The 128,161-nt window shown below is 46.7% G+C and overlaps 4 protein-coding genes and 1 long non-coding RNA gene across 12 annotated transcripts; 2 read left to right on the top strand and 3 right to left on the bottom strand.

Moving 5' to 3' along the window:
- Positions 1-8,373: 8,373 nt before the first annotated feature.
- On the bottom strand, positions 8,374-18,439 carry MPST (mercaptopyruvate sulfurtransferase). Of its 5 annotated transcripts, XM_086404002.1 has the most exons (4): positions 17,654-17,759; positions 15,403-15,565; positions 11,922-12,543; positions 8,374-8,947 (listed from the first exon to the last, which is right to left on the bottom strand). In XM_086404002.1, exons 2-4 carry the CDS (start codon positions 15,457-15,459, stop codon positions 8,649-8,651), a joined length of 978 nt encoding a protein of 325 aa, XP_086260128.1. In that variant the 5' UTR covers positions 15,460-15,565; positions 17,654-17,759; the 3' UTR covers positions 8,374-8,648. The 5 variants fall into 5 exon arrangements, with proteins under 5 accessions (XP_086260128.1, XP_086260125.1, XP_086260129.1 ...); XM_086403999.1 differs by lacking the exons at positions 15,403-15,565; positions 17,654-17,759 and adding an exon at positions 17,905-18,439; XM_086404003.1 differs by lacking the exon at positions 15,403-15,565 and having other exon boundaries at positions 17,748-17,780.
- Positions 18,094-25,222, top strand: TST (thiosulfate sulfurtransferase). The gene is made up of 3 exons (XM_086404006.1): positions 18,094-18,122; positions 18,751-19,406; positions 24,758-25,222. Exons 2-3 carry the CDS (start codon positions 18,812-18,814, stop codon positions 25,054-25,056), a joined length of 894 nt encoding a protein of 297 aa, XP_086260132.1. The 5' UTR covers positions 18,094-18,122; positions 18,751-18,811; the 3' UTR covers positions 25,057-25,222.
- Positions 25,223-29,231: 4,009 nt separating this feature from the next.
- CIMIP4 (ciliary microtubule inner protein 4) lies at positions 29,232-44,851 on the top strand. Its single transcript, XM_086404005.1, has 5 exons — positions 29,232-29,391; positions 32,447-32,898; positions 34,921-35,065; positions 44,393-44,503; positions 44,698-44,851. Exons 1-5 carry the CDS (start codon positions 29,304-29,306, stop codon positions 44,784-44,786), a joined length of 885 nt encoding a protein of 294 aa, XP_086260131.1. The 5' UTR covers positions 29,232-29,303; the 3' UTR covers positions 44,787-44,851.
- LOC147372457 (uncharacterized) lies at positions 43,599-45,210 on the bottom strand. Its single transcript, XR_015164870.1, has 3 exons — positions 44,853-45,210; positions 44,639-44,744; positions 43,599-43,791 (listed from the first exon to the last, which is right to left on the bottom strand). It is a non-coding gene; the product is annotated as an uncharacterized LOC147372457 (long non-coding RNA).
- A 41,463-nt stretch (positions 45,211-86,673) lies between these two features.
- CSF2RB (colony stimulating factor 2 receptor subunit beta) lies at positions 86,674-110,373 on the bottom strand. Of its 4 annotated transcripts, XM_086403996.1 has the most exons (15): positions 110,239-110,262; positions 104,432-104,561; positions 101,891-102,142; positions 100,814-100,937; positions 98,092-98,282; positions 97,300-97,451; positions 97,049-97,217; positions 96,376-96,511; positions 96,061-96,215; positions 94,330-94,469; positions 93,229-93,391; positions 91,888-91,978; positions 91,624-91,681; positions 90,692-90,798; positions 86,674-90,075 (listed from the first exon to the last, which is right to left on the bottom strand). In XM_086403996.1, exons 3-15 carry the CDS (start codon positions 101,964-101,966, stop codon positions 88,968-88,970), a joined length of 2,670 nt encoding a protein of 889 aa, XP_086260122.1. In that variant the 5' UTR covers positions 101,967-102,142; positions 104,432-104,561; positions 110,239-110,262; the 3' UTR covers positions 86,674-88,967. The 4 variants fall into 4 exon arrangements, with proteins under 4 accessions (XP_086260122.1, XP_086260121.1, XP_086260123.1 ...); XM_086403995.1 differs by lacking the exon at positions 104,432-104,561 and having other exon boundaries at positions 110,239-110,373; XM_086403997.1 differs by lacking the exons at positions 98,092-98,282; positions 104,432-104,561 and having other exon boundaries at positions 110,239-110,373.
- Positions 110,374-128,161: the final 17,788 nt, after the last annotated feature.

Genomic DNA, 128,161 nt, shown 5'->3' with positions numbered 1-128,161 from the left:
TGTCTGTGAACCATGTTTATACTACTGAGACTTTAGGGAAAGAGTTAGGGAAAAAACAAACACCATGCAAAGGATTTACTTATAAGAACTTTACATATGCTCCTGTTCGTTGGGACAAATGTCAAGCCAAATCAGGAAAATTAATGTTTGTGGCTAATCATACAATTGTTGATTGCAGACCCCATGGTATGTGGTTATCTAACTGCTCAGGTGATATTAACAGCACTGTGTGTGACTATGCTACTCAAGTGACATGGAAGGTCACTGACACTTCGATGGAGCATTACCATGACAAAGGACTTCTTTGGTGGATTAGCCCCACCTCGTCCTAGAATCGTCCTCGATAAACAGAGTGGGCCTGAACAATGGGACATCTGGAAACTTGCTGTGAGCACAGAAGAACTTGGTACTTGGACAGGACATTTCACAGGGACCAGTTGTGGTCATAGTAACTATTTCTTTCGCTATAATCAGTCATATTTTATACAGGCGTGTGTCCCACTTCCTTTTGTTATAGCCATAGGAAATTTACAATTTAATAAGACTTTACGTTCTGTTACTTGTATTAATTGCAAACTATATACTTGTCTTAACTCCTCTATTTCTTTAAGAAATGATTCCTTTTTGATTCTTCGATCTCAACGTAATTTGTGGTTACCAATAAATCTCCAGTGACCCTTGGAAGAAGGTCCTATGGCTGGACTTGCTTCCAGATTACTTACTAAACTGCTCCAATGATCTAAACAATTCATTGGATGGCTGATTCTTGGCATTTTGGGGTTAATAGCTATTTGCACCACTGCTGCTGTTGCAAGCGCTGCTTTACATACCTCAATTCAAACACATAATTTTATCCAAAATTGGACTGAAGATGCTCATAATATGTGGGCTACTCAGGCTCAGGTAGATGAGGATATTCAAGAGGAAATACAGGAACTAAAAGCAGCCATCAAATGGGTCAGAGATCAATTAATAGATTTGCAAAAACAAGTGATACTAAAATGTGATTGGAATTCTACTCAATTTTGTATTACTCCTGTTCAATTCAATCATAGTGCCTACAACTGGGAACAAATCAAATTTCATTTACAAAACATACATGATAATGCCTCTCTAGATGTACAATTACTGCAAAAGGAAATCTTTGAAACCTTTTCTAAATGTCTGCCCTCTTCCACTAATTTGGAAACTTTAGCTGAACAACTAGCTGATCAATTATCTGGGCTAGACCCACGAGGATGGTTTCAGTGTATTACCCACAGTATCAGTTCTGGAACTGTAACTTTGGTGATTGTCTTGGTAATTATATTTGTTGTTTATTGTTACCTCTCTATAAAGTTGGTTAATACTGCTGCTGCTGCTGCTGCTAAGTCACTTCAGTCGTGTCCGACTCTGTGCAACCCCATAGACGGCAGCCCACCAGGCTCCGCTGTCCCTGGGATTCTCCAGGCAAGAACACTGGAGTGGGGTGCCATTTCCTTCTCCAATGCGTGAAACTGAAGTTGCTCAGTCGTGTCCGACTCTTAGCGACCCCATGGACTGCAGCCTACCAGGCTCCTCCATCCATGGTTAATACTAAACAAACTCAAATTGGTCAAGATCTTTTTTACAAATATAATAAAATAGGGGGAATTGTCAAGAAGCATTTAACAGGAGGCTTCCTGTGTGCTATTTTGGATCTGTCATGAATCCTCTGTTCCTTATTAATTTCTGAATATTCAGGAATTAAGAGAAGTGGCAAATCTCTCCCAGGGCTGAGAAATGCATGCATTTCCTTCGTTAGTTTTTCCACACAGTGATAAGTAACTATTTACGGCCCTCTTCCTTTTTGTGAACCATAAGGTAAAAGTGATTATTTACAACCCTCTCTCTTTGATATGGATTGCCTTATGTTTCCTTGATAATTTCTAAGTCTGAACTTTTTATCTTTATCTCTGCTCAACAAAGCTACCTTGTAAGACAGTATATATACCCACACTATGTTGAATAAAACACCCTTGTTCCATCAGAGCTTGGGTCCCCGTGTCTTTCTTTCTTTTTCTCTCTCTTTCTTTCTCTGTCTCTCAGGTTAATTCTTTGGAGCACAGAAGCCTGCTGAGCTCACTTTCTTGCCCGGGCTTGCAACACCCTCCCGAGAGGGTGCCCTGTGCCTACGTGAAGCAGTGCAAGCCCCGTGTCAAGGGCTTTATTGTTTTCTGCATAAACCAAGGAATATCAGACTGTTTCTCACTCTTTTTTACTTTTTTATCGTTGACTCTGGACCACCAGGTTCTGGTCCATTAAAGGACCTCAACACTGGACCACACAATTCTGCAGTTTATCACATGCTTGCACCTAAATACTGGGTGTGGTTGTTAGCATTAAATAATTGCCTCTTTCCTCCTGTTTTTCTCTGCCGATTGCTACTATGTTCTTTAAAGAGAGGAAGTACAACTTTTATAAAGAGTCCTGGAGATATGCATTAAAGTGCACACATAACTTGGCAAACTGTCTAGCCTGGTTCCATTATTCCTCACCTGTGAGCAAAGGTGTGAGCATGTGTAAGTGCATTCCTATGGGGCTTACAAACCCCCAACCCAGACAGAAACCCCAACCCCTCTTCTATGACCCCCTCTCCAGTTCTGTCTCACCATGATGAAACCATTCCATCCAGAATTCCAATCCCAGCCCTATCCTTCCTGAGATCTCAGACGAGTCACCTGACCTAAGCCACCATCTTCCTTATCTGTAAAATGAGAGGAAGGGGTAATAACACCTATTTCTCAGGGTTGTTGGATTGCTACTGCTACTGCTAAGTCGCTTCAGTCGTGTCCGACTCTGTGCGACCCCATAGACGGCAGCCCACCAGGCTCCCCTGTCCCTGGGATTCTCCAGGCAAGAACACTGGCGTGGGTTGCCATTTCCTTCTCCAATGCATGAAAGTGAAAAGTGAAAGTGAAGCCGCTCAGTCGTGTCCAACTCTTCGCGACCCCATGGACTGCAGCCTACCAGGCTCCTCCATCCATGGGATTTTCCAGGCAAGAGTATGGGAGTGGGGTGCCATTGCCTTCTCCGGTTGTTGGATTAAGTGGGTACAAAACACTTAGCATTCTCCCTGGATATGGAAAGTGCTCAGTAAAGAGGAGGGGTTTTTAAAAATATCTATTTTATTTAGTATTTACTTTGTTGCAATGGGTTTTAGTTGCAGCACACAGGCTCTTCCATCTTCACTGAAGCCTGCAGGATCTTTAGCCATGGCATGTGAACTCTTAGCTGTGCATGCTGGATCTAGTTCCCCAACCAGAGATTGAACCCAAGCCCTCTGAATTGGGAGCTTGGAGTCTTAGCCACTGGACCACCAGGAAAGTGCCAAGGAAGGTTTTTTAGGGTCTTTCTTAGCCCTGCCAGGATATTTATATACACATCAGATACTCATTAAGTCCTGACTACGTCACTGTGCTGGGGTCAGGAAGAGAACCATGAATAAGATATGCTACCCTCAAGGGCATCCAGGCAGGTAAAAGGAGGCAGGAGTGACCTGCGTAGGACAGAATATTAGTAATTTATAATGCATGGATGTCAGGCTCACTGTGCAGGCTTTGTTCTCAATTCTTGTATCAATATGATCCTGTGAGGTGGGTACTGGATTATTCCATGACAGATGAGGAAATCAAAGCACACTCATAGCCAGTGAGCTGGAGGTCCAAATGCCTCCCAAGGCTGGGCTTTGAACCCCATCCCCTGTTGTTGTTCCACGTGGAGTGAGGAGGTACGGGCCAGGGGATTCAGAAAGAGGCTACTAGCCTGTGCAGACCAGCTTCTCAGACCCAGAGCCATCTGTTCCACCCTCTCCTGTTCTGTTTCGTCTCTTAGATCCTCCTTGCCACACCTATCATGGCCTATCTGTCTGCCCCTCTCCACTAGGCAAGTTCCCCTTACATCTTTATCCTCCATGCCCCAGATCCCAGTACAAGGCTTGTTCCTGAAGGTTTGTGCTGGAATTAATGACTGGACAGGTTGTATCTGTGTGTCTTTGGCATGGGGGTGGGGGTGGTGACCTGTACCAAGGCAATGAGAACAGAGGTGAAAATCATGGGCCTGGGTGTTTATTGGCTATGGGGAAGAGAGGCCAACTCTGGAGAACGGGCTGTCAGGCAGGTCTGGGCACAGGTGACCCCTGTGTGGTGGCCATACACACTGAGACAGGGGACATGGACAGAAGAGCAGGGTGATGGCACTGCAGGCTGTGGACCCCAGTGGGTTGCCAGAGGCCCTGGTTTACCAGTGGTTTAAGCCCTAGAATAGTTGGCATCATCTGGAGAGTGGGCCCACCTAGAAGCAGATGGAGACTCTGGAGAGCATGATATTAACCAGGATGGACAGTGGTCAAGGACGATCTGGAGATGCAAGGACTTGAGGACTGGAAAGTCACAGCAATGGGGTCCATTTAGTTTAGGGGCAAACAGTGCTCACAGTAAAGTGATGAAACAAAGCCACAGAGAGTTCTTGTACCCTCAGTATACTGTGTCCCACCCACTGTTAAATTTGGGGGTGCTTAAAATGTGAAGAAAGCTGAGCACCGAAGAATTGATGCTTTTGAACTGTGGTGTTGGAGAAGACTCTTGAGAGTCCCTTGGACTGCAAGGAGATCTACCAGTCCATTCTAAAGGAGATCAACCCTGGGTGTTCTTTGGAAGGAATGATGCTAAAGCTGAAACTCCAGTACTTTGGCCACCTCATGTGAAAAGTTGACTCATTGGAAAAGACCCTGATGCTGGGAGGGATTGGGGGCAGGAGGAGAAAGGGACGACAGAGGATGAGATGGCTGGATGGCATCACTGACTTGATGGACGTGAGTTTGAGTGAACTCCGGGAGATGGTGATGGACAGGGAGGCCTGGCGTGCTGTGATTCATAGGGTTGCAAAGAGTCGGACACGACTGAGTGACTGAACTGAACTGAAAATGATAAAGCTTGAGGTGTAGAGAACAAACATGTGGACACCAAGGGGGAAAGAGTGGGATGAATTGGGATTGACATATATACACTATTGATACTATGTGTAAAATTGATAACTAGTGAGAACCTACTGTATAATACAGGGGAATCTACTCAGTACTCCGTGGTGACCTAAATGGGAAGGAAATCCAAAAAAGAGGGGATGCATATTGGAGAAGGAAATGACAACCCACTCCAGTATTCTTGCCTGGGAAATCCCATGGACAGAGCAGCCTGGCAGGGTACAGTCCATGGGGTCGCAAAGAGTCAAGACTTAGTGACTAAACCGCCACCATGTATACACATAGCTGATTCACTTGCTGTACAGCAGACACACAACATTGTAAAGCAACTATACTCCCATAAAAGTTAATTTAAAAAACTATAAAGCTTCAGTTAATCTGAAAATTTCACCTCCCAAGTGACTCATTCTCCATATGTTAAGGATAATAAAGCTCCATCCTTTAGGATTTTCTTTAGGACTGACTAGTTTGATCTCCTTGCTGTCCAAGAGACCCTCAAGAGTCTTCTCCAGCATCACAGGTTGAAAACATCAAATCTTTAGCACTCAGCTTTCTTTATGGTCTAACTCTTACATCCATACATGACTACTGGAAAAACCAGAGCTTTGACTAGATGGACCTTTGTTGGCAAAGAGGTGTCTTTGCTTTTTAACACCTTGTCTAGGTTTATCATAGCTTTTCTTCCAAAGAGCAAGCGTCTTTTAATTTCATGGCTGTGGTCACTGTTTGCAGTGATTTTGGAGCCCAAGAAAACAAAGTCTGTCACTGTTTCCATTGTTTTCCCATCTACTTGCCATGAAGTGATGGGCCCAAATGCTATGATCTTAGTTTTCTGAATGCTGAGTTTTAAGCTAGCATTTTCACTCTCCTCTTTCACCTTCATCAAAAGGCTCTTGTGAAATAAGTCTGTTGTAAAATAGATCATTTCACCATTTCTCTCTAAAAATATACCCTGGGCCAGTTTCTCCTTCCTAGCTGGGAGGCTTTTCCAGGGCTGGAACATAATTCTCATACTCACATTCCCTTCCCCCAATGCTGGAAGTACGAGAGACACTCAACATGCTGATAAAGTAAAAGTCCTTTACAAAATAACAGTAACACTCGATATTGACTCTGTGCCTGCCACCAACCTAAACAGTTGCTATGGATTTTCTCATTGAATCCCCATGTTGCTCAATGAAGGTATGATTACACTCATTTTGAAAGTGAAGAAACTGGGACTTCCCTGGCGGTCCAGTGGTGAAGACTCCACAATTCCAACGCAGGGGGCATGGGTTCAATCCCTGGTGGGAGAAGGGATCCCACGTGTGGTTCACAACAAAAATAAGCAGACAATTAAAAAGAAAAAGATGGGGGCTTCCCTGATGGTTTGGTGGCAAAGAATCTGCCTGCCAGTGCAGGAGACACCAGTTCGATCCCTAGTCAGGGAAGTGTGCAACAACTACTGAGCCTGCACTCTGGAACCCAGGAGCTGCAACTACTGAAGCCTTCAAGCCCTAAAGCCTGTGCTCCGTAAGAAGAGAAGCCACCGTGATGAGAAGCCCGTGCACCGCAACTAGAGAAAACATGTGCAGCAATAAAGACCCAGCATAGCCAAAAATAAACAAATAAAATTTTAACAGCAACGACAAAAGATGAAGAAACTGAGGCTCAAAGGGGCTCAGCCTTGTGTCCAAGGTCAGGCAGCCTTGCATGGGGCAAGGGAACTGGAAGCCAGATCAGACCTCACGTGTGTTTGCCAACAAACCCAACTCCTTGAAGAGGCAGGGACATTTTTAAGGGAGAAAACGAGGTTTGTCTGAAATCAGCTGGAAAGGAAAATTCCTAAACTGTTAAATTCAGCCCCCAGGGGAAAGGGTTCATGATGGGGAGATGGGGGTTCCCTCCGTGTGAAGATCCCTGTTTGTATTGGTCCTGACTGCTGTCATCAAGTATGGCCATTGCTCCCACAGCACTGGTGCTCAACTAGGGGGTTATTTTTGCCTCTTTGGGGACATTTGGCTTTATCTGGAGACATTTCTTTTTCTCACAACTGGTTGGTGCTGCTGGCATCTCATGGATAGAGGCCACAAATACCATTAAACATTCTCTGATGCCCAGGATGCTCTTACAAAGAAAGATTATCCAGCCCAAATGTCAGTTGCCCCAAGGTGAAGAAGCCCTGAGCTATGAAGATAGGGCTCAGGGCTGCTGGGCTCTTGGTCAGGTCCTTGTCTGAAATCCCTTCTTCAAAAGTATGTATTATTCCCATTTTATAGGTAAGAAAGCTGAGGCTCAGAGAGGTGGGACTTATTTTAGACCTTTTATTCGGAAAACCAGGATTCTGTCCCATTGGTTCCCCACCATCCCTGTGGACTTGGGAGAGACGACTCAGAGTCTTGGGTGAAAAAAAAAAAGTAAATTCAGAGTCAGAAAATCTGGATCTGGTTTCAGCTATGTTGTGAGTCCATCATGTGAGCTTGGGTAAGTCTGCCCCTTCTGGTCTTTTTTTCCTTCTGGAGGTCCCCTCAGTACTGGCTGACACCTGGGCCTTTGCTACCAAGAGATGCCTAGGGGGCTGGAAGATGCCTGGGGGAGGGGTGACCCAGGTTCCAACAGAGGGCACCTGGTGCCTTCTGACACCCATGTCCATCCTTGCACAAAGAACAAACATGGAAGGAGGAGAATAGACTCCTTACCCTTGAGAAACCTGGGGAATAAGGGTTCTTTCTCCTTAAGCAGAAAGGATCAAAGCTCCTCATATTGCCCACCCCCAGGTAGCCCCAAAGGCAAGGCTCCAAGGGTGGCTCTCAGAGTCTAGAACTGGATTCCCCTCTAATTTGACTAAACTCTGCTCTTCTCCAAAATATCCTGGGCTAGAATGGGCCTCCTCGGTGTGGTACAACCTCCTATTAAGTTCTGGAACCATCTGTCTTGAAATGAGATGTATTACTTACCCATGGGGAGGGGCCAGCTTTGGGTGGGGCTCCAGACATACCACAAAAGATTCACCTTAAATAACCCAGAAGCCAGAAGGAAGACCCCAGCAAAGATTCCCTGGAGAGGTGAATGGCTACCCACTCCAGTATTCTTGCCTGGGGAATTCCATGGATAGAGGAGCCTGGCAGGCTACAGTCCATGAGGTTGCAGAGAGTCAGACACTGCTGAGTGCCTAACATATTCATTCTTTCATGCAGCAAAAGAAGTAGAAGACAGCTGTCAGGGAGACATTCGGTCTCGGGACTGGAAGGCCTCTGGGGCCCCAGCACCGCTCAGAAAGCAGAAGGGACACGGTTCTCAAGACACTCTGGCTCCATGGAGCTCCCGAGCTGGGCATGCTGGAGCCGTCAGCCCAGGAGTGGAGGAGAGCTGAGGCAGCCCCGCAGTCAGAAGGGTTTAGCACTTGACTGTTTTATTTCTTCAACAGAAGGGAAGTGGGGCTCCAGTTCAGCACCACAAGGGCAACTCCCCTCCCCCTGTGCCCGCTGCCTCCTTCTCTGCTGCCTCCACTGGGAGCCCATAAGTCCAGAGTTCCTGGCCTCTGGGGTGTCGCCCCATGTACCACCTGAGTTGGAGGAAGAAACACTATCCTGGTCAGAGCAGAGTTGGAACCACTGGGCTGGGTACTGCTGGCTGGGTGTCACCCAAGTTTCCTGTGTCCCGCCATGCCTCAGTGGATCTTCCCCCGGCCCTCAGAGATGATGTCCTCGGGTTGGGCACGCATGTACCACTCCACCCAGGAGCCATCATAGATAGGTACATCCGGCTTGCCGCAGAGGTAGGCGCCCAGGGCCACGTGGCAGGCTGTGACGCCGGAGCCGCAGGTGGCCACCAGGGGCAGGGAGAGGTCCACCTTCTTGTCCTGGAAGAGGCGGCGGATCTCCTCGGGGCTCTTCTCCAGTCCGTCCTCGGTCAGGAAGTCCGTGAACGGGATGTTGATGGTGCCGGGGATGTGGCCGGGCTCGATGCCTGCAACAGGAGAGCAGGAGGCAGGGAACAAACGTTTGCACAAGGGCGGTAGGAATGGCCCCTGCGGGACTGAGAACTTTCCATGCAGCCACGGCGCTACCCTCTAAGCATCATCTCAGGTAGTCCGCACAAGCAGGAAACCCAGGCAGCCACTGTACAGGAATCTGTTTTACAGGAGATGCTGAGGTTCGCTACTGTCCAGTGTCATGCATCTAGTGAATTGCTGCCTGGGCTCTGAACCCAGGACTCAGACTCCACAGAAGCCACACTCTGCCCCAGGTTTCCTGAAGACTGACTGTGCTGACAGTTAGAGGAAGTTCTAGGTAAATGCAAGCTGGCATACTCATTATTTTGCGTGTGTGCATGCTCAGTAGCTTCAGTCACGTCCAACTCTCTGCAACCTCATGGACTGTAGCCCACCAGGCTCCTCTGTCCATAGGATTCTCCAGGCAAGAATACTGGAGTGGGTTGCCATTTCCTTCTCCAGGGATGATGGGTGTTACTAAAAGGCCCTCTTGGGTAGCATGGGGATATAATGCATATCGTAAATAACAGTAATACACAGTAACAGGAATCACTGTAGCTGACCTTACTGAGGGTTTACTTTGTGCTAGGAGCCCCTCAGTTGTATTTCTCCCTTTAATCCTTGCTCTAATACTATGGGAAAGCAATTACTATTCTCCTTTTTGTACAGACGAGGAGATAGAGGCACATGGAACAGATTGGCCCAAGCTAGTAGGAGTAGAGAGGCCCAGAGCCTGTGCTGCCAAGCAGGACCCACTGCCTGGGAGGGGGAGGGGCAGGAAAGCTTCTCTGATTAAGCCCTGAAGGCTGAATAAGATTTAACCAGGTTGAAGGGACTGGGTGGTAGAAGTTGAGAGCATCTCAGGCAGAGGGCATCAAGCAGGCCAGGTCTCAGGCTGTGGAGGGGGGACAATGGGGACGCTGATATTCTCCGCTGATTTAGCTGGAGCCTGTATACTCATCAGCTCGTTCACCTTGACGACAGGCCGGCTGGGCATTTACCCTTATCTTCCATTTTACGAATGAGCAAGCACAATGGAGGTAAGCATTAAGCACCCCTGTAAAGACCCGCAGCCAGGGAAGCACACGTTAATTATCCCACTTCCCGTTTCTCAAGTGCACCCTGTATGTGCAAACACAGAGCTAAGTGCTTAACACACTTGCTCTCATTTAACCCTCAAGCATCCTTTAAGCTCCATGTTCTGCTCTGACTTGACCCACGCAGAAGCTGCAGTTCAGAGACTAGGTGACCTGCCAGGTGTCACACAGCTAGTGCAACCTGGGGAGAGCTTTGAACCCAGGTCTGGCTCTGGCTCGCTGCCCTACATTACTTCATCACCCCCACCCCCACCCAGGGGCTAAGCTGAAGGGTCCCACAGGTTCAAGGTGGCATCCCTATTAGGCTGGACCATCTCAAACTGCCACTAACTTAGGTTCAAAAAAGCTTGGCCATCAGCAGTTTCCCACAGTCATGTCTACACAGCTCTGCAGGGTTCCCTGTGTCGGGACCTTGTGAATTCACAAAACCTCTCTGGACACCATCCAGCTGCTGGGTTAGTCTTCAGGATGCACTGGGAGCATGGATGGTCCTTGCCCTCAGATCACCCTAACAGTGCTAGGACAGGGTGAGCCCAAGCTGCTCTAGAAAAAGAAGCTCCAGCCAGCCCTGATTCAGGGGTAGAGGGATCCATTCAGGGAGAACTTCCCAGAGGAAGAGGCAAGTTCCCTGCGCCCTCCTCAAAGCACACAGGAGAGAAATGACTGGGGGATTACTGGTTGTTCAGTGCAGTTAAAGGTAGTGCACTGGAGTTCAATGCCTGGCTGCCTCCTGAGATCTGGGAAAAGGTGGCCCTTCTAAGGCTCCATGTCCCCTTCTGTATGAGAAGAGCACCCGTCTTGTGGGATCTTTTTCTTTTTTTGGCTGTGCTGGGTGTTCGATGCAGCACACAGGCTTCTCTTGTTGCAAGAGAACAGGCTCTCTAGTTGTGGCTCAGGCTTAGTTGCACTGCAGCATGTGGGATCTTAGTTCCCCGATCAGAGATCGAACCCATGTGCCCTGCACTGGAAGGCAGATTTTTAACCACTGGACCACCAGGGAAAGAAGGAAACGGCAAACCCCCTTCAATATTCTTGCCTCAAGGATCCCAGGGACAGAGGAGCCTGGTGGGCTACAGTCCATGGGGTCACAAGAGAATCAGACATGACTCCCCAGCTAAAAAACAACCACCAGGGAAGTCCTCTTGTGAGATCATTAAAAAGCTCACACCAAAGTGGTTACTGATCCACCTGCTTTGTGGGGACCCCTTCCCAACCCTGCTCCTTACACAACGGAGTGTGAAGCCTTAGAATGGCCACCTCTCCCCAGATCTCAGGAAGCAGCCAGATGTTGAACTCCATGGGGATCCCAGACCATGTGGGAGAGGCCCTACCCCAGCCGAGGCCAGCAACCACCCTCTATTCAGTTTCTGCTCCAATCTGGAGCAGCACGTACTTGAGGCTCCTCTGTCCTGCTCTCTGCTAGCCTTTGGCCCCTCTGACGACTTTCATTCTCCACTTTCTCTCTCCTCTTTCCTGGCTCCATCACCCTCAGAGATGGTGGTAGACCTGATCAAGCACCATCTATGTGGGGCTTTCCCCCAACTGGGCCTGTCCCCTCCTCCCATTTGGCAGTGACCCCCATCCATAGTACTGGGAGGGGGCTGTTTGGATTCTCACACTTATACAGGGCATTCTGGGTTTCCAACTAGTTTGGGGGTGGAGGCAGGGCAAATATTATCGCCTTCACTTAGAATAAAGCCCAGTGAGACGACTAGAAACTAGATCTCAGCCGGCACCCCCATGCTGTGGGGTGAATCTCTGCTGACACCCCACCACCCCACCCTTTAAGGCAAGAGTGAGGCGAGGGCAGTGCTCAGGCAGGGACTTCCTGGGCACTTCACTCATTGGTTACCGTCTCGGGGCTCGGGTTCTGTGCCCTGGAAGCGGCCGGCGGCACGGGCGTCCACCACTTGGAAGCGCCGGGATTCAAGGTTCTCCTTGATGTCCTCGTACGTCTTGATGTAGGCGGGGTCCAGCACCGCGTGGAATTCGGCGGGCTGGGGACGGCTCTTGCCTGAGCTCAGCGGGAGGCCCTGGCGCAGCCAGTTGCGGAGGCCACCGTCGAGCAGAGATACCGTGCGGTGGCCGAAGACGCGGAACATCCACCAGACGCGCGGCGCCGCGTAGAGGCCCTGATCACTGGCGTCGTAGACCACCACGTGGGTGGCAGCGCCCACGCCCAGGCGGCCTGCGTACTCTGAGAAGTGTGCCGCGCTGGGCAGCATGTGGTCATAGGGCGACGTGCGGTCGCTGCACTGGTCGATGTCAAAGAAGGCGGCGCCCGGGATGTGGCGCTCCTCGAACTCACGGCGCGCGTCGCGGCCCAGCTTGGCCAGGTACCATGAGGCATCGAGCAGCCGCAGGGGCTGCCCAGCCTGTGGGGCCCGGAGCGCCTCAGCCACCCACTGCGCTGACACAAGCGCGCGGAAGAGCTGCTTCGAAGCCATGGCGGCGGTGACACTGGGGCTGCAGGCCTGCGCGACAAGGAGGAGGTCAGGAGGGTATTAAGGAAGAGGCCAGTGGCCCAGGGGCAGGAAACGCCTGTGCCCCTGGGGCGAGGGCCGGGTCCAGGGCCCGAGGGAGCAGTGGAGCCTAGGGAGGGCAGAGTCCAGGGAACACGGAAAACCAGTGGTGGTAAACCCAAGATACAGACTTAGATCACCAGGAGCCTCCCCTCCCTTGCCCTGCTAAGCCTGAGATATATATACAGAGCAATCACCAGAATGACCATGACCCCTTAGAGGGGGCAAGGTGATGGCTCTCACCACTGTTTGAGGTGGGGTGGATAAGGAGAGAGCCCAATTAGGAGAAGGCCCTGCTGGCTTCCCAGGTGGCCCTAGTGGTAAAGAACCCACCTGCCAATGCAGGAGACATAACAGACTTGAGTTCTATCCCTGGTTTGGCAAGATCCCCTGGAGAAGAGCATGGCAACCCATTCCAGGACTCTTGCCTGCAGAATCCCATGGACAGAGAAGCCTGGTGGACTACAGTCCATACATAGGGTCGCAGAGTCGGACAGGACTGAAGTGACTTAGAACGCAAGCTCCTGGCACTTTAAGGCAAGTAGGGGCAAATTCTTAGCCCCTCCCTAAGGTGCAGCTCAGCTTTGCTTACAATCAACCAAGATCCCTGGTGAAATTCACCCATTCATCAAATATTTATTTAAACAGCCTCAGAGGACTAGCAACTGGAATTAGTCAATTAATCCTCCTTCAGTTCAGCTCACTCAGTCTTGTCTGACTCTTTGCGACCCCATGGACTGCAGCACACCAGGCTTCCCTGTCCATCACCAACTCTCAGAGCTTGCTCAAACTCATGTCCATTGAGTTGGTGATGCCATCCAACCATCTCATCCCTATGTGTGCTTTAATCTTCACAACACCTTAGAACACTACAGGACACAGAGTAGGCTCTCAATTATTTGTTATATGAGTAACCACAAGAAGGTTTGTATTCTCCTTGTTTCCTGGAGGGGACACTGAAGTTCACAGAAGTGCACTAAAGACCAAGGGTCACTCCAGTATTCTTGCCTGGAGAACCCCATGGACGGAGCCTGGTAGGCTACAGTCCATGGGGTCGAAAAGAGTCGGACACGACTGAGCGACTTCACTTAAAAAAAAAAAAAAAGACCAAGGGTCAACAGCTAAGAAGTGGTGGTGGTGCCAGGCTTCACAGCAACTGCCAGGCAGTTCAGTAAAGTCTGATTTCACTCTTTGAGACTCCTCTCTTGGGGCTTTCCTGGCCTGCAATGCAGGAGACTGGGGTTCAATCTCCTGGGGAAGATCCTCTGGAGAAGGAAATGTCAACCCACTCCAATATGTTTGTCTGGAGAATTCCACAGACAGAGGAGTCTGGTGGGCTACAGTCCATGGGATCACAAAGAATTGGACACAACTGAGCGGCTAACTTTCTTCCTCTCTGGAAACAGCGATTAGGGCCTCACTCCTCACCCTCTTCTCTCCCTTGCAGGCCAGCAGTTCTGAGTATAGCAGTTTACCAGCCCTCCATGACTGTCAGCACAGCTGACAGTCAGCTCACAGCCTTCCAGGGCCAGGCTCCAAACGTGTGGATACCCTAGGTGCCTTTGGGCAGGTTAGAGAAAGGTGCCCCTTCTGCCAGGCAGAGGCACAGTCTCCACCAGAGCACGTGGCTGCGTGAGTGGAGTTCGAGCTACAGGTCAGCTCCACCCACCACCTTGGCTGTGTACCCTCCAGTGCAGGGTGCAACCCTGCATCCATGCCAAGCAGCCCTGCCACCAAGGGGAAGGAGGTGGGTAGAGAATAGAGCATTTTGTGGAGTGCCCCTGCAGGCCACGTACTAAGCAACACAGCCTTCAGCAGTCACTAGGTGGGGCTGCCTGTTTCTGAATGAGACCACTGGTGGTTAGCGATAAAAATGCCTTGCCCTAGTCACAGAGCTCAGAGAAGGCAATAGCACCCCACTCCAGTACTCTTGCCTGGAAAATCCCAGGGACGGGGGAGCCTGGTGGGCTGCCGTCTATGAGGTCACACAGAGTCGGACACGACTGAAGTGACTTAGCATAGCATAGTCACAGAGCTGGTCAGGGGCAGCCTCAAGATGTACAATCGGGTTGTAACTTCTGAGGCCAAAGTTTCCCAGCCTGAAGGTCAATGATGACCAGGGCCTCTTGTGTCCACAGTGTGATATCTGGTACCCAGTCCCTCCCTCAGTCTCGGTGCAGCCGGGCTTTTAGGAACCATGCTACCCATGTGACCAGGCCCTGGGAGTTAGCAGCCACAGGCCTGCTCAAGAGAATGTAATTGCAGGACTTCCCTGGTAGTCCTGTGGTTAAGACTCTGCCTGCTGATGCAGGGGACACGGGTTCAATCCCATGTCTAGAGAAATCCCACATGCTCATGCTGCAGGGCAACTAAGCCAGTACACCGCAACTACTGAGCCTGTGCTCTAGAGCCCATGAGCCACAGTCCTGAGCCTGAGTGCTGCATCCGCTGAGGCCTGCATGCCCCAGAGATGGTACTCGCCACAGAAGTCAACACAGTGAGAAGCCTGAGTACAACAAAGAACAGCCCCCGCTTGCTGCAACTGGAGAAAACCTGGGTGCAGCAACGAAGACCCAGTGCTGCCAAAAAGAAAGAAAAGAGACACAACATAATTGCAGAAAGTCTGGAGTTCAGTGGGAGCGGAGGGGGCACACTAGCTCAGCCTGAGGTGTGAAGGTGGGGGGAAGGGAAAATCCAAGCTGATTTGACATGTTTGGGGTGAGGCTGCCAGAGGCTTTGGCTAAGGAGTGATCACAGTGCCTGTGGGTTACATGGCACTAGGTTATGTTGAGGGATTCAGCAGGCCTCTACCTGGTGTTGAAGACTCTTGAGAGTTCCTTGGACTGCAAGGAGATCCAACCAGTCCATCCTAAAGGAAATCAGTCCTGGGTATTCAGTGGAAGGACTGATGTTGAAGCTGAAACTCCAATATTTTGGCCACCTGATGTGAAGGGCTGACTCATTTGAAAAGACCCTGATGTTCGGAAAGATTGAAGGCAGGAGGAGAAGGGGAAAAGAGAGGATGAGATGGTTAGATGGCATCACCGACTCAATGGACATGAGTTTGGGTAAACTCCGGGAGTTGGTGATGGACAGGGAGGCCTGGCATGCTGGGGTTCATGGGGTTGCAAAGAGTCGGATACGACTGAGCAACTGAAATGAACTGAACTGAACTACCTGAAGACCCCATTGTGAACCACAGCAGCCCCTCCCCACTCCTCATTCTTGAGGCTCCTTGGTTTTTTCCACAGGGATCTATTTAGAGTGGAAAGAATGCTGACTTGGGAGCCAGAGTCCCTCCAAAGTCAGTGCCAGTCCCATGCCCCTCTTAACCAGGTATGTGCTGAGCGGGCATGTGAGGGGCCCAGAACCATTTCCATTTCTTATAATTGAGCTTCCAATCTTCACCTCTTAATGGTGAAAATTAAATAATGAACATCAAGTGTTAGTCATGTCCGACTCTTTGTGGACCGAAGGACTTTAGCCATCAGGCTCCTCTGTCCATGGAATTCTCCATGCAAGAATAATGGAGTGGGTTGCCATTTCCTTCTCCAGGGGATCTTCCTGATCCAGGGATCAAACCTGGTCTCCCGCATTGCAGGCAGATTCTTTACTGACTGAGCCAGCAGGGAAGCCCCAGTGAACATCAAAGCGCCACCATAATGCCCTGCATATGGCTGGTTTTAATAATCATTAAAGACAGCTCATAAAAATCCCATTATTTCTTCAAAGTTACTCCCATGGGTGGCCTCTGATCCATTGTCAGCAAGTCTAGAATCGGGACTTCAGAGGTCTGAGGTCATCCTGCCACACACACACACACACACACACACTCCCTATGCTGGATTGGCAGTTCCCATTAAGGACTATAGGAGGTAGAGGAGGTTTTGGGAGAGCAGGCCATGTGTGCACTGAAGGGTGTGGACCAGGTTCCAATGTGCTTGGGCAGGCCTGGATGGCTGTAGGTGGGGCTGCTCCGGGAGTCAAGGACCCCAGACAAACAGGACAGCCCCAGGCCCGTCTCCCAGGTGCACTCTGTGCTAGGGGAGGTGTAAGCACCAGGCTGCCGTCTGGGATGGGCCCTGGAATAGCAGGGTCCAGTCAGACTCAACCTTCTACAAGGGCTTCCCTGGTCTTGTACTTCCTGGCCCCCTCTCTCCCTTGACTGCAAAGCACAAAGCTCAGAGAATTCCCTGGGTAAATGCTTATCAAAGTACGAATTTTTACAACTTTCTGTGATACTATCATTGTTTCAGCATAAAAAGAATTTTTTTCCAAGGGGGATGAAAAAAGCACTCCAAGCATACATAATAGAATATACAAAAACTGAGTAGGGGTAGGTAGGGATGTCCCAATAGCTTGCAAAAAGCAGTTGTTAGATTTTCAGGAATTAAGCCAACTGGTTGTTAAACACAGCCATTATTAAAAATTAAATTATATACACTTATAATGAAATAGGTTAAGGACAAAGGCAGTTTTTTAAAAAAAATATGTGACTTCAGGGATGAGCAAGTAAACAAAAGCAGCCTCTGCCATGTGGGCTTCAGACCCAGGATTAACAAATGGCCTGGCCTCAATGTCACCGCGAGCCCCTGGGCAACTCTTTTCCAAGTCTTTAAAGAAGTTTCTGGCCTACTCCCAGGGTTGTTATGGGAAGTTAAGTGACAGCCATAGGAGTCCCCAGTAAAGTGCCTCCCCAAGCAGGCCTTGACAAATGTTAGTTTCGTTTCACTCCAGCAAGTCCTTTGCCAGTTCGTCCTCCTGGAGTCTGTGGGTCAGTTGGCCTCCTCTTCCTGGCCTCTTGGTCAGGATTTATTAGTCCTCCTCCCTGTCACCAGGTGACAACCCCCTCCCCCTGCCCTTACCCCGCCCCCGCCCAGGGGGCCGCCCCCCAGCAGCCGCGGACAGCCGTCCTTCCCTCCTAGACTACGGAAGGGGTGCTTCTTCCCTCCCAGACTACGGCCCCTTGCTCTGCTCAGGCCTCTCGGGGGAGCCCCACTCTGCGCACCCCGACGATCGGCCTCCCCCTAAAGAAAGGCAAGAACCACACAGCAGCAGTTACCGGAGTCTCGGGGCTTCCGGGTTCGGCCATGACCTCGCGCAGAGAGCCCCCTCCCCGAGCCCTCAGCAGTACCCTCCCTCCTCCCATCGCCAACCTGCTTCGGGCCAAAGGGAGGAGACTCCGGCACAGCCCACCGCCTGGGCCACTGGGAGCCTCGGCTGCCGGCACCTTCCACTGGCCGGGCCTTGGGGGGAAGCCCGCGCCACCGAGCCCCGCCCCGCGCAGCCCCGCCTGCCGTCCGGTTTCCTCACCGGGTCCCCGCGGGTTCGAGAGGCGCCGAAAGCTCGGGGACTGGCCCGGGGCGGGCGCGGTGCAGGGCCGGAGCGCATGGAGTGGCCGGCGGCGCGTGATCCCCCCCGCGGGAGGCCGCGCGATGGTGTGGGCCGGCCGGGAAGTTGCGGGCTCCGGGTTTGAACCTGCCAACTCCTCCAGCTGGCAGTGGCAAGCGCCAGGGCGGCGGCGAGGGCGAGTGAGTGCGGCGGGGTGGGGCTGCGGTATGCGCCCGGGCCGCTCGGGATTGGGCCGCCGGCCAAACCACCTGCGACCCTGGGGAGGGTCCCGGTGGCGAGAGCGGGGCGGGGGTGCCCCGGGAACCCTGGACCCAACTCGGGCAGAGGACACCAGGCTGGGCCGGACGCGGGCATTTAGGAGGCGGGCGACCCCAGGTTGCTGAGAGACTGCAGGAAGGTTTGCAAGGCGAGAGACGCGGGTGAGGGCGGCTGCGGGCCTCCAGCGGACAGTTTTCCATGTGCCCACTCCCCTACGCTCCCAGGAAGGGGTCTCTAAGCCCAAGATGCATTCTCCTCCCATCTTGGACATCTTTTCGCTACTCCAGGAGGATCCTGAGGGAGAGTATAGTAGCTTCTAGGGCCGGACACGCTCTCAGCCAGCTCCGCTATCCCCAGCCCTCTCGCTCCACCCACTTCTGCGCGGGCGGGGGCCGCAGGGAGCGGCGGAAGCAGGCTTTCCCTAGGGAATCTGCAAACCAAACCCACTGCACACCTCAACCCTGCCGGGTTGCCATAAACACGACACCCCTGGGGAAGTGCAGTGGGGAAAAGCTCCTCCTTCCAGGCCGCAGCCCACTGCACGAACAGTCCTCACGCCGATCTCTTTCCTGGTTCCCACCCGCGCCAGGTGACACGGAGAGCTGACACCATGGTTCATCAGGTGCTCTACCGGGCGCTGGTCTCCACCAAGTGGCTGGCGGAGTCCGTCCGGGCTGGTAAGGTGGGCCCTGGCCTTCGGGTGCTGGATGCGTCCTGGTACTCGCCGGGCACCCGCGAGGCCCGCAAGGAATACCTGGAGCGCCATGTGCCCGGCGCCTCCTTTTTTGACATAGAGGAGTGTCGGGACAAGGCCTCGCCTTACGAGGTGATGCTGCCCAGCGAGGCGGGCTTCGCCGACTACGTGGGCAGCCTGGGCATCAGCAACGACACGCATGTGGTGGTGTACGATGGTGACGACCTGGGCAGCTTCTATGCGCCGCGGGTCTGGTGGATGTTCCGTGTGTTTGGCCACCGCACCGTGTCCGTGCTCAATGGTGGCTTCCGGAACTGGCTGAAGGAGGGCCACCCGGTGACATCTGAGCCCTCACGCCCAGAGCCAGCCATCTTCAAAGCCACGCTGAACCGCTCCCTGCTCAAGACCTACGAGCAGGTGCTGGAGAACCTCGAATCAAAGAGGTTTCAGCTGGTGGATTCACGGGCCCAGGGGCGGTACCTGGGCACACAGCCGGAGCCAGATGCAGTAGGTAGGTGTCCCCGTGGGGGGATGGTCCCTGGGGAGCAATGCTTATGGAGAGATGGGGAGTAGGATGTCTGGGACCCTCTCCAGGTTTTGCCCTCAGCAGCCCCCAGGAGGGCCTCAGTCTTTCCATCTGTAAAATGAAAGGGGAGAGCCCAACCTAAAGGTTTTTCCAGCTATGATGCAGGGGAACATACACATGCTTTCCCGTAGCCACATACTTAAGGTACAACCGAGCATCTGTGTGGAGTGGCATCAGTAGGTAACTGACAACATATCCACGCACATCCATGCCCACTCACTAGCTCCCCAACATGCTCAATAGCGTCCATGAGCCACACAAGCATCACTGTACAGAAGTCTCCTCAGGACCCCTCAAGTTCTTCAGAAGTTCTTAGCAACATGAACAGTGCTATTCCCCAGCACCCCCTCCCTCCTGCAGCTCTCCTAGACCCCCTGACTTTCCTTAGGTTGCTTGCTCAGCTCAGTGGCAGAGTCCAGATTTGAACCCAGTGCTGCCTAGTTTCAAACCAGGGTGCACCACCATCCTGCTCCACCCTCACCTCCTGGGGCCAGCAGGGAGCCCCTTTGCTAGGCATCTCCAAGTATATGGCTCATGAGTCCCCTTCTGCAGACAAAGAGGGAGGGTTCTACACTGGTGGAAGTTGGGCTGGGGAGAATCTCAGAACTGCATTCTAGAACCTCCTAACAGGACCACAGAGGTCTTGCCATCACCTCTCCTGGACACCTCTGGTGGCTCGGACCTCACTGCTCTCAGGATACGGGATGGCCCCGGGGGGGCTGCAGCACTGTCCTCAGGAAACCTCTGTGGAATCCACCTCCTGTGCAACATTTGGACTAACTTGTTGAAAAGTCTCTTCCTTTCTGTGCCTCTGTGGAGAGCATTGTGAAAGCCATTCCAACACTCTTAGAACTGGAGGGTATGAAAGGTCACCTCTCCAGTCAGAGGGGAGGCTGTGGTACACAGAGGAAGGGGTGGGTCAAGGCCACTTGGGTAGTTGGAAGCAGAACTAGGAAGGCACAGGACTCTGCCCTCCCCGCCATGGCTTTCTCCAGGACTGTGTTTTTCCTGACTGGCTTGCTCTATGAAGGTCTGAAGTTGAAGATTCAAGTTTGTTTAGCTCCTGGCACCAGCTCCTGCAGCTCCCTCCTGGCCTTGGTTCAAGTCACCTTCCACTCCTTGGCACTTGAGATGCCACTGCAGGGAGGAGAGGTGAAATTGTTTCTCTAGCTATCCCCCAGCTTGCCCTGAAGCAAACAGAATAAATGAGCAGAGGTCGTAGAGATGCCAGATTCGGCCTCTGTTCTCCCATTTTAGAAATGAGGAAATTAAGTCTCAGAGAGGGGGGAAAAGCCAGCTGCTGCAGGTAGGACCTCCTGCAAGCCCCTGATTCTAAAGTCCCTGGCTCCTCTCTTGTAGCCAGCTTCTCCCCTCCAGTTCCCATCTGGAGACCAGGGAGCACAGGCCCCAGTTTGAATCCTGATCCTCCTTTATACTGGGACCTCAATCAGTTCATTGCTCAGCCTCTCTAAGTTCCCTTATAAAATGAAAAGAGTAATGCCAGCCCTACCCCCCTGGCTATGTATTTATTAAACACAGCAATGGCTAGAAAGCTACTTTGAGAAGGATGAAGAACAGTACAAAGCCTGGAGCTGTCTGTAAAGCCTAAGAGGGTTTGCTGGCCTCCTATACAAGATATTAGGCACAGGAGGCTCCGCTGAGCTCATGGGATCAGGAAGGCACCCCGTGGGCTCAGCCACCCAGATATAATACCCAGGGGAGTATGGGTGGCAGGCCCTGGGTGTCCCTGGAAGGAATGATCCCCAAGAGGAGCTGGAAGCAGGGCCTTAGAAACCCCATAGCCACTTTCTGCCCATTTCAGGCAAGCAACCTCCCACCTGGCCTCAGTTATGTGCTCCCAGTGCCTTTGGTCCTGTTTGTAAGAGGAGAAAAGTGAGTCAGACAGACCTGAGTTTACATCCTTGTGTGGGACCTAGGTGTGGCCTCAGGCCTCTCCCTTCACCTCTGAACCCTCATATTGAACACCATCGCTCACCTTATAGGAGGAGCCTTAGGGAAAGGTGGGAGGTGGGAGTTGATCCAGCTCAGTATCTTTATAAACCTTATTCTCTTTTCCTCCCGTCTGCTTGGAAGTGGGGTCCATGAGGGTCAAGAGGGAGAATATTGACCCCTTAATGCTTACTGTTATTTCCAGGACCCTTTATATACATTCTCCCCTGGGCAACTACAGCAGCCAAGCAGGGGAGGCAGATGGGGGTTCCAAGTGGTCCCACTTTGCAGGTAGGGAGAGGAAGCAGAAACTTCTGCAGCGAGACACTGAGGCCAGAACTCGATCCCAGTCACAGGATCAAAGTGGGGTTATTTCCCAAGGCCACTGCTGTGTCAACAAGCATGGGGTGGTCACAGCTCCCAAGCATTGCTTCATATTGCTTCATGGGGTCATGTGATTTCTGCCTGTGTGTCTTCCCAGGGCTGCAGACTGGGGTAGGAAGGGGTAGGAGGTGCCAAGTTGACTCCCAGCAGGCAGGGCTGGGGGCTGCCTGCACTGGGTTCCTTGGTATCTTTAGGAGGAAAGCAAGAAAGAGCTACTCAGGTTTTCTTGGCCTTGAAAGCCCACACCTATCAGTGACCTGTGGGATGCTAACTTGCCAACTCGACCACCATCTTCTTGGCCAAAGTTGGAAAACCAAATCCCAGACCTCTGAACTGGTCATCACGAGAGGTCATCTCAGCCTGCCTCGGCCGCTCTTTTAGGAAGGCTCAGGGTAGTCAGAGTACACAGGCTTTGAGGTCGGACACACCTGAGTGCACATCACACCTGTGCTGTGTGTCATGGGGCAAGTTACCTCACCTCTCTGAGCCTGGGCCCCCCATTAGTGCCAGGAGACCCATCTGTATGGTAATGTGTGGACAGAGGAAAAGTTCTTCAGGTAAGCCATCGGGGTGCCTAATGCCAGAGGTTTGGCATGGTGGCTGGGGAGAGGACAGCCACAAGCCTGCAGCTGATGCTGGGCCTGGAGGAACAGCAGGAGTCCTTGCCCCTGGGTGCAAGGTGCCTTTTCCCTAGTTGGCTGGTCTCCCAGGTTCTCCGGCCAAGTTCATCCCAGCCCTCCCCCTACGCAGGCGGCCAGTTTCTGCTCATTTAAATTCCTCGGACAGGCCCTGAGCACTGGCTGGCCGAAAGGGAGGGCCTCCAACTCCTGAGGCTTGCCCAGGGTGGGGGGTCAGAGTCTACAGAACACCCCCTCCACCCCTACTACCACCACTTTTTCACTCAGAAGAGGTGCCTTTTCTGTAATTAGAAAAAAACAATAAAGCTGTTTCATCAGGGATGGGTGGAAAGAAACAAAACAGCGTTCAGGACTCAATAAATGCTGGTGTTTTTTAATGCACTTCATCCAGCCCACTGCCTGGGTACTGAACCTTTTTTCTTTTGTGTCTGCATGGGATTTCAGTTCCCTGACCAGGGCCCCAGCAATTAAAGCCCAGAATCCTAACCACTAGGCTACCAGGGAGCTCTCTGAGACATTTTAAGTTGGTTTCTCGGAAAAGAACACCCTTGAAGCCAACAGACCAATTGTTCCTCATCGGTAGGGTCAGTTCACATCAGATCTCAGATCAAAATTTCCAGACAAAAGGATGAAATCACAACAGGAATAAAGTGTTAGTCGCTCAGTCGTGACTCTTTGCAACCCCATTTACTGTAGCCCTCCAGGCTCCTCTGTCCTTGGAATTTCCCAGGCAAGAATACTCAACCCATAAATCACTATAATAAGTCAGGACCTCTATAGTCAATCAAAGGAACTCTTGACTGGGCCAACGAATTTCAAATTCTCTTTGGCCTTGAGGTGAGGAGAATGGGACACTGTTGGCATGATTGCCCACCTCCTGGGTGCCCAGGTTGTTAAGGGCTTTTATCTGCTGAAGCTGACTTCCCCACAAGCCTGTGAGATAGGTGTGGTTATCTCCCCATTTCCCAGGTGGAAAACTGAGGCTCAGACATACAGGGCACAGCTGCCTTCACACTGCCCCAGGATGTGCCCTGGTTACCCTGATCAGATCTCTCTCTCACACTGCTGCCCACCTGGTCCTGCCCCACAGTCTGGGTTAAGCAGGGACTGTGGGACACAAGGAGGCCCCACTCCCAGTGGGCACTCCAGTCTGCCACGGTGTGGGGCACTTGAGGAAGAGGAGTGACCAGGGCCATGCTGGAGGCTGGACCTTGGCCTTGGCCTTGCACATGGCACCAGCTCAGCCATGGCCCGGTTCCATTTGCCCCACATGATGGCTATTCTGAAGCCCAGACTTGGCCGAGGGGCCTAACTAGGTGTAGAGAAGTTTCTGGAATAGACCCTGGAGCTAGCCTAAAACCCCATTCTGCTTCTGTCAAAGCCTCTCAGGGTTGCTAGGAAGGTCCTCCAGGAACCACAGGGCCCTCACTCTCACGTGCCCCCCAGGGTAGGTGGGGAAGTGATGGAGAAGCCGCAGCACCTGAGGGTGGTGGGCCGATTGAGGTAGTCGGTGCTTTACCCTTTACAGCAGTCCTTCCCACATTACCCATGGGGACACTGAGGCTCACAGAGGTGGGGCCTCTCCTCTGCTTAAGGTCACCCCTGGGTAAGTGGCAGAGCTGGGATTTGAACTTCCGTCTAATAACGGATCACAGGCTCTTTACACATTGTGGGCTTAACAAGAAAACCAGGGGACTCGGCACAATCCTGGCTCTGCCTTTACCTTGCTGTGTTGCCTCAGGCTAGTCTTTTCACTTTGTCAAGCCTCAGTGTACTCATCTGTAAAATAGAGCGACGTTATATTTAGTGAATCCTGGTTATGTATTTAACCTTTATTTTCCTTGCTAGACTGTAATCTCCCTGAGAGCATTGTCTGTGTCTCCCCTTCACCCAATGTTCTGAGCAATTAGTACTCCCCATAGCATTTGCATTCCTCGTCCCATTTACTCTTCTCCACAGCCCTATAATATAGGAATGTAACACTGAGCCCATTTGACATATGAGAAAACTGAGGCTCAGAGAGGTGAAGCAATTTGCCTAAGGTAAAGGTTAGTAGATGGTAGAGCCTGTCCTCTCAAGCAGGTAGAACATATCAGGTAGATTTGATGGGGGGTGGGGGTGGTGGTCGTGAGCATTGGATGTAGCCAGGGCTGGAATAAACTGAGCTCTGAGAAAGGCAAGGACGTTATTGTTTGTTTGCAAAGCTCTCTGTCCTCATAACCATGGTTGATTCTGACCTCCAGGTCCACTCGCCCCACCCCCTGTGCTGCTCCTAACCCTGTCCTGTCCTCTGCCTTTGCCCAGGACTGGACTCGGGCCACATCCGAGGCTCGGTCAACATGCCTTTCATGAACTTCCTAACGGAGGACGGCTTTGAAAAGAGCCCAGAAGAGCTCCGTGCCATGTTCGAGGCCAAGAAGGTGGACCTCACAAAGCCCCTCATCGCCACATGCCGGAAGGGTGTCACCGCCTGCCACATTGCCCTGGCTGCTTACCTCTGTGGCAAGCCTGATGTGGCCATCTACGATGGCTCCTGGTTTGAGTGGTTCCACCGGGCCCCCCCGGAGACCCGGGTGTCCCAGGGGAAGGGTGGGAAGGCCTGAGTGGTGGCCTCTTCTCCCCTTGCGCACTACTCCTGCTGGTAGAGTGATCCAGCGTGGCCTGCAGCTAATCTTTGCCTCCTCAGCCAAGGAAATGGACAAGTTTTTAGAATTAATGTGTAGAGTGCTCCTTTCCCCAACAACACTGGAATAAACTTGGCCTTTTCAAGTATCTGTGTCTGCCTCTTTCTCCTTGGTTCCGTCCTTGCCCTGTACTTCCTTCTCTTTCAAATTCCTTAGAACCTACCAAGGAAGGAAACTTCACAGCAGCCCCCACATTGGGGATACCACTTTATTATTTAGTTTTGGCAAAAGAAGTTGCCTGTTGATGCCTGTCAGATGGAGCACACCAGGCCCTTACCTGGAAAGGGCATCAGTAAGCCAGAAAGAGGGTGAGACCCAGGCTTTCTGGGGCCACCCCTTCGTGCTGTGGGTCCAGCCCTCTGGGAGGAGAGGGTAGAAGAGAAGACAACTGGTCCTCCACTTGAAATGAGTGTTCAGAGAGGGTAGAAGAGAAGACAACTGGTCTTCCACTTGAAATGAGTGTTCAGAGAGGTGTCCCACAGGTCCTGGGGCCTTTCAGAAATGGTGATGATCAGATGATGCTCAATGAACCCAATGTTCACTGCAGCATGCTTTACAATAAGCAAGACATTGAAGTAACCTAAATGTCCATCAATAGATGAATGGATACAAAAGATGTGGTACATATTATATATCCAATGGAATATTACTCAGCCATAAAAAAGAATGAAATAATGCCATTTGTAGCAACATGGAGGGCCTAGAGATTATCATACTAAGTGAGGTAAGTCAGAGAAAGATAAACATCGCATGATATCACTTACATGTGGAATCTGAAAAGATAATACAAGTGAACTTGCTTATAAAACAAAAACAGACTCACAGTCTTTGAAAACAAATTTATGGTTACCAAAGGGGAAAGGTTGGGGGTGAGGGAGGGAGGAACAAATTAGGAGTTTGGAATTAACATATACTGACTTCTTAATATAAAATAGGTAATTAACAAGGACTTGTAAGCACAGGGAACTCTACTCAATATTCTTTAATAACCTATATGGGAAAGGAATCGGAAAAAAGAATAAATATATGTATAACTGAATCACTTTGCAGTACACCTGAAACTAACACCACATGATAAATTATATCGTATTATAAAGAAAAATTTTAAAAAAGTAGGTGGGCCAAAGGAAGGTGGTCTCTACCTTGGGTGTCTTTCCTGGCTCAGAATAAGACCTTTAGAGGCGTGATTGAGGGGAGGGACCAGAGAAACAGATTCAGTCCCTGGGAGAAGGTCTCAGAACTCTGGCAGCGGGAAATAAGAAAGGTGCAAGAGAAGGAAGTAACCTTGGGGTTTAAGGGGAAGAGAGTAGATCCTTGCAGTTCCACCCCTGCTCTCATTTTGCTCTGATCCCTCATCCCTTTGAAACCAGCTCAGACAGCTCCAGGTACATCTTTCCTTTCCCTCCCCACTCCCCTTAACCTAATTTATGCTCAAAATCACACCTGGGCCTTTAATAGTCTAGTCTCTTCTGTTAAACTCCTACGCATACGTCAAGACCCAGCTCAAATGGCCCTTCTGTGAGCCCCACCTCTTTTTCCCTAGATAAAACTAATTACCCTCTCTTCTTAACAAATTTGTAATCCCAAGAATGTCTTTCATACTCTATGGCATCTGAGCCCTCTGTGCCTAGCATGCAACCAAACCCAGGGTGAATACTTGGGACATTTTGAGTGAATGAGAGAGTGAGCAATGTCTGAAAGCCCCTGCTGCCCTCTCTGTACTGGCTCTCCTTGGCCTCTGTTCCCCAGGGTGGGCTTATCAGCCCTCTGAGGTAACAGAGCCCTGTGTATAGTGATCACCATGGCAACTCCAATGGACGGGGGTGGGCTGCTCCCCAGCAACTATCCACTGGTCTCCAGCAGCAGTTGTGCAGCACAGATCTGCACTCCTGGGCCTCGGCACACACCAGGGCAGTTCACATGTTTTCTGACGTTATGAGAGAGAGTGGACAGGTGAGGCAGGGACCCTGAAGTGGGCCAGGAGTCTGCCAGGACACGGGGCTTCATCTTCTTTCTCTCTATGCAGAGCTGCTTGTGAGTGGAGCTCCCAGACTGCAAGGGATCTACTTTCCCTCCCTCCTTGACCAACGTCTCTTGGGATCTTTCTCTCCAGGTCAGAAACTGGCAGTGAGCCTATACTTCTGTTAAAACCAGTCCAGGCCACTCTGGACTGGGGGTGTCACTGGAGCTGATGGGGAGTTCCAGTGGGCATATCAGGGGCGGGGGGTAGCTGGAGATGGGAAACAGGGACAGGAGCAGAAAGAGAACTCAGAGGAGACAGAAGTGGGGCTTGGTTTCAGCACCACCTGCGAGAGGTCCTATTTCTTTTCTGAGCCTCAGTTTCTCCAATTGTGAAAGAGGGTGAGTTAACACTTTCTTCAAACACCTCACTGAGTCCTCGTGAAAAGAGGCTAGTCACCTAGATGGAGGAATACTTAACACATGAGATGCATTTGTCATCTCCTGCTGTATGACAAATCACCCCCAAACTGAGTGACTTAAGACAACATTTATTACCTCATAGTTTCTGTGGGTCAGGAATACAGATTAGCTTCAGTGGGCCATCTGTCTCAGGATCTCTCACAGACGGTGATCAAAGTATCGGCCAGGGCTTCTGTCTCATCTCAAAGGACAGTTAGTGAAGGACCTCTTTCTGTGACCATGCCCAAGGTAAGACTCATCATGTCAGATTGTTGAACTGAGAGTCACAGGTCTTCTTGAGCTGGTGGCCACAGGCCCTCAGTTCTTTGCCATGGGGGCCTCTCCAGAAGGCAGCTCATAACACAGAAGCTGCTTCCATCAGCACAAGAAGAGCCAGGAAGAGTCAGAGAGATTGTGAACAAGACAGAAGTCACAGTCCACCTCAGCCCACCATCTAGCTTCTGATGACAAGCATCCTTTCCAGGACTTCTCTGGTGGTTCAGTGGTTAAGAATCTGCCTTGCAGCACAGGGGACATAACCTCAATCCCTGGTTGGGGAACTAAGATACCACATGCCTTAGAGCAACTAAGCCTGCGAGCCACAACTAGAGTCCATTTGCTACAACGCAAGATTTCGCATGATGCCATGAGACCCGACACAGCCAAAAAAGAAATAATTTTTTTTTTTAAAGGAAGCAAGTCACTAGGTCCAGCCCAGACTCAAGAGTTGAGGGGAAACACAGTGTATGAATACCAGGGGGCTAAGGATTGTTAAAGAGTCATACCAGAAGCTGCACAATCACCAAACAATTAAGTCAAAATTAATAGGGTGTTTTGTTTGGGGTGATTTTTCAAGAGAATACAATTCATCTGGTTCTTAACCTCTCTGAGTTTATTGGCAGAGACCAATTCGCTGGGTGACCTGACAAATCACACCCTCTGAGTCTCAGTTTATCAGTAAAATAAAGGGATTGGATTAACTAATCTCAAAGACCCTTTCCAGCTCTGACTTAATGCTTCTATGTTTTCCTTATTAAAAGATACTTACCACTTAGATACCATTTATCCTAAATCATTTTATCCTATTCATATTACAAATTTCACAAAAGTCCTTTAAAAACACATGCAAAAGAATAAGAGAATATGAATAAAGAAAAAAATTCACTTAGAAGAAAGGAATATAAACCTGAAAGCTGCAGAGGCTTTTAAGATGCCAGTGCTGGCCCTCAAATTTGACCCAAAGGCCTGTTCTTTGGAAGAAAGACAGAGATTATCCCAGAGTCGATTCCTGCTCTTGGCTCTCCTCCATGTTGGCCAAGCTGGTTCCTCTCTTTGAATGACCAGTTAGTGAAAATAGACAAAATCCTATTTGCAGAAGGCAAGTAGTATCCAGGATGGAGGGCTTGGAGCAATGCACCTCCCAGCTAGGGGCCTGCTGGGGGCCCCTAGAGAGGGTTAGGTGGTACAGATGGGGGAGGAAATAGAAGAAAAAGATTGCAAAGGAGGAAGAGGAACCCCAGGTTCCTTGAGAAAGAGGCACTGGAGATGGGGTGATCCAGCCTGCCAGGGTCCAGGAAGCAGGTCCAGTGCCAGGGGTGATGGATGGATGGAGCAGGGGGCTCCTTGGTGCCAGAGAGCCATGGAGGCAGCACAGAGAGCCCTCCGGTCAGGGGCTGGGCAGACGGCCACAGGCCTCCCTGTTCAGCCCTCCATTCATCTTTGTTTACAGAGTCTTGTCATTTGAGATGACCCTGTGTGTTTCTTTGTCTGCAGGACTAAGCTTGGAATTACCTGTTCCACAGCAAGAGCCGATGGAGCTGGGCCACCGACCAGGTAGGATGGGCAAGCAGGGACATGCTGAATGCACATGCAGGGCCTCTGGAGGGACCCCCTGAGGACAGCAAGGACCAACCTCTCCCCCTCTTAGTCTTGCTTTGGCCTCTAGACCTGCTGTGTGGCCCCGACTTCCTTGAGGCTTCTATCTGAAGACAGAAGGAAGAGGAAGGGCACAGAGGATTGCTGATCCCCTCCCATCTGCCTGGTCCTGGGGATTATGACCCCACCTTAGTGTCCCCTCTTGTAACCAAACACAAGTTCATGTGCCCATGGCACAGTGAGGCCATATAAACTAAAACATCAGAGTTTGGAGCAGAAAAAAGTTCCTTACAGGGCCAAGCAAGGAAAATGGGTGGCTCACGCTCAAAACCCCTGAACTCCTCAATGGTTTTCAGGCAGAAGATTTTATAGGCTTTGGGGTGAAGGCTGTAAGGTGTGTGACTTCTTTCTGATTGGGTAGTAGTGAGGTAACAGAGTGGTGCTCTAGGAATCTTGTGCTCCATTCTGAAGTTTTCATCCTCCACCAGGGTGGAGACCTTATTTCCTGCAGAAAAACTCAAAGATATCCCTTGAGGAGGAACTAGGATCCTGCTTTAATCACTACATTATTGTTCCTTTTTTTTTTTTTTCCTGGCTCCACCACACAACTTGTGGGGGTCTTAGTTCCCCGACCAGAAATCGAACCTGCACCCTCGGCAATGAGAGTGTGGAGTCCTAACCACTGGAGTGCCAGGGAATTATTTGCAGTATATATTTTTTTTATTCATTTATTTGGCTGGGCTTCCCAGGTGACTCTGTGCATAAAGAATCCATCTGCAATGCAGGAGACGCAAGAGATGTGAGTTCAATCCCTGGCTCTGGAAGGTCCCCTGGAGGAGGGCATGGCAATCCACTCCAGTATTCTTGCCTGGAGAATCCCATGGACAAAGGAGCCTGGTGGGCTACTGTCCATAGGGTCAGACATGACTGAAGTGACTGAGCACACACACACACATTGGCTTTCTGAGCCAGGGGCAGGAGATATGTTCCCAGCCATTGCAGCTCTCCTAACCCTAAAGGGCACGTGGAGGGTGAGCAGGCAGTTAAGATAAACTGTGTTAGAGGAGGCAGGCAGTAGCACAGCCTGGGAGAAACAGGAGTATGGATCCTGGAGATGTGCCCTCTTCCTTCTCACTATTCTCCTCCCTACCATCATTACCCCCATGGAGCTGAAGTCAGAGTATCCTGTTCTTGCCCTTTTGTTGTCTTCACAAAAGAGGAGAAACCTGTTCCCCCAGACCAAACTGCCTTCCCTCCCTCCTGTCTTGTGGTTTTGGCCAACAAACAGGCAGCCAAGAAAAGGGCGCCTCTGGGGACAAGGCTTCCAGGATGGGGACAGTGAACCTTCTCAAGAAAATGCAGGCAGACAGCAGTAAGAGCACTCAGCACCGGCCTGATCAACCATGGCCCTGCCTTGTGCTTGTGGGGAGATGGAAGCCCAGCTCAGGGCAGGGCTCCTCCTGAGCCCACAGGGCTGTGTTTCTTTCAGGAGTACTAGAGGATTCATCCAAAACATTGTGGAGGGACAGCTACCACCTGAGACTGAAGATTATGGGGGGGCTGTATGTGGGGAGGGGGCAGAGACAGACCTGCCTTCTGTATTTTGCCCAGGATGAAGGTGTTTATTATATACCACGTGTAAAATGCTATATAAAATGTGTTGTAAGTCACTGTTCAGGGGCTTGTAAGGTGAACTGTTACTTAGTTACTGGTCATTAAGAAAGAAAATATTGCTGGTTAGACCAGAGCGCATTGATCGTCAGATGCAGCCGGATGTCAAGGATGCTAACGTGAGAAGAAAGGACATTTCAGAATTGATGAGCTGCAGGGTGACCTGGGTCTGACTCCCCTGCAGCCATCTACTCATTCACTCCCTCACCGATGGGAGCCACCAGCAATCTCTGATGCACAGGGTTCTGGTGGGTGCTGAGGGGAGGCCCAGGACCGACTCACCTGTGGACCCACTACCATGACTCCCCTCCCCGATCAGGGAGAGAAAATAACAGGGTTTGAATCTTACAAGGATGGTCAGAGGGGAAAACCCAGAGAGATGCATGGAGCGTGCTGGGAACAGAGTTGTGGAGTTAAAAAGGAGGCACTGGCTCCACCAGCTTGGGGTGGGTGTCAGTGTCCTGGTGGGGCTGAGTTGGGAAGAACCTGGAGGATTTTGACTCAGGAGAAAGGAGGAGCTGGACTTCCAGGTAGCAGAACCAGTCTGAGCAAAGGCTGGGAGGCTGGACATCATGAGGTGTGGTGGGGAAGGAGTGGCAGTTTGGCTGGAGCCAGGGATCAGGGAAGAGAATGAGCAGACCTGCGGGCTTGGGGCAGGAAATTCCCGGGAACTGGAAGTCAGGGCAGGAGTGGGGATGGGGACAGGGAAGGGGAGAGATGGAGTGTGAGAGCCCGGAAGTGGCTGGGATGACACTATTCCATGAGCTGGAGAACAGGGGAGAGAAGTGGGGTTGGGAAGCAGCTCTAACTGGGGACAAAAGCTGGCCAACCCAGCTCTAGTACTTTCTAGCTGTGTGATTTGGCCAAGCCGAAAGACACCCTCTGCCAGCTTTCACAGTTGCTCACTGGATTGTTGGGGGTCGGGGGTAGTGGATGGAAGAGGTTCAAGGTGCAGTAAGGAACTAACCAAATGGAGTCAGTTCACTAAGCACAGAGAGGTCACCTCCTTTTCTGAAGGTCACACAGCTAGCCTCAAGGCTGGTCAGGCTGGGGCTGCAACCCCTGTGGTCAAAAACAGTGAGGGCTGCCTTGTCCAGTGGGACACTTTTCAGGCTACTACCCACTCTCTTGGTCTCTCTCCTGATTTCTCACCCATACTTCTGTCTCCCGGGACTTCTTTCCGTCCTACCCGCGCCCCCCCACAACACCCCATACCATCTTTTTTTTCTACTCTGGGTTGTCTGTCTATTCCCCCTCCCCATTCCCATTATCGTTTTCCTACCCTCCACTTTCTGCATCTGTCTGTCTCCTCTCCTTCCTTTCCTGTCTCTTCCCTTTTCAGGTACAACCACTCTGACCAGGGCCCATCCGAACAACAACAAGGAAGGCCAGCAGGACACGGACCCCTGGAGAGCTGCCCATAGCCCTTTGGATACCTCCAAGCTCAAGTACCAGGCCCCGGTCTCCCTGAAGCCATCCCTGTACCGAGGAGACAGCCCCCGAAGCAGCTCCCTGGGGCGGGCCTCCCTGGAGGAGATCCCACCTCCACCCCCTTCAGCTGTCAGCCGGGGATCCCTCTGGAGGGACTCAGACCCGGAATCCCTGAAGAAAGGGAGCTTCAGACCCTCCTCGAGGGAGAGCAGGGCTTCCTTACGAGAAGGGGCTCAGCCGTGCCAGGCGCCGAAGGAAGACCCCAACGCTGGGGCCCAGGGCCAGAGCGGCAGCAGCATTCCCAACAACATTCGTCACAAGTTTGGGAGCAACGTGGTGGACCAGCTGGTCTCCGAAGAGCAGGTGTCAGAACGGGGCACAGGAAGCTAAGGGTGGCAGGAGGGTCAAGCATGGAGATGGGCAATGAGGACCCCTAAGGAAGTTGCTCTTGAGTACAGAGTCCCTGTAATAATATCATCAGAGAGTAGTGTTTACTGCACACTTGCTATGGGCCAGGCACTGTGCACTGTTTAGTATTCACATCTAACCGTTCAATTTTCCCAGTGAGGGAGGTACTATAATAATCCTCATTTTACAGATTAGAAGCCCAAGCTTTAGCAGGCTTAAGTAAATTAACCCAAGTTAAACGGGATCCAAACTGTCTGGCAGATTCTGGAGCCCTGGTCTGTAATGATTTTGCACTTACAAGATTTATGTTAGAATTAGATGCTTTTAACTTAAGTCTCCTCAAGGGGACAGGATTGACTGGGAATCAGAAGATTTAAGTTTGAATCCTGGTTCTGCCCCTGAATCCTGGGAGACTTTGTATAGCTACTTTTCCTCTCTGAACCCAGTCTCTACATCTGTCAAGTGAGGCTGACTAGATCAGGCTGGCAAATAACAGAGCCCGAATTCACCGCAGACATCACCAATCGATGCTGGCCCTTTTCCCCTACTTGATATATCATTGCAGGAACTCAGTGCTGATCAATTGAAAGTTGAGAGAAAGCTCACCTGCCTACCTGCCACTTCTAGTCAAACAGATATTTTGAGGCATTTTGAGACATATTTTCAAAGTCACTGTCTCAACCCTCATAACAGATACATTGTACAGCAGGCCAGGCACTAGTCATTGTTTCTTTTTTTGCTATTGTTCAGTGGCTAAGTCATGTCCAACTCTTTTCGACCCCATGGACTGCAGCACACCAGGCTCCACTGTCCTTCACCATCTTTTTTAACAGATGATAAATCTGGAGCTCAGAGAGGTGAAGTGATCTGCCTGGGGTCACATACAACAAGTAGAAGAGCCAGGGTCAGAAAGGCTATGGGTGGGTCCCTTTCTACTTTATCATCTTAAGGTGGGGGACCCTTGCTCCTGTTAGTCTGGAAGGTCAAAATCCTAAACCCCCCACTCCACTTGGAGGATCTTGCCCCCATCGTGAGGTTGGCAGTATGGTCTCTATCTCTCTCTGCCCTTCTTAGCCTAGGGAATGTGCCATTTCTCTCTTTGGCCATCGTTGTCTTGGGCTTAAACCAAGAGATCTGTGTTTTGTTTTGTTTTGAATCCAGCTGTGACCCAGATCACAAGTGTCATCAGGCCAGCAAATATTAGAACTGGAAGTTACTTCAAAGACCACCCAGTTCTGCCCTCACCCTCATTTTAAGAGTAGGGGAACTGAGGCCCAGAGGGGAGCAAAAACTTGCCCAAATTAGCAGCTGGTATATGGCAGAGTTGGGACTCAAACCCAGTTCCTGGCTCTTAGGCCTGGGCTCAACCACTCCTACCATTGTAGGAGGCTTCCTTCTCTAGCTGTATGCTGGATTGAGTCCCTGCCCTGAGGTCCAGTTTCCTTCTTTATAAATTGTGGAAATAATACCACCTTATAAAGATGTCCCCTGCTGCTGTTCCATAGGGCTTCCCTGGTAGCTCACACGGTAAAGAATCCTCCTTCAATGCAGGAGACCTGGGTTCGATTCCTGGGTCAGAAAGATCCCTTGGAGAAGGGAATGGCAACCCATTCCAGTATTCTTGCCTGGAAAATCCCATGAACAGAGGAGCCTGGTGGGCTATAGTCCATGGGATCGCAAAGAGTTGGACAAGACTGAGCAACTGACACATTCACCCGTTCAGTGTAGGGAGAAGTTTTCATGATCATTTTCTTCCTTGATGCCTGAGGCCCATGTGAAAGCTGAGGTGGTATGGGAGGGTGAGGGCGTTCAGCTATGCCAGCTCCCAGGACTGTGGTTGGTTGAAGGCTGCAGGCTTAGGGTGGGGAGGAGTGGTGAGGGCAGGCTCCAAGGGAGGAGAAATTAGAGGGGAGATGTGGGATTCACTTTGCCTCCCTACCTTTTGTCTTCTCTCTCCCTCCTTCCCTTCCTACTTAGGCTCGAAAGGCCATCGGGGAAGCCTTGGAGGGCCAGAAGAGGACAAGCTCATGGCCCAGCAGGATCCAGAGCCCCACGGAAATTACCTCCATCTTTTCAGACTACTATGATCTGGGCTACAACATGCGGTCAAACTTGTTTCAAGGTCAGGCCGAAAGACAAGGGTATGGGCTAGGAAAACCCACAGCCTTCAAGTTATTGGGCCAGGAAGGACCTGGATCCCCAGAGGAATCTAAGACCCGAGGATACATCCCCAGGGACTCTCATTTCACAGCCACCAAGGGCCCTCTGTATGCCAGGCTTTGTGCCAAGTGCTGGGAATGTCCAGTCCCCTGGCAAGTCTGTCCTCACAGAGCAGATGGTCCCTCCCAGTTGGCAGTCAGCCCTACCTCCCCCCTGTACCTCTGGTGTCCTAATCTGCCAAGAGGAGGCCAGTGCATCTCTGGTCTGGCCTACTTTGATTACAGGGACAGTATCAGCCTTCCTGGGTTCAAAGTTCAGCTTAGCCAATGGGTATGGCCTCAGGCAGGATCCTTAACTCTCTGAGCCTCAGCCAACTTTCTTGGTTGTTGTTGTTCAGTTGCTAAGTCATGTTCAACTCTTTGCGACCCCATGGACTGCAGCATGCCAAACTCCTCTGTCCTCCACTGTCTTTCAGAGTTTGCTCAAATTCATATCCATTGCATCAGTGATGCTATCTACTCATCTCATCCTCTGCCTCCCCCTTCTCCTTTTGCCTTCAATCTTTCCCAGAATCACAGTCTTTTCCAATGAATCAGTTCTTTCCGTTAGGTGGCCAAAGGATTGGAGATTCAGCTTCACCAATAATCTTGCCAATGACTATCCAGGGTTGATTTCCTTTAGGACTGACTGATTTGATCATCTTGCAGTTCAAGAGACTCTTTAAGAGTCTTCTCCAGCACCACAATTTGAAAGCATCAATTCTTCATCACTCAGCCTTTTTTACGGTCCTTCTTTACGTACTTTCTTGGTACAATGGGGCTTATAACATAACAGGATTTTATGAGGAACCAGCTTACTATCTGACAGGCCAGTATTTTTCTTTCCCAGATCCCAGCAGGGGCACCTCTGGGGCAAAGTGTGGGTCGGAGGCCAAGACATCTGCAGCAAGTCCTGTGGGCCTCTGAGGTCCTATTTGTCAGAGGAGTACCCCTAGATCCATCTCACAGGCTCATGGGAAACAATTTCCCCAGGGCTTCTTGGTCATACAAGGTGGATCTGAAACTCAAATCCAGGTTTTTCTTCCACCTGCAAAGCCCCAGAGTCTTTTCCCAGTACTTGGTCACCTCCCAAAATATGACCCTGTTCCCAGGGGTCTAACTGATTGCTCGGATGGGGGTCGTCAGTGAGCAAGGAGCAGCGTCTCTCTGTCCCCACATTCCAGTTTGGCCTCATTGCAAAATACCAAGTCTTTCTGGCCCCCTTCTTTCCTCCCTCCTTACTCTATGCCTTCTCAGTGTCCTCAGGGCCTGGCAACCCCCTACCTGGCTCAGATCCTCATCACCCAAGGAACCAGACAACCACTGGAAAACGTTCTGAGTTTTCCTTTGAGCCTGAAGAAAGGGTAGTGCTTGGGGAGAGAAGAGAGAATACAGCCTCAGATTGTCCCTTTCTGAGTCTTGGGAGTCGGCCTTCCATTACAATTATCGCTCAATAATTTTATGTATGGTGATGTCTGAAGTGAAGTGAAGTCACGCAGTCGTATCTGACTCTGTGACCCCATGGACTGTAGCCTACCAGGCTCCTCTGTCCATGGGATTTTCCAAGCAAGAATACTGGAGTGGGTTGCTATTTCCTTCTCCAGATCTTCCCGACCCAGGGATCAAACCCAGGTCTCCCACATTGCAGGCAGACGCTTTACAGTCTGAGCCACCAGGGAAGTCTCTCTACATACCTTTAAAAGAATGATATAAAAAGCATCTGTGTATACTTTACCCAGGGCTTCCCTGGTGGTCACATGGAAAGGAATCTGCCTGCAATGCAGGAGACCTTGGGTTGGGAAGAGCCCTTGGAGAAGGGAATGAATGACAACCTACTACAGTATTTTTGTCTGGAAAGTTCCATGAACAGAGGAGCCTGGCCAACTTCAGTCCATGGGACCACAAAGAGTCGGACATGACTGAGCAACTAACATGCACATGCACACTTCAGCCAGTCTGAGAAACACAATTGCGCCGAGGGAGCAAACAAACCCATGGAGCCAGTGCAAACTAGCTTGCATCAGCTTCTAAAAGGTGATGATTAAATTTTACCAAATTGTTGATTTCATAAGCTATCTTACAATTGGCCATAGTCCTACAATTGACCTTTGAACACAGAAGAGTCAGGGTGTCAACCACTGCTCTACCAGTACCCCCAGCACACAGTCAACAATCCAAGTACTACTATCTCTGCCCCCAAAACAAAGGAACTGATAAATGACTCACCCAAGGGAGGATGCTGAGATAGTTGAAACAGAATCAGGACTCAAATCCTAGTTCTTTTGTTTCCATGTATGGTGACCCATAACCAAACACAAACTTCCCCTACACCTAGTTAATTTTCAAAGATCTATAGAAGGAAAATGCAGGTACTATATTTATTGAAAAAAAAAAAACACATATAGGTGGACCTGTGTATTTCAAACCCATACTGTTCAAGGGTCAACTCCAGAAACTGGCAAGGGCTTACAAATTAGGGCGTTGCTTTCTGCACCCAGCAGAAAGCAGACGGACAGCGTGCCTCACCCATCCATCCCCCTCCATCCGTCCAGGTTGGTCTTGGCATTTGCTGCTCCAGGCTGAGGAGGCGCCTGTGGCTGGACAGGAGTGGGAGGGAAGAAGCAGGCTAGGTGGGGAAGGCCGCAGGAGGGTCTTTTCTCTTAGTGAGATGAGGAGCCAAGGGAGGGTCTTAAGCAGAGAATGGCATTGACTTAGATTAAAGGATCATTCCAGTTGCTGTGTTGAGAACACAGGGAGCTGGGATAGAAACAGGGAGACCAGCAAGGAGGTGCCTGCAAAAATCCAGGTGGGGTAAATGATGGGGGCTTGGTCTAGAGAGCAGGGCTGCTGCATTTTATGACTCTGATAGGTACCACTGTGCAAGAATGGGTTTCCCAGGTGGCTCAAGTGGTAAAGAACCTGCCTACCAACACAGGAGATTTAGGAGATGCCGGTTTGATATCTGGGGTGGGAAGATCCCCTGGAGGAGGAAATGGCAACCCACTCCAGTATTCTTGCCTGGGAAATCCCATAGACAGAGCAGCCTGATGGGCTTCAGTCCATGGGATCACAAAGAGTCGGACACGACTGAGCACGCACACACATCGTGCAATATGGCGGCACAGGGAGGTAGTGGTGAAGGTGATCTGATGCAGGAGGAGCCTGGCGATTTGTGTAAGGCAGGGCAAACACAATATACTAACCAATGGATTTGGGTGCATGAGAGGGAATAAAGGTTGATGTCATGGTTTTTGACCTGAACAACTTAAAGGATGAGATTGTTATTTACTGAGATAGAGAAGGGTCCAGGAGGAGTGGCTTGAAGAAATCCTATGCCATGCTGAGTCATAAAGATAATCTTTTATATAGTTTTGGTTTTCACACCTAAGTCTTTAATCCATGTGGAGTTGATTTCTGTTTTCAGTGTGAAGCAAGGATTCATTGTTAATTTCTCCTTGGTGTGAAAATCCAATTTTCTCAGTACCTTTTACTGAATTATCTCATCTTTGGCCCCCAGTGACCTGCAGTGGTACAACTGGTCTCCATCAAGTTTCTTTATGTGCATGGATCAGTTTCCAGGCTCTCTATTCTGTCCACTGGTCAAATATTACACTTTTAATTATCAGGGTATTATAAGTGGCCTGATAACTGGTTGGGCTGTCTTCACTCCCCACTCCTTCACCACCACCAGCAGGAATAGCTAATGTCATAGCTTATTCTAGGCTCTTTGCTCTTCATATAAATTCTAAATCAGCTTGTCAATATCCATGAAAAATCCTGTTGGCATTTTGATTGAAAGTATTGATACATTGAATCTACAGCTCAATTTAGGGGCAGTTGTCAGTTTTCTGACAATGAATTTTCCAATCCATGAGTATGGTCTACAATCCCATTAATTTAAATCTACCTTCAAAATGTGTCAGTAACACTTAAAAAATTTTTTTTCTACAAAGATTACACAACTTTTTGTTAGACTTGCTTTGAAAAATCTTTTATTTATCTACTTTTTGCTGCTTATTGCAAATAGTATCTTTTTAAAAATGTGATTTTTTTTCTAACTTTGCTGCTTATATACACAGAAGCAATTTTAATTTTTGTACATTAATCTTATATCCAGAGGGCTTACTCAATTCACCTATTCCAATAATTTGTTTGTAGATTCTTTGGGGCTTCTTATTTTTAATAATAACAATGGCTCTATTTATGTGTAGCATGTAACATGAGCCAGGCACTGCTCTAAGTACTTTATATACATTTTAATTTTCATAAGAACCTTAGGCAGTATTGCTATAATCTGCCCCTGCCACCTTTTTAAGACAGAAAAAATGACTTGCTTAAGGCCACTTGCTTAAATAACTTGCTTAAGGCCACACATCTAGGAACAGTCAGCGTTGGGGTTAAACTCTGGCAGCCTGGGACCAGAGTTCACATTATTACCCATGAGGCTCTATTCCATCTTTGTACCATCTGTCCCAGCTGGTTTATCTGGGACAATGGTGCAAATAAGCAGGTATCCCTCTCTGCTTCTTGAGTCTACCATTTTACTATTAAATCCAATATTTTAAAAGGAATTTGAAGGTACCTTTTATCAGATTGAGGGCTCCATTTATTCCTAGTTAGCTAGCACTTTAATTTTTTAAAAAGTCGTGCATGAGTGCTGAGTTGTATTAACTATTTCTACAGCTGTTTTTGTTTAGTTTTTTTGACTGTACTGCTCAGCTTGCATGGATGAGTTCCCCACCCAGACCCTCGGCAGGGTGGAGTCCTAACCACTGAACCACCAGGGAAGCCCCATAAAGTTTTTCTATTTTTGGCTGCATCTCACAACATCTTAGTTCCCCGACCAGGGTTGGAACCCATGACCCCCACAGTGGGAGCACAGAGTCTTCATCTCTGGACCACCAGGGAAGTCATACAGCTGTTACTTAGATGATCATATGATTTTTTCCTTTGATCTGTTGATGTGGTAAATTATAGTAACTGATTTTTAAATATTAAACCAAACTTGTATACCTACATTTAAATTAGTATAGATGCATTATCAGGCTTCCTGGGTGGCTCAGGGGTAAAGAATCCACCTGCCAACACAGGAGTCGAGGGTTCAATCCCTGGGTTAGGAAGATCCCTTGGAGAAGGGCATGGCTACCCACTCCTTGCCTGGGAAATCCCAAGGACAGAGGAGGCTGGCGGGCTATAGTCCACGTGGATCACAAAAGAGTTAGACATAGCGATAAAACAACAGATGCATTATTTTTTTTTTAATTGTAAAGGCTGTCATGGAGAAGAGTGTATAAAGTCTTTGTGTAGAATATAAAGAATAATAATAACTAGTTGTGTGCCGCCTCCTGGGTCAGTGGGTGGCTTTACAGGGCCCTTGGAAGCCTCTCCTGTATTTCTCCCAGCTGCCTCATCTCACTTTTGTTTGACCCATTTTTTTGATGTTTTTGGCTCATGGCTGTGAAAGTGCTGAGTCCTAATCACTTGACCGGCAGGAAGTCCCTGTTTGACTCTTGTTAACAATCCCTTTGCTTTTCTCTATAGTGTCAGACCTCTTGGGCAGGAGACATTTGAGTACAGACCAGAAGGAGTGGGGCTCAGCCTGTGGATTGCAGGGGAAGAGCAGTCAGGCACAGGGGCCATGCTAAGGACATAGACTCTTCCTGGCCCTTTTACTGGGAACCACTGTAGGATTTAGTACTAAGGAGTGACTTCTGTTTCCAAGGATCCATCTAGCTGTAGTGTTACAGGACAGAACCCAGAAGGGCAGGACTAGAAGCAGAAGAATCAGTGAGGAGGACCAGATTAGAGGCAGGATTGAAAATGGCTCCAGGCTGGTCCTCTCTCCACTAGCTCACATCTGGTTCACGGAAACACATGCATGTACATCCTTGCACTTGAGTTATTATGCCTGGTGCATTCTTATCTGGGGCCAATGCCTCTTGTTCCAAGCCTTAGTGCACCCCAAACTTTCAGGCAATGTGTCAAGCTCCCCAAGTGACCCCAGGAGTTATTTCACAGCTCAGTCTGTTATCTGATCTCTACTAGCCTTAGGGCTTCAGTCCAAGTCTCTGACTTAACATTGTGTTCTGTAAACATTTAAATCGATAAATACTAAACACCATAAAAATCACTTTTTAAAAAAGTGGATTTCTTTTTCAATAGCATCATCATTAGAGAACACGACCTGTAATGATGCAGTCCTTTCAAATGAGGAGCTTTATAATCTGGCAGATGGTCAATTTTTATAGATAATCAATATATATTTGAAAATAGTTTGAATTCAGGATTCTGTATCTATTAATTACTAAAAGATGTACCTTCAAGTCTTCCCCTATGATAGCAGCCTTGTCGATTGCTCTTTGTAATTCTGTCAGATTTGCTTTACCAATTTCGTGATTATTCCAGGGCAGCTAGTTTAGAATTATTATGTCACCGGAATGAAAGGCAGTTACTTTTATCTCTTACAGTGCTTTTGCTTTACAGTCTATTTTATCCAATATTAATGTCATGTGACTAGATTGCTTTGTGATTTTGTGATTATTAATCCTTTTCTGTATTTCCATGTTTATTTTCTCTTTGTGTCCTTTTGCTTTAAATGTGCTTTAAATAATATATATCTTAAAACATCTATAGCCTGATCATCTGTTTTTTAAACAGCTGGTCTACTCCATTTATATTTATTTTAATTACTGATAGATTTGGATTTATTTTTATGGTCTTATTTTGTACTTTCTGTTTGACCTAATTTTTCTATGCTGCTTTTTTTCTCTTTCCCTTGTTTTGGATTTGAGTGAGCTTTCTTTTTTTCGCCCAATCTAATTTTTGTCCTTATTCTTCCTATTCTCTCAGTGCTTATCCTTGAGTTTTCTTCTTTCTGGCCGAACTGTGTGGCTTGCAGGATCTTAGTTCCCTTACCGTGGAAGCTCAGTCCTAACCATTGGACCTCCAGTGAATTTCCTATCTTTGACATTTTTACATGCATAGTTAGCAAATTCTAAAGTTAATCAAGGTATTTCAGCTTTTCTGAACAATATAAAGGTGTTAGAATGCTTCACCTTTATTCTTGCCACCCCTCCAATATCAGCTAATGTGTGATTATTTTACAGGTTTTTTACTCTACATAAGCAAAGTAGTTTAAGCTGTGGATTTTGGAGCCACAGGGTCCGCGTTTGAGTCCTCCATCTTTCACTTCCCAGTTGCATGACTTTAAACAAGTGACTTAACCTTTCTGTGCTTCAGTGACTTCAACAGCAAAATGGGGGTAATAACCACACTTCTTAGCGTTGTTGGGAAAATTCAGTGAGGAAGTTCTGTAAAGCTTTGAATGAAACTGTCTGTGCTTAGCACCTGCTAAATCTTCAAAAATACTTAACTGTCACAGTCATTATTTTGCTCCACATATTCAACATTGGTACTGTTGTTATAATTGATGTGTGTTTAGATTTATTCAAGATTTCCAATATCTTTGCCTACCATCCCTTCTTTTACCTCAGATTTTTTCCTTCTGGGATTATTTTTTCTTTCTGAATTATGTTGTTTAGAAGATTTTTGGGGTGAGATTCTATCGTTGGTTTTTTTTTTTTTTTTTTTTTTTTGCTAAGCTGTGTGGCCTATGGGATCTCAGTTCCCCAAGTAGGGATCAAACCTGTGTCCCCTGAATTGGGAGCACAGAGTCTTAACCACTGGACTGGCCAGGAAATCCCTGTTGTTGGTAAATTTTAAGCTCAGAAAGATTTTTATTTTATCCTATTCTTGGAAGAGTTATTGTAAACAGTTCGAAATTGTTGATTTCTTTTTGTCAGCACTTTGATGATGCTAATTTATTTCCTCCTCACTTGGATGGTTATTTAAACTCATTATTATTCTCATAATCTGTCTTTTCTCTGTGGCTATTTCTAAGATTTCTTTGTCTCTGGTATTCTAAATTTTACTTGATTGTACCTAGGTAAGGAATTCTTTTTGCTTAAACTGACTGGGGAATTGTGATTCTTGAATCTAAGGATTCATGTATTTCATAAATTCTGAAAAAATTCCAGCCACTATCTTTCCAAATATTGTCTCTCCCTGTTTTCTCCACTCTCTCCTTTAGAACTACAATTAGACATATGTTAGGCCTTCTCATTTACTCTTTATTTAACAGTTTTTTATTTTCCACATCTTTATTTCCCCCCCTCTATGCTGCATTCTACTTAATTTCTTTAGATATTATCTACTAGGTTACCATTTTTTCTCATCTGTATCTAATTAGCTCTTTTACCTGTCCATTGAATTTGTTTTTAAAAGTTATGATGTCAATTTTCAAACTTAAAGAAAAGTAGAGAAGAGTTTAATAAGCAGATATTGCACTTACCATCCAGCTTCACTAATTATCAATACACAACTAATCTTGTTTCATCATTTTCCTCACCCACCCATTCATTCCCACCCCAGATAATTCTGAAGCAAATCCCAGGCCTCTTACCATCCATCATCACCTTTCTTTTTATTTTATTTTCCATCCATTGTGTGTGCATGCTCAGTCTCTTCAGTTGTGTCTGACTCTTTGCGACCCTAGGAACTGTAGCCCACCAGGCTTCTCTGTCCAGTTGGATTCTTCAGGCAAGAATACTGGAGTGGGTTGCCATGCCCTCCTTCAGGGGATCTTCCTGACCTAGGGATTGAACCCATTACCTTTCAACTATTATATTTTATTTCTGAAATTCCATTTGCTTCTTTTACTAACCTGTCTGTTCTTTATGGGTAGTTTTTTATTCTTTGCTTATGTTTTTATTCTCTTTTTCACAACTTTACACACTGAATGACAATAATTTTATATTCTGTAACTGATCATTCAAATCTTTGTGTCTTTTGGAATTTGGTCCTCTGATGATTTTTCTGACTTTTGATCATGGTAACTATTTCCTTGTGTGTGTTTTAACTTAACACACAGACCTAAATGAAAATATAGGTACCAACTGCCACATGCCAGCTGCTCCAAGGAATGTAATCTTCCCAATTGTGAGAACATTTTGTTCTTTTGAACAGATCAAGAGGTCAAAGCTCTGAGAGATTAAAATCTTATCTGAGGCCATAGTGTCCATAAATGATGGCCCTCGGGTTTGAGTCCAGGCCAGCCTTCCTCCGCCTAACCCTTCCTAACCTCTGCCCTTCCACAACCCATGATCCACAGGGGAAACTGACACCCAAATATGAACCCTGCAGTACTTGACCTCTGTTGACTTGGGGCTTCTTTTCTTCATGGGCTTCCATAGGGGCCCCACAGGAGACGAAAAGCCTCATGAAGGCTTCCTACACCCCCGAGGTGATTGAGAAATCGGTGAGGGACTTAGAGCACTGGCATGGCAGGAAGACGGATGATCTGGGTAGGTGGGAAGCTGGGGTTGGGGGAGGAGGGAGCTCCCTGGGTAGGGTGTGTTGGCCTAAGGTCCTGAAAGAAACCACAACAGCAGCTAGAGCCCTGGGGTGGGCCCGGAAGACATATGGGTTGCCACTGGTACCTGCACACTCCAGAGGTCCTCTTGGTGATTTGTGCTGGCTCCTTCTCTCCGCTCTGCAGGACGGTGGCACCAGAAAAATGCGATGAACATGAACTTGCAGAAAGCACTGGATGAGAAAGAAAAGAGCAAAAACAAGAACTCAAAGTAGATGCAACCCAGGAGAGGTGCCCTCTGCTCAGAGAAAGTGCTAATAAAGAAAGGCACACATCCGAACCTTTGTCTCTGCTTGGCTCTTCTCTTCAGGTTGCGGGAGAGGGCAATGTATAGGTGCTGGAGAAACCTACTGAGAAAGGACAGAAGCCCTAACAGTCCAAACTACCGTTCCCTCCTCACCCAACCCCAGCCTTTCCTCCTGGGGACACACACACACACACGTTTCCCTCATAATTCCAGGAAAGGATGTGAGAGCAGAATGGAACTCTGCTCAAGCCCGGGGTGCCTCGCCCGGGGCGAAGGGCTCCTATAGGGGACCCCTGCTGGATCTTACTGCACGGCCTCCATAGCACAACCCCAATTATTTCCAAAAATCGGTTCCTTCCCCAAGATCCAATGGACTTCAGAGGAACTGGCCACGCCTCCTCCAATCAGGGGTAATTTTGATTGGTCTTCAGAAATTCTAACCCTTCCTTCTACACACAAAGTGATTGGTTCAGAAAGGGGCATGTGATTCAACTTGGGCCAATGAGATGCAAGAAAAGGTGCGGGTGTGTGGAGCATTCTGGGAAATTCTTTTCTCTACTTGGAAAGCTTGGGAGCCTTCCTTGCTCCTCTTGTGCTGAGAGAAACGTGCAGAGCAGACAGCTCTTGGCAGATACCCTATGACTAAAGGAACTGCAGACACTGCAGCACAATCTGGTCCCCCATGACCTCATGGAACGCCATTCTCCTGGCCAGAAGTCCTCCCCGCCCCCAACCAATACCCACCGCCCACTCCCTCTGAACTTCTTATAATGTGCACCTGGGCATCTTCTCACTGTTTAAGTCAAACTTATCTTGAACCAATAAGGGCCCCTGGTAACAAGAGAGGAGGGACCTCAGAATTGGGGCACCAAGGAAGAATCCCCAGAGAAGGGGTTCCAGGTTAGACAGTCATGCTTGCCATCTGATCCCGAAGCTTATAACCTGGTGGGTCTCCAAGACATAGCACTCCCCAACGCCAAGATCACTGATTTGCACTAAACCAACCCTAAACCTAGGAGCTTAAAATGACCACAATCATTTATTTACTTAGATTGTGCAGTTTGAGCAGGGTTAGAAGGTATGGCTCATTTCTGCTCCATGGGGCATCTGCTGTGAAAATGGCTGCTTCTCTCACATACCCTGTGCCTCAGCTGGAGGCTGGTTGGGCATCACTTTTTCTTTGTTGGAGCTCCGCCTCTCCTTGCGGCAGTTTGGGCTTCTTCCTGGCACGGTGACTGTGTTCCAAGAAGTAGTCTCTCAAGGAGATAAGACTCAGTGTGTTAGAACTTATCATGTCTTAACACTGGCTTGTTAATGTCCCTGTGGTCAGAGACAAATACGGGCAAGTCAAACTTCTAGTGGGAGGTGGCTAAACAAGGGCATTCCTATCAGCAGAAACAGTTCACTGGGGACTCACCACAATAACTGTCTACCACAGTGACCATCATCCTCTGGAAAAATCAAAAATGTATCTTTGGCAGAAAAAGGGGCCGGGCCCCTTTTTCCACAAACAGGAGTGACATCTTTAAGGTAGGATTGGATGTAGTACAGGGAAGTGAATTTGGCTTGATTTAATATTTACTGGGTACCTTACTGTGTACCCAGTAACATTGAGTTCAGCTCAGCTTTCGAATATTAGGTACCTAATTTCTGCAAGACACTCTTCTTCTGTGAGAAAAACTAGATTTCATCTTTCAGTTCAGAGCAGTTCAGTCACTCACTCATGTCGGACTCTTTGTGACCCCATGGACTACAGCACACCAGGCTTCCCTGTCCTTCAACAACTCCAGGAGCTTGCTCAAACTCATGTCCATGGAATCTGTGATGCCATCCAACCATCTCATCCTCTGTCGTCCCCTTCTCCTCCCACCTTCAATCTTTCTCAGCATCAGGGTTTTTTCCAAGGAGTCAGTTCTTCACATCAGGTGGCCAAAGTACTGGAGTTTCAGCTTCAGCATCAGTCCTTCCAATGAATGTTCAGGACTGATTTCCTTCAGGATGGACTGGTTGGATCTCCTTGCAGTTCAAGGGACTCTCAAAAGTCTTTTCCAACACCACAGTTCAAAAGCATCAATTCTTCTTTGTTCAGGTTTCTTTATAGTCCAACTCTCACATCCATACGTGACTACTGGAAAAATCATAGCTTTGGCCAGATGGACCTTTGTTCACAAACTAATGTCTCTGCTTTTTAATATGCTGTCTAGGTTGGTCATAACTTTACTTCTAAGGAGCAAGTGTCTTTTAATTTCAAGGCTGCAGTCACCATCTGCAGTGATTTTGGAGCCCCAAAATATAAAGTCTCTCACTGTTTCCATTGTTTCTCCATCTATCTGCCATGAAGTTATGGGACCAGATGCCATGATCTTAGTTTTCTGAATGTTGAGTTTTAAGCCAATTTTTCCACTCTCCTTTTCACTTTTATCATGAGGCTTTTTAATTCTTCTTCGTTTTCTGCCATAACGGTGGTGTCATCTGCATATTTGAGGTTATTGATATTTCTCCTGGCAATCTTGATTCCAGCTTGTGCTTCATCCAGCCTGGCATTTTGCGTGATGTATTCTGCATAGAAGTTAAATAAGCAAGGCGACAGTATACAGCCTTGACATACTCCTTTCCCGATTTGGAACCAATCTGTTATTCCATGTCCAGTTCTAACTGTTGCTTCTTGACCTGCATACAGATTTTTCAGGAGGCAGGTCAGGTGATCTGGGATTCCCATCTCTTGAAAAATTTTCCACAGTTTGTTATGATCCACATAGTCAAAGGCTTTGGTGTAGTCAATAAAGCAGATGTAGATGTTTTTCTGGAACTCTCTTGCTTTTTCGATGATCCAACATATGTTGGCAATTTGATCTCTGGTTCCTCTGCCTTTTCTAAATCCAGCTTGAACATCTGGATTCAATAGTAGCTATTGAGTAGCTACTATCTGCTCTGTCTTCTCAGAGCCTGCCACTGTTTTATCAATTAAGTCTGGTGGTGGTTTAGTTGCTAAGTCATGTCCGACTCTTACGAGTCCATGGACTGTGGCCTGCTAGGCTCCTTTGTCCTTGGGATTCTCCAGGCAAGAATACTAGAGTGGGTTGCCATTTCCTTATCCAGGGGATCTTCCCAACCCAGGAATTGAACTCGTGCCTCTTGAATTGTAGGCAGATTCTTTACTGATTGAGCTATGACTTTGGCCACCTGATGTGAAGAACTGACTCAATGGAAAAGACCCTGGTGCTGGGAAGGATTGAAATCAGGAGGAGAAGGGGACGACAGAGGATGAAATGGTTGGATGGCATCACTGATTTGGTGGCCATGAGTTTGAGCAAGCTCCAGGAATTGGTGATGGACAGAGAAGCCTGGCGTGTTGCAGTCCATGGAGTTGCAAAGAGTCAGACAGGACTGAGCGACTGAAGTGAACTGAACTGAACTATCTGCTCATTACATACAGCAACTGAAAAAAAAATGAGCCATCTAGAGAATTGTAGCTAAAGTAGACCCCATCCTGTTCTGATGTAGAAATTATAATATGCCAGATGCTTGTGGTTGTGTGCCAGGTGCTTTACATACACACAGCCTTATTTCATCCTTATGCCATCCTCAATGCTATTATCATCCTCTTTATGAAGATGAGGAAACTGAGGCTTGGAGAGACCAAGGAAATTCTCCAGCAGGAAGCTGGGGTGGAAAATTCAGGAAATTCTGTCCAAAGTTGTTTTTTGATCTACCAGGCAATCATAGATACTGAGGGCCATAATCACTTGGCTCTGTTAGCCACCATAGGGCACAATGGTATGAATTAATACAGTTTTGTCCTTAAGGACATCACAGTCTGCAGAGAATTGATGTGGAAGGAGCTGGCCTTGAGGCTCATCCATCCATCTGACAAACACATACTATGCATCTACCCTCTGTCCAGTACTGAACAATAAACCAGAAGTTCAGAGATGAATAAAACATGGTGCCTGTCCTCAAAGAGTCCAAAGTTTGGTGGAGAGACGAATCAAAGACGCTCATAAGTTTTACACATGCCATGAGAAGGTCATATGGGGCCAATGGAAGCACAGAGATGAACCTGGGGTGGGAGAGAGGGCTGGGGGCTCATAGATGACCTCATAGAAGAGGAAGATCTTGAGGTGAACCTTGGGACATGAGTAGGTAGGTTCAAATGGCCTGGAAGAGTTACAGCATTCCAGACTGAAGATATTGTGTGAGCACAAACCTAGCATGCTTATTTGGGGAGCTGCTTATTTGTTAATCTTGGAGGGTAGGACTCCAAGGTGGGGCACAAAGGTCAAGGGGGAAAGGTTCACAGAAAGAGAATCTATACTTAGATGGGACTGTGCCTTCTGAGGGTTTTGGATGTGAGATCCAATCCTCCCTCTAGGAGCTTAGAGTCTGGCTGGAACACAAAGGGCTGATAATGACAGAAGCAACCACATAGCCAAGTTGAAAAGATGCTCAATACCTCCAATAATTAGAGACCATTATGGAAATTAAAACAATAAATTCATAGAGTTGGCAAACATTAAAATGCAAGTATAGGTGAGGAGAGAAATGAGAAGTCACATACACTCCATGAATCATGAATCCAGAACAGCAAGGAAGAATTTAGCAAGGTTGAAATTAAATTTTACAACTTAGCACTTCAATTTCTGCACAGCTTAGAGAGACTCTGAAAAATGCACACAAGGAACCTCATGCAAAGATATTCATTGCAGCATTGTGTGTAACAGCAAGACAATACACGGATCTGTTAGGCAGAGAATGGACAAGGCGGGTAATTTATGACAGTGGAAAGGGCTGAACCACATCTACATACACCAGCATGGAAAGATCTCTCGATATATCATAGTGGGTGGAAATGACAGTCTGCAGAATGAGCCTTACAGTATGAAATGTGCCATTTATGTAACCTTCAAAAAGCACACACCCAACAGCTTCATTGCTCGTCAGAGTTGAGCAATTTTCCACCTTCACAGTATGGAAGGTGGATTGAAAGGATACTGCAGAAATTCAGCTTCACATTACATTTCTTTTGTTTCTGTAACTGCTTTGTTTCCTGTAACTGCTGGCGAGAGCTGGCAAGATGCCCTCTGAGAGAGCTCAGATGCTCAGGAAGAGCCTCTGAGTAACAGAATGTGGGGAAGGTGATTTTAAGTTAAACAAGCAATTTCAATTTGAACAAAATGAACAAATGAACAAAGACATTTTATGCCTTTGCTTCAGTTAAAGATTTTATCTCCGGACATTAAGAGAAGCCCTTTTTAATTAAACATCGAATATTCTGGAGAGAGAGAGAAGCTGCAATCTGGGCAAAATAAAACATGCACAGCTTTTAAAACTTAAATGAGACCTTAATTTCACTGGTGCTGTTTCCAACAGCATTCCTTGTTCATTGTGTTTCTGAGGTCATTAGATGGTGGTGGTGGTTTAGTCGCTAAGCTGTGTCCAACCTTGCAACCCCATGGACTATAGCCGGCCAGGCTCCTTTGTCCATGGGATTCTCCAGACAAGAATACTGGTGTGGATTGCCGTTACCTTCTCCAGGGGATCTCCCTGATTCAGGGATTGAACCCAGGTGTCCTGCATTGCAGGCAGATTCTTTACTGACTGAGCTACGAGGGAAGCCCATTAGATGGTAGACATGGTGATTCTTAAGTTTCTAGGAGGTACAGGGACCAGGTCTTAAGTAGCATTAGTGCATAGAATGGAAAAGTTATTCATCCTTCCATTCTTGCAGGACTTCATTTACTCAAGGTGATTCAGATCTGTCTTCATATTTTCTGTGATATTCAAGTACCACCTGAGGGAGAAACCTATAAAAGCAACTTCCAATGCTCTATCCTGGGACTCAGGCGACCTGCTCTACCTGGCTGTTATCCTAGTCCAGCTCACTCCCTGTTGGTAGTGTCTCTAAATTACAGGAAAGTACTTAGACCTTAGAAATCCAGCGTGTATGTGCTAAGGAGGGGACCCAGAGACCACTTAATTACACCTTTCTAACCATGTATTTCCAGCTCTTCATTCATAGCTCCATTTTATCGCTGTGGAAGCTAAGGCCCAATTGAGTGAACTCCTGTTTAATCTGAAAGTGAACGGTACACATGGTCAGCTTTGCAAATCCAAACTGTCAGTGACAGTCCAGAGTGGCTGGAAGAGGCTTTCTGCCTTCTCCCTCCGGGAATCATTGTCTCTGTGGTAAATGGGAGCTAGCAGCAGCTGTAATAAGTCCCAGCTTCCCCCGTGGCTCAGCGGTAAAGAATCTGTGTGCAATGCAGGAGCTGCAGGAGACCTAGGTTTGATCCCTGGGTCAGGAAAATCCCCTGGAGAAGGGAATGGCAACCCACTCCAGTATTCTTGCCTGGAGAATCCCATGGACAGAGGAGCCTGGCAGACTACAGTCCGTGGGGTCACAAAGAGTCAGACACGACTGAAGGGAGAGCATGCACGCACGCATGCACTCAGTAAGTCCAGGGGAAATCCAAGAGGCAACAAGAGACTCTGCAGCCATAAATGACTCTCTAGCTGGGCTCTAGTCCCTGAGAAGATCACCTTGCTTATCAGAGACTCATTTTCCTTTATCTCAGGGGAAATAACACCAGTCTCAGGACTGTCTGAGAAAATGCATGTCCAGGATCAGGCATAGCACATAGCCCTCTTTCAGGCATGTAATAAATGCTTATTCTTTTCTTTCAGGCCTAGGTTTCCCAACTGTGTTTCAAGAAACACTGGGACATATTAACAGGTATGATGTAAAGAATTGTCCCATTGTCAAATGGATGATGCTGATTGAATTTTCTTTTTGTGCAAGATTTCCTAGGACCTGGAATATGCAAAGATTCATTGTGCCACTGCAAATTATTGCCTAGTCTTCACTGTTTTCCATTGTGCCTAGCACACAGAAAGCCACCAAGAGCTGTGACAATAAAACTGATTTTATTAAAATTGCAGGTTCAGAAGCTTGGGGAATCATCTGGGGGAGAAGAGCCTTGATTTTTTTTGGCAGGGGGAGAGTGGTGGTGGATGGACTCATGTGTCAACCAGGATGCTCCGTATCAAGGCCAAAGGGCCTGGCTTCCTCCCTCTGGCCAAGCCTGCAGGCATCTCATCTGGGAAGTTTTTAAGTAATAAGAGAAGGCACAAGCCTGTCCTTAGGCCAAGGGGGTGAGTTTCATGGTGATCCTGTGTGAATTAGGCCATGTGAGGGATAACCCAGCCTCTTCTCCCATTCTCGTGCTGCTGGCTTCCCTGGACTACAAGCTAGAGGGTGACTTGCTCCAGGTAGTGGCCAGAAGGCAGGCCTGGATCTCCCCCATTCCTAGTCTCTTTTGGTGGACTTGCATTTACCAAGAACGTAGTATGTACTGGGTATTTGGCACAATGGAAGAGACAGAGATGAGTTGTCCTTATGTTCAGAGGGTTCCCAGGCTACAGGGTGATAATAACAGAGGACAGAGGGAATTCCTTGATGTCAGGTGGTTAAGACTCTGCCTTGCAGTGCTGGGGATGTGAGTTTGATCCTCATCAGGGAAATAAGACCCCACATGCCATGGAGCAACCATGCCTGTGCAACTGAGAGTCTGTGCACTGCAATGAAAGACCCTGCATAATGCAACAAAGATTCTGCATGCTGTAACAAGACCCGACATAGCCAAATAAAATTAAATAAATATTTAAAAAAATAATGGAAGACAGAGATGAGCAGAATGCTAAGGAGTGTAGAGGGTAAGCCCTGACGTTTGCTTTTTTCTTCTTGGCAATGCAAGGGCCTGATTTAAGCTTTCATCACAGAGGCATCCACTTGAAAGATGGAGATCACAAAGAAGCACATTGAGCAGCCACAGGACTAAGAAAAGAGCCATGCCACCCCCCACCCCACACCCCTACCCCTCCACTGAGTCTCCTCAGTTTTAGAGATCTTGGTTGATTTCAATCACTGACTATTTGGGTCACTTGTTCTCACACTTTAAATTTCCCTGCTTATGTTTTAAATTCACCAATAAACAGTGTCAACTTAAAAAAAAAAAAAAAAGCACAATATGAGAGTTGTGAGCTAAGTTTTATTTGGGGCAAAATAAGGACTATAGCCCAGGAGATAACATCTCAGATAGCTCTGAGAAACTGCTCCAAAGAGGTAAGGGAAGGTCAGTATATATGTGATTTTGGTAAAGGGGGAATACAGGCAATCAAGCACACATTTTTTTACAGAAGGTTGCTGCTAGTCATGGTAGCTCAGCTGGTAAAGAACGTGCCTGCAATGTAGGAGACCCTGGTTCGATTCCTGGGTTGGGAAGATCCCCTGGAATAGGAGATGGCAACTCACTCCGATATTCTTGCCTGGAGAATCCCTGTGGACAGAGGAACCTGGTGGGCTACAGCCCATAGGGTCACAGAGAGTCAGACACGACTGAGGGACTAAGCACAGTACAGTACAGAACTGCCAGTCACAAGGAGAATACATGTCACCAAGACCTCTCCATGAGGAGGTACAAGAATCAGGCTCATAAATTGGTTCCTGCTGTCTTCAGAAGACCCGTTCTGCCAGTTTTCCCAAAGCTCAGAGTGCCTCATTTCCGTCCTCTGCCCTGAACTCCTTTCTGAGGGCATTGAAAGTCAGCAGCTGCAGCGGCAACTGATTTAATAATCCTAGTAGAGGTGGATGGCAAGTGCCAATCTGTAGTTTGACAAGAATGAACACTCAGAACCTTAGCCCCCCACCTTTGACCCCAGTAAAAGTAGAGACCCAGTTTGTTCTCTCTCTTTTCCTCCCCAGGACCTTGCTGTCCGGCCCCACTGTACTGTGTAATTTCCAGGTCCTGTAAGTAATAAGCCTTTATTTTCTCAGTGTTTCCTGATGGTTATTGCTGAAGTGGGCCTTGCAATTATAATAAGAATCACAAGGGCTTCCCTGGTGGCCCAGTGGTTGAAAAGCCACCATGCAGTGCAAGGTCTAGGAATATCCCAGTCTGGTTCGATCCCTGATCTGGAAAGATCTCACATGTTCTGGAGCAACTAATCCCGTGCTCCACAAAAAGAGAAGCCTTTGCCACGAGAAACTGCAATGAAGAGTCGCCACAGGGTTGGAGGGGGAGCGGGGGCGGGGGGCGGGGCAGAGAGGGGAAACAACCTAAAAGTTGAGAGTTGTGCTATATTAGGTGGATTTTCTGAGAACTTCAACCCCAGGAGACAGAGGAACTGCTCCCCAGAAGTAAGTGGTGGTGGGGGGGGTCCTGGCTATAGAGGGGTTTTCTAACAAAGACTAAAGGTAGCTGGAACATCAAAAATTACCATTAATTAAAGAAAACCAGGTATCTCAAGTTAAGGAATTTAGCTTTTCTCTGTATGGGAAGATACCAGAGTCTGGGCTCACTGAAATCACTCCTTTGATATGCACCTTTGATATCTAGGGCCGGTATCCTGAGCTTTCTCATCCTGAGTCCCCTCAGGGCTCACCATTTGAGTGGCTATAGTGGTTGACAGATGCAACATTCTTTGTTTGCTGGTAGGCAAGCAACAGTTTTCAGTCACAGATCTTAACCTATGATCCTTAAGAGATATTCCCTAGGCTCTTGCTTTCCCTTTCATTCTATTTACCTGTTTACCCTGTTGCCCAGGGTGAGACCCACTCCTCAGCTTCCTCGCAAGGGTCCACCACAGGAAAGGTGAGTCACTGTGGAGAGCCTCTGTGTCCTTGGATTTAAGGGACTAGAAACCCAGGCAGAGTCCATTTAGAAAATAGCACTGAGAGCTTTACATATATCAACTCAGTCACAACGCTCCTTCAGAGTCGTTTTCTTTAACGGTCCCATTCTACAGATCTGGAAATGGTGGCACAGAGAGGTCCACGCAGTCGGTAAGTGGTGGAGCTGGGATTTGAATTCTGAGGGTCTAACTCTGAAGTCCTTGCCCTTAACCACAGGTTACATTGCTCTGAAGAAATGTAAACAGTGGTTTCCTCAGGAATTAGTGTAGGCATGGGGCGAGGCTTCTCAAATGTTTGTATCTGAGTCCAGAGGAGGAAGTTTACACAGGGATTTTCATGTTGGCTGATCCTTAAATTCTTTTTTTTTTTTTTTAATTCTTTCTGATAGTGGAATGCCAGTGATCTTTTAAAAGCTGAGTGAAGGAGGAGGCAAGCCTTCGAGTATTTGATCTGAGTGAGAGCCAGATAATGTCAACAAGGAAAATTAACCTGGGTAAATTGTTTACAGGCAACCAGGCATGCAGGGAGTCTTGGACTGTGGCCTGAGGTCAGCAGACCATGTACTCCATCCCTAAAGAGAAGCATGAAAGCAAAGGCTGGAGGGACTTTAGAAAACCCTTGCATTCCCTTAATTAACAGATGGGGAAAATGAGGCACAAGGAATCAAGTGAAGTGATGAGCTCTTGGTGACCTCCTTATCTTTGCTAACCCAGCTCACACTGGCAGGCAGAGCTGGGACTTGGGTCTCAGGATTCTCCCTTGGGATGCCTGACTCAGCCAACAAACATCTGTGAACCCCTGGACGGGCTCCTTAAGGCTGCTCTGAATCCTGGGGTCCTCATATGTAAGGAAAGTCAGAGAACAAATCTCCTCAGGCAGCTTGATGGACAGAGGGTGGTCAACGGCTCCCTAAATGTAGTGGTCAATAGCAGTCCTGGTCTAGGGTAGGTGCTTGATAAATGCTATGCAGTCATTTTATCTTCCACATGGTCTTGCTCCCCAGAAATCATTAAAAAGCAAACAAGCAAAGAAAGAGGAAAAAAGGTAAAAACTCAGTTGGGAAGCAGAAAAGCTGAGAGGGGAGATGGAGGGTGAGAAATAAGAGCCAGGGGCCTCCTTCCTTGGCGTCTGAGCACAGCTCGGCCTGCAGGAGACAGATAAACACATGACCCATTGCCAGGCTGCCTGGGCCCTGGTCAGCTGACTGAGCAAAGAGAAGTTCAGAAAACAAAAACACTTCTAGAGCAGTCCCTGGGGGTACGAGCCTTGGAGGGCAGCCTGAGTTTGGGGTCCTCAGAAGCAGACCCTGGAGCAGGGATCCTGTGAACGGTTTACTCAGGAAATGAGAGAGAAATAAAATGTACATTATGAAGTAAATTACCATGTGGACAACTGGAAAGAACTTGATTCCCCCAAGGAAGTCTGGGAAGGGTCTGGACCCTGGGCCTCAGAGTTACCCCACTGAAGGGTGGGGGCAGGGTGTGGGGCTCTCCAGGGGCCCCATGTCCCTGGTCCCTGGAGCCTTTGGTGAGCTCTGTTCCCAAAGCCAGAGAGCATCCTCTGTCCTGTGGCTGGGTGCCCTGGACAGTGAAGATGGCGGCAGTGTGATGTCAAAGGTAAACAGAGCCTGAGGTTTGGGTCAAATCAATGTGATGAGGCCAGGTGCTGGAGGCTGGCAGTCATGGAGGCTGAGGTTCTACCCTCCCAGAGTCTGGGAGATGGGATTGGCCTCCCCAGTCTTTGTGTTTCAAAAGGATGTCTTTCATCCAGGTCCTTGAGGAAGCTACTTCTGGGTTGGAGGAGAAACACAAACATTTCAAAAGCATAGAGGAGGGACTTGTCATGTAAGCTCTTTCTGGCAAACACTCTAAGGAAGGGAGGGCAGAGACCTATGGTTGGGTGTTGGCTGCAACAGATGGTAAATTCTCCCAGCAGCTATGTTTTCTCAGGCAGGCCTTTCAGTGGGAGGCTTGGTGTCATCCAAGGGGCACAGCCTTAGGTTGCTAGAAGCTGGACTAGAGTCTGATCAAGTCTTTTAATGTGGGGGTTTGTAAGGAGTTATCCTCCAAGAGTTCTGCAGTTTTCGGTGGGCAGGTCCAGGTGCACCCGTTGCAAGTGTTACCCAGGAAGCCAACCAGCCCATTTACCATTCCCCAACAGCCCAAGTCACAGACCTGAGGCTCCCACGTCCTGGAATACAGAAACCTGCCTTCTCTCTCTCACACACACACACCATCATGGGCATACACAGTTACCTGAACAAATGTGCATTCACAGATGCCTGCACACAGATACGTGTGTTTGTACACACATACACATATGAAAGTTGTAGAAAAGCATTGAAAACATGCACACATCCAGACTCAAGCGTGCAAACCAGGACAACTTCTTCGACTCAAGCGTGCAAACCAGGACAACTTCTTCGCTGTGCAACCTATGTCATCACACAGGGCATTACAGTCAGAGGGGCCCCCACTTAGTTTAATGATCTATTGCCATGCTTTTGAAATGCTTAATACTTTTGAACAGATGCACACACATGTGTTGTCTGTCTCATTCTGTCTCACTCTTTTCTGCCTTCTTGTCTTCACACTGGAAGTTCCCACAAAGCTCCGCCGTCAGCCTTGTTAGAATGAAAACTGCATACTGCCGCAGAAGGGGCTGTCTCTACCGATTGTATTTGGAGTCATGTCTGATAATGACCTCTAGGTGGCAGCACCAAGCTGAGTCAAGCCTCATCTCTGGCTGGAAAGGAAAGAAGGGCCGGGCCGGCAGAGAATGTAGGTGCATCTACCGTTTTCCGAAAGCTTGGAGATTTCTCAAAGCAACAGATGTTCAAGGTTTACCCATTCCATTCTCCTGTGCCTATATTTTTATCCAATTCATTTTTTCTCCGGAGAAGGCAATGGCAACCCACTCTGGTACTCTTGCCTGGAAAATCCCATGGACGGAGGAGCCTGGTAGGCTGCAGTCCATGGGGTCGCTAAGAGTCGGACATGACTGAACGACTTCACTTTCACTTTTCACTTTCATGCATTGGAGAAGGAAATGGCAACCGCTCCAGTGTTCTTGCCTGGAGAATCCCAGGGACGGGGGAGCCTGGTGGGCTGCCGTCTATGGGGTCGCACAGAGTCGGACACGACTCAAGTGACTTAGCAGCAGCAGCATTTTTTCTCATTTACTTTTAATATTTTTCTTTTTTTGTTTCTTACAATTTTCAGATCACAAATGCAACACATTTTGTCATAATCACACAGGATAGTGATAGTGTTAGTTGCTCAGTCATTATCTGACTCTGAGATCCCGTGGGCTGTAGCCCACCAGGCTTCTCTGTCCATGGAATTCTCCAGGCAAGAATACTGGGGTGGGTAGCCTTTCCCTTCTCCAGGGGATCTTCCCAACCCAGGGATCGAACCTGAGTTTCCCACATTGCAGGCACATTCTTTACCATCTGAGCCACTCATCCATAGCTTGGCACTTTTTAAAAGCCTGTAGCAGAAAGTCGGACACGACTGAGCGACTGAACTGAACTGAACAGAAGGTGGCAGTGTGTCCCCTCTTCCAAGACATTTTCTTTACTTCAGCACCTTCTGTGAATGTGTGTGTGCTAGGTCGCTTCAGTCATGACTCTTTGTGACTCTCTGGACTGTAGCCCACTAGCCTTCTCTGTCCATGGGATTCTCCAGGCAAGAATACTGGAGTGGGTTGCCACACCCTCCTCCAGGGGCTCTTCCTGACCCAGGGATTGAACCCAGTCTCCTGAATTGCAAGCAGATTCTTTACCATCTGGACCACCAGGGAAGACCACACTGTTGGTGAGAATGTAAATTGGTGCAATCACTATGGAAAATAGTATGGTGGTTCCTCACAAAAATTAAAAGTAGAGCTACCATATGATCTAGCGAGTCTACTTCTGGGTATGTATTCAAAGGAAATGAAAGCAGCATCTTGAAGAGAGAGTTGCCCTTTCGTGTTCACAGTAGCTCTATTCACAATGACCAAGATACAGAAACAACCCAAGTGTTCATCAGTGGGACCCCATGGACTATACAGTCCATGGAATTCTCCAGGCCAGAATACTGCAGGGGGTAGCCATTCCCTCCTCCAGGGGATCTTCTCATGGATGAATGGATAAAGAAAATGTAGTATATATACATAGTGGAATATTATTCAGCTATAAAAAAGAAAGAAATTCTGCCATTTGTGATAACATGGTTGAACCTGGAGGACATTATGCTAAGTCAAGTAAGCCAGACACAGAAAGACAGATGTTGTATCATCTCACTTATATGTGGAATCTAAAAAACAGGACTCAGAGAAACAGAGAGTAGAATAGTGTTTGCCAGGAACTAGGGGTGGGACAAATAGGGAGATGCTGGTCAAAAGGTACAAAATTTCAGTTATAAGATGAATAGGTTCTGGGGATGTAAATTACAACATAGTGACTGTACTGTCTCATATTTATTGTTGGCTTGAAACTTGCTAAGAGAGTAGGTCTCAAACATGGTTACCACGTGAGCTGATGGATGTATTAATTAACTTGATTGTGATGTTCATTTCACACTGCAAAAGTATATTAAATCATCATGTTGTGTGAAGAAATCACACAGTACCATGTAAACACATACACTTTTTATTCACCAACCATGCCTCAATAAAACTGGGGGAAATACTTTGGGCTGATGAGATGTGGCAAAGCCTACTGGAGATGGGGAAGCCTCTTTCCCATCAGTCATCCAGGGACATGGAGCTGCAGCGCAATGCAGATGTTCAGCAGCACAAGACAAAAATATCTAATGAATATGCAGAGCGTCTGCTCAGAATACATCGTTGTTAGGAAAGCTCATAGCAGGACATAACTTGTGATAATGTGCAAGCACTTGGCAACTGATCAAGCTAGCTGGACCTTTCAGGTGTGATCTCCCCGAAATCTCTGCAGGAGACACTAAGGGAAGGTGTGATTTACTGTTGGAAGATAGGAGAAACCAGATGCTTCACTGAAGGACTGTTGTGTGAAAGAGTGAAAGTGGAAGTTGCTTAGCTGTGTCTGATCCTTTGGGACCCCATGGACTGTACAGTCCATGGAATTCTCCAGGCCAGAATATTGGAGTGGGTAGCCGTTCCCTCCTCCAGGGGATCTTCCCAACCCAGGTATCAAACCCAGGTCTCCCGCATTGCAAGTGGATTCTTTACCAGCTGAGCCACCGGGGAAGCCCAAGAATACAGGAGTAGGTAGCCTATCCCTTCTCCAGGGCATCTTCCTGACCCAGGAATTGAACTGGGGTCCTCCTGCATTGCAGGCAGGTTCTTTACCAGTTGAGCTAACAGGAAAGACTATTAGCATCACCCTTCTCTTTAGTCTTTTTGCATCACTTTCTATCTTTCTCTCTTTCCTTAAAAATTTTACTTATTTATTTGGCTGCCCCAGGTCTTAGTTGTGGTACACAGAGAATCTTCCATCTTCATTGCAGCATGAGGAATCTTTAGTTGTGGCATGCAAACTCTTAGTTTTGGCATGTGGGATCTAGTTCCCTAACCAGGGATCCAACTTGGGCCCCCTGCCCAAGTTGGAAGCGTAGAGTCTTAGCCACTGGACCACCAGGGAAGTCCCACTGTTTGCATCACTTTCTATCAAGCAAACCACATGCTCATAGAGACCTTTGGAAGTACATTAATCCCTGCTTCAGTGGTGAGAGGAGTGCAACCTCCTTCAAAGTCTCTGGTTGTGTTTTGCAGACCAGGAACGATGTGGGAGATGTTACCTTTGCAATGGGTTCCCTGAATTCAGGGGCTTGATGGAGTCCAGGGGTTGTGGAGACTAAGAGGAAGTAGTTGTAAGGTAGATGTGGTTAGTACCTTGGGAAGCAGAGCTGAAATAGTGAAAGGATAGTATAACCCGAGAGGGCTTTAGCAGAAGTTAATTGGTCATGGTGTACTTAGGAGTGATGTAGTTGGGCAGCCTAAGAAAGTTTTAATCTGTACAAATGAAAAAACCCCTAATGGACAGGGATGTGATTTGAGTCACCACGCTAAGGAGCTTTGCCCCCTCATTCAATTCCTAGAATTGAGCCGGTTCATAGAACAGAGCCCCTTGAATGAAGGGAAGGGTGGGTCCCTTCAAGGAAGGACCACACTGCCCAACATGTATATGGTAAATGTTTCTTCTGCTGCTGCTGCTGCTGCTAAGTCGCTTTAGTCATGTCCAACTCTGTGCGACCCCATAGATGGCAGCCCACCAGTCTCCCCCGACCCTGGGATTCTCCAGGCAAGAACACTGGAGCGGTTGCCATTTCCTTCTCCAATGCATCAAAGTGAAAAGTGAAAGTGAAGTCGCTCAGTCATGTCCGACTCTTAGCGACCCCATGGACTGCAGCCTACCAGGCTCCTCCATCCATGGGATTTTCCAGGCAAGAGAACTGGAGTGGGGTGCCATTGCCTTCTCCAAAATATTTCTTCTAGCTTTCTCCAAAGGGACTGAGCATCAGGGAAAGGGGAGGACCTAGATTTTTTTTTCTGGCTACTCCACAGGGCTTGTGGGATCTTAGTTCTTCTTGCAGTGGGAGCATGGAAGCTTAACCACTGGACTGCCAGGGAAGTCTTCAGACTTTTTGAAGATACTGGTCCAGGAACAAGGGCCAGAACTGGGACTAGACTTTCCTAATGGCCCATTTGCAAAAACTGTGTTCCTGTCTCTGCAATATTGGGCTTTGCTGGTTTAGAAATCTAGGTTACTGAGGGAGAAATGATTCTAACAGGGAACAACAGACAAAGGTTCTGCTGCCCCAGAAGCTGAGGCCACACCTGGCCACTTGAGGCTTATCACATCACTAAACCAACAGGCAAGAAGTGAGCCATGGTCCTGTTGGAGTCACTGGTTGTGATGCTCAAGGGAGAAGATTGGTATTACACCATGGAAAGGATCCAGGCCTTTGTGTGATGCCTCTTAACATTACATGCTCAGTTGCTAGGTTGTGACCTACTCTTTGCAACTCCATAGACTGTAGCCCACCAGGCTCCTCTGTCCATGGGATTTCCCAGGCAAAACTACTGGAGTGGGTTGCTATTTCCTTCTCCATAACATTGTATGCCCAATGGTAAAAATAAGAACAGAACTACAGCGATCTAAATGAGGCAGAACCACCTTCAAGGATAATGTGAGTTGCTCTGACAGGTAAAGAACCAGGAGTATGGAAGTGCTGGTTGGGAGCAAGGAAACCAGAATGAGTGATGGAAGGAAAAGTTATTAACACCAGTTCCGTCCACATGGCCAGTTGCAAAAATGAGTATTGTGCTGGTGCTATTCAGTTTCTCTGTCTCTCTCTATTTTTTATAACTGTACACTTTAGTTTATTATTTGTTGAACTACTAAGTGTATCCTGAAGCATCAATGACCCACAAACTTAAGTCAGTTTTATCTATGTTCCAGCACTTGACTGATAGAAATTTCTTTTAAGAAATTCCCCCAAGACATCTTTGGTTTGAAATACATCATCAAATGGGAAGCTGCCAGTAAAAATACTCTCTCAAGGGTTTCCCTGGTGGCTCAGTAGTAAAGAATCCACCTGCCAATGCAGGAGACATGCGTTTGATCCTTGGTCTGGGAAGATCCCATAGGCCGCAGAGCAACTAAGCCCTTCACCTGCCATGTTGCAAACTGCCTGACGGAGCAGCCCATGTGATACAAGACTGTGTCAGGCTCTGGTCCGTAGTCAGAAAGGAACTGAGACTCCTAGTCCTAGAATACACAAGGTACAATCCTCTCAGTTATCACTGAGTGAACTTGGCAGCAAATCCTGGCTCAGTTGAACCTTGAGATGACTGTGGCCCCAGCTGACACTTTGCCTATGTCCTTGCCAGAGACCGTGAGCTGGGCAATCCAGCTGAGCCACATCTGGTCTGAGCCAGAGACTGTAAGAGAATACTTGGTGTTGTAAGCCAGGCACCCTGGCACTGTTCCCAGTCCTTTGCTTGAAGGTAGGGGTCTTCAACCTCTGGGGCTGTCTTAGAGTTTGACTTTTTCAGTTCTCTTTTTGACAGCAGTGACACCAGTGGGGTTTGCCCATGGCCAAGAGACTCCCTGCAACAGCCAGATGGAGAAGTTACCACCAGGACCTGTGTGATGTTCAATCACATGTTCCTTTTATCTCACTTGGAATAATGATACACTTGCTCACTTTTCTCTAATTTTTAAGAGAAGTACATGCATATATAGCCAGCAAGCAGGTACAATTCCAACCACAAATCTGAATTATTTTTAAACTTAATTTTGAGATGGCTACTTAGAATGAAGAACTTGTAGATGTAGGGTAATTCCTTCTTGTTAGAGATAAGCAAGCTTTACTTGGAGGGACATGAAGCCCTTGGCACAGCCTCCTGAAGAAAAGGAGGCAACAGTTAACAAGGAGAAAGGAAAGAAAGAAGGAAGGAAGGAAGGAAAGTGGGAAGGAAAGATAGAAAAAAAGGAGAGAAGGAGGGGGAATGAAGAGGTAAGAGTAATTCCCCTCTTTCTTCCCACCAAAAGAAGAAAGTCCTGATGCTTTGGTATCACAGAACCTTAGCTTCCATGTGAAGAATTTTCCTGAAGGAACCTGATAATGACCCACCAGAGATGAAATGCTAATACTGAAAAAGTTATACGAGGCCTTTTTTCTGCTTCCAGGTTAGAAAACTTTTGGCACTAAAGACATTTATGATCTTATATCTTTTATGTAGATGATATCAATAATTTTATTCTGAGTGTTTCAGAAGACTTAATGCTGCCCAGGCCTAGGCCTAATTTTAAAAGAGAGGGCAAAAAGTGTGTAATATACAAATGAGAACAGTGGATATTGTCATAGAAATAGAGAAAATTGACAAGTACAAGGAAACATTATGTGCAACTTTGTGCCCATAATTTGGAAGGTCTAGTTGAAATGCCCGATTATCTGGTAAAATATCACACACCAAAACCAATTCAAAAACAAGTAGAAATGCTAATGAGGGAGAAAAAACATGAGTATATTTCTGATGTAGGTTTTAATCTGATGCTCAGTTTAATACTATGTCACATTGCCAAGGGGGAAAAGGTTGGGGGAAAGGAAGAACTGAGAATTTGGGATTAGCAGATGAAAACTATTATCTATAGGATGGACAAACAAGCAGATCCTACTATATAGCACAGGGAACTATGCTCATTCTGTGATAAAACATAATGGAAAAGAATATATATATATACACACATATATATGTGTATAACTGAGTTACTTCATTGTACAGCAGACATTAAACCTGGCATTGTAAATCAACCATACTTCAATAAAATTTTTAAAAATAATATGTCAAGAAGCATATCAAATTAATATTATGCCCCAGGAGACAGACACAGCTCTTGACAGGGTCGGGACTGGGCAGGGGGAGCTTTTCTTTTGACATAGATCCTTGGGAGATGAATGTCAGCTGTCATGTAGAAACAGTATTTTTTAGAAACCAACAAGTCTCCTCAAAAGTATTGTAAAATACTGAAAAACAGAATAATACTAGAAACAAAAGGAAAAGCATATATAATAATTAACCACTTATAAGTGTATTTAGTCCAGAGAGTTTAACAAGTTCTTTCAAATGCTTAAATTCATTTAGTGTTTAAGTTCTTTTAAGACAAGTTACTTTTAAGCAACAGATTATCCCTGTGTTATTTACATGATCCCAGAGGAAAGGCAAAGATGGAAGGAAAACTTCCCAGTTAGGTTCAGTGCAGCTGTCACATTCCTAAACTGTGGGAAGAAAACACATAAGCCCCTCTTGAGAAAGAAAACCTAAGATCAAGAAGATGAAGGTCCTTTTTAGAGTGGCCGTTTGACCAGCTGCTAATCAGGAACAGGCTTGCAGCTAGAATTACCAACGGAATAAAAAGCCTGAAAACCAATGCTTAATTGCTTTACCTGCTTTGTCTGAACTCAAACTCACCTCCCAGAAAAAACTGAATTCCTCTGGTGCTCATGAGCATATTCATTTACTTTTTATTGCTCATATTAAGACTCTTTGAATAATTCAGTTGTTTCAAAGGCTTCTGAAACATTGCTCAGGCTAAATTATATAATTCATGAAAATTGATGATAGTTCAAAAATTATGTCAGTATACATAAATGATTCAACAGCAAGCTTAGCAAATTTCTTGAAGCAGCACAATATTTAGAAAGCATGAAGCTTCAGCAGATGATTGCATCATTAAGAGAGTCCTCTCCTTTTTTTTACTGTAACAATTTAAAAATACTTGATATTTGATAGCTTTTTTTATCCTCAATCTAAATGTGAAAGCAATGCTATTTTTACTTATCTTTTTTTTCTCCATATTCCCCAAATTTGATAAAGCTAGCACAAAAAGAGATCTATAGATTTACCAGACTTTTAAATGCAGACACAAAATCATTGATAAAGTATTGGCAAGTCAGATTCAACAGTGTTTCAAAGGACTATCTGACTGAGTAGAATAATTCACTCCCACAGTGCAGTGATAGTGCCAACTCAAGAAATCAAACAGTACAATAAATTCAAGGCCCTACCAGTAGCTTCTATGACATTAGAAATCTCTACATAACCCATAATCCTGGGTTTCAGGTTCTGAGGGACAGTCCCACCACTGTGGCTTCTGTTGTTAAAGCAAATCGTACTCAGCCAAATTAAACAGACAAGGAAGACTTTAAGACTATTGAGGGAGGCGGTCCTAAGATGGTGGAGGAATAGCATGGGGAGACCACTTTCCCCGCCACAAATTCATCAAAAGATCATTTGAATGCTGAGCAAATTCCACAAAACAACTTCTGAATGCTAGCAGAGGACACCAGGCACCCAGAAAGGCAGCCCATTGACTTCAAAAGGAGGTAGGACAAAATATAAAAGATAAAAAGAGAGACAAAAGAGTTAAGGATGGAGACCTGTCACGGGGAGGGAGTTGTGAAAGAGGAGAAGTTTCCAAACACCAGGAAATCCTCTCACCGGCCACCAGCAAGCGGGGGCTGAACAGGGAGGGTTACATTGCTTAGGGTAAGGACTGGGCCTGAATGCCCTGAGGACAATCTGAGGGAGCTAAAGTGAGATAGCAACCCCAACTGTGGGATAGCCAGAGAGAGAGAGAGGAAAAAAAAGAGAGAGAGAGAGAGAAAGAGAACTTTCATGAGAAAAGCTCTAACCTAAGGCACTGCCAGCCCACTCACAGAACAAAGGACTGAGCAAACACCAGAGGAGAGCTAGCCAGCTGTGGACTGGCCCATCCCCCACCAGAGGCAGAGAGGCAGGCGAGCTACAGCCAGAGCCGGAAAGGGGCAATCTCAACCCCAGAGACGGCATCCTCTACCAAACTGCGAGCAGGCTCCCAGTTGCTAACCAAGTTTTCCTGGGATCCTGGATGGTTGACATCCACCAGGAGGGTCGCAGGCAGAGATGAGCTACCCAGAGGAGACACATGGCACACCTGAGATGGCGCTCCCGCTGCGCACCCAGGAAGCTGAGCAGCTGGGACCGGGTCGGAGGGGGGGTGGGTAGGTGGTAAGACTCGCCGCCCCACCTGGGGAGTGTGCACTAGCCAAGCACCAGGTCACCTGAGCTGCTTGGACCTGGGAAAGGCACAAAACGCAGGCCCAACCGAGTCTGCACCTTTGTGGAGTACCCGAGAACCTGAACCTGAGCGGCTTAGACCTGGGAAGTGCATGGAACCCAGGGCCCGCTTTAGACAGTCCCCCTGCAGAGCAACCTGGAGCCTGAGCAGTGTAGACTGGGAAAGCATACATGCCGTGAGTGGGGGCAAACCCAGTGTGGCCCAGACACTGCGAGCACTCCCCACACACGCCAGTGATATTTGTTTGCAGTGTTCCTCCCTCCCCACAGCACGATTGAACAAGTGAGCCTAAATAAATGACCACCTTCGCCCCCTTGTGTTAGGACAGAAATTAGACACTAAAGAGACTTGGAAACAGAAAAAGCCAAAATAAATAGAGGGAACTGCTTTTGAAGTGACAGGTGCAACAGATTAAAACCCTGTAGTTAGCACCGACTACATTGGAAGGGGCCTATAGGCCTTGAGAAGTATAAGCTGGAACAAGGAACTATCTGAAACTGAACTGACCACACACTGCCCACACAGCTCCAGAGAAATTCCTACATATATTTTTACTATTATCATTTAAAAAATTTTTTAAATTTTAAGTCCTTTATTACTCCTTTAATTTTCATTTTTATAACCTACTATTACCTTGCCAAAAAAAGACCCTATTTTTAAAGCAAACTTCATATATATTTTTTATAATTTTTGTGATTCTGTTTTGTTTTTTTAATATTGTATTTTTGAGAGTCTAACGTCTACTCTAGATTTTTAATCTTTGCTTTTTGGTATTTGTTATAAATTTTGTACCTTTAAGAATCCAATCTTCAGTACCCATTTTTACTTAGGAGTGTGATTACCGGCTTGATTGCCCTCTCCCCCTTTTGACTCTCCTTTTTCTCCCCTAGGTCACCTCTATCTCCTCCCTCCCCACTCTCTTCTCTACCCAAATCTGTGAATCTCTTTGGGTATTCCAGGCTGTGGAGAACACTTAGGGAACTGATTACTGGCTAGATTGGTCTCTCTCCCTTTGATTCCCCTTCTTCTCCTCCTGGTCACCTCTATCTCTCTCATCTTCCTTCTCTTCTCTGTGTAACTCCATGAACCTCTCTGGGTGTTCTAGGCTGTGGAGAGCACATAGGGATTTGATTACTGGCTAGATTGCTCTCTCCCCTTTTGATTTCCACTCTTCTCCTCCTGGTCACCTCTATCTCCCTCCTCCCTCTTCTCTTCTCCATGTAACTCTGTGAACCTCTCTGGGTTCCCTCACTGTGAGAATCTTTCCTCCATTAACCTAGATGTTTTATCATTGGTGCTGTATGGATGGAGAAGTCTTGAGGCTATTCTAAGAATAAGACTGAAAACCTGAGGCAGGAGGCTTAAATCCAAGACCTGAGAACACCAGAAAACTCCTGACTCCAGGGAATACTAATCGATAGGCGCTCATCCAAAAGCCTCCATACCTACACTGAAACCAAGCTCCACCCAAGAGGCAACAAGTTCCAGAGCTAGACATACTATGCAAATTCTTCAGCAACACAGGAACATAGCCCTGAGTTTTAATATACAGGCTGCCCAAAGTCACACCAAACCCATAGACACCTAAAAACTCACCACTGGACACTTCATTGCACTCCAGAGAGAAGAAATTCAGCTCCATCCACCAGAACACAGATGCAAGCTTCCCTAACCAGGAAACCTTGACAAGCCACTCATCCAACACCACCCACAGGGAGGAACCTCCACAATAAAGAGGAACCACAAACTGCCAGAATATAGAAAGGCCACCCCAAACACAGCAATCTAAACAAGATGAAAAGGCAGAGAAATACTTAGCAGGTAAAGGAACATGATAAATGTCCACCAAACCAAACAAAAGAGGAGGAGATAGGGAGTCTACTTGAAAAATAATTCAGAATAATGATAGTAAAAATGATCCAAAATCTTGGGGGGGGAAAAAAAAAAAGGAGTTACAGATAAATAGCCTGGAGACAAGGATTGAGAAGATGCAAGAAATATTTAACAAGGACCTAGAAGAAATAAAAAAGAGTCAATCAATAATAAATAATGCAATAACTGAGATAAAAAACACTCTGGAGGGAACCAACAGTAGAATAACTGAGGAAGAAGATAGGATAAGTGAGGTGGAAGAGAGAATGGTGGAAATAAATGAAGTAGAGAGGAAAAAAGAATTAAAAGAAATGAGGGCAACCTCAGAGACCTCTGGGACAATGTCAAACACCCCAACATTCGAATCATAGGAGTCCCAGAAGAAGACAGAAAGGCATGAGAAAATACTTGAGGAGATAATAGTTGAAAACTTCCCTAAAATGGGGAAGGAAATAGTCACCCAGGTCCAAGAAACCCAGAGACTCCCAAACAGGATAAACCCAAGGTGAAACACCCCAAGACACATATCAATCAAATTAACAAAGATCAAACACAAAGAACAAATATTAAAAACAGCAAGGGAAAAATAACAAATAACACACAAGGGGATTCCCATAAGGAAACCCATAACAGCTGATCTTTCAATAAAAACTCTTTAGGCCAGAAGGGAATGGCAGAACATACTTAAAGTGATGAAAGAGAAAAACCTACAACCCAGATTACTGTACCCAGCAAGGATCTCATTCAAATATGAAGGAGAAATCAAAAGCTTTACAGACAAGCAAAAGCTCGGAGAATTCAGCACCACCAAACCAGCTCTTCAACAAATGCTAAAGGATCTTCTCTAGAGAGGAAACACAGAAAAGGTGTATAAACTCAAACCCAGAACAACAAAGTAAATGCCAATGGGATCATACTTATCAATAATTACCTCAAATGTAAATGGGTTGAATGCCCCAACCAAAAGACAAAGATTGGCTAAATGGATACAAAAACAAGACCCTTATGTACAGACTGAAAGTGAAGGGCTGGGAAAAGATATTTCATGCAAATGGAGACCAAAAGAAAGCAGGAGTAGCAATACTCATATCAGATAAAATAGACTTTAAAACAAAGGCTGTGAAAAGAGACAAAGAAGGTCACTACATAATGATCAAAGGATCAATCCAAGAAGAAGATATAACAATTATAAATATATATGCACCCAACACGGGAGCACCGCAGTATGTAAGACAAATGCTAACAAGTATGAAAGGAGAAATTAACAATAACACAATAATAGTGAGAGACTTTAATACCCCACTTACACCTATGGATAGATCAACTAAACAGAAAATTAACAAGGAAACACAAACTTTAAACGATACAATAGACCAGTTAGACCTAATTGATATCTATAGGACATTTCATCCCAAAACAATGAATTTCACCTTTTTCTCAAGCGCACATGGAACCTTCTCCAGGATAGATCACATCCTGGGCCATAAAGCTAGCCTTGGTAAATTCAAAAAAATAGAAATCATTCCAAGCATTTTTTCTGACCACAATGCAGTAAGATTAGATCTCAATTACAGGAGAAAAACTATTAAAAAATCCAACATATGGAGGCTGAACAACACGCTGCTGAATAACCAACAAATCACAGAAGAAATCAAAAAAGAAATCAAAATTTGCATAGAAACGAATGAAAATGAAAACACAACAACCCAAAACCTGTGGGACACGGTAAAAGCAGTCCTAAGGGGAAAGTTCATAGCAATACAGGCACACCTCAAGAAACAAGAAAAAAGTCAAATAAATAACCTAACTCTACACCTAAAGCAACTAGAAAAGGAAGAAATGAAGAACCCCAGGGTTAGTAGAAGGAAAGAAATCTTAAAAATTAGAGCAGAAATAAATGCAAAAGAAACAAAAGAGACCATAGCAAAAATCAACAAAACCAAAAGCTGGTTCTTTGAAAGGATAAATAAAATTGACAAACCATTAGCCAGACTCATCAAGAAACAAAGGGAGAAAAATCAAATCAACAAAATTAGAAACGAAAATGGAGAGATCACAACAGACAACACAGAAATACAAAGGATCATAAGAGACTATTATCAACAATTATATGCCAATAAAATGGACAACGTGGAAGAAATGGACAAATTCTTAGAAAAGTACAACTTTCCAAAACTGGACCAGGAAGAAATAGAAAACCTTAACAAACCCATCACAAGCACGGAAATTGAAACTGTAATCAAAAATCTTCCAGCAAACAAAAGCCCCGGTCCAGACGGCTTCACAGCTGAATTCTACCAAAAATTTAGAGAAGAGCTAACACCTATCCTGCTCAAACTCTTCCAAAAAATTGCAGAGGAAGGTAAACTTCCAAACTCATTCTATGAGGCCACCATCACCCTAATACCAAAACCTGACAAAGATCCCACAAAAAAAGAAAACTACAGGTCAATATCACTGATGAACATAGATGCAAAAATCCTTAACAAAATTCTAGCAATCAGAATCCAACAACACATTAAAAAGATCATACACCATGACCAAGTGGGCTTTATCCCAGGGATGCAAGGATTCTTCAATATCCGCAAATCAATCAATGTAATACACCACATTAACAAATTGAAAAATAAAAACCATATGATTATCTCAATAGATGCAGAGAAAGCCTTTGACAAAATTCAACATCCATTTATGATAAAAACTCTCCAGAAAGCAGGAATAGAAGGAACATACCTTAATATAATAAAAGCCATATATGACAAATCCACAGCAAACATTATCCTCAATGGTGAAAAATTGAAAGCGTTTCCCCTAAAGTCAGGAATAAGACAAGGATGCCCACTCTCACCACTACTATTCAACATGGTTTTAGAAGTTTTAGCCACAGCAATCAGAGAAGAAAAAGAAATGAAAGGAATCTAGATTGGAAAGGAAGTAAAACTCTCACTGTTTGCAGATGATATGATCCTCTACACAGAAAACCCTAAAGACTCCACCAGAAAATTACTAGACCTAATCAATGAATATAGTAAAGTTGCAGGATATAAAATTAACACACAGAAATCCCTTGTATTTCTATACACTAACAATGACAAAACAGAAAGAGAAATTAAGGAAACAATTCCAGTCACCAATGCAACAAAAAGAATAAAATACTTAGGAATAAATCTACGTAAAGGAACAAAAGACCTATATATAGAAAACTATAAAACACTGATGAAAGAAACCAAAAAGGACACAAATAGATGGAGAAATATACCATGTTTATGGATCAGAAGAATCAATATAGTGAAAATGAGTATGCTATCCAAAGCAATCTATAGATTCAATGCAATCCCTATCAAGTTACCAATGAATGATATTTTTCAGAGAACTAGAACAAATAATTTTACAATTTGTATGGAAATACAAAAAACCTCGAATAGCTAAAGCAATCTTGAGAAAGAAGAATGGAACTGGAGGAATCAACCGGCCTGACTTCAGGCTCTACTACAAAGCTACAGTCATTAAGACAGTACGGTACCGGCACAAAGACAGAAATATAGATCAATGGAACAAAATAGAAAGCCCAGAGATAAATCCATGCACCTATGGACACCTTATCTTTGACAAAGGAGGAAAGAATATACAATGGAGAAAAGATAATCTCTTTAACAAGTGGTGCTGGGAAAACTGGTCAACCACTTGTAAAAGAATGAAACTAGAACACTTTCTAACACCGTACACAAAAATAAACTCAAAATGGATTAAAGATCTAGATGTAAGGCCAGAAACTATAAAACTCCTAGAGAAAAACATAGGCAAAACACTCTCTGACATAAATCACAGCAGGATCCTCTATGACCCACTTCCCAGAGTAATGGAAATAAAAGCAAAATAAACAAATGGGACCTAATTAAACTTAAAAGCTTTTGCACAACAAAGGAAATTATAAGCAAGGTGAAAAGACAGCCTTCAGAATGGGAGAAAATAATAGCAAATGAAGCAACTGACAAAGAATTAATCTCAAAAATATACAAGCAACTCCTGCAGCTCAATTCCAGAAAAATAAACGACCCAATCAAAAAGTGGGCCAAAGAACTAAATAGACATTTCTCCAAAGAAGACATACAGATGGCTAACAAACACATGAAAAGATGCTCAACATCACCCATTATCAGAGAAATGCAAATCAAAACCACAGTGAGGTACTATCACGACGGTCAGAATGGCTGCTATCAAAAAGTCTACAAACTATAAATGCTGGAGAGGGTGTGGAGAAAAGGGAACCCTCTTACACCGTTGGTGGGAATGCAAACTAGTATAGCCACTATGGAGAACAGTGTGGAGATTCATTAAAAAACTGGAAATAGAACTGCCATATGACCCAGCAATCCCACTGCTAGGCATACACACCGAGGAAACCAGAATTGAAAGAGACAAGTGTACCCCAATGTTCATCGCAGCACTGTTTATAATAGCTAGGACATGGAAGCAACCTAGATGTCCATCAGCAGATGAATGGATAAGAAAGCTGTGGTACATATACACAATGGAATATTACTCAGCCATTAAAAAGAATGCATTTGAATCAGATCTAATGAGGTGGATGAAGCTGGAGCCTATTATACAGAGTGAATTAAGTCAGAAAGAAAAACACCAATACAGTATACTAATGCATATATACCCTGTATGCGAGACAGCAAAAGAGACACAGATGTAAAGAACAGTCTTTTGGACTCTGTGGGAGAATGCAAGGGTGGGATGATTTTAGAGAATAACATTGAAACATGTATATTATCAAATGTGAAACAGATCGCCAGTCCAGGTTCGATGCATGAGACAGGGTGCTCAGGGCTGGCGCACTAGGATGACCCTGAGGGATGGGATGGGGAGGGCGGTGGGAGGGGGGTTCAGGATGGGGAACACATATACACCCATGGCTGATTCATGTCAATGTATGGCAAAAACCACTACAATATTGTAAAGTAATTAGCCTCCAATTAAAATTAAAAACAAAAAAAAGACTATTGCTAGGGGAGACAGACTAGAACCAAATGTAAACTCAATTTTCCTGAAACAAAAAGGGCAGGAGGTTTTTAAAGAGTTTGCCAGAGAGGGAGCTTATTGGCCTGTCTGTGTTTGCTAATTGGCTTTACCCAATTAGCAAACACAATTGCTTATTCCCTGGTGGCTCAGAGGTTAAAGTGTCTGCCTGCAATGCAGGAGACATGGGTTCGATCCCTGGGTCGGGAAGATCCCCTGGAGAAGGAAATGGCAAACCCACTCCAGTATTCTTGCCTGGAGAATTCCATGGATGGAGGAGCCTGGTGGGCTACAGTCCACGGGGTCACAAAGAGTCGGACACGACTGAGTGACTTCACTTCACTTCACTTTACCCAAAGAAGAAACAAGCTTCCTCCTATCGAAAGTCAGAAAGTAGTTTTACAATTTGGAGCAAGGTTCCTAGTGCAGTGAAGCACCTACCTCTGCACAGTAACTGGGAGAGAGAGACCCAACTTCTTTGAGGATGACACTTCAAAGGGATAGCAGCCAGGTACTTGAGTAAGACAGTTCTGGGTTGTAAGACTGGAGAGAGCCTTTTAAAAATGATGTCTACATATCTCAACAGGATAGAGAGAGTTAAGATTTCTAAGGAAAATGCTTCAAGAAAAGGGAGGTCAGAGCCTAGGGTCAAGAAGCTGGTCTAAAGTTTAGTTAATTTTTTTTTACCTGATCTGATTAAAAATAAAAATTTAGTACTGCTTCTCTTGTTTTTTCTTTTTTTTAAGACTCACAAGTATCAGTGAAAATGCAAAACTTGGAAGCCATGTATGCAGAGAGTGATAGAGGAGAAAGTGTGTCATCACTCATTAATGATGGGGGCCAAGAGGAAGTCTTCAGTAGAAAGAGGTTCCATGTGAGACTGGAAGCATGTCAGGAGTTGGGCAGGGACAGAACAGGACAGGTCTGATTCTCTAGTCTTTTAGGACAGAGACTCCAGCATGAGAAAGAAGGCTGGAATTCAGGTGTCAGAGGCTAGCATCCTCTCAGGAATAAGATTGGACCCAAGGATGAGATCAAGTTGCCAACATCCACTGGATCATCAAAAAAAAAAAGAGAGAGTTTCAGACAAACATCTATTTTTGCTTTATTGACTATGCCATAGCATTTGACTGTGTGGATCACAACAAACTGTGGAAAACTTTTCAAGAGATGGGAATACCAGATCACTTGACCTGCCTCCTGAGAAATCTGTAAGCAGGTCAAGAAGCAACATTTAGAACTGGATATGGAACAACAGTTCAGTTCAATTCAGTTGTTCAGTCGTGTCTGACTCTTTGTGACCCCATGAACCACAGCATGCCAGGCTTCCCCGTCCATCACCAACTCCCGGAGTCCACCCAACCCATGTCCATTGAGTCGGTGATGCCATCCAACCATCTCATCTTCTGTCGTCCCCTTCTCCTCCTGCCCTCAGTCTTTCCCAGAATCAGGGTATTTTCAAATGAGTCAGGCCTTCACATCGGATGGCCAAAGTATTGGAGTTTCAGCTTTCGCATCAGTCCTTCCAATGAACACCCAGGATTGATCTCCTTTAGGGTGGACTGGTTGGTTCTCCTTGCAGTCCAAGGGACTCGCAAGAGTCTTCTCCAACACCACAGTTCAAAAGCATCAATTCTTCCGTGCTCAGCTTTCTTCACAGTCCAACTCTCACATCCATACATGACCACTGGAAAAACCATAGCCTTGACTAAACGGACCTTTGTTGGCAAAGTAACGTCTCTGCTTTTGAATATGCTATCTAGGTTGGTCATAACTTTCCTTCCAAGGAGTAAGCGTCTTTTAATTTCATGGCTGCAGTCACCATCTGCAGTGATTTTGGAGCCCCCCAAAATAAAGTCTGACACTGTTTCCACTGTTTCCCCATCTATTTCCCATGAAGCGATAGGACCAGATGCCATGATCTTAGTTTTCTGAATGTTGAGCTTTAAGCCAACTTTTTCACTCTCCTCTTTCACTCTCATCAAGAGGCTTTTTAGTTCCTCTTCACTTTCTGCCATTGGGTGGTTTCATCTGCATATCTGAGGTTATTGATATTTCTCCTGGCAATCTTGATTCCAGCTTGTGCTTCTTCCAGCCCAGCATTTCTCATGATGTACTCTGCATATAAATTAAATAAGCAGGGTGACAATATACAGCCTTGATGTACTCCTTTTCCTATTTGGAACCAGTCTGTTGTTCCATGTCCAGTTCTAACTGTTGCTTCCTGACCTGCATATATAGGCTTCTCAAGAGGCAGGTCAGGTGGTCTGGTATTCCCATCTCTTTCAGAATTTTCCACAGTTTATTGTGATCCACACAATCAAAGGCTTTGGCATAGTCAATAAAGCAGTAGATGTTTTTGTGGAACTCTCTTGCTTTTACCATGATCCAGCGGATTTTGGCAATTTGATCTCTGTTTCCTCTGCCTTTCTAAAGCCAGCTTTAACATCTGGAAATTCACGGTTCACAAATTGCTGAAGCCTGACTTGGAGAATTTTGAGCATTACTTTACTAGCGTGTGAGATGAGTGCAATTGTGCAGTAGTTTGAGCATTCTTTGGCATTGCCTTTCTTTGGGCAATGCCTTTTCCAGTCCTGTGGCCACTGCTGAGTTTTCCAAATTTGCGGGCATATTGCGTGCAGCACTTTCACAGCATCATCTTTCAGGATTTGAAATAGCTCAACTGGAATTCCATCACCTCCACTAGCTTTGTTCATAGTGATGCTTCCTAAGGCCCACTTGACTTCACATTCCCGGACGTCTGGCTCTAGGTGAGTGTGAGTGATCACACCATCATGATTATCTGGTCATTCTCCATCTTCAGATCTTTTTTGTATAGTTCTTCTGTGTATTCTTGCCACCTCTTCTTAATATCTTCTGCTTCTGTTAGGTGCATACCATTTCTGTCCTTTACTGAGCCCATCTTTGCATGAAATGTTCCCTTGGTATCTCTAATTTTCTTGAAGAGGTCTCTAGTCTTTCCCATTCTATTGTTTTCATCTATTTCTTTGCATTGATTGCTGAGGAAGGCTTTCTTATCTCTGGAACTCTAGAACAACAGACTGGTTCCAAATAGGAAAAGGAGTATGTCAAGGCTGTATACTGTCACCCTGCTTATTTAACTTCTATGCAGAGTACATCATGCAAAATGCCAGGCTGGATGAAGCACAAGCTGGAATCAAGATTGCTGGAAGAAATATCAATAACCTCAGATATGCAGATGACACCACCCTTATGCCAGAAAGTGAAGAAGAGCTAAACAGCCTCTTGATGAGGGTGAAAGAGGAGAGTGAAAAAGTTGGTTTAAAACATTCAGAAAACTAAGATTATGTCATCCAGTCCCATCACTTCATGGCAAATAGATGGGGAAACAATGGAAAGAGTGACAGACTTTCGTTTTTGGGGCTCAAAATCACTGCAGTTGGTGACTGAAGCTATGAAAGTAAAAGGCACTTGCTCCTTGGAAGAAAAGCTATGAGCAACCTAAACAGCATATTAAAAAGCAGAGACATTACTTTACCAACAAAGGTTTGTCTAGTCAAAGCTACAGTTTTTCCAGTAGTCATGTATGGATGTGAGAGCTGGATTATAAAGAAAGCTGAACATGGAAGAATTGATGCTTTTGAACTGTGTTGTTGGAGAAGACTCTTGAGAGTCCCTTGGACTGCAAGGATATCCAGTCAGTCAATCCTACAGGAAATTAGTCTTGAATATTCATTGAAGGGACTGATGTTGAAGCTGAAACTCTAATACTTTGGCCACCGAAAGCGAAGAACCAACTCTTTGGAAAAGACCCTGATGTTGGGAAAGATTTAAAGTGGAAAGGGACTTTAGGGGACGACAGAGGATGAGATGATTGGATGGCATCACCTACATGATGGGCATGAGTTTGAACAAGCTCTGGGAGTTGGTGATGGACAGGGAAGCCTGTCCATGGGGTCCCAAAGAGTTGGACATTAGTGAGTGACTGAACTGAACTGAATAAGGAAGAGAACAGAGTTGCATGGGGTCAAAAACTGCTCTGGCCCTGTGCATCCCTGCTGCCTAGAGCCAGGGCTGGTCTTAGGATGGAGCATGGATCACTGCCTCCAGCTATGCAGTGGGAGGAAGGAGGGAATGGGAGGGTGGGGCACAGGTGGCTCAGTCAAGGGGAGAGGAGGACCCACCACTGGGCACAGAGAGACCTGGATGGACAAATCCTGCGAGTGTAGCCCAAGGCTCAGAGCTGCCACTAATGCAGGGCCAGTGGGCAGTGGTGGTGCTGATGGAGGAGGCAGGAGGCAAAAGGCAGGAGAGGTGGGTGTGGAGGCCTGGGTTCAGAGTGGCCTGCCTGAGCTGCAGCGCTGCCCAGCCATGGGGAGCCTGTGACCCAAGCCCTGGTCTGGGTAGCTGGCTTATCCTCTGTCCAGTCAGCTATCACCATTGGCAAGACCTGTCAAGGTTTCAGGGTGAGTCCAGGTTTGCATCCCAAGTTCCTAGCTTCAAATGCATGGATCTTAGGGACCAGAATAAGAGCCAGCCTTCCTCTTAGTCCAGACCTTTCCATTGTTTCCTCTCTACCATAGAATTTGATTCTTTTGAAATAATAGCCTTACATGAGTCTAAGGAAGTGTTCAGCATATGCCTTGAGAAATTTGGATGGAGGTTGCTTAGACACAGGGCTGACTCACACCAGAAAGGGCCCAGGGAGATAAGGAGTTGTTGGGGCTTGGGGGTGACATGGACCTCTTAGGCAGAGTCCATCACTTTAGAATTTCTCTCTCTCTTTTTTAACATGTATTTATTTTTAATTGGAGGATAATTGCTTTATAATACTGTGTTGGTTTCTGCCATACATCAACATGAATCAGCTATAGGTATACATATGTCCCCTTCTTCTTGAACCTCCCTTCCTCCCCATCCCAGCCCCTAGGATGTCATAGAGCACCAAGCTGTGCTCTCTGTGTCATACAACAAATCCGCACTGGTGATCCATTTTACATATGGTGAGATATATGTTTCAATGCTACTCTTTCAATCTGTCCATCTCTCTGCTTCCCCTGCTATGTTCACAAGTCTGTTCTCTGTGTCTGCATCTCTACTACTGCCCTGCAAAAAAAAAAAAAATATATATATATATATATATATATATATACATTTGTTGTTGTTGTTGTTTTGTTTTGTTTTACTTTTTGGCCACACCATGCAGCATGTGGGATCTTAGTTCCCTGACCAGGGATTGAACCCACGCCCCCTGCATGGAAAGTGCAGAGTCTTAATGACTAGACCACTACGGAAATCCTCTCTTTATGTTTTATCATCCAAGATATGTCACCAAACATTTTATCATAGTTTTACCTTTTAAAATTTGTATCTACTCCATCTACTTCTCTTTTTTCCCCTTGCAATATGTTTGCTTACACACTTTTTATGCTGAAATTGAATCAGTCACTTGAAGTATAAACATATATTTATTATTTCAAAAGTAAAAGGCTGCACTAATTAACAGTGGCAAAAGCTGTTAATTTTATGAAGAAAAAAAATAATAAGGGTTTTAAATCATTGAATAGGAGACTAGATTGATGGTTAATACAAATATTAAGAGAGTGTATTTGCTTGATAATTTTAGGAAGAATATTATAGATAGTTTGAGCTTCTAAAATTGAAATAACAATAAAAGGCAGGAATAGGGATTTAATTATGTCCCATCACTGTAGAAATTTTAGAGTAGCAATATTCCTCACATGGAACAGAATCCTTTTAAGAATTCTAATTCATTTTTTAATGGTTTAATTCCACTTAGGTGATATACCCTTCAAGAAGAGCTCCAGTGTGAGAATTGTCACATCTTTTTTTTGGTACTTTTTTATTGAAGCATATATAGTTGATTTGCAAAGTTGTACCAGTCTACTGTACAGCAAAGTGACTCATACGCATATATACATTCTTTTTTATATTCTTTTCCATTATCACAGGATATTGATTATAGTTCCCAACTGTTCATATCTTGTGTGAATAAATTAGAAGCAAAATGTCAGCTTAGCCATGTCAAAATTTCACAAAGACAAATAAGTTCAAAACTGAGTTTCAGATTCATGATAGATTATCTTTGAGGCAGACACCCTGAAGATGATGGCACAAAGAAGAATAGAAGCCAGTCCTACAGATAAACAAGGCACCCAATCACATGGTTTCCTCTTATTCAAATCTCAAAACAGCAGACGTCACAAGAATGACTTAGGAAGGCCATTCCTCATAGTATAGAGTCCTCAGAGGCTAAAGTCTAAACAAAATGCTTTAGAAATGGCTGCTCTAGACTGCCAACCATTTTCTACGGTCAAAGATAAAGGTTTTAGGATCTTTCTGAACCATTAATCCTGGGTACAGAATTCTTTCTAGAAATGTATTGCCCGAAACTTTTACTGACAGATCTTCAGCTGTGCCTCAAAAGATTAGGAATTTTTCCAACAGTTGGATATTATCCAAACAAGTGTTCATTAGGCATTACGAGAGTGTATGAGAGGAAACCCAGGAGTGATCTGGTGCTGAGAGTGCTGGGAAACTGTTATTACCCAGAAAAATGTCAGCATTTAAAGTGTGGAGACTCACATTTATAATCATTAAATTGTAGAACCTAAAGATGCCTGTGACTCATCATCAGAGCCTGACTTGACTCTGACCACCTCGGGCCTCCCCCATGGAGCAGTCCCCTGGCCCCCCGACAGAGGATCTTCCTGACCCAGGGATCAAACCCAGGTCTCCTGCATTGCAGGTAGATTCTTTACCAAGCTACAAGGGAAGCCTTCTCTAGACAATGGAAGATTCTGGGGGAAAAGTCTGGGATTTAATGCAGATGCAGAGCCTCAACTGAGTCAAGAGAAGAGCCAGACCTTTCCAGGCCTGTCACTCCTCAGTCATGCTGCATCCCGCCTTGGCTTCACCCTTTGAAGATCTGAGCTATACGTTGTCCATCACGCTCAGCCTGGCAAAGGCATCTCAGCCAAGTTTAGTCTAAGCCCTCACTTCCAGAAATTGTACTCAATTAAGATTAATTATAAGCAAGCAATCGAGATTCTTCTTTGATCCCCTCTATTACTGATTTTTATTTTCATTGTGACAGAAAATGTAATCACAATATAGAAAATTCTCCTCTCTGGAATTTCTTTAAACTTTTCCTTGTGGCTAAGTTGATCTATCTATCTATTCCTTAGGAATGAAAGAAAAAGAAGGAAGAGAAGGTAATCTTTATTTGTATATTATATACATATGTATATTATACAGCTATGAATAAACTTATTCACCTATATAATCTTACTTGTTAATTATTGTCATATGTAAGTTATTTCCAGAGGCAGGAGATAGTAGTAGCTCTGATTCTGTAGTTAAATTGCTTGAGTTCAACCCCCAGTTCAGCCACTTACTACCTTTAGGCAAATTCCCGACCCTCTCTGTGCCTCTGCTTCCTCATCTGTAAAATGGAATGATAATCATGCCCATCTCACAAGATTGGCAGGAAGATTAAGAGAGTAAAGTGCCTGGTATAAAATCTAATGCTCTTTGTCAGCTTTTAAATCGTTTCCCTCACTCATTCACCCGTTTTTGTTGAGAGTCCACTGCGTGCCCTGTACCAGGCTACTTTCTTGAATCCTTGTAAATATTTTATCTATGGGATCTGCCAAATATGAAATAAGTACATTTGCTAACTGAGAGTTTTATCAGATTCTCCTAAATTTATAAGAATTTGCTTTATGGATCTTCCTATGCCATTCAGGTTTTTTTTAGCTCTTTAACTTTTTTTTTGCATTGATGTATGGCTGATTAACGGAGAAGGCAATGGCACTCAACTCCAGTACTCTTGCCTGGAAATCCCACGGACGGAGGAGCCTGGTAGGCTCCAGTCCATGGGGTCACTAAGAGTCGGACACGACTGAGCGACTTCACTTTCACTTTTCACTTTCATGCATTGGAGAAGGAAATGGCAACCCACTCCAGTGTTCTTGCCTGGAGAATCCCAGGGACAGAGGGGCCTAGTGGGCTGCCGTCTATGGGGTCACACAGAGTCGGACACGACTGAAGTGACTTAGCAGCAGCAGCAGCATGGCTGATTAACAAATGATGTCATGATAGTTACAGGTGATCAGTGAAGGGACTCAGCCATACATACACATGTATCCATTTTCCCCCAAACTCCCCTCCCATCCAGGTTGCCATATCACCTTGAGCAGACCATGTGCTATACAGTAGGTCCCTGTTGGTTATCCATTTTAAATATAGCAGTGTGGACATGTCCATCCCAAACTCCACCCCTTCCCCCTGCCCTTTGCCCAGCAATCATAAGTTCATTCTCTAAGTCTGTGGGTCTCTTTCCGTTTTGTAAATTTATTTGTATAATTTCCTTTTAGACTGCTCGAATATGGGATGTCACGTGATATTTCTTCTTCTCTGTCTGACTTACTTCACTCAGTGTGACAGTGTCTGGGTCCAGCCATGTTGCTACAAATGGCACTATGTCATTCGTTTTAATGGATGAGTAATATTCCATCGTATATATGTACCACATTCTTCTTTATCCATTCCTCTCTGGATGGACATTTAGGTTGCTTCCATGTCTTGCATGCTGTTTAGTTTTAAAAAGTTGATGATCACTGTATCTTCAAAGTTGTTGTTTATTTTTGCTGTAAGTTTCCTTCTTTGTTCTATTTAATATGCGGCCAAGTCGCTTCAGTCGTGTCCGACTCTGTGCGACCCCATGGACTGCAGCCTACCAGGCTTCTCTGTCCATGGGATTCTCCAGGCAAGAACACTGGAGTGGGTTGCCATTTCCTTCTCCAATGCATGAAAGTGGAAAGTGAAAGTGAAGTCACTCAGTCGTGTCTGACTCTTAGCGACCCCATGGACTGCAGCCCACCAGGCTCCTCCATCCATGGGATTTTCCGGGCAACAGTACTGGAGTGGGGTGCCATTGCCTTCTCCTCTATTTAATATACTTAGTCCTAAATATTGTTCAATCTGATATTAACACTGCCATCTGCATTTTTTTGTTGTTACTAGCATTTGCCTTTTCCATCCTGTTATTTTTAAATTTCAAACACTTTGTGTGGTGTATGTGTTTTGAAAACAGACCATAGCTGCATTAAAACGTATGTAATCCAGTCTGAGAATCCTGGCCTTATGGTTCTGTTTGCCTTCACGGTAATAAATAGATACTTGACTTTTTTTTCCTTTCTTTTTCACTTCCCTTGCTTTTGACACAATCATAATATTTTTAAAATATCGGTTTTATTTTACACAAGTAGCACATACACATTAAAAGATCATTTTAAAAGGGTGTAGAATAAAAATATTCTGATTCCCTGCCCTCACTAGAGGAAACCCCAGTCTTGGGTGGCTGTGTGCTCTCATTGTCTCCCCTTGTATTTATAAACCTGAGCTTAGATTGCCTACTTCCCTCCAGGCTCCCCACCTAAAAAATGTGATTCTACTCAACAGATTGTTCTATAACAGCCTTTCTTTTTTATGGCCATATAGTATTCCACAGGGTGGAGTACACACATCCACACCTCTCCCTACCGCAGACTTAGGGAACACACTGTTGCCTCCATGTGGTTTCTGTTTCTGAAAGAACAAATAATGTTGCAATAAACATTTATATACCTATCTTTTTGGTCATGTTTCTCAAATATTTTTAGAAACAAAATGTTGTCTAAAAAACTACTTCCCACCAAAATAGTGTAAGAGTACTTGCTCAAGAGAAAGAAAAAACAAGCCACAGACTGGGAGAAATTATTTGAAAGAGACATATTTGATAGTGGACCATTATCCAAACGGTTCACATAACTATTATAACAATAATAAGAAAGTGAATAATAATAAGAAGAAAATGAATAACCCAAGGACTGCAAGGAGCTCAAACCAGTCAATCTTAAAGGAAATCAGTCCTGAATATTCACTGAAAGGACTGATGCTGAAGCTGAAACTCCAATACTTTGGCCACCCGATGCATAGAATTGACTCCTTGGAAAAGACCCTGATGCTGGGAAAGATTGAAGGCAGGAGGAGAAGGGGACAACAGAGGATGAGACGGTTGAATGGCATCATTGACTTGATTGACATGAGTTTGAGAAAGCTCTGGGAGTTGGTGATGGACAAGGAAGCCTGGCATGCTGCAGTCCATGGGGTCACAGAGTCGGACATGACTGAGTGACTGAACTGAATTGAATTGAAAAACGAGCAAAAGAGGTGAACAGATATCTCTCATCAAAAAGTGTACAGATGGCAAATAAACATACTAAAAGACGTTCCACATCAAATGTAATTAGGGAATTACAAATTAAAACAATGAGATTCCACTACACACTGATTAAAATGGTGAAAATCCATAATACCAACATCGCCACATGCTGGCAAGGACGTGGAACAGCAGGAACTCTCATTTATTGCTCGTGGGCATGCAGTATGGTACAGTCATTTTGGAAGACAAGTTGGCAGTTTCTTATAGAACTAAATGTACTCTTACCATATGATCCAGCAGTCATGCTCCTTGGTATCTACCTAGAGAAACTGAAAACTTATGTTCACCAAAAACCTGCACATGGATGTTTATAACAGCTTTATTCCTAATTGCCAAAGCCTGGAAGCAACCAAGATGTTGTTCAGTAGGTGAATGGATAATAAACTGATACATCCAATTGTGACATGCAAAAGAAATATTATTTAGTGCTAAAAGAGATTGAGCTACTAAGCCATGAAATGACTTGGAGGAAATTTAAATGGATATTGCAAAGTGAAAGAAAGCTAATCTGAAGGGGACGACAGAGGATGAGATGGTTGGATGGCATCACTAACTCGATGGACATGAGTTTGAGCAAGCTCCGGGATTGGTGATGGACAGGGAAGCCTAGCGTACTGCAGTCCATGGGGTCACAGAGTCAGACACGACTGAGCAACTGAACTGAATTCAACTGAACTGAAGAGGCTACACACTGTGGTTCCAACTATATGACACGCTGGAGAAGGCAAAAATATGAATGCAGTAAAAGGATCAGTTGCTGCCTAGAGTTAGGAGGCAGGGAGAGATGAATAGGCAGAGCATGGAGAATTTTTTGAGCAATGCAAGTACTCTGTATGATTCCATAATGGGGACACGTGTCATTCCATCTTTTTCCAAACTGGTAGAATGTTCAACACCAAGATGTGTGTTAGTTGCTCAATCATGTCCAGCTCTTTTCAACCCCATGGACTGTAGATGAACTTTGGATGATAACGATGCATGGGTGTAGGTTCATCAATTTTAACAAACGTACTCTGGTGAACCAGAGATGTGGCTAGTGGGGGCCGTTGTGCATATGTGGGATAGGGAATATATCAGAAATCTCTGTACTTCCTGCTCAGGTTTGTTGTGAACTTAAAATTTCTTGAAGAAAATTGTTGTTGTGGTTTAGTTGCTAAGTTGTGTCTGACTCTTTGCCACTTCATGAACTGTAGCTTGCCAGGCTCCTCTGTCCATGGGTTTTCCCAGACAAGAATACTGGAGTGGGCTGCCGCCATTTCCTTCTCCAGGGGATCTTCCCAACTCAGGGATCGAACCCATGTCTCCTGCATTGGCTGGCGGATTCCTTACCACCGGGCCACCAGGGATACCCTCTCTAAAAAGTAAAGTTTATTAAGAAAATATCATGAGACAACACCATGAGGGCCCAAGGGCCTTGTCATTTCTGTGCATTGTGGGGCTCTTTCAGCAGCCTTTTTGCTCTGGAGCTCCCTGTAGGCTGGTGGATGTTTATCCAGGTCTGGAAACCCTAATGGCTCCTGTTCAGCTCTGCTCCTCCCTCCCTGTTGTGCTGCCACACCCCAGTAAGTCCTTTGCATGTCTCCTTCCATCTCAGGGACAGCTGCCTGGAGATCTTGGTCATGACAACTCCTCGGTGGTCCCTTACTCATGTGTATAGCTCTGGGCTGGGTTCTCAGGGGCAGACAGGTGAGGAAGACATGGTCCTACCTACAATGTATCTCAAGACATCAGTGAGTGAGAACCCACACCCTTAATATTTAGCTCCGAAAGAGATAAAATGTTTACTCTGATAGTTCAGTTGGTGAAGAATCTGCCTGCAATGCAGGAGACCCTGGGTTGATTCCTGGGTTGGGATGATCCACTGGAGTAGGGATAGGTTACTCATTCTGGTATTCTAGGGCTTCCCTTGTGGCTCAGCTGGTAAAGAATCTGCCTGCAATGTGGGAAGATCTGGGTTTGATCCCTGGGTTGGGAAGATCCCCTGGAGAAGGGAAAGGCTACCCACTCCAGTGTTCTGGCATGGAGAATTCCATGGACTGTATAGTCCATAGGGTCGCAAGAGTCAGACACGACTGAGAGACTTTCACTTACTTACACTTAAAGAAGTAAAAACATTTTTTCTGCCTGGCTCTGGCTCAGTATCCCCTGCCCCACCCCACCACCAAACCTGCTCATTTGTAATTTTTTTCTGTCTTGCCAAGCAACATGGATCATTTTGCATTCACAGGTGGACATTCTGGTGAGAGACCTTGCTTTTGAGGGTAGGTTCTAAACTCCAGGGCTTCCCTGGTGGCTCAGACAGTAAAGAACCCGCCTCCAATGCAGGAGACCCAGGTTCAATCCTTGGGTTGGGAAGATCCCCTGGAGAAGGAATTGGCAACTCACTCCAGTATTCTTGCTTGGAGAATTCCATGGACAGAGGAGCCTGGTAGGCTAGAGTTCATGGGAGCTCTATGATGGGATCTCAAAGAGTCAGACACAATTGAATGACTGGCTTTTTTTTTTTCTAAGCTACAGGGCCAAGGTTTGAATCCTGCCTCTGCCACCCACTGGCTGGTTCACCTGGAGTGAGTTATATAACCTCTCTGTGCTTTAGTTTCCCCATATACAAAAAAGAATATGATAAAGGTAGTATTTGTCTGAAGGAGTTGTGATCCCCTAAATCAATGGAGCAGGGCCTGGCAGGCATAAGCTCTTAATAACACTCATCTAGGGCTTCCCTGGTGGCTCAGTGGTAAAGAATCTGCCTACCAATTCAGGAGACATGGGTTCAATCCTTGGTCTGGGAAGGTCTCACATGCCTTGGGGCACCGTAGCCTGTGCTCTAGAACCTGGAGTTGCATCTACGGAGCCCATGGGCAGCAACTGAAACCCACGTTCTCTAGAGCTAGTGCTCTGAAACAAGAGAGGCCACCGTAACGAGAAGCCCATGCACTGCAACTAGAGAAAAGGCCAAGCAGCAATGAAGATTCAGAACAGCTAAAAATAAAAATAAATAAACAAAAAATTTTTTAAAATCCACAACAACAAAATAATTCTTATCTATTTTATGAGGAATTCAGTCTCTTTCTTCTGTCTCCACTCTTATTAGAGACTAAACACAAGATGCCCAGTTAGATTTGAATTTTGGATTACAAGGAATCCCTTTTTTCAGCTTAAGTGTGTCCTTTATATTTCTCTCCCCCAGCCCATCTTTCTCCTTCCCTCACTCTCTTCTGGCTTGCCCTGGGAGTACCACTTGCTTCTCATTCTGTTACAACCAGCATCTTAGGTCTGATCAAAACTGCCCTTAGCTCACTGTGGTAAACAGAAGGCCCTTCTGTTGAACTGAGTCCATCCTCCTTAGGGTGACTGTTCTTTCAAACGGCACCCCTGCCCATCCACCTAAACACTTATATACACATTAATGTCTTGTAATAAAAATATTTTATCACAATTTTTTTTCAGTTAACAGTTTTTTTCCAACCATTTTGGAATTCACATCTTGGACTTCTCTCTTAATGCGCATAGGTCCACTTCATTCATTCTGCACACAGGATTCCACCTTAGAATGGACTCAAATTTTGTGATTAGTTTTACTATGGGTGAAGATTTCAACTGCTTATCATTTTCTTCGGCTACAAACAATGCCGTAATCAACAGGGATTTTATGGATGAAAGAAACAAGAACATTTGTTCTGCCATTTACTAAAACATATGATAAAGCTAGAACAGTCTAAGCAGTGGGGTCCGTGGAGAAGATCATGTAATAAAAAGGACCTAGAAACGGACCAAGTGTATACACAGATTTTCTGTACCAGATACACAGACGAAGAACGGGTGATCCCATCAGTGAGTCCAGAACATCTGGGCTACTCGTCTAAGCTGGCTCTCCTTCTTAAACGCATACATTCCAAAAGAATTCCATACATACAATTTTCAAACACAAAAAGAGCCAGAAAAAATATAACTTTGGACAAATGCGGTTTTAAAGTGGGGAAGGCCTTTGTCAAATCTGACACCAAAAGTGGAGCCGTGAAGGAGTTCACCCATAGATTCATTTAACCACCCAGACAAGTCTACATTGAATACACTCGAAAGAGTGATGAACAGAATTAAAAAGCAAACCACAAACTAGAAAAATAAATTTGCACCATCTGTGAAAGGCCAGCCAGAGCTAAATACTTTGTAAAGGTTACTTAGAAAAAAGTGGACATCTGACACAATGAGATCTTAATGAGTTTAGCTCAGGGGAAGAAAAATACAAATGTCCAAGAAATAGGAAAATATGTGCAAACATGGTAGTTTCCAGATAATGCAAATTGAAATAATTTAATGCCATTTTTTGCATATCAGAAAGGCAAGGATTTAAAAGAACCTAGATCCTCAGTGTAGGCCAATCACAGACCAAAAGCCTCTCGTAGGTGGCTGGTGGGGGTGGGAGTTGTAAGGTCTTTCTGGAGGGAGGGCAGCCAGGAGATCTGGACTATAAGCTCAAGTGTCCAGGCCCTTGGGTTGTTTTCCTTTTTCCCGTGTTGAGCAATTATTTCTGACTTTTCTACGTGGTTTTTTAACTCCTTTCAAACTTTCCCTGGCCCCACTAGCCTAAGTATAGGAAGGAGATCACTTCAACCAGCAACCTGCACTGCCCACTGCTCAGATGCAGGGACTAGGAGGTCCCCTGAGGCTCCCCAGTCACCTCGAAGGGACTAGCAGTGTTTCCCATGAGTTCAGGACAGTGCTTCCCATGCCAAGTCCGTGGGAAGTAACAATTTTGCGAGTGACAGTTGAGGCTGGTGCTTTGCTAGCACACTTGGGGCTGACAGATGCTTGCTGTGTCCAGGGCTACTCTTCCAAGTCTGAAACCCCCAAGCCTCCACACTGTGCCTCCAGCCTCCTGCCTCCAGGCTGGAATCTTGTGCACATTCATGCCTGCCAGGGACAGACAGAAATCCTCCACAAAACCAGACATGTCAGCATCAGAAAAGGCTCTGATGGAGACAGGATGAACTTCAGAATGGGCTTAGCCTGGACCTCAAACTAATTCTAGTGATAAATTAGTGGAAAGAGAAAGAAGACAATAGCAAAAGCAGGGACACTCCGTAAAAAGGAAAAGGAGACAAATGAAATGAATGTGTATATATGCTGCTGCTGCTGCTAAGTCGCTTCAGTCGTATCCGACTCTGTGCGACCCCATAGACGGCAGCCCACCAGGCTCCTCCATCCCTGGGATTCTCCAGGCAAGAATACTGGAGTGGGTTGCCATTCCCTTCTCCAATGCATGCACGCATGCTAAGTCGCTTCAGTCGTGTCTGACTCTGTATGACCCTATGGACAGCTGTCCACCAGGCTCCTCTGTCCACAGGATTCTCTAGGCAAGAGTACTGGAGTGGGTTGCCATTTCCTTCTCTGGTATATATATGTATAAAGCTCCAATAATTCAGAACCTAAAATAAGTTAATTTCAAAGAACAGTGTGTGTGTGTGTGTGTGTGTGGCAGAGAGGAAGGGAGGGAGGGAGAGAAGCTTGACCTTGCTGAAGGCCAAGGAAGGAGGTAGATGGTTAACTTATTTTTCTGGTCTCCATCTGTTACAACATGGAAGCTTCTCCATGGCTTTGCAGAAAGGACCAGGGAAGGGAGCAGGGGCGGCAGGAGGGTCAGGCAGGGCAGGAGGAAAGGCAGGCCTTTCCTCTGTTCCCTTCCCTCAAGGTCTACAGAGACTCAGCACACCTGCCCAGGCCTGTTAATGTCCCAAGGGGGCAGTGACAAGTAGTCCTGCTGTTTCAGGGCTTTGAAGAGCTGAATGGCAGGCACCTGGGGAAAGGTCTGAGCCGGAGGCTTCTTAGCCTGGACCACCTGGTTGAGGTCCCTGATCTCAGGACAGGGTCCTGGGGAAGTGGGCTTACTCTGGGGGGAGAGAGGGCCAGGAAGGAAGCAGTAGTCACCCACCTGCTGCAGGACAAGGAGACCCTCAGGGGTAGGGGAGGTGGGGGACACATCTGCCCGGTGCGGGCCTGGGCTCAGGACAGGGCTGCTGACTCTGGGAGGGGCAGGGCTGGCTAGAGGGGACTGGGGAAACTGGCCTGTGGCTGGAGGGAGCTCCACATAGCCCTCGAACTCTGGTTTCTGGGGGGCTGAGGCTACAGGGGGCCCATCAGCCAGTCCAGGATGGAAAGTGGGGTTCTGGTCTGAGGGGAGGTTTGGAGGGGCAGCCTGGGAGGGAGATGGGGCCCCGATGGGTGGGGTGAATATCAGATCTGGGGTGGTGACATAACCAGAGGCTACGGTCCCATCCTCAGGCCAGCCAGTGGGCAGAACTGTGGGGGCCCTGTCCTGATCTTGACCAACCCCCATCAGCCCAGGCTCTGGAGGGGCAGGGTCCACCCCTGACTCCAGGGAAGGGCTCGTCTGGGCCCCTGGGCTGGACTTTGTGTCCCCATCCCCGGCCTTGCCCTGCCTCTTCACCTGGGCCAGTGGGACCAGCTGCACCTGCCCCCCTGCGGGCAGACACAGGTACTCCAGGGACCCCGGGGACTGTGGCTTCCTGCTCACCCCCGTCTGTGGGGGCACCTGCTGGCCCATGAGGTCAGGCAGGGAGCAGCTGTGGGGCGGCCCCAGATAGGGACCGTTGAAGTCAAAGCCGGAAGCCTGGCTCTCAGGCCTGCTTGAGGGGGCAGCCAGCCCTGTCGGGGGGCTGGGGGGCTGCTCCGTGGGGAGATCCGAGGCAGTCAGAGTCATGTCCGGCTCTGATGATGAGTCACAGGCATCTTTAGGGTCCTCTGTGGTGAGAGGTGACACCTCGCTGTGCCTGCAGTCTACAGGGAACACCCTGTGGGGAGAACAGGAGCAGAGATGCTGGGACCTCCTTGGACAGACGTCTCAGCTCATGCACAGGGGCAGAGTGGGTAGTGGAACGAGAGGCCTGGCCACACCCACAGAAAACTCAGAGCAGGGCAGTGTTGGAGAGCAGGCCCAGAGCAGGAAACCAGATGCTGCTCAGCCTCCCCATGGGTCTGGCCCTCCAGCTTCTGTGCTCTCATTCAAGGTCAAGGACCCCTCCCACCCTCCACTCCTTGCTATCACCCAGCTTCAGGGCCCAGGTGTCCAGCCTGGGCTCAGTCATTTCTCACATGAGGGTTAGTGGCAAGCTAGTGGCTCAGATGCTGAGGCCATGAAGGTTCACAGACCCTCCGCCACCCAGTGGGGCCAGGGCAGTGTGGGGTCTCCCTGGGTAGCAGGGTGAAGGGAGGTCATCTGCTCCAGTCTCCTGCCTCCGGTCAAGTCTGAGGTCTGACCCTCGCTAGGGATGCCTCTTGCTTTAGCACCACCAGTCTCTATGGATTTCTTCAAACTGAGGCCCAGACCCAGGCCACCTCCTCCAAACCTCTGGTGTGCAGGAGGGGGCCACCCTCCCACCGCCCAGGGATCCCCTGCCCGACACCTACCCCTCCAGGAGCTGAGGGCAACTGCTGCCCCACGGCCCCTTATGTGGGTGGCTCCCACTGCCCAGGGTGGCCATGCTGTCTGGCATCCGGAGTCCGGCGCTCCCGTTCTGGGAAGAGAAAGGGCATTTGTATCTTTGGGAGTCAGGGCCCTCCAGAAGGTGCAGATGGAGGAAAGGCCTTGAGGGTGGTAGGGATTCAGGAGCCCCCAGAAGAGGCAGATACTCAGAACCAGCAGGACAGCCTCCTGACACCAGGGCGATGAGGCCAGAGAGGGGCTGGGACCTTGCTGGGGTCCCGGGTCTCCTGAGGATACTATCTGGACTGTCCCTGCTCCCTGCTCACCCCAGCCCCCTCTGCACCCGCCCTGAGACCCTCCCAAGGCAGCTCTGGCCCTGTGTAGTTGACCAAAGGGCTCCTGTTCTCCAGGGTCCTCTCAGCCTCCCGCGATGTGCCCCAGACTCACCGTCCTCCCCACTCAATTACCTTCTGAAAGGAGCCTCATCTCCACCCCCGACATGCCTTCTGCCTGCCATGGCCTCTCCCACCTGCCACCACCCTGCACCCATTAGCGCTCAGCTCTGCCGTTCTGTCCTTGGAAACCACTCTGCCTCCCACCATCTACCTGCCCTCGATGTGACTACACCTCTCCTGGAGCCTCTCAGGGACCAGCCCCCCTATGCCAACCCTCCCTCCTATCCCAGGTGAGTCCCCGCCGGCAGGGCACCCTGAGCATTGGAGGATACCAAGGGGTCTCAGCGCTGGGCTTGCAGGGCTGGCCTGGCTCTTAGAGCTTCCCAGTCCCTGTTCTAGCCACCTGCACCCCCAGCCCTACTCAAAGCCCACAGGATGGGGAGCAGGACACAGGCATGGGGACATGGGCGCAGGAGCACATGAGCCCCAGCACCTCTGCTGCCCTCACAGCCAGCTCCTACCTGGAACAGGTGGCTCTTGCTGGGGTTAGGGATTTTCTCCTCCCATTTCCGGTTCAGCCTGGAAAGACAACAAAGAGGCGACTGCTGCCCAAGACCTCAGGGCAGCTGCCTGTGCTTATGTACGGAGGTAAAACTGAAGCCCAGGGACAGCTCAGATTTGTCCAAGACCCCATTGGGAGCGGGTGACAGAGCTGTGACAGATAGTGACCCTGGCATCCTCTGGGGCCCTGGATAACACTCTCCCCCTTCTTGGAGTCCCCTTACCTGTACCCGTAGACGCCACAGAAGTGCAGGACTGGAAGCAGGATTAAGGTGCTGATGACGAGGATGAGGGCTAGGACCCACATGGGCAGCACTTCAGGAAGCCAAGAAGGAAAAAGGATCATTAGCATCCAGGGAGGGAAAGGGCTGGAGACTCAGAAGACGGGGTGCCGCTGCTTCCTTGGGGTGCAGAGGAGGAGAGGAGGCCAGAAACTGACTAAAAAGAAGGGGGCCTTTGTCTGAGCCACCCACAATGTTGACTTGGTGGGAGGACACAGAGGGTTAGATCCTGGCCAGTAGCAGGAGTTGCTATGGGAGGGCAGCAACTGTAGCCAAAGGCAATCACAGGGGACTTCCCGAGGGAGGTCATCAAGAACAGGGACAACAGGAGAGGCAGAGATGGAGAAAGGGGTGATGGTGGAGGAACCAGAAGATGCAAAGGCCCATCAAAGACTCTCTCAACTGTCCACTGGGGCTTAAGCCCCTTACTGGCTGGGCCCCTCCAGAACTCCCCTGATCTCTTTCCCTTAGGTCCTGTGGCCCAGTTCTCCTTTCTGCTTGGTTGGGGTCCTCTCTCTGGGGCTCTTTCCCTGACAGTTGGCTGGGACTGGGGACCTTGTTGCAAACACTTCGTCCTCTTTCTGCAGCCACCTCCTGGACCTTGTCCTATACTTGTCTCCTGGTGGCCACCATGGAGATAGTGGTAGATAAACGAAATTAGCAAAAGTAGAAGATTGAGAAATCAGACCAAAGCTTTCCAATCTCAGGCCCCAGTCTGTAGTTCCTCAGGCTAAGTGGTCCCTGGGTAGTAGCTTCCACAAAGGCTAGTGAAAGCATGCTTGTGTGTGTGTGTGTGTGTGTGTGTGTGTGTGTATGCTCAGTCATGTCTGACTGTGTGTGAACCCATTGACTATAGCCTGTCAGGCTCCTCTGTCCATGGAATTTCCTAGGCAAGAATACCGGAGCAAATTATTTCTATTCCAGGAGATCTTCCTGACCTAGGGATCAAACCCGTATCTCTTGTGTCTCCTGCATTGGCAGGCGAGGCGAATTCTTTACCGTTGCTCCACCTGGGAAGCCAATAGAAGCCTGGGCCATATTAATAGAAGGCTAAGGTTCAGTCGCAGGGAGACCTGTTGGTGAGACGTGCTCTCTCCTCTGTCCTCTGGAGACCTTGCCGCAGTCTGTGCTGCACACCAGGAGGTATAATTTTCTAATCCCTAATGACGTCTGGGAGGGAAGGATGCTATCCTGGGGTGGGGTTACGTCTCTGTGTTCATATCCTCCCTGTCCTCTGCCCAGCAGGGCTGTGCCAGGAGGGGTGAGGGGGCATGGCAGACCTACCCCAATCAGTGTCCCAGGACCTTGCTTCACTCCACTCGCTCCAGATCCCATTGTAGTTCCCCGGGTCGGGTTTGACTCTCACTCTGGCCTGGTACCGGCTGGCGGGCTCCAGAGGTGGCAGCGACATGGTGTGGGCATTCTGGAAGTCCTCTGTCTTGGTGTCCTGCAGGGGCAGGTGTGTGAGCAGGAGTCCTGAGGTCTGGGGCACGTGGGCACAGCTACGAAACCCTCCCGTCTCAGCACCCCAGCCTTCCTGCTACCCATCAGTTCCGAGCTTGCAGTCACATCCCCAGATCTGAGCAGTATCAGCCTCACCACAGAGGACCACACTCCAGAGGGACAGGACCAGGGAGCACCTCTTGTACTGAACTCCTGGCACACATGACAACACCAGGGTGCAGAAACCCTGAGGAGCCACCATGCCCCGCCTCACCCTCCCAGCTCGCCTTGGGGCAGCCTGGACCCCAGATATGATCTCCCCTGGAGTGCGGTGCAGGGTGACCGAAACCTGGACCACCAAACAGATGTTCAGGAGCACAAGGACCACTCCCAGCTCCACCACTAACCCTCTCCCTCCTGGCTTCAGTTTCCCCATTTCCAGCTGAAAATTCTGGGGCTGGCTCTGAGGTTTCTGATCTGCCCTCTGTGGAGCCCCAGGTTCTGTCCACAGGCCCCGAGGGCTGCCTGAGGCCCAGGGCCAGATTCTGAGCCCTGGGCTGAGGCCCTGCCGGCCTGCTCTTAGCAGCTGCACATTTGCATTCTGGATAAGATTCTTATGAAGAAGTGTCACCTTATTACGACTTTTGAAAACCCGTCCTCCAGCTGCCTCTCAGCCCTCCCCCTCCTGATGTCCATGCCCCCTTTGCAACTCAGGGTCATGTGTACATTTTGGCCAAGTTCACATCATCTCTCTGAGTCTCAGTTCCTTCGCCAAAGGAAGAGACAATGAGACTGCTCATTGGAGTGGCCACCAAGTCCCAGTGGCTCTCTGTGGCTGGTCACATGCTGGGAGCCAGGCATCTGGGCAGGTGGCATTTTCCCAAGTGTTGTCTCGCTGCCCTTTCCTCCCCTCCAGGCCCCTCCCTGGGCACAGTCTCTCACCTCCCATGAGGCTCCTTCTTTCTTGTACTGGACCTGGAATATGCAAGCTATGTGTGAGTAGCTCATTTTTTCTTCTCTCCAGTGCAGGATGTAGCCATCTCTGCCCTTGGTCACGTTGAGGGTTGGGGGAGCCATCTGGACTGGAGGGAGGAAAACTTTTAAGGCATATTGTTTCTAATATTCCTCCAGTGGAACATTTCTTGTGTTCCATGCTCATCACAGATGCTCTCTCCATTAACCCAGAACCCCAGGTCCCACCCATCTTAGGGTCTTTGCACCCCCATTCACCATGTCATCTATTTTGACCTGAAATGCCCTTCTCTTGGGAGATGTTAATATACGCTTGTTTTGTAGTGCGGTGACCAAAAGTATGGGTTACCCCTAGTATTTAAATAGAAATAAATGTTCTATTAATTTATTCTAATCTAGAATATTGACAGTGTTCTAAGCATTGTTATACATGCTAAATTTATATGAATAATTTCACTCAATTATAACAACAACTGGATGTAGTAAGTACTCTGAATCTGTCCACTTTTCAGACAAACAATTGACCCCCAGAGTGATTAGGTAACTTTCCAAGGACAGGCAGCTATCAAGTTGTAGAGACAAAGATTGCAGTCTGGAAGATCCCAAACAATAAGTAGTGGATTTAAACCCAGGTAACTAAGACAAATCAGCTGCTGTCCCTGACACATACTAGAGATTGGGAAGAAGAACTTGATCATCGAGAAGCAATGCAGGAGTTTCCTCTGCATGAGGTCCTCACTATATAACAGGAACTGGGGAACTTAACCTGCAAGGCCCCCTAGTATGACACCCCACTCCAGTACTCTTGCCTGGAAAATCCCATGGACAGAGGAGCCTGGAAGGCTGCAGTCCATGGGGTCACTGAGGGTCGAACATGACTGAGTGACTTCACTTTCACTTTTCACTTTCATGCATTGGAGAAGGAAATGGCAACCCACTCCAGTGTTCTTATCTGGAGAATCCCAGGGACGGGGAGCCTGGTGGGCTGCCGCCTATGGGGTCTCATAGAGTCGGACCCAACTGAAGTGACTTAGCAGCAGCAGTACCCAACATAAGAAGTAAATCACAGGTGAATTATTATTAACTCTGAAAATATCAGTCTGGGGAGGACTTTGGAAACTTGAAAAAGAAAACTCCAATCTGGGAAAGGAAGGGAAAAATCAGTGGGAAGACCAGGAGGTCGTGGGCAGAAGTAGGAACTTTCAAGCAACTGAGAAGTTGGAGGGGAAAATAAAGTGAAAGTGTTAGTCGCTCAGTCGTGTCTGACTCTTTGTGACCCCCATGGACTATAGCCCGCCAGGCTTCTTTGTCCATGGAATTCTCCTGGCAAGAATACTGGAGTTAGTAGCCATTCCCTTCTCCAGGGGATCTTCCCAACACAGGGATTGAACTGGGGTTTCCTGCCTTGCAGGCAGATTCTTTACCATCTAAGCCACCAGGGAAGATAGAGCTAAAAGACTGAGATAAAAGGTTTTTTAATACTGATATTCTTGAGGAATATCAATTGCATCTTCCTTCAAGTTATTTGTCATTGTTGCATTATTGCTTCTTGAGAACTTCCAGGATAGACTGGAATCATTTTTGTTCCATTTGGCTTCCTGGGGTATTTCATTGAAACTGACACACATGAAGTCTGGACCGTGAGGAATGAAGCAGTGCTGTTGGGAGATGCTCCACACAGAAGGCTAGGGGCAAACTCACTGTTGTCTGAGCTCTTTATAAGTCTCTCTTCCACCTTTGGTCGAACAGAGACGATGTACTGGCTGTAGTTCCTGGGGTCAGGCACAGGAATCTGGCATCGGTGCTGGATGTAGGGGCTGCCAGTCTCCTTCTGCACGGGAGAGCATTCTTCCTCCCTGAGGATCATGGCAGAGGTCAGGGCAGGGGGAGGCAGGGCCATGTGAGGGGTGAGACCTCAGGAGGAGCTGTGGCTTCTGCTGGGCTCCAGGGGCAGGAGGAGGCCTGGAGAGGGTGAGGCTTAGAGGAGGGGAGGGGACAGAGGCAGGGGACACTCACCGTGCACTGGGGCCGGTCTTGTAGAAGAGGGTGAAGGAGACGGAGTGGGTTACCTCGGACCTCACTTCCCAGGTGCAGGTAAGCAGGGTGGCCCCATCAAAGAAGCACTGGAGGTTCTGAGGCTGGGCCTCATCTCCTGGGAGGGAGAACAAACCCTCCTTCAGTCCTCCTTCGTTCATTCCCTAGCCTTCAGTGGGCTCACTATGAGACTCGTCACAGAGAGATTGTGGGGCCAAGAACATCAAGGGTTAAACTCAGCCTGACCTGCCAGCCATGTGACCTCAGGTCAGAGGGTGAATTCTGTGAAACTTCACACCCCCTGTGCAAAATGGGGAGGACATCACAGCCTCGGGGTTCGGGGATTTATCAAATAACACCGTCATGTTGGCGTGTCCACATGTCATGCAGCCCTCACGAAAACACAGCTGCCCATATACCATTGTGATTAAATTGTAATTGTTCCTCCACATAACGTGGACAGCAAACTGGGGCCTGGGGATGAGTCAGATGCAGCCGCTGCCTCTGCAGAGTCACAGTAGGGACGGGGTGGGCCCAAGGAAGCCACTCTGAACACAGAGCACCCGAGGATCCTGTTGTGTGTACACTGGACTCCTGTCCTGGAGATGTAATGAGCTCCCCTCTCCACAAGGGAGCATTGTCCCAACTCTGTCACCTGGCTGGGAGTTCCAGGAAACCTCCTGGCTCCACTGGCTGGGTCGTCCTGAGAGCCCCGAGCCTGGGGCCAGCCTGGTGCGCACTCGGGCCACGTAGGTGCTGCTGGGCTGAAGGTCCTTTAGCTCCAAGATGGCCTGGGGGGACTTGGAGTGGATGGTGAGGGCATCCTGGAGGGGAGAGGGGCTGTTGGAGCAGGGCCGGCTGGGCCGGATCCTTGTGGGTTTGGGGCACAGTTGGTGGGGTCCCTACCTCCCAGGAGTCCTGAAGCCGCTTGTAGACCACCTCAAACTCCAGGCTGGACAGCCAGTGGCTCTGGAAACCCTCATGGGCTATGCTCCAGAACAGCAGGAGACTCTCCCTGGTAGCAGTGATGTTGAGGTCCTTGGGTGTGGGGGGCTGCACTGGAGGGACAGGAAGGAAAGGGTTCCTAAGGGGCTGGACGACTGTGCGGGAGGTGAAGGTCCTTTGTGGCCCATGTGTGGATAGGCCTGGGTCCCAGGCCAGGCACTGCTCCCCTGGCTGAGTGACCTTGGACAGACCCCTCTTCTCCATGGACCTCAGACTGCCTTCTGCTAAATCGTGGGGATTGAGTGTGAACATGAATGAAGCTGTGCAGATTCCTAGGCTTCAGAACATAAGCTCCATGAAAGGTGCTCAAATTAAACTCCAAAGGGAGCTAGCTTCCTTCTGCCCCATGCCCACGAGGTGGCCTGTGGGGCCTCCTTCCCAGCAGAGGGCACTGTGACTCCTGTTACTCCCTCTTCAGTCCACACTTTATTAGTTCCTCTGCCCAGGGTCATCCTGCACCTCTCAGTACCCAGCAGACGTGTATCCTTCTCTGGAAACTTCTTGGGTCCTCTCCCCAAGGCAGAATCCCTTGCTCCTTTTCCTGGCCCACCACACCCTTTGTATGGTCCTTACAACCCTGGAGGATTAGATGTTTCCACATCTGCCTCCCCAAGTAGGCCAGGAGCTTGTGGACACTCCAGGGTTCCCTGTCCTCACAGGGGACTATGCTTGGCCAGGGACCCCAGGCCTTACCATGCTGACTCAGATTAACGGTGAGCTCAGTGACCAGAGGCTGGTCCGGTCGGAATGAGAAGTAGTCAAAGTCGGCAAGGACAAAGTTTCGGTAAGGAATAACACATTTTCTGGGTACGCAGCCAGGACAAGGGCTGTTTAACCAGGGCTTGTCGTCACTAAGATTGCAGGACACTCGCTGTGGATGGTCCCTGCCAGGAGAGGACAAGGTTAGCCCAGAGAGAAGAATCACTCACTCACAAATATTAACAGGTGGTTCCTACATGTAAGGCTTTGTTTAGTACCAGGGAGCCTGGCAGGAAACAAAATACATGCAAATCCCTGTCTACAGTGCAGACATCCTAATAGAGGCAGACATACACAAAACAGTGAAGGAATGATGTCACATGTCAAATGGAGAAAAGTGTACATAGACAAGTCAGGAAGGAAAGAGGTGTGAGCAGGCCAGAAGGGCTGGCCTGGGGATACAATTTGAAATAAAGGAGGCAGGGAAGACCTCTTGGAGAAGGTGACATCTGAGCAGAAACTTGGAGATCAGGGAGGGAGCCATGCCAAATCTGGGGAAAGAGGATTTCAAGGAAAGGGAACCGCAAGTGCAAAGGTCCTGGGGTCGGCATAGGTTTGGGATGTTGTGTGACTAGGCAATTAACAGTGCGTGTAGAGTAGATATGTGAGCGTGGGAGGTCCAGGAGCCTAGCACAGTGAGGTTACAGAAGGTCAGTGCTTAAAAGGAATGTAAAGAATTTTGAATTCACTGAAAGTGAGGAAAATTGAGAGTTATGAGCAAAGGAGTGATGTTTTGACACACACTTTGAAAGGATTCCTGTGGCTGCTGAGCTGTGGATAGATTGAGTTGGGAGGGGCGGCAATACTGGAAGCAGAGGGACAAGTTAGGAGGATTCTGGACTATCTCAGTGATAAGAAGTGGTTTGGATCAGGGTCTTAGCCAGATTCACTTTCTATTTGAAGATGAAGTCGATCACATTTGCTGATGGATTGGATGCTGTGGTGAAGAAGGAAAGGAGGGAAAGGAGACTGAAAAGCAAAAAATAAAAGACTGTCCCCATTTGTCTGGCTTGAGCCCCTGGAAGCTCCCCTTTGGTGAACTGATATGGGAATCTAGCACAGGGGCTGTCTTTGGGAGGCAGAGCAGGAACTTGTTTAGGACACTTGAAGTTAAAGACTATAAGGGACAATGTGGAGGGGCAAGTGAACCTATGGTTCTGGAACTTGGGGAAAGGTCTAGGCTGGAGAGAGCATGTCTGGGTCAGAGCCATAGTTTGGGGCTGGATCTCTGCCGCCGGATCCAGATGCAAGAGAATGGAGGTCCAAGAGCCCTGGGACATCATCCCCTTCAGAGAAGGGAACAGACTAGGAGACAGAAAAGGGCGGGCCAGGGGAACACTGGAAAGGGCCCAGGTGCTGGCCAGGGTCAGGGAGGGAGGTACCACAGTGGGACCTCGTGTTTAGGCCCAGCCAGTCCTTGTCAGGTGCTGCCTGTGGGTGTGTGGGGAGAAGGCCAGGACTAACCATTGATTTACACCAAGTGGGCATCACTGACTCCAGTGGGAGCAGTTTAAATGGCCAGCTGGGGGCAGCAGAGTCCTGGGAGAGTGGGCTCTGGAGGAATTACCTGAGAGGCACTGGAAACAGGGCTCCAGACCACTCTTTAGAGGAAGTTCCCTCAGAGGGAAGCCAAGAATGGACAGCCGGGCTAGGAGACTGGACTCGGAGGCCCTGAGCTGCAGTCTGGTTGGCATCTGTAAGTGGATCCCTGGACAGTGTCCCTCAACAGCATGGGGAAGTGGAGATTGGGATGGCAGTGATGTCCTTGAGCAGCAACACCAGGTGGGACCCCAGCTCTGGCCTCAGACAGGCCTGGGACAGGCAATCACTGCAGGGAGTATCCAGGGAGGTGGCAGGCCATGGTCGGGGGAGATGTTGGGAAGCTTCTCTTCTGGGGGTGTCTACTGTCCCAGTGCAGGAGGAGGCAGGCCACAGCTGAGGTTGGGGGTGGGGACAGTGGACAAGGAGGACAGAGGCTCTGGGGAGAGCAGGGGAGAGAGTGCAGGGGCGATGATGCTGTGGAGCGAAAACCCTTCTTCCTAGGGGAGGTCGTCAGGGGTCTCCCCAGACCCTGTGATGCCTGCTGTTTAACTACTTCCATTATGGTGAGTTAGACTATCACCGGATCCCAGAATGGTGGGAGTACCTTCCCAAATGGGCTATGCCCTGGAAACTAGGTGAGGCGAGAGGAGAAGCCCCAACTCCGGAGGGAGCAGGGCCTGGGGAAGACATGGAGCTTAGCCTTGCAGGCTGGCCACAGGACACTTGTCCTGCTAAGGCCTTGACCCCACTGTGGCCAGGGGGAGGGACCTCACCTCTGCAGCCTCAGTTTCTCCATCTGTGAATTGGGTATCATGTCCCTGTCCTGCCCACCTCATAAGGAGGATGAACCAAAATTGACTTCTGCCGATTGATTTTGTTCAATTGTGACAAAATAGGAGATTATTACCATCATCAACAATATTAACATCGGAGGTTCTTCTCCCAAACTGGACATCAGACACAAGCCCCTGGGCCCGGCAGGCCACCTGGTGGGTCAGGAGCTCCTGGGCAGGAGTTTCCTGCCCCCACCTTCTGTCCAGCCCCAAACCCCTGGCACTGCCCACACAGCAGCGCCCCTCGCTGCCCTCCAACCCCTGGGCCCTTCCTCACTCACTCCTTGGGCCTGCGGTAGAGGGTCACGTTGACCAGTCGCTGGGCATCCTGGGTGTCCGCCCACCTGCAGATGATGCGGCTGGTGTAGTCATTATGGCAGCGCAGGGTCTGCATCGGGACAGTCTCTGCCAGGGAGGGAAGCAGAGAGAGGGTCACACCTTCCCCCTCAGACGTCCCTTGTCACCACCCCTTGCAGCCCCTCCTCGGTGCACAGCACTGCAAAGAAGTCTCCCAGAGTCCTGTAGAGGCTCCTAGAGCCCAGGCAAAGGTCCCCAGAGGCCTTGGCAGGGGTAGGGGCGGCTGTCTCTGCAGGTGTGCAGGTGTAAGGGAGCCAGCTGTGGACCCTCTTGTCTGGGGAAAAACACAATATTCTAGTTGATTCAGAGCACGTGTCGTGAGCCCCTGCCTTGCTCTGCTCCTGGAGGAACAGAGTCCCTCCCACTACAGGTGGGCACATGCGTCAGACACAGGCCCTGCCCCTGGGCCTGTGGGCGGGCGCAGCCTGGGAGCAGAGGCACAAACCCACCCCTAAGGGGCCTACTCTGGGGACCTCCCCACCCTGCTCTCAGATCAGGCCCCGCTAGGCCTGATGCTTGGAAAGTGGAGTGTGGTTCCCAGGGTTATCAGGGGAGCTGAGCTCTCTGAGAGCCCTTGGGGAGGGTGGTCAGTGGCCTGAGCCTGGGGTTGGGGGACATCTCAGCAGGGCCTTGAGGCAAGAGGAGAGACACTCCCTCCCCCACGGCTGAGGGTCCCCAGGAGCAAAGGTACAGAGGTGAGAACTGGTCAAGACCCCCAGGTGCTGAGTGTCTTGGGGGAATGCAAGGTCAGACAAAGGACTGGAATGGCCAGCCAGGAGGTTAGAGGTCTGGAATGCCACACCGGGAAATGTGGACAGAGAAGCCTCACAGCCAGAGAGGTCTTTACAGGAGGCCAGAGAAGAATGAGCGGGAGTGCTGGGGGAGGGAAGGGAGGTCTCCAGGGAAAACCAGGAGAGAGAAGAGATGGTCGAGGGGAGGGAAGGCTGGGGGTCTGGGTTCTATGGCCCGGCAGTGAAAAGGAGGGGGGTGATCTGGCTCACCTTCAGCCCCTGTTATGCTGAGTCCCCAGCAGAGCACCAGCAGAGCCAGGGGGAGCAGCCCCTGGGTCAGTGTCATCTCGTGATTCAGCTCTGGAGAACAGGTAGCCCGCTCGAGTGGGTCCAGGTCTGGGCAAGGTGTGGGCTCCTCACTGTCCTGGATTCTTGTGTTCCTCCCCTGCTGGAGGCTGGGCTAGACCCATGTCATCAGCTCTTGGGAATCCTCCTCTCTCCGGGATCCTGCCTCCTCCAGGCCTGTGGAAGGAAGCGTCAGCCCGTGGGACTTGGCCCACGTGGTAGGGCGGACCCAGGAGTGGCCTTGCTGCCTGGCTGCAGCCCCACTGCTGCCTCAGCCTGGCCCTTGGGACCGTCCCTGCTCCTCAACTCAGTGCCCGGGATGTGACCGCGAAGGAGACGCACTCAGTGGCCTCTGCAGATGTGGGTCCCCACTGGGTCACACTACCCTGGTAATGAGAAAACTCAAGACAGAAGCCTGGTATTGGATTTTTCCCCCCACCAGGTACTGACCCGGGGGAGTCACTGGGTGTTGGGGCGTGCTTCTCCCGTGGGAGTGAGCACGTGCACACACCCTCACCACACACGCACACACACACGCACACACACACACACAAGCCTGGTGCTCTCCCCACCTTGTTCCATTTACCTCATTCCTCCCACACTACCCCCTGAAATGCCGGTTCCCTTTTTTTTCTGCAGAAGGTTGGGGATTTCCTTATTTCATTTCATCCAGCCCCCGGGAAGTACCAGGAAAGTAGAACAGAGAGGAGCGTGACTCCTTTTCTGTCCGTAAGACTGTCAAAAACTTCACTCAAGCTGCACAGACACATACCAGAAGCTCTGTTGCTGGGAAAAGCACGGCTCTAGGCACAGCCAACTTGACTTTCAACACAGGCCCTGTCCCTCCTGTGCTGGTGGCCTGGGCTGACTTATCAGTGCCCTCTGAACCTCACTCTCTAAATCTGTAAAACGGGCCCAACCCGACGTATCTCACGTGAGATCATGAGGGACAACCAAACTTGATGATCTTTGTGGGGTGGTTAGTCCAAGAAATGCCTGGGAAGGAAGAGTGGGTTTGTCTGGGGCTGGGGAGAGTATTTTAGCTCCTGCAGGGGAGCAGTGCCTTGGCAGGCAAAGGAGAGTCTGCCTGAGCTGGTGCAGCTTGCTCTGCCTACCTGGAACTCAGCTAAAAACTCAGAGTTTCTCTTTGGGTCTTACCACAAATGCAAATTCCTCACATATAAAGAGGTTAATTCTTCTGAAAGTCAGTTATAAGTTTAACACAACTCTAATCAAAACTTAACAAGATTTTCTTTCTTTTTGGCAGGAATTCACAAGAGAAAAAATATGTGTGAGGACAGTTAATAAGACTTTAAAACTAAGAAGTCTCATAGAAAAATGGGTCTTCCTAGATGGCTCAGCATTTAAAGAATCTGCCTGCAATGCAGGAGACACAGGAGACACCGGTTTGATCCCTGGGTTGGGAAGATCCCCTGGAGGAGGAAATGATAACCCACTCCAGTATTCTTGCCTGAAAAATTCCATGGACAGAGGCACCTGGCAGGAAGTCCATAGGATTGCAAAGAGTCAGACACGACTGAGTAAGCACTAACAGAAAATAAACTTTTGGTTACCAAATGGGAAACGGAGAGGGGTAAATTGGGAGTATGGGGTTAATAGATGCATGCTACCATATATAAAATAGATAAACAAGGACTAACTGTACAGCACAGGGACTATATTCAATAATAAGCTATTATAAATAAACTATGTTTATAATAAACTATAATGGGAAAGAATCAAAAGTAAAACAAATACGGATATATATATGTATAACCAAATCACTTTGCTTTACACCTGAAACCTACTAAATATTGTAAATCAACTATAGTTCAATAAAATAATGAGTTTCCACTCAATAGAAAAATTTATTATAAAGATCTGATAAGTAAAGTAATGGATTTTCACACATGCACACACGTGCGCGCACACACACAGCAAATCAGTGGACATACTGATTAGATGAACTGTATTTCTCTAGAGAATGTACTACATGATGAAGAGGAACCACAAATCAGTATTAAGTGATGGAATAATAAAAAGTGTTGAAACAATTGAATAACAACATAAAACATATCAGCCTAAATCCCTACCTTACACCATTCCCCATGTATCAAATCAATGAAAAATGTAAATATAGGCAGTTAAATCCTATGAAACTTGCAAACTGTACAAGTGAATATCTTTGAACTATTTAAGTTTCAAAGCACTAGAAGAAATCAAAGACAAAGGATGAGAAATAAAAGTGCATAAAAGTGAACACTTCAGTATTTTATAAAAATAACTGAACCACAAAGCAAAGGACAAAGTGAAAAATAAATGTTTGTGCCAGAAGTATGGAGAACAAGTGACTACCTTTATGCTATAAATAGTTCAAACAAATTAATGGCATCCAAGGACACAAGCATAAAAGACACCTACATGCAGAGAATTTGTATTAGTGGCTAACAATTACAAAACACTTACCATCATCTGGCCACTGTTCAAAAGGCTTTACAGATATTAATACATCAATGTGTAGGTTAAAATCTCCACTTTGTAGATGAGGAAACTGGTATAGGTCCATGATGATACAGCAGAAAGGAAAAGGCTGAGACTGTAGCACAGGAGATTGGCTTTAGAATTTGTGTTCTTAACCAGTTATAATAGTGAGTAGCATAGTGTTATATTTCCCAATTATTGGTATCGTACATCTCTATTCTGACATATACTGACCCAACAGACACTTCTACAGATATGCACAAATGTCTGTGCAAAGACAAAACAAAACGTTGAAACATCTTAATTAGCATGCTCAGGGAGATTTGAGAAATCATGGCCATTTAAGAACAGATTGCTATGCAAAGAACAAATAAAACAGAGTTCTTAGCATTTGAAGGTAATTGAAATTTTACTGAAGTTTTATTGAAGAAATCCATAAAACAAACAAACACACACCATGACTCAATAATGGGCCAAATCAGAATTAACACTATAAACTGTCATGTTACAAAGGTAGATATTGAAGACAGCATATAGGCTAGGAAATGAAAAGTCTTAGAGAAAAATTGAGGCCTAGGAAAGAAATTCAAGAGTTCCAACATCTAGAAGCAGAAGACAGAGAACTGAGGGCAGGTACGGCAGATGGTGGCGCTTGCCTAGCTGTCCCCTTTCCCGTTGGTAACGAAAGGTTAGGTTCTACCTAGGTTTATTGCTGCACAGAATAAAAGATTTTGTTTCTTACACTCTCCTATTGCTAGGTGTGGTCATGTGACTAAATGTTGTCCAAGAAGATGTGAGTAGAATCATTGGGTGTGTCTTTCAAAAAAAGTTGCTTAAAGGAAGTGGCTCAGGTAGGAGGAATCTATTTTTGCCCTCCTGCTTTTTTTCCTTTCTCCAGTTTGCAGTGATGGCTGGAGTTCCAGCAGTCATTTTGAATTATAAGGTTCTGTTGAGTGTAGGAGTCATAAGCAACAGAAAAAGAGGAACCTCGATCCCTCTTCTCACTGTGAACCAACCATACAGTCTGAGACTGCCTACCTCTGGACATTTTTCATGTGAGGGAAAAAATAAACTTATATAGTATTATGCTACTGTTATTTGGGGTTTTTCCATGTGCAACCAAAGAGATACAATTGCAAATAGAAGAAAAATTCACAGGGCTTTAAATCAGGCAATAACCTACTAAGTTAAAAGCAAAATTCATTTTTAATAGCACCATACTCAGTCACATGCTAATAAACTTCTGGTCATCAAAGAGTAAAAAGTAATCCTAGAAGCTTCCAGAAGTAAACAAACAAGTTATTTTCAGTGAAAAAAGATTGGGTTTGCAAGGTCCTCTAACAAGTAACACAGGATACTAAATAGATAGTAATGTCTTGAAAATACTGAGAAGAAAATATGTTTGAACCTAGAAATATAAAAAGTCTAGCTTACTTTGAAGTTCAAGGGGGAAAAAAATCACAATATTTTGGAAATGTAAGGACGAAAAAAGCTTTCCAGATCTTTTTAAAGAGAGTTACTCTAGCATATATTTCAGAAAAAAAATAAAAATTCCAAGAAAGAGAGATAGCACGTGATACTGGAATCAATTTTGAAAAAAGAAACCAATAGGACTTACTGTTAAGTAAAGAAATATTGTTACTGACTTCCCTGGTGGCTCAGACAGTAAAGCGTCTGCCTACAATGAGCGAGACCCGGGTTCAATCCCTGGATCAGGAAGATCCTCTGGAGAAGGAACTGGCAACCCACTCTAGTACTCTTGCCTGGAAAATCCCGTGGATGGAGGCTACCACTGTAGCCCGTGGTAGGCTACAGTCCATGGAGTCGCAAAGAGTCTGACGTGACTGAGCAACTCCACTTTTCAAAGTAAAAACAAATAAATACACAGTAACAGCATTGAAGTAAAACTGAGATCATTTTAACACAAGTGTTGGCTGTGAGGTTACAGGGAAAAAGCAGAGATGAACCGAAAGCTTGCTAAGGATCTTGCCTTGTTTTGGAGGAGTGTATATATTCTGAGTAAGCCCAAATGCTGATGGAAAACATAAGTTGAATATAAATATGTGTGTTTAAAATGTAAGGGTTAAAGATCACTATGAGTGAGGATTGAGCATGGAAACCAGAGGATGACAGGAAGGGGGAAAGGAAAAGGAAGAGAGGGAGGAAGAGGAGAGAAAAGCCAAATGCCTTCTCACTCAAAATAAAATAAACGTGCTCACCAAAATTCTCAAACTCCTGCAGAAATTTAATGATAAAAATAGCAATTGGAAAAGGGGAAAAAGGCACAAATTCACTCCAGACAAAAACAATTTCATAGGACAGCCTGATGAAGACTTTAAAAAGAAGAATGCATCAACTCTCTTTGTGATTAATAGAAATAGATCAACAGACAGATTAAAAGGAGAAAAAGATAAGCTTATCTCAACAGATGCCCTTAAATACTTGATAATACAAAAGCCATTCCTGATGAAACAAAGAAATAAACCTTGGCAAATGAGGAATTGAAAAGAATGTTGGCATTTCTGGGTATGTACTAGAAAACTACAGTAACACTAGAGTCAACAGAAATGTCAGTACCTTCTGCTTTAAAGTAGAAGGCTGCCTGCTGTTGTTATGACCCCTATTTGGGGATCAGTATTCCCCCAAGTAATCTCTAAATTCAAGACAATCCAAAGTAAGACTCCAGAAAGATTTTCAACTGGCTTAACAAACTGATTCTAGATTATAACAAATCCAACATGAGGGACTTGCTCTATTGGTTAGAAAAACGATGAGTATAATAGTAGACAGATGGAACAGAAAATGTTAAGGAAAAGAACGACTTAGGAATTGGAAGTAATAATAGAATTTCAAATCACAGAGAACACATGGTTTGCACACTCAAAATTAATGATATTGAGACAACCAGCTAATCATTTTTTTTTAAGTTAGATGATTACTTATTACCCACACCTCCAAATTCTAAATGGATTAAATATTTAAATGTCAAAGCTAAAAATGATAAAAGCTCTAAAATATTTCTTTAATCTCAGGGATTGAATAAGACACCGAATCCAGAAAGCCTGAAATACAAAATAATGACAGATTTGACTTAAAAGCAATGAATACATTTTTATACAATGCAAGGTATCTTTAAACACACCAAAGAGAAAATAGAGTGGTAATCTGAAAGACATATTTTCAACATATGTCAATAAATGGTTCATACAAGTAATAAATGAAACACTCCTAAAACACTCCAAATATATTAATACTCAATACATAAAAGACAACCAACCCATTGAGAAATGTAAAGGACATTTCCATGCACATTACAAACTGAATCCAAATGGCCTTTCAACACATGGAAGATGCACAACTTCACCTATCACCAGGGAAAGGAAAAATCCAAGAGAGAACCAGATAATTTTCATCCATTACACTGGACACAATTAAAAGATGGACTGTTTCCTTAAAGAGAAACCAGCCTTTTTATGCACTGCCATGGGATGTATGTTAGTTCAGCTACTTTGAGGATGGTTTGACAATATCTATTATTATTTTAAATGTGCAGTCTCTTGCCCAGCAATTCTGCTTCTAGGAATCTGGGCTGTAGGAAGTCTTTCTCAGGTGTGGAAAACTGGAGACCACCCAAGTGTCTAGCAACGTGGGATCAGGTAAATCGTGGTGCACCTATGATATGGAGCAGGACCCTCTGGTCCTTGCCTACCCTCCACCCCACCATGTCCTCTGCCTGCCTTTTGTCTGTGGAAAACTTTAGTCAAAGAATAAGTTTAATCAGAAAAGTGAGAAATACAGAAACAAAGGAAAAAACAGTCAAAATAGACCAAATAATAATAATGTAATCATTAAGCATAGTCAAGGATCTTTAGTGCTTTCTCAAGGGCTATAGACAATATTCTGAGCCATATCCTATGAGCTGTCTTGTAGATACTAAAACACCAAGATGGAGAAGTTAACTACGTGACCACCAGACTATACCCACAACATAAGCTGCCACGATTCTGAGAATTGGCCTCAAAGAAATGGGAACAAATGGACCCCGGAACTGAAGATTAACTGTACCTAAAACAATAACGATGACACTGGGCAGATCAGCGATGACCAATTTGATGACTGTCAGAGGCGGTTGTGCTGCTTCTGTATGTAGCCCCCATTCCCACCTTCTGTTTATAAAAGCTCTTGCCCCACTGGTTGCCAGTGTGGGGGAGTCAGCCTTTGGACAGACATCTACAACCACAGTTGCCAGCATCTGAAATAAAGCAAACTTTCCTTTCCACCAACCTGGCCTGCTTATTGGCTTTTGAACGGCAAGCAGCCAGACCCCATCCTGCTCTTTCAGTAACACCTAAACTGATAAATGTCGTGTATCTCTCAGGGCTAATTAATGAGTCAAATCTCTACATCTTATTATGGAATGTTGTCCAAAATGTAATACTAAGTGGAAAACTAAGCCATAGGACAACATGTATGTTATAATCACTTTTATGTACTCCCATTTTTTAATTTTTTAGCAAAGCATAGATCCATGGATTCACTTGTTTAATATTAAATACATTCATTAAACAACTCAAGAAGTATCCTGTGATGTTAGTGGATATAGCACAATATAAGTAAAACTAATGAATGAAAAAAAGGGTGACCCAAAATTAGCAGGACAGATTTTACTTGTTATAAAACCATTAGACGGGTACTCTTTCTACCCCTTTCTGATGCCTATGTCAGAAGCTTTCTCTATCTCCTTTATACTTTAATAAAACTTTATTACACACACACACACAAAAAACACCATTAGAAAGCAAGGAAGATGATAAGCAGAGAAAATTAGAATCTGGTTATACGAAAATGGAATAGCAAGGTGTCTAAAGACTAAACACTGCACGTTTGCAACTTGTTGCTGCGGGCTGCCTGGCGAGTCCCCACAGGCTCTTATCTCAGTGGGGACCCGGAGAAACACCGGCCTTCCCATCCACAGGGCAAGTGCACACCTGGACAAAAACACCCGCAGACGCCCACCCCCTAGCCAACTCACATCAGTGGCAGCATCCACAGCTTGGCCCAAACCCAGCTAATCAACAGTGGTCAGGGCAGAGTACAACCATAAAGAAAACGTTCTTGGAGGGGGGAAGACATGTCTCTAAGTAAGTAAGGAACCTGCTCCCTTCTTATCTTCCGACATGAGCTTCTCAACCCACACCAATCTAGGTCTGAGCATAGCAAGGTTCCTGGCTTCATCATCTGCCTCCTGTATCTCTGCATCCCCGTGGACATTCACACATGTGTGTGCACGCACACGAATGTGTGTGCATATGCATGCACACACAGACTTTTTCTAAACCAGGATGTCAGGGACTATCGGCACTCCCTTGTTCCAGACATGAGACAGAAGCCCAGGACAGGATATTATCACTGCCACCAACCCTTTAGTGACACCTTAGTGACAAAGTAAAGACAACGGTACACAGCTGTGTGACTCCCAGGCCTGAACTCTCTACCGCCCCAGGCATCTTCCCTGCTGACAGGACAGTCAGATTCACCAGTGAGGACTGGACCCCCAAAGCCCTTCCCCCAACACCCAGACTGGTCTGTCCCTGCTGTCTGTCTCCTTGTCCACTGGCTTCCCAGGAGTCTGGGTTCAGATTTTCCCAAAAGGCCAAGCCCTAACCTCCCAAGTCCCTGGGGCACACTTGCCCACTTGACACCCCCAGGCTCTCCCTGTCCTTCCCATCCCAGACTGCTACACGCCCCTGCTCCCGACCCCACCCTTCACCCTGCGCCGAGCCCACACGTACCTCTTTGTGCCGGGACAGACGGACCTTCTGTGGTGTCTCCTGGAGGCAGTCAGCAAGCCTCTCAGGCTTCCTATTTATGCTGACGTTGTTAGGAAACAGAGAAGCAGAAAGAGGAAGCGGCAGTCCCTGGCCTCTTTCTGTACAAGTGCCTCTTCACAAGATTGCCTGGTTTCTCAGAATTGTGGACACCAAGATATGAAGTTTTATTCTGAGCCTTTCTGGCTTTGCCAATGTTGTTCCTTCTTCTAGAAGTACTTCAATCTTTTCTATGTGATCTCCCTATAAACTTCCACGTGTGCTCTCTCTGCTCAGTGCAAAGTTCCTTCATGCAGCCTTCCCAGACACCCCCGAAGGGGATGCGGGGGGAGGGGGCTACAACATCCAGAGCAGGTGAGAGCTCAGAGCCACAGGAACCTGGCCTCCCATTGCCACCTGCTCAGGGTGAGATCTTCTGCAAATTACCTGCATGTAATTTCACCAGGGCTCAGGACCTACCTCTTGACTTACAAGCATCTGTAAATATCAAAGGGCCATTGAAATGTCACAGGGCAAGACCTTAGCTCAAAGCCTGGTACAAGAGACCCCCAGGTGTTAGCCGGTACAATTTTGATTCCCTTGGGACCCCTTAGCCTTATACCTGCCCTCCTCCACTGTCCCACAAGTCTGGGGGCTCATAGCTGTCTTTCCCCAACACTGTCCTGTGAACTCCTTTTCTCTCCTCAGTACCCAGCATGCTCCCTGGCACAGATGGGGCCCTTAACAACCGTGTGTGGAACAGATGAATGAATGAATGAACAAGTGAATGGTGAGTGGCCCCTGAGCACAGCAGGGCCAAGATGAAGGCCAAGTGAGTGTGGCATCTCCTTAGGCTCAAAAGTTCAGGTGGCACCCAAATCCTCAGTAATCAATATGATAGTTTTATTTATTTTTTAATATATATATATATATAACTTTTTAAAGTATTTATTTTGTTTTTGGCTGCTCTGAGTCTTCACTGCTGTGCAAGGGCTTTCTCTAGTTGGGGCGAGTGGAGCTACTCTTTGTTGCGGTGTGCAGGCTTCTCATCGCGGTGGCTTCTCCTGTTGCGGAGCACAGGCTCTAGGGTGCATGGACTTCAGTAGTTGTGGGGCACAGGCTTAGTTGCTCTGTGGCATGTGGAATCTTCCCCCACCAGGGACTGAACCCATGTCCCCTGCATTGGCAGGTGGATTTTAACCACTGGACCACCAGTGAAGTCCTCAAGATGATATTTTAATACAATATTGTAAAAAAAGTTTTAAAAATACACGATAAACAAATACAAAATTTTAAATAAAGACACATTGGTGATGGTCCACCCTGAGCCATACTGGAGTCAGGCAAGAAACAGTACCTTTTCTCCTGAGCAGAGACAGAGTGAGGGGAAAGGCGAGAAATGAGGGGAAATGGTACAGGGCAGGGGTCGGGGCAGAAGGGCGAGGAAGGCTGGAACCTGTGGCCACTGGATTCCTGGCCTAATGGCTCTTTGCTTTTCTCCTACCAGGAGAGGCCTGGCCCAAATGCCTGGAATGTCCTGTGAGACAGAGAAGGCATGGGCTGCGCTCCTCTGTTGTGGTCTAGGGGGTGGGGACCCCACCCCAAAGGGGCCATCCCAGGCCTGATTATTAGGTGGAGGAAACAGGCCCTTCCAGGAAGTCAAGGTGGGGTGGTCTCACTGGACTGAGCTCTGCGGACTGAGCAACAGGTGCTGAGCTCTCCAGATCTCCAGGGAGCCTGAGTAGCTCCATCTGGTCTCCTTGGGGAAGGTCTGACCTTCCACCCCCTTGTTTCCCACCTAGAGAGAGCAAGAGACACACTGCTGAGGAGTCCACCTTCTGGTTAAAAATCCGTGTGTGCTTTTCAGCCCTGACCCCAGATTAGCTTTCCCTGTCTGCCCCCACCCCTACTCCAGATTGTGCACACACAGTGCAGGGCCAGCTCCGGCAGAGTTGAGGTCAAGGACTCAGGCTCTCCATGGTCGGTCATGCTCTTTCACATCCTTGCATTCCTAGGCCTCTTAGCTGAGGCCTTGGGTGAAGGTCTCCTTATGGGGGGAAGGGAGACACCTGGAGGACACTTCCCTACTCAGAACCCTGTGCTTCTCAACTCCAAGCCCTCCACCTGGCCTCACCCAACTCAGAGGTCCATAAAAAGGCTGGAGCCTTGTGTTCTGAGAGGATTCATCTGACCCTATGGAGGTAGGACAAGGATCGGCGCTTTCTCCTGTTTTACCATCTTGCTTCTTCCATCTTATAGCATCTTACACCATTGCGGTAAGTGATGAAAGTTAACCCTTTCAGTTGTCAGCCGGCTATTGTCATCAACTCTCTGGTACCTGGCAGCCCAGCTCCCTCTCCCAGCTCAGCAGAGTTCCCAACAAGAGTTACACCCCTCTTTCTCAGGGGGCAAAGATGCCCCTCAGGCTCAGGGCTCCGTATGGGGAACTCAGTGATGGGATGTGTTACCAGCAGTGAGGTGACCTGAACATGGAGCATCAGAGGTTAACAATCTTCGACGTCTGAAAATAAAGCCCCTAATAATGTAAAAACCAACAAGCAACAACAACAAGAAGTTTTGCAAAAAATAAACCAAGAGAAACTGAATTGTGTTCCTGAGGCGTGACTATGACGTGGGTGTGAACTTTCACAGGGCAGGATGGGGTGCGTGGTTACTCAACACGGTTCTGACTGGAGGGTGGAGGATGCTACCTGGTTCATGGCAGGCTGCCTTTTCCCAGCTCTGTGATTCTTTTCTCAACTGCTGTGAATGTCATGGAGCCCAACTCCTGTCTGCCTGGGACCAAACAAGTTTTGCTTGTGGAAGTAAAAAAAATTCTCCATGGTATTTGTATTTAGAACATTTTAAAGTTGCATACTCTAAATTGCACAAATCCCAGAGTCGGACATGACTAAAGCGACTTAGCAGCAGCAGCAGCAGCAGCAGCAGTAAATATATAGTGTAGGGACTATTAAGAAATCTATATGCTCTTATAATCACCTCTAGATCAAATATAGAAGATTCCCAAACCCCAGAAGTCTCCTCTATGCCTCCATCCATCACTCTCTCTCAAAGATAACCATTACCTTGATTTCCCTGACTGTAAATTTGTTGTTTTTTTTAATTGGAGTGAAATAAACAAATTTTCTGTTTTTACCCTGTTGTACAGTTCAGTGGCATTCAGTTCAGTACACTCACATGGCTGGGCAACCATCACCACCATCCATTTCCAGAGATTCTTCATCATCCAACACTGAAAGTCTGTCCCCATTAACCAATAATTCCCTGTTCTCACCTCCTCCGAATCCCTGGCAACCACCATTCCACTTTCCATCTCTTTGAAACTGACCATTTTCAGTATCTCATGTAAGTGGGATTATATAGGCTACAGCTTTTATGACTTGCTTATTTCACTTGCCATAATGTCTTCATCCATACTGTAGCAAGTGTCAGAATTCCTTCTTTTTAAAGCTGAATATATTCCATTATGTAAATAGACTGCTTCTGTTTATCTAATCAACTATAATGGACATCTGGGTTGTCTCTACCTTTTGTATATTGTGAATAATGTTGTTATGAACACAGATACACACATATCTGTTCGAATACCTGCTTTCGCTCCTTTTGAGAATATTCCCAGAAGTGGAATTGATGAGCCTATGGTACTTCTGTTTAAATGATTGAGGGGCTGCCATTCTGAATTGTGCGTGCTTTTGAACTTTACTTGTATGAAATCACATTATGCTTAGTGGCATTTTATGTGCTTCAGTTAAACAAAGTGATAGGCAAAGACCTTCTGACATCAGAATTGTCCACAACCTTCTCTGCTTATTCATGCTAACTTGGTCACCATGGGTGACCCTTGACTTTCAAATTCTGGTCTAAAGAACATCTGCGACTTCTAAGGTGCTGTGAAAAATGTAGATTTCAGACTTCCGGATTAAATGAGAGAGTGAAGCAAAAATCTCAGGTTGTATTTCCCAGATACTAACCAAAATGAAAAAAAAATTTATGAAGAAAATTGAAGAGAAATGTACCAAAGCAACCAATCGAGGACATAGAAGTGACTTTCTGCTCTTGATTTTATGACACAGAAGCAAAGAAATCACTGAAGAGGTGGGCAACCCAGCACAGGGAGCTCCTCTGGTCTTCAGTCAGAAGCAAAACTAAGAGAGGGAGTAAGCAAATCCAGACAGAAAGGCCCTTCAAAGTGCAGAGGAGCTGGTCAAGGAGCCAAGTAGACACCCTACAAAAATCTGACAAAAGACCCTCAAGACTCCTGCATACCACCTGCATGGGATAAAAATAATAATAATAATCAGGCCATCATCTGCTGCTTCACTGTGGCATTCCACTCACTGTGACCATGAGTCAACCCCACAAAGACAACAGAAGATCTACTAAGTCAATTAGTGTGATGATCTAAATACACCAAGGGTCTCTTTCACTCTGAAATCCCTAGATTCTGCATCCACTTCGTCTTTAAATGCGTTGCTCGACTTCCCAGGGGAGAAGGAATTCTCTAAAGCACTCCCTCTTTTCAAACAAGAATCAAAAAAAAAAAAAAGCCAAAAAACAAAAAACACAGCAAAAATAGTGAGCTGAAACTCCGAGTATTAAGCAAGCAGGAAATGTGGTGTCAAATTTGCTATCAGTGCAAATGCTGATTAACTGCTCTGACCATCTGGACTTAGGGCTCCCAAAGACAGGGACAGTGAACTCAAGGTTTTCACCTTGAACTTAGAGCCCTGAAGGAGACTGCAATCAAGTCTAGGGGAGGATAGTCCCTGAAGCCCTGTGAAAACAAATGTATATCTCTCTGGAGAAAAGCATTCTCAGTTCCCCACCTATAAGTTCACAAACGACAGTTACCAAATTTACCAGGAAAGAAGCTGCAGAAAGTAAGCCAAAACAACAAACAATAGATATAGACCCCCAAGAGATAAAGATGTAGAGCAATCAGATGTTGGACATAAGATATACGCATAAAAAAGACAGATAAAATCTGTCATCACTCTCCTAATCTCCCTCACTCTCCCTTTTCTTTTCTCTTTTTCCTTCATTGTTCTATAATAACAAGTCTAAATATACACAGAATGGTAGGTGGTGGTAGCCAGGAAGAACATTTCAGAGATTAACAGTGGAACATTCACTGCATCACTGATGCCCTTGATGGCACACAGGATGCTGTTGGATAGAAAAGCAAAGACGCAAAGACTCTGAATTAAATGATCTGGGAGCACCAGCCTGCAAATATGAAGATATCTTAGGCACACCTCAACCAATGCATTTTTTTTTTTTTGCTTCTAATTTCCTTCTCATGTGATCATTTTGCTGTTGTTCAGTCACTGAGTCATGTCCAACTCTTTGCGACACCATGGACTGTAGCACACCAGGCTTCTCTGTCCTTCACTATCTCCCTGAGTTTGATCAGACTCATGTCCCCTTGAGTCAGGATGCCATCCAACCATCTCATCCTCTGTCACCCCCTTCTCCTTTTGCTTTCCCAGCATCAGGGTCTTTTCCAGTGAGTCAGTTCTTCACATCAGATGACCAAAGTACTGGAGCTTCAGCTTCAACATCAGTCCTTCCAATGAATATTCAGGACTGATTTCCTTTAGGATTGACTGGTTTGATCTCTTTACAGTCCAAGGGACTCTCAGGAGTCTTCTCCAGCACCACAGTTCAAAAGTGTCAGTTCTTCAGTGCTCAGCCTTCTTTAAGGTCCAACTCTCACATCCATACATGACTACTGGAAAAAATCATAGCTTTGACTAGATGGACTTTATTGGCAAAGTGATGTCTCTGCTTTTTAATATGCTATCTAGGTTTGTCATAGCTATTCTTCCAAGGAGCAAGTGTCTTTTAATTTTGTGGGTGCAGTCACCATCCACATTGATTTTGGAGACGTAATCAATATAGAGACACAGAATTTTAAAATCTACATTAAAAGAAATCTAAAAGAGCTCTCTCAAGAAATATTAAAAATTCTAAGTGAAAAGAATCATTCTGTCAGTTTAATTAGGTATGTTCTTATTTTCCCAGTAGCATATAGAATAATAATGTGCCTTACATTATTGTTGATGGCATCTCAGATTCTAAGAAATACTGCAAATTGTGGACAAGAACATAGTACTGATGAGAGCCATGGTGTGAGCATTTACGTCATGGCCAGACACTGGACCTGGTGCTTCACTCACATGATCTCTGTCCTTCACAATATCCTTTAAGTAGTTGTTGCTTTATCCTTCCTGATGAAACTAAGGCATAAAAAGTGAAACAACTTGTCAAATAGTTAGTCTCTGATTACATTGTATTTTTTTTCTTTTTGCTTTTATTCTGAAACAATTTCAAATTACAGAAAATATTAAGGGCAGTATACTTTTTATGTGACTTTCCTTGAAAACAAGGTCTCTATAGAAGTAATTAAGTGAAAATGAGGTCATTAGTGTGAACTCTCATCCAATATAACTGGCATGCATATAAAAGGGACATGTGGACACAGAGATATGCACAGAAAGAAGATGTACAGACACACAGAGAGTAGTGAAGCATCTCCAAGCAAGAAAAATCAAGGATTGTCAGCCTACACTGGAAGCGTGAACAAGGCAAAGAAGAATTCGCCCCTAAAGCTGTCAGAGAGAGCTCAGCCCCGTTGACACCTTGACTTTGGACTTCAAGTCTCCAGAACTCTAAGACAATAAATGTCTGTTGTCTTGAGCTACCTAGTTCTGGTACTCTATTACTCCCACCCTCCTTGCATGAGTCCTGGTTGCCTTCCCACCTCATCAGGCTGCCTAGGAACTCTGACTGCAAAAGGAAGGAAGAAACAGAATTTGGAAACAGAATTTGAGTATAGCTATTCTATCTCCAGAGGCCCTGCTCTTAATTATTCCACTATTTTATGCTTCATTGGAAAAGCTGAGAAGTTGAAACAGAGATCATGTAGCCTGCAAAGCAATATTTACCATCTGGTCCTTTAAGGGGAAAAAAAAAAAACAAAAAAACACAAACTTTGCCAGCTCCTGTTTTGTTCAGTTCAGTTCAGTCACTCAGTCATGTCCGACTCTTTGTGACCCCACGGACTGCAGCACACCAGGCTTCCCTGTTCATCACCAACTCCCGGAACTTGTTCAAACTCATGTCCATTGAGTCAGTGATGCCATTCAACCATTTCATCCTCTGTTGTTCCCTTCTTCTCCTGCCTTCAATCTTTCCCAGCATCAGGATCTTTTTCAGTGAGTCAGTTCTTCACATCAGGTGGCCAAAGTATTGGAGTTTCAGCTGCAGCATCAGTCCTTCCAATGAATATTCAGGACTGATTTCCTTTAGGATGGACTGGTTGGACCTCCTTGCAGTCCAAGGGACTCTCAAGAGTCTTCTCCAACAACACAGTTCAAAAGCATCAACTCTTTGGTGCTCAGCTTTCTTTATAGTCCAACTCTCACATCCATACATGACTACTGGAAAAACCAAAACTTTGAATAGACGGACCTTTGTCGGCAAAGTAATATCTCTGCTTTTTAATATACTCTCTAGGTTTGTATAGCTTTTCTTCCAAGGAGCAAGCGTCTTTTCATTTCATGCCTGCAGTCATCATCTGCAGTGATTTTGGAGCCCAAGAAAATAAAGTCTGTCGCTGTTTCCATTGTTTCCCCATCTATTTGCCATGAAGTGATGGGACCGGATGCCATGATCTCAGTTTTTTGAATGCTGAGTTTTAAGCCAGCTTTTTCCCTCTCCTCTTTCACTTTCATCAAGAGGCTCTTTAGTTTTTGCTTTCTGCTATAAGGATGGTGTCATCTGTTTATCTGAGGTTATTGATACTTTACCCAGCAATCTTGATTCAAGCTTATGCTTCATCCAGCCTGGCGTTTAGCCTGATGTACTCTGCATATAAGTTAAATAAGCATGGTGTCATAGCTCAGCTGGTAAGGAATCCACCTGCAATGCAGGAGGTTCCACTTCGATTCCTGGGTTGGGGCGATCAGCTGGAGGAAGGATAGGTTACCCTCTCTAGCACTCTTGGGCTTCCCTTGTGGCTTAGCTGGTAAAGAATCCGCCTGCAATGCGAGAGACCTGGGTTTGATCCTTGGGTTGGGAAGACCCCCTGGAAAAGGGAAAATTTACCCACTCCAGTGTTCTGGCCTAGAGAATTCCACGGACTATTCTGTCCATGGGGTTGCAAAGAGTCAGACTGAGTGACTTTCACTGATTACTGATCACTGATGACAATCTATAGTCTTGACGTACCCCTTTCCCAATTTGGAACCAGTCCGTGTCTGATTCTAACTGTTGCTTCTTGACCTGCATAGATTTCTCAGGAGGCAGGTAAGGTGGTCAGGTATTCCCATCTCTTTAAGAATTTTCCACAGTTTGTTGTGATTCACAGTGAAAGGCTTTGGCATAGTCAATACAGCAGAAGTAGACTTTTTTCTGGAGCTCTCTTGCTTTTTTCTATGATCCAATGGATGTTGGCAATTTGATCTATGGTTGCTCTGCCTTTTCTAAATCCAGCTTGAACATCTGGAAGTTCATGGTTCATGTACTGTTGAAGCCTCGCTTGGAGAATTTTGAGCATTGCTCTGCTAGCGTGTGAGATGAGTGTAATTGTGTGTTAGTTTGAACATTCTTTTGAATTGCCTTTCTTTGGGATTGGAATTAAAACTGATCTTTAAGTCCTGTGGCCATCACTGAGTTTTCCAAATTTTCTGGCATATTGTAGTAGATAGTAAAAGAACATTCCATCAGAGTATGAGGAAAGATGACTTCTGCCCAAGGAGGCAAGGGAAGCTTTCAAGGACCTTCATGGTAGCTCTGCGGAGTGAAGGAGGATGTAAAATGTTGACATTAATTCATGTAATCATCTGTTTAACCAGCACTGAGTACCTGCCATGTGCTAGGTAATGAAGTTTAGTAAAAGCCGGTGACTGGCCACATGGAATGCACAATCCAGGGGGGGTCAGGTGCAAACCTCTCACTCCTATGCTCTGTGAGGACCTCCCACTCACAGTAGGAGGACGTGGAAGCTGGAGACACATCTCCTAGGAGATCAGAGGAGGCTCCATGGCGGAGATATCCATGGAGCTAGATCTTAGAGTTTATGGAGGCTTTACCAGGCAAAGGAAAAGGTTATCTGGGCAGGCTGGGGGAGGGCTTTTGCTCATTATCCCTAGGGTCTACTCATTGACCTGGCTTTCTAATGAGGGCACCAGGCAGTCAAAAGGGCTTCCACATAAGACTGGGTCCACATCCCTACTCACAGGCTCACCAGCAGTGAATGGCACCTCAAGGTCACAGCCAGTTAGAGGTTGAGTGTAGGCCAATGCTACCTCAAATGACTTTGAGGAGAGTCAGGGATCCCAGGAGCAAACGTGAAATCCTGAGCTTTCTTTATTCTTCCCTCCCACTGTACACTCCAGCTCCTGGGACTTCGGGCAGAAAGATGACTAAGGAAAAGTCTCCATAGGAAACTCAGAGAGAAGGAACCTTCTCCTCCCTCTGTCCTCCCCAATCCCCATAGAAGCTTCATTTTAGCAGTAGGGCTTCCCTCATAGCTCAGTTGGTAAAGAATCTGCCTATAATGTAGGAGACCTGGGTTCAATCCCTGGGATGGGAAGATCCCCTGGAGAAGGAAATGGCAGCCCACTCCAGTATTCTTACCTGGAGAATGCCATGAACAGAGGAGCCTGCCAGGCTACAATCTATGGGGTCACAAGAGTCAGACTCAACTTAGCAACTAAACCACCACCACCACCACAGTCTACCATGGTTGCTTGTGTTTCTGTCTTCTTTGGAAGTCTGACAACCTGTCAAGAGCAGGGACTATGCCATTTACTTCTCACCATTCATTTCGTATTTCTGATACCAAGGATTTCTAGATACCCTTTTTAAATCTATTAAATGGACTAGAACGTAGTTAAATCTTACAGAGGGGACAAGATGACAATGAATCAAGTAAGAATAGTAAAGACAGTGAAATATGATCTCAGTAGGACATAGGTGGCCTCCCTACATCAATCTCAAAGGTCACAGCTTCCAGTTGTCCTTTTCTGGGTAAGTGCTAAATTCCCTTTATAGGTCTTGTTTGGAAACTTATCTACAATCATGCTTTTAACAAAACATTTTATGGTATCTAAGTGACTTCCTTCTTTCTTGAGCAACTGCAACTACCAAAACCTCAGTTCATTATCTCCTCAGTCCAGCCAGCCCAGGTTTTGAAGGGCTTTCCATAAACAATTTACACTTAATATTCAGGTCCTCTTACCTTCCCAACCACTAGTTGTTATTGTTGTTCAGTCGCTCAGTCGTGTCTGACTTTTTGCAAACCCATGGACTGCAGCACACCTGGCTTTCCTGTCCTTCATCATCTCCTGGAGCTTGCTCAAACTCGTGTCCATTGAGTCGGTAATGCCATCCAACCATCTCATCCTCTGTCGTCCCCTTCTCCTCCTGTCTTCAATCTTTCCCGGCATCAGGGTCTTTTCTAATGAGTCGGCTGTCTGCATCAGTGCCTTTCTTTCCATGGGGAACACGGGAGAAGGTAACTCCAACCAATGAAACAGATCCAGTTCTACATCCTCCCAATGCAGGGGACCTTTGTTCAGTATGGAAGTCAGTATGGGGACACAAAAGGAGCATGCAATAAAGTGAGAACCAAAGGAGATAAACCTGCATTAATGCTACCCCCGGACACATTTTTCAAACCATGTTCTTTATAAAAGTAATAGAAATATGAATAAAAGCATCCCTGTGTATATCTTTAGTATAAATACAAGGACAAATTCTGCAATCAGTTGTGTGTGAATGATATTAAAGCTTGCAACAAGCTGGAAAAAAAAATCAGCCTTTTGGAACTTTCTACCCAGCCCTATTCCACACCCTAGTCAGGCCTCATTATGTCTCCAAGAGTTTCCTATCATACAATCCTGCCTTGCACCCTTCTCAGCACCAGCCCCTCCACACAGGGCTGCCATGTTACAGAGCTCCAGAAGGCACCATTCACCTTGTGATGTACGGGATTTTGAATAGTCTGTCCTGAGATACTGCAACACTGTGACCCTGAGTGGTCACCAAAGTGATCTGTCTCTTCCTTGTTCAAAAACAGCATCAACCCCAGGTTTTCCATTTCCCAGGTCATTAATTCTGAGCCCGCTGGAGTTATTTAAGACTCCATGGACCTACCATCCCCTTTACATGTCACCACATGCAACTTCCCCAAACCAGACTGTTTTTTTAAGCATGCTCTGAAACTCACCATTTCTTAGACCTTGAGTCATTATTTCCCACTTCTCTCTTCTGTGCTTTCAAACTGGAGAGGTCACTCAAGCCATAAACATAGTCAGGCTGCCACCATCTTTAGAACCAAAGCCTGCTTTGCCCCAGCATCTCTCTTAATCCCTGTCCTTCTCTTCTTCATTCATTTTTGAAAACCCACTGGGTGCTAACCTTTTGTTCTAGGCTCTAGGCACTTAGGATATATCAGTGAATGCAACTGACAAGGATCTCCATGTTCAAAACTGTTTTGGTCTCACAAGGGAGAGACATAATCAATAAAGAATACCATAAGTTAGTAAAGGATGTGCTGTGTGCTGTGCTCAGTCACGTCAGTTGTGTCCGACTCTTGGTGACTCTATGGAGTGTAGACCACCAGGTTCCTCTGTCTGTGGGGATTCTCCAGGCAAGAATACTGTAGTGGCAACGAGGTTGCCATTTCTTACTCCAGGGAATCTTCCCAACCCAGGGATCGAACCCTGTCTCTCTTATGTCTCCTGGATTGGTAGGTGAGTTCTTTACCACTAGCCCCAAGTTTTTTACCACCTGGGAAGCACCAAGTAAAGGATAGAGTCATGTAATATTATGGAAGGGAATTAATGCCATCATGGGGAAAATAAGTGAAGCAGGATAAGAAGATTGGGTGAGCGAGAGGAGAGCAACTTGCAGCATTAAAAGGGATAGTCAGGTCCAGCTCCTTGGGCAGAAGAGACACTTGCCGCTTCTAAAGAGTCTTGCTTACAACCATCACCATCACTTCTTGCCTCCCACTAACGCCTCACCCCAAGAAAATCGGCTCCATAAACACTGCTTCTGACAAAGCCAGCAGAGCTCTCTCTCCACACTGCCAAACCCACAGCCACCTAAAGCACTGCAGACATGCAGCTTCGATGCTGTTGGACACTCAGTGCCTGATGTGTGTCTGTGCCTTGGCCTCCGAACACCATGCTTTTCTATTTCCTTCTGCTTCTCCTTCATGGTCTCTTCTTTCTCTGCCCAACCTTTAAGTGACGGTATTTCCGAGGCCCACCCAGGCCCTCAGCTCAGTTCAAGCTGCTTTCCCAGGGGAGTTTCAGCCACATAACACGCTGTGAAGACCAAATCTGTTTTATTTCTGAACTCTGAAGAAATCTATAGGTACTTTTATGTTCATGAAAGATGAAGGCCTTGTCCTCCTGCTAGACTTGCTCAGCATAACTAAGTTGCAGAAATCTGAAGGGTCCCCAGGCAGCTCAGTGGAGGATTTAGGGCAGAGCCCAAGGCCTAGGGTAAGAGGAAGAACAGCAGAAGGCTTGTGGTGGGCTGCAGAGATCCTGCAAATATAGTCACTAGTGAAATCCAAGGAGAGAGCCAACCAGTGAGAACTCCTTTGGGGTGTGAATGGCCATTTTTCATGGTGACAGCCTAGTTTGTTCCAACCTTGGAATTGTGGTACAGGTTGCCTAGTTTGCTGTGAACACCAGTCCTGGGAGTTAGAAGAGAAAGCACCCTTCTCTGTTTGCCCTGGGCTTGTGCTTTCTGTGGTTTCCCTCCAGGCAGCGGTGCTGAAAGAGGGAGCAGGTGTGACAGTGTGGACAAGGGACCATGTGACTTATAACAAACCCCAACTTGACCAGGAGGAGCCGTGGGTCAACTGAATCCCAAACGTCTCTCAGGAACCAAGTTCTAGTTGTCTGTTTGTAGAAGACACCACGTTTTTGTTTTTTTTACTTTTGGCCAAACCATGTTGACTTTTCACCTAGCCACCTAAGTCCTTAATTAACAGTCACCATATTCACAAGAAAACGAGCCATCAGAGGTGAGAGTAAGCATAAACAATTAACAATAGGTAATGACCTTCAAGAACCAAAGATATTGGAATAATCAGATCTTGGATATAAGATCTATTCCTGTCCCCAGACCCAAGGAGGCAGAACTTGATTAGTCTGAGCCACTCAGGGTAATGCTCCTGCCAGAGATCAGCTTAGGGAAGAGGCAAGTGCACTCAGTATGGCCAATGGCTCACAAAGGGAAACCTTGCCTTTCGAGGAAGGACATCGTTCCTACCTCTTGACATTGTCCTCTGCCTGTGAATCTGGAGCCACCCCAGTCATCATAACCCACATTCCACACTGTTAGGGCAGAAGGAGGGAAAGCACACGGGCTCGTGACAAGGTCGAGACCTTGCACTGACTCACACGGTACTGTCCCACCTCCAGGCACCATGTCTTACTGCTTGGCTACTTTCAGTGGTTTTCTGGTTGCTTGCAGCTGAGAAGGCCCTCATTACTACACCCTTTTACCTACAATATGTTCTCCCCCCACTTCATGACATCCTTCTTTGCTCCACAAACCCTCCCAGATCCTCCCCCAAAGTGATACCAGACAGTTCCTTGTGACTCAGAATGTGATCCCTGGACCACCAGCAGCAGCATCACCTGCCTAGAGCTCTGCTCCAGGGACCCTCACTCCTGAGGGTAGAAGCTGATCCTCAGCGATTGCTTGTTTTCGGGCCTATTTTGTCTTTTTTTTTTCCACTCAAGATCTGACTATAGAGCAATGGCATGACTTAAGCTCCTTAACTTAAACCTGTTTGACTTACACTGCTGAATTCACCTATTTAACTCTATGCTTTACCCTCCTTTTCATCATATGTGGCTCCCTTTGATCAGTACCCCATACCTCCCCCTGACATTTTGGTATTTCACATTTTGTTGTCTGGTGCTTAGGCATAACCCCCTCTGTGGGCCTCAGACCTCCAGCAACTCAGTGTCCCATACAACACTGTGCAAAGAGAGCCATAGAGCATGACTGCAGGCCACTATCGACCTTTTTTTTTTTTTTAACTCCCACTTTTTGAAATTTTGTCCCTGAAATTCTGTGTATTACTCTGATCATCCTGAAGAGATTCTGGTATCCCTGGTGGCTCAGAGGGTAAAGTGTCTGCCTGCAATTCAGGAGAACTGGGTTTGATCCCCAGGTCAGGAAGATCCCCCTGGAGAAGGAAATGGCAACCCACTTCAGTACTCTTGCCTGGAAAATGCCATGGACAGAGGAGCCTGGTAGGCTACAGTCAGTGAGATTGCAAAAAGTCATACATGACTGAGCAACTTTCCTGCATTCTGATCATCCTGAAGAGATTCTGATATCTGAAGTTTTTCCTGCATTCTTTCACATGATTTCTGAGCTGATGAGTCAGAAGTATTGCAATGAAATGGCAGCTGTGGTCAGAATTTCCTTAAAATCTAAAGACAATGGAAGGGACGTCCCTGGTGGTCCAGCAGTTAAAAATCTGCCTTCCAATGCAAGGGACGTGAGTTTGATCCCTGGTCAAGGAACCAAGATCCCACATGCTGCAGGGCAATGAGATACACGTGCCACAAGTAGAGAAAGCCCGTGCACTGCAGTGAAGACCCAGTACAGCCAATACATACCTAAAAATTGAAAAAATAAAAATGGGGGAGAATTTCCTTACAGAAACATTTAAAACATGGACTTTTAAAAATTGAAGTATGGCTGATTTACAATATTATGTTAATTTCTGCTGTACAGCAAAGTGATTCAGTTATATATGTATATGTATATATACATTCTTTTTAATTTTTCAGCCATGACACATGGCACTCTGCATGTGGTATCTTAGTTCCCTGACCTGGAGTTGAGCCTGTGCCCCCTGCAGAGTTGAGTGGAGCATGAAGTCCTAACCACTGGACTGCCAGCAAAGTCCTACACATTCTTTTAAAAATTCTTTTCCATTAATGGTTTATTAGATGATATTAAATATACTTCCCTGTGCTATGCAGTAGGACCTTGCTGTTTAGTCATTCTGTATATAATGGATTACATCTGTTAACCCCAAAGTCCCAATCCATCCCTTCCTCGTGGCTATGACAAGTCTGTTCTCTAAGGGCGTGGATTCTTTAAATAAGATGCTGTCAGGCTCTTGGTATCTTCCCTGCATGATGCTCTACCCCAGAAGCCTCAGATTTTGCAAAGTGACACACTGATAACATTTCCCACCCCAGTTTTTCCCAAAATATTACAGCAACCACCATACAGTTGCCAATGTTTGGGTGGAGGAGCAGTTAAGGACATTTTCAAAAGCAACCACAGATCAGTCAGTTTCCTTATTGTTCATGGCTGCTCTTGTAACTTGCCATCAATTCCTGATTCTTACATTGGGGATGTTCCGCTTACTTCTAGTTCCCTTCCTGGAATATCAGGTAAATAAAAGGAACTATGGGATGAAAAAGTCAAAACCAGTCATCGCATTGTCTATCATTGCTAATTTCACTAGAGAAAGATGCTTTTTTTGTTTTGGCTTTTCTTTTTAAGGATATAATCCCAGAATAAATAGTCATAAATTGAATACAACTGTTTTAAAAATCACTTATTTAGGTTTTTGGTTGCACTGGGTCTTCATTGCTCTGCTTGGGCTTTCTCTAGTAGAGGCAAGAGGGACCAACACTCCTTTGCGGTGCACAGGCTTCTCGTTGCGGCAGCTCTTGTTGCAGAGCACAGGCTTGAGGTGCATCGCTTCCATAGTTGCAGCTCTCGGGCTCAGTAGTTTTGGCTCATGGACTTCTTTGCTCCACAGCATGTAGAATCTTCCTGCACCAGGGACTGAACTTGTGTCTCCCGCATTAGCAGGCATATTCTTTTACACTGTATCACCATGGGAGTCCTGAATATAATTGCTTTAACTTTCTCCATTATATTTCAGACTGGTGAAAACTTGATCTTGGCCACAAATTTGGGAACAGTGGGTTTATAGTTCTTCCTCAGAGGTAGGTACCTCTGCAGGCAAGTTTTGTTCTTCCCCTGGATTCTAAGTTTCTCAAAGCTGCCTCATTTGGTAGAAACAGAGCTTAGGAGAGGCACCCATTACTTCTGCTTATTCCCCCAGATGGGGCTTTGTCTCATGGCCACACTCAGCTGTATGGGAAACTGGGAAACTCAGTCTTTATTCATGGTGACTGTGTATGTCAGCTTGTGGTGACAAATGAGCACAAACTTGGTGGCTCACAACCACAGAAATCTCTTCTCTTGCAGTTTCAGAAGACAAAAGTGCAAAATTGTTGTGTCTTAAAGCTGTATTCTCTCTGGAGGCTCTGGGGAGGATCCATTCTTGCCTCTTCCAGCTCCTCATAGCTCCAGGCATTCCATGACTTGTGGCTGCATAACTTCAATCTCTGCCTGTGTCTTCATATGGTCCTTCCTCCCCTCTGTGCCTATCTTCTGCTTTCTTCTTCTAAAGACATCTGTCACTAGATTTAGGGGCCACTTGGATATCCCAGGATGGTCTCATCTCGAGATCCTTAACTTAATTTCATTTGCAAAGACTCCTTTTTCAAATAAGGTCACATTTACGTGTTTTGGGGGTTGGTGTACTGACATGTTTTGGAGAACACACTGCACTCTGTATCCACCACAGATCCTTTTATTAGGAAAAGGGAAGTGCAGACACTGAGGACAATGGGCCGTCTCTGCCCCATGCAAGATAATGGACATCCCCAGGCACTCACAGAGCCAAGCTTTGCAGAACTGGGAAAGTAATTGGGAACTTGCAGGTGGCTGAGATTTGAGACAGCGCTAGGGACTGGTTACACTGTCAACCACTCAGCAGCAGCACCTGCCACCACGGTGACCATTCCCCTCTATTTCCACCCCCTTCCTCTGGCCCCTCCCTCTGGCCCCTCCCTGCCTGTCAGCATCCTCAGCCGGAATCCCTATATTGATCATGGCTCCCATGGGCTCTTCCATTGCAGGCTCCCTGCCACCTGCTTTTTCTCCCTATGTCCCAGGCTGGGCGCCCTGTTAGGCAGGCTCCAAGATGATGTTTGGAGCTTATTATACAGAGTGAAGTAAGCCAGAAAGAAAAACACTAATACAGTATACTGACGCATATATATGGAATTTAGAAAGATGGTAACAATAACCCTGTATACGAGACAGCAAAAGAGACACTGATGTATAGAACAGTCTTTTGGACTCTGTGGGAGAGGGAGAGGGTGGGATAATTTGGGAGAATGGCATTGAAACATGTATAATATCATATATGAAATGAGTTGCCAGTCCAGGTTTGATGCACGATACTAGATGCTTGGGGCTGGTGCACTGGGACGATCCAGAGGGATGGTATGGGGAGGGAGGAGGGAGGAGGGTTCAGGATGGGGAACACGTGTATACCTGTGGCAGATTTATGTTGATATATGGCAAAACCAATACAATATTGTAAAGTTAAAAAAAAAAAAAAGATGTGTCCTGGGATCAAAACCTGTAAGAGAAGAGGAGAGGAAGCAGGACTAGCAGCAGAAGTTGAGTTGTGATGCAGGCCCCACCACAGCCAGCACTTAAGTCTATATTTATTCTAACCCTGGGCCACTTTTCCTTCTATACATATAGCCAAATGCTCTACTCAAAATGGTCCACTGGGGGATTTTTCATTGATCTTTCAAGACCACTCATTACTGCGGCTGCCACACAACTGCCACGCCCTTTCTGTGGTTACCCACATACTAGCTGACCCATAAATGGACCAAGCTTTTTCTCTCTATATCAGCTTGTCCTAAGCAACCCTCCTACCCTATGTAGCCTAAGCATGAGCTAAGGGAGAAGAATTGGGGTATGCGGTTTGTTGATTTCATTCCCCACC

This window comes from Bos grunniens, chromosome 5 (genome assembly GCF_055505025.1).
Source record: "Bos grunniens cultivar Pamir isolate PY7600 chromosome 5, Bosgru_T2T1.0, whole genome shotgun sequence".
In the NCBI taxonomy this organism is placed as follows: Eukaryota; Metazoa; Chordata; class Mammalia; order Artiodactyla; family Bovidae; genus Bos; species Bos grunniens.
This window is presented reverse-complemented; position numbering and strand designations above follow the sequence as displayed.

Coding starts and splice junctions, on each gene's coding strand:
- CIMIP4 (XM_086404005.1), top strand. CDS start 29,304: ATGACCCTGTGTGTTTCTTTGTCTGCAGGACTAAGCTTGGAATTACCT. Junction 35,066..44,392: donor GCGGTCAAACTTGTTTCAAG/GTCAGGCCGAAA, acceptor GGGCTTCCATAG/GGGCCCCACAGGAGACGAAA. Junction 44,504..44,697: donor CAGGAAGACGGATGATCTGG/GTAGGTGGGAAG, acceptor TCCGCTCTGCAG/GACGGTGGCACCAGAAAAAT.
- TST (XM_086404006.1), top strand. CDS start 18,812: ATGGTTCATCAGGTGCTCTACCGGGCGCTGGTCTCCACCAAGTGGCTG. Junction 19,407..24,757: donor GCCGGAGCCAGATGCAGTAG/GTAGGTGTCCCC, acceptor GCCTTTGCCCAG/GACTGGACTCGGGCCACATC.
- CSF2RB (XM_086403995.1), bottom strand. CDS start 101,966: ATGACACTGACCCAGGGGCTGCTCCCCCTGGCTCTGCTGGTGCTCTGC. Junction 97,452..98,091: donor CGTTAATCTGAGTCAGCATG/GTAAGGCCTGGG, acceptor CTGTCCCTCCAG/TGCAGCCCCCCACACCCAAG. Junction 94,470..96,060: donor TATAAAGAGCTCAGACAACA/GTGAGTTTGCCC, acceptor TCCTCCCTCCAG/TCCAGATGGCTCCCCCAACC.
- MPST (XM_086403999.1), bottom strand. CDS start 18,297: ATGCCCGCGTCCGGCCCAGCCTGGTGTCCTCTGCCCGAGTTGGGTCCA. Junction 12,544..17,904: donor CTCGAACCCGCGGGGACCCG/GTGAGGAAACCG, acceptor CTTGTCGCGCAG/GCCTGCAGCCCCAGTGTCAC. Junction 8,948..11,921: donor AGAACCCGAGCCCCGAGACG/GTAACCAATGAG, acceptor CTCCTGTTGCAG/GCATCGAGCCCGGCCACATC.